The sequence below is a fragment of the Salvelinus namaycush genome, chromosome 37 (assembly GCF_016432855.1).
Source record: "Salvelinus namaycush isolate Seneca chromosome 37, SaNama_1.0, whole genome shotgun sequence".
NCBI lineage: Eukaryota > Metazoa > Chordata > Actinopteri > Salmoniformes > Salmonidae > Salvelinus > Salvelinus namaycush.
In genome coordinates this window covers 23,724,879-23,844,327 of record NC_052343.1, presented here as the reverse complement: position 1 = coordinate 23,844,327, position 119,449 = coordinate 23,724,879, and the positions used below count along the sequence as shown (strand labels likewise).

The following is a 119,449-nucleotide window of genomic DNA, read 5'->3' as shown; positions in this document are numbered from 1 at the left end:
TTATCAATAATCGTAATGGCTGGAATCAAACGATGATCGAGCAATGTGTCCTTTGTTTAATATCAAATGGGTTTATTATTTGCATTACATATTGCATTGCACACACCACTCCTATAAATTCCAATCATCATTTATATAAAGATTTGCAAGTTACCCTGTGAAGCTTTTCTTGGACTTACTTCATTTCCCGGCAGGCTTGCGGGGTCCCCCCTCCCTATCTCGCGCCTTCCCTCTTGTCTCACCTCAAGTTGATATCGGTGTTGTTTTTGAAGCTATGATGGCGGCAGCGGGATGCGGATCAGCAACCGCGGCTGCCATAGGAGGCCAAGTTGGTACTGCTGCACCCCGAGGTCGCTTCCCTGGTCGGCCTTGGTCGTCTCACAGCCGCTTGCGTTCTGAGAAGCGTTGGCAACTCGACCGATCAGGGGCAGAAGCTGACGATGTGACTAATGCTGGAGGCCCAAGGCCCACAAGCCTGGTACTATCGTTAAACGAGGACCAGTCTCATTTGCGCTTACTTGGGATAGAGTCGAACCACAAGAGCTTAGCGGAGGCTGGGTACAGCTCAAGTGGGAGCGAAGAGGTGAGAGCCCAAATCGCTGCTGGAGTTAGTATATTTTTGCTTCTTTTATCATGTCATTTTGGTTACCTGTGTTGGTGTGTAGTTGTGTGTATGTCATGTAGAGTTAGCCCCGTTTCATAATACTTTGCTTTAAGTGTCAACATTAGTTAGCTAGCGTTAGCAGGAGCGACTTCATGAGATGTTCGTCAATAAAGCTAGCTAACAAAGGGGAAGGCTAATGTAATATTTGTCTGCATTGGAGCTCTACGGATAGTTAGACATACGATTTACCACGAATAACTTACACCCACGCTAGTTAGCCAGGTATTTGTCTTAAATTAGTGTTTAGCTGGTTTATGCCTGTTATTGCTGCAGTGAGTAACGAACGTAGCTACATAAATGGTTCTATGAATTCAAGAGGGGGAGGGGCTACGTCAGATACCTACTCTCAATTATATCTAGCTAACTACCGTTTATGGGGATAATTTCACGTTCCTTTCAAAAACATGGTTTTCAGAGTATCACCCAGGTCAGTTTTTGTCGCAGTCACTGAGTCAATTAATGCAACGCTTGCTAATGTAACTAGCTTGTTGGAGAAGTCATTGGAGGGAAAACTATGATAACGAAACCCGGTAGTGGGTAAATTTGCCATGATGTGAGATGTAAACGTTACTTGGCCTGCTATTGCAGTCCATTTTCTATTTCATTACAAGCAAGAGAGGACCACCAAGCATATTAGATATTTCAATTTGACATAAATGACCTAGGCCTACCTAATGATGTTAAGTATTCATATGTTAATAATCTGACTTCAAATCTAGCTCCACATTCGCTGACAAAATGCTGCTGCCACATTATCGACTTTATTTGCATATTAGCAGGCATGTACAGATGTAGTTAGAGGCCCAACCCCTCCCCAGTTCCCAGGCATGACTGGGTAAATTGCTGCTGGTTTCTTGGTAATGCCTCGCCATCCATGAACAAAACTGCATTACCTGGAGGAGAAGAGAATTTGAAGGATGTGCTTGGACAGTTTTTTTTTAATGATTAACTTAACTAGTTGATGTAATGGCTTGTCCAGTGCACTTGTGTTGGGTTTGTAATGGTGTAGTTTGGTGCTCAAGACTAGCACGATAACCGGTCATCCAAGTGATGGTAAACATTTGACATGGGAGACCTATTCCAAGAAGGCAGTAACCTATTACACTATACTTGGTAATTTCCATGTAAAAGGACCCATGAGCACCAACGTGAAGTTTGTAGGCGCATATCAGATTGGGTGTCAAATGAAAGCTAAGTCTATTTTTGGTAAATGAAGGAACAGATGCATAAGAAAAAACGTTTCAAAAAATTAATATTAATAATTGGCATTGATGTCTGGCAAAATAGATGGGAAAGGGTCTTTAAAAATATCTACCAGGAAGTCATAAAAGGTATTAGAAATACATCAACACAATGTTGAAGTAAAGACCCCCTGCCAACTAATATAAGCAATTTATATTTTGTTTTAGAGAAATTATTTGCCTTTAAGTTCTAGAAACTTTTCCTTGTGTCTTGTAATTCCGTTACCAAAATCCCACGTCTAAGATAAATTTCTCTCCCTCAGATGGAGGGAGGATAACGAAAGTTCACAGAAGTAAAAAGTAAATGTAGACCTACCAATTAGTTCATGTTTTTACCGATAACCCATATTTGTTTATCAATTATTAAGTAATCATTAATGGAATTACTGCAATTGTCAACAATGGGAAATCATAGTAGTCACAAACCACCGTTGAATCACCGGCCACTGTCCTCCCTCCCATTGGCATACTGTTAGTGTACTCGGAACGTATCCAGCCTTATTCTGAAATGGATAAAAAAAAACATTGTTCTCATCAATCTACAAACAATACCCCATAATGACAAAGCGAAACAGGTTTTTAGAAATTATAGCACATTTATAAAAAAATAAAAACAGATACCTTATTTATGTAAGTATTCAGACCCTTTACTATGAGTCTCGAAATTGAGCGCAGGTGGATCCTGTTTCCATTGATCATCCTTGAGATGTTTCTACAACCTGATTGGAGTCCACCTGTGGTAAATTGATTGAACATTATTTGGAAAGGCACACACCTGTCTATGTAAGGTCCCACAGTTGGCAGTGCTTGTCAGAGCAAGGAATTGTCCGTAGAGCTCCGAGACAGGATTGTGTGTGTCCAGGCACAGATCTGGGGAAGGGTACCAAAACATTTCTGCAGCATTGAAAGTACCCAAGAACACAGTGGCCTCCATCATTCTTAAATGAAAGGAGTTCGGAATCCCCAAGACTCTTCTTAGAGCAGGCCGCCCGGCCAAACTGAACAATCAGGGGAGAAGGGCCTTGGACAGGGAGGCTATCAAGAACCTGATGGTCACTCTGATTGACAGAGCTCCAAAGTTCCTTGACAGAGCTCCACCAATCAGGCCTTTATGGTAGAGTGGCCAGATGGAGGCCACATCTCAGTAAAAGGCACATGACAGCCCGCTTTGAGTTTGCCAAAAGGCACCTAAAGAACTCTCTGTCCATGAGAAACAAGATTGAACTCTTTGGCCCGAATGCCAAGAGTCACGTCTGGAGGAATCCTGGCACCATCTCTACAGGGAAGCTTGTTGGTGGCAGCAGCATGCTGTGGGGATGTTTTTCTTTCAGCGGCAGGAACTGAAAGCCTAGTCAGGATTGAGGCAAAGATGAACGGAGCAAAGTACAGAGATATCCTTGATGAAAGCCTGCTCCGGAGCGATCAGGACCTCAGACTGGGGTGAAGGTTCACCTTCCAACAGGACAATGACCCTAAGCACACACCCAAGAAAGGGAAAAGTGGATACCTAGTCAGTTGTACAACTAAATGCCTCCAACTGAAATGTATCTATTGCATTTAACTCTACCTCTCTTGGGCTGGCTTTATCGACATCCACGTCTTCGGCGCCCAGGGAACAGTGTGTTAACTGTCTTGCTCAGGGGCAGAACAACAGATTTTTACCTTGCCAGCTCAGAGATTCGATCCAGCAACCTTTCGGTTACTGTCCCAATGCGCTAACCACTAGGCTAGACAACACAGGAGTGGCTTCGGGACAAGTCTCTGAATGTCCTTGTGTGGCCCAGCCAGATCCCGGACTTGAACCCGATCGAACATCTCTGGAGAGACCTGAAATATGCTTCAATAAAGTACTGAGTAAAGGGTCTGAATACTTATGTAAATGTGAGATTTCAGTTTATTTTTAATACATTTGCAAAAATGTCTAAGCCTGTTTTTGCTTTGTCATTATACTGTATCTTGCTGCGTTTTGTAAGCACAGATCTAAAATGCTTCTTATAGTAATTTCTGCTCGGCATCAGACAAATTTTTTGTGCTTCAGTTGGACTTCTCAATTTTTCTCGGTGTAGCCTACTTTTCTCCGGTAAAATGCAAGATTAACTTCAAGCAACACCTTAGGAAATGTAGCTGGCTGCGCTCTTTCTATGATGAACAATAGAAATACACTGCTCAAAAAAATAAAGGGAACACTTAAACAACACAATGTAACTCCAAGTCAATCACACTTCTGTGAAATCAAACTGTCCACTTAGGAAGCAACACTGATTGACAATAAATTTCACATGCTGTTGTGCAAATGGAATAGACAAAAGGTGGAAATTATAGGCAATTAGCAAGACACCCCCAATAAAGGAGTGGTTCTGCAGGTGGTGACCACAGACCACTTCTCAATTCCTATGCTTCCTGGCTGATGTTTTGGTCACTTTTGAATGCTGGCGGTGCTTTCACTCTAGTGGTAGCATGAGACGGAGTCTACAACCCACACAAGTGGCTCAGGTAGTGCAGCTCATCCAGGATGGCACATCAATGCGAGCTGTGGCAAGAAGGTTTGCTGTGTCTGTCAGCGTAGTGTCCAGAGCATGGAGGCGCTACCAGGAGACAGGCCAGTACATCAGGAGACGTGGAGGAGGCCGTAGGAGGGCAACAACCCAGCAGCAGGACCGCTACCTCCGCCTTTGTGCAAGGAGGATTAGGAGGAGCACTGCCAGAGCCCTGCAAAATGACCTCCAGCAGGCCACAAATGTGCATGTGTCTGCTCAAATGGTCAGAAACAGACTCCATGAGGGTGGTATGAGGGCCCGACGTCCACAGGTGGGGGTTGTGCTTACAGCCCAACACCGTGCAGGACATTTGGCATTTGCCAGAGAACACCAAGATTGGCAAATTCGCCACTGGCGCCCTGTGCTCTTCACAGATGAAAGCAGGTTCACTCGCACATGTGACAAACGTGACAGAGTCTGGAGACGCCGTGGAGAACGTTCTGCTGCCTGCAACATCCTCCAGCATGACCGGTTTGGCGGTGGGTCAGTCATGGTGTGGGGTGGCATTTCTTTGGGGGGCCGCACAGCCCTCCATGTGCTCGCCAGAGGTAGCCTGACTGCCATTAGGTACCGAGATGAGATCCTCAGACCCCTTGTGAGACCATATGCTGGTGCGGTTGGCCCTGGGTTCCTCCTAATGCAAGACAATACTAGACCTCATGTGGCTGGAGTGTGTCAGCAGTTCCTGCAAGAGGAAGGCATTGATGCTATGGACTGGCCCGCCCGTTCCCCACACCTGAATCCAATTGAGCACATCTGGGACATCATGTCTCGCTCCATCCACCAACGCCAAGTTGCACCACAGACTGTCCAGGAGTTGGCGGATGCTTTAGTCCAGGTCTGGGAGGAGATCCCTCAGGAGACCATCCGCCACCTCATCAGGAACATGCCCAGGCGTTGTAGGGAGGTCATACAGGCACGTGGAGGCCACACACACTACTGAGCCTCATTTTGACTTGTTTTAAGGACATTACATCAAAGTTGGATCAGCCTGTAGTGTGGTTTTCCACTTTAATTTTGAGTGTGACTCCAAATCCAGACCTCCTTGGGTTGATAAATTTGATTTCCATTGATAATTTTTGTGTGATTTTGTAGTCAGCACATTCAACTATGTAAAGAAAAAAGTATTTAATAAGAATGTTTCATTCATTCAGATCTCTAGGATGTGTTATTTTAGTGTTCCCTTTATTTTTTTGAGCGGTGTATGATAGCCATGCATCTTTTTTGCAAAAAATGCCTTTTTTCATTTTAAGCTAATTTACTTGTATGGCTGCTAGCCAAATAGTGTTGCACTTCTGTTGTCATCTAATGAAAATGAAGCTATTTTCTGCTGAATGTGATGCACTAATGTATTTTCTGTAAAGGAGAACTATAGTTGCATGCCCCTGATCACTCTATTAAAAAAGAAAAAAACTGTCTTTCAACATAAAACGCATGGGAGATGGTTTAAAATGCAGATTTTGATTTCTGAACTCTAACGTGACCCCTGGTACAGTAAAGTTTGGTACAGTAGTCTACTGTACTGAATAGGGATCTTAACAGTTAACCGTTAATTGGTTAGCAGCCGAAAATACATTTGACCGCTCATGCTTATCAGTCTATAGGTTAATTTTTCATAATTTAGGGGAATTAAATTGGCCATGTGTATTTCCGTTGGCTGTCATGTATCTTATCTGTCACACGCGCACAGCATACAGAGAATAGCCTATCACCTGTCGGAGAGCAGCTCCTCAAAAGATGGTACTGGTGTGAAACGTGCTTTTATATATAACTTTTTATTTCTCAATCTCAACTCATAATTTAAGCTCGCTCCCCATTCGAGTACATATGCTAAAGTAAACCATAGTCAGGCTAGCAGTGCGTCACCCACCACTGCAGCATGAGCTTTAGGCAGTATAATTGTTTGAAACCTGAAAGTTTTACTTGACTTCAAATGAGGCATGTCTTACTTTGCTTCAAGGTAGCCCATAAAAACGGAGGCAATTATTTTATATAAACTTTCTTATGCCATTAACTTTAATTTTGCTACTGTTCTATTGGTTTTCGTATCAACTTTCTTTTGTTGTCTAGAAACCAAAGGCACAATCCTAGTCATATTAGCAACTCATCCTAATTGTTGCTGTTAGATTTCCCATCTTTTTGTGTGACAGATTTTAATATCTATCACACATGAAACCACTCGCATTAGGTGCACTGTTTTAGAACTGTGTTTTCCCACATAATGCATTTTGGCCAATGTTTGAAAATTACATTTTATTTCCTGCTTCATTACAAGCGTTGCATGTTCCATAATAGGCTATAGCCTTTTGCCTGTAAGACAATAGGCTTGCTAATGTTGAATGTTTGCATGTAAGCTCTTAATGAAAAATGGTGGCTCCTTTTCCATGTATAGTATTTTTGGTCGATCACGCCATTTTACTGTTTGGAAAAATGTAGCTGTTTATTGACCGGTTAATGATATCAGTTAGTCGGCAGCAAAATTAATTGAAATTTGCATCCCTAGTACTGAACTGTGCTGTACTGTACCCTACATAGAAGTCTATGATTGGTTCAGATTTCATCCGGACCAACCAAATTTGGTCATGAGATCATGAGAATAATGGCCAGTGTGTAGAATAATACCCATATATGCAAAGTATGATATTGCATATTTTTACCTTTGTGTACCTAATTCAGGACACCATGAAGAGTGACATTCATATCCATAATTATGCATTTGTGTAGTACAGATCAGGGACTGATTAGGTAATTCTGCTATCATAGTTATCATTACCGGTTGTAAATTCACTTCACATAGTGTATTCAATAACCAAAATAGATTTTCAAAGTCAAGGTGTCATGTCATAGCTGACACTCCATTCTTTCTGCAAACATCTTTGAAGTTTTTGGGAAATGCAGTTGCATAAACAGGGAGATTTTACTGTTACCAAATTTAGCATCTGCACAGTTCTTCCAGTAAATCTATTTTCGTTAAATTTTCTGTGTAAATTGTTCAAAGTAGTCCTTGTGCATAGAGTTGTATGGTTTGTTCTACATTGAAATCAATGTTTTTTGTTTAGAATATATTGAATGTAAAAAAAAATAGGAGGCTCAGCGTAATTCCATTACCAGGGAATTATCTACTCACTACATGACATTACACAATCTAATTTTAAATAATTTTTGATTGCCATGCTACTGTTCTCCCTCAAGGTTGGGATATAAAAAAAATATTTTGGAGTTAACAGTACCAGTACTAGCTATCTATTGCATAGGCCTAGTTGTGTTCAGGCGTATGTATTTTAGGTTATTGTCACTGTTCTCAAAGCTTTTAGGCCTAATTGTTGCATGTAAACTACTATTCATCAATTTCAAATACATATTCGTTATCAAACTGTTGTGAGGTTATGAAAAATTGTGAAACAGTCGGAAAAAGAATGTTGGGTGTCCAAAGTTAATAATCTGACCTTGCCTTTCAGGAAGATGATTTCACAGGATTTGAATCTGATCGTAAAGGATATAAAGGCCCTGTACGGTCCAGACAAAATCCCTCCAAAAGTAAGTATTAGCCTATTCTAAACCTATTCCCATCCCTTGCCACCTATCTATTATTCTTGGGCAGAATCGAGATTTTCATACCGTTATTCTGCCATCCCGGGATTTACGGTATAACTGGTATAGCACAGAAGGGGCTCAAAAGGCCCATTGGCAGTCTATTACCAGATTTCCAACAAAATTAGCACAAGTAATGGCGAATTCTCATGGACGCTTTTAGCTAAATGCTAACGAGCGCAAATGAACAAACTAGAGGTCGACCGATTTGATTTTTCAACGCCGATACCGATTATTGGAGGACCAAAAAAAGCCGATGCCGATTATTCGTCCTATTTTAATTTAATTTGATATATATATTTGTAATAATGACAATTACAACAATACTGAATGAACACTTTTATTTTAACCTGATATAATACATCAATAAAGTCAATTTAGTCTCAAATAAATAATGAAACATGTTCAATTTGGTTTAAATAATGCAAAAACAAAGTGTTGGTGAAGAAAGTAAAAGTGCAATATTTGTCATGTGAAAAAGCTAACGTTTAAGTTCCTTGCTCAGAACATGAGAACATATGAAAACTGGTGGTTCCTTTTGACATGAGTCTTCAATATTCCCAGGTAAGAAGTTTTAGGTTGTAGTTATAATAGGAATTACAGGACTATTTCTCTCTACACCATTTGTATTTCATATCCTTTGACTATTGGATGTTCTTATATGTACTAGTATTGCCAGCCTAATCTCGGGAGTTGATAGGCTTGAAGTCATAAACAGCGCAATCTTGAAGCACAGCGAAGAGCTGCTGGCAAATGCAGGAAAGTGCTGTTTGAATGAGTGCTTACGAGCATGCTGCTGCCTACCACCGCTCAGTCAGACTGCTCTATCAAATCATAGACTTAATTATACTATAATAACACACGGAAATACGAGCCTTGGGTCATTAATATGGTCAAATCCGGAAACTATAATTTCGAAAACAAAACGTTTATTCTTTCAGTGAAATACGGAACCGTTCCGTATTTTATCTAACTTGTGGCATCCCTAAGTCTAAATATTGCTGTTACATTGCACAAACTTCAATGTTATAATTATGTACAATTCTGGCAAATTAATTACGATCTTTGTTAGGATGAAATAGTCTTCACACAGTTCGCAACGAGCCAGGCAGCCCAAACTGCTGCACATACCCTGACTCTGCTTGCACAGAACGCAAGAGAAGTGACGCAATTTCCCTAGTTAAAATAAATTAATGTTAGCAGGCAATATTAACTAAATATGCAGGTTTAAAAATATATACTTGTGTATTGATTTTAGGAAAGGCATTGATGTTTATGGTTAGGTACACATTGGTGCAACGACAGTGCTTTTTTCGCAAATGCCCTTGTTAAATCATCACCCGTTTGGCAAAGTAGGCTGTGATTCGATGATAAATTAACAGGCACTGCATCGATTATATGCAACGCTGGACAAGCTAGATAATCTAGTAATATCATCAACCATGTGTAGTTAACTAGTGATTATGTTAAGATTGATTGTTTTTTATAAGATAAGTGTAATGCTAGCTAGCAACTTACCTTGGCTCCTTGCTGCACTCTCGTAACAGGTAATCAGCCTGCCACGCAGTCTCCTCGTGGAGTGCAATGTAATCAGCCATAATCGGTGTCCAAAAATGCTGATTACAGATTGTTATGAGAACTTGAAATCGGCCCTAATTGATCAGCCATTCCGATTAATCGGTCGACCTCTAGAACAAACCAATTGCAAAGACTGACAAATCCAGCTCATCGAGTTATACAAGTATAGCTAGTAGCCATTTCTGGTGTGGACATTTACAAGCTAAAGTGAATGAGAGAAATTGTGCAAATAAACCAAGTTGTAATGCATGCTTGTCTGAAGGAAGAACAGCATCTGTACGCTGAGAAGATGGGAGAACAGAAAGGATGAAAAAAAGATAGTTGGAAAGACAGAGAAAAAATGGTAACTGTACAGATTCATCCAGAGCTCTTTGACTTATCAAACACGGCAGAAAACGAACCGCCTGTCTCCTTATTAATTCAGCCACTTAGATAACTAACAAGTAACCAAATACACAGCTGTAGAGTATAGCACATCTTAGACAGTTTTAAGATATCTGATGGCTAACATTTAGTAGTGAATTGCATACAAGTGTAACTTTATCACCTCATGCGCCACACAGAGAGAGACTTGCCGAAAGATTTAGAACGCTATGGACTCACCAGCTCCCGCTTTCTCTTGTTGTGTTCTTTACAATGAACACATGACTGGCTGTTGTTCTGGGAAACTATGGTATGCTTCATAAATAAAAATGTGACCAGAGAAATAGGGTTGCACATTTTGGGGAATATTCAGACGTGGAAACTTTCCATGGGAATGAATGGAACTATATGCAAATTAATATTAATACCATTTAAATGTAGATGTTTTTTGCATTGGATATATTTACCATATATGGAGACAGAAACATAAACCTTATACCTTATCATAAGTAGACATAATTGCAAATTATTAAATCCTTCCACTAGAAATAAAAAAACAATTTTAGTTACGAATTGAACTTTAATTAAATGAGTTGACTCGTCACATGGGATAATTTCACTGAACAACAAAAGAAAGGGAATATTGAACGATCCATAGCATCTCCCAAAAACGTTTTCAACATAGTGGGGCAAAAAAGTATTTAGTCAGCCACCAATTGTGCAAGTTCTCCCACTTAAAAAGATGAGAGAGGCCTGTAATTTTCATCACTTCAACTATGACAGACAAAATGAGAAAAAAAAATCCAGAAAATCACATTGTAGGATTTTTAATGAATTCATTTGCAAATTATGGTGGAAATAAGGAATTTGGTCACCTACAAAGAAGGAAGATTTCTGGCTCTCACAGACCTGTAACTTCTTTAAGAGGCTCCTCTGTCCTCCACTCGTTACCTGTATTAATGGCACCTGTTTGAACTTGTTGTCAGTATAAAAGACACCTGTCCACAACCTCAAACAGTCACACTCCAAACTCCACTATTGCCAAGACCAAAGAGCTGTCAAAGGACACCAGAAACAAAATTATAGACCTGCACCAGGCTGGGAAGACTGAATCTGCAATAGGTAAACAGCTTGGTTTGAAGAAATCAACTGTGGGAGCAATTATTAGGAAATGGAAGACATACAAGACCACTGATAATCTCCCTCGATCTGGGGTCCACGCAAGATCTCACCCCGTGGGGTCAAAATGATCACAAGTACGGTGAGCAAAAATCCCAGAACCACACCTAGTGAATGACTTGCAGAGAGCTGGGACCAAAGTAACAAAGCCTACCATCAGTAACACACTATGCCGCCAAGGACTCAAATCCTGCAGTGCCAGACGTGTCCCCCTGCTTAAGCCAGTACTTGTCCAGGCCCGTCTGAAGTTTGCTAGAGAGCATTTGGATGATCCAGAAGAAGATTGGGAGAATGTCATATGGTCAGATGAAACCAAAATATAACTTTTTGGTAAAAACTCAACTCGTCGTGTTTGGAGGACAAAGAATGCTGAGTTGCATCCAAAGAACACCATACCTACTGTGAAGCATGGGGGTGGAAACATCATGCTTTGGGGCTGTTTTTCTGCAAAAGGACCAGGACGACTGATCCGTGTAAAGGACAGAATGAATGGGGCCATGTATCGTGAGATTTTGAGTGAAACCCTCCCATCAGCAAGGGCATTGAAGATGAAACGTGGCTGGGTCTTTCAGCATGACAATGATCCCAAACACACCGCCCGGGCAACGAAGGAGTGGCTTCGTAAGAAGCATTTCAAGGTCCTGGAGTGGCCTAGCCAGTCTCCAGATCTCAACCCCATAGAAAATCTTTGGAGGGAGTTGAAAGTCCGTGTTGCCCAGCAACAGCCCCAAAACATCACTGCTCTAGAGGAGATCTGCATGGGGGAATGGGCCAAAATACCAGCAACAGTGTGTGAAAACCTTGTGAAGACTTACAGAAAACGTTTGACCTCTGTCATTGACAACAAAGGGTATATAACAAAGTATTGAGAAACTTTTGTTATTGACCAAATACTTATTTTCCACCATCATTTGCAAATAAATTCATAAAAAATCCTACAATGTGATTTTCTGGATTTTTTTTTCTCATTTTGTCTGTCATAGATGAAGTGTACCTATGATGAAAATTACAGGCCTCTTTCATCTTTTTAAGTGGGAGAACTTGCACAATTGGTGGCTGACTAAATACCTTTTTGCCCCACTGTACATCTGTAAAATGATAGTCTAGAAACTAAAGATTTGGTTGTCTTCCTCTCAGGCTTCCATGTCTTCTCACTGGACCTCCTCAATGTCCACCTTGTGAACATCAGACTGAGACCTCATCTTCACTGTCACTTTCCAACCTTGTTGAAGATTGCTTGTTGTCAGGCTCAAAAACCCTCAAATATGCCCAGATGGCCATACATTTTTCAACCCTTGTATTGGTCAGCCTGTTGCGTGCTTTGGTGTGTGTGTTCCCAAACAAGGACCAGTTGCGCTCTGAGGCGGTTGATGTGGGTGGGATTTGGAGGATGATGATGGCAACAGGGGAAAGAGCCTCAGATCCACAAAGTCCCTTCCACCAGGTGGCTGATGAGATGTTGGCACGACTGCCATATTGCATCTCCATCCCAAAGCCTTTGCTTGGAAGTGTACTTCACCAGACTGCCAATGACCTTGCCTCAACCAGGCCAAGGTGGCGAGACACGGTAGTGATGACACCATTGTCCTTGTTGATCTCTGCACCAGACAGGATGCTCTTGCCAGCATACTTGGGGTTTAACATGTACAATGCGGCCTGTATGGGCTTCAGGCAGAAGTCTTCACGCTTTTTGATGTATTTCAGAACTGCAGTTTCCTCTGCTTGGAGCAACAGTGAAGTGGGCAGGGCAGTACGGATTTCTTCTCTTACATCTGCAAGCAGAGTCTGAACTAGTGGTCGACCGATTATGATTTTTCAACGCCGATACCGATTATTGGAGGACTAAACAAAGCCGATACCGATTAATCGGCAAATTTTATCTTTATATATATTTGTAATAATGACAATTACAACAATACTGAATAAACTTATTTTAACTTAATATAATACGTCAATAAAATCTATTTAGTCTCAAATAAATAATGAAACCTGTTCAATTTGGTTTAAATAATGAAAAACCAAAGTGTTGGAGAAGAAAGTAAAAGTGCAATATTTGCCATGTAAAAAAGCTAACATTTAAGTTCCTTGCTCAGAACATATAAAAGCTGGTGGTTCCTTTTAACATGAGTCTTCAATATTCCCAGGTAAAAAGTTTTAGGTTGTAGTTATTATAGGACTATTTCTCTCTATACCGTTTGTATTTCATATACCTTTGACTATTGGATGTTCTAATAGGTAGTTTAGTATTGCCAGCCTAATCTCGGGAGTTGATAGGCTTGAAGTCATAAACAGCGCAATGCTTGAAGCACAGCGAAGAGCTGCTGGCAAATGCAGGAAAGTGCTGTTTGAATGAGTGCTTACGAGCATGCTGCTGCCTACCACCGCTCAGTCAGACTGCTCTATCAAATCATAGACTTAATTATACTATAATAACACACAGAAATACGAGCCTTGGGTCATTAATATGGTCAAATCCGGAAACTATCATTTCGAAAACAAAACGTTTATTCTTTCAGTGAAATACGGAACTGTTTCGTATTTTATCTAACTTGTGGCATCCCTAATTCTAAATATTGCCGTTACATTGCACAACCTTCAATGTTATGTCATAATTATGTACAATTCTGGCAAATTAATTACGGTCTTTGTTAGGAAGAAATAGTCTTCACACAGTTCGCAACGAGCCAGGCGGGCCAAACTGTTGCACATACCCTGATTCTGCTCTTGCGTTCTGTGCAAGAAGTGACACAATTTCCCTAGTTAAAATAAATTCATGTTAGTGTAGCAGTGTGATGTTGTTCCCCTAGATTACGCACCAAATTGCACACAAGGACCAATTCAAATAGGCCAGGTCAAGAGGGGATGTTAATAATCTGATAATAATAATAATAATTCAGTGTATTTTTTTATTTAATTACAGCTGCATAGCTAATGTTTTTATTTGGTGTACAAACACTTTTTCATACCAATATTGTACATACAAGTGATTGTAAAAGTTTTGTATATTTTGGTTTGGCCCCTTTTGTGGAGCGATGGGTAACGACGCTTCGTGGGTGACTGTTGTTGATGTGTGCAGAGGGTCCCTGGTTCGCGCCCGTGTCGGGGCGAGGGGTCGGACTATAGTTATACTGTTACATTAGCATGCAATATTAACTAAGTATGCAGGTTTAAAAATATATACTTATGTTTTGATTTTAAGAAAGGCATTGATGTTTATGGTTAAGTTGGTGCAACGACAGTGATTTTTTTCGCGAATGAGCTTGTTAACTTCTTCTGGCTGCAAGCCCGAGGCCGGCCACAATATGACAACAGCCACTTCAAGTGCAGGGCGCGAAATTCAAAATATATTTTTTAGAAATATTTAACTTTCACACATTAACAAGTCCAATACAGCAAATGAAAGGTACACATCTTGTGAATCCAGCCAACATGTCCGATTTTTAAAATGTTTTACAGCGAAAACAGCACGTATATTTATGTTAGCTCACCACCAAATACAAAAAAGGACAGACATTTTTCACAGCACAGGTAGCATGCACAAAGCCAACCTAACTAACCAAGAACCAACCAAACTAACCAACAAACAACTTCATCAGATGACAGTCTTATAACATGTTATTCAATAAATCTATGTTTTGTTCGAAAAATGTGCATATTTCAGGTATAAATCATAGTTTACATTGCAGCTACAATCAGAAATTGCACCGAAAGCAGCCAGAATAATTACAGACACCAACGTCAAATACCTAAATAGTCATCATAAAACATTTCTGAAAAATACATAGTGTACAACAAATGAAAGACAGGCATCTTGTGATTCCAGCCAATATTTCCGATTTATTAAGTGTTTTACAGCGAAAACACAATATAGCGTTATATTAGCTTACCACAATAGCCAGAAACACAAGCCATTCCCCAGTAGCAAAGGTTAGCGATCGTAACAAACCAGCAAAAGATATATAATTTTTGACTAACCTTGATAAGCTTCATCAGATGACAGTCCTATAACATCAGGTTATACATACACTTATGTTTTGTTCGAAAATGTGCATATTTAGAGCTGAAATCAGTGGTTATACATTGTGCTAATGTAGCATATTTTTCCCACAACGTCCGGATATTTTTCTGACACTTTTTCTGACACACATATTCTGACCAAATAGCTATTCATAAACATAACTAAAAAATACATGTTGTATAGGAAATGATAGATACACTAGTTCTTAATGCAATCGCCGTGTTAGAATTCTAAAAATAACTTCATTACGACATACAGCTTAGGTATAGCGAGAGAGTACCCAAAAGCTAGGCGCAAACGACTAGCACAACATGTTCGGCAGATATATGAAATAGCATCATAAAATGGGTCCTACTTTTGCTGATCTTCCATCAGAATGTTGTACAAGGGGTCCTTTGTCCAGAACAATCGTTGTTTGGATTTAGAACGGCCTTTTTCCCTCTCGATTTAGCAAGCACACTTGCCAAGTGGCGCGAATCTCTCCATGTCAACAAACGGAAGAGAACGGTACACGGCAAAACTCCCGAAAAAATTTCAATAATCTGATTAAACTATATTGAAAAAACATACTTTACGATGATATTGTCACATGTATCAAATAAAATCAAAGCCGGAGATAGTAGTCGCCTATAACGACAGCTTTTCAGAAGGCAATCCCCGGTTCCTTCTCGCGCCTTCCTGAAAACAGGAAATGGGTGACACGTCATTCCAAGAGGATTTATTCCAGCTCAGACCAAGATAAACACTCCATTTCTTCTCTCACTGCCTCTTGACATCTAGGGGAAGGTGTATGACGTGCATGTATACTAATACGTATCATGCCCATTTATAGGCAGGACCTAGAACAGAGCATAGTTTTCAGACTTTCCACTTCCTGGTCAGGAAGTTTGTGCCAAATGAGTTCTGTTTTACTCACAGATATAATTCAAACGGTTTTAGAAACTAGAGAGTGTTTTCTATCCAATAGTAATAATAATATGCATATTGTACGAGCAAGAATTGAGTACGAGGCCGTTTGAAATGGGCACCTTTTATCTGGCTACTCAATACTGCCCCTGCAGCCCAAACAGGTTAAATCATCACCGTTTGGCGAAGTAGGCTGTGATTCAAAGATAAAATGCTGATTTACCGATTTGTTATGAAAACTTGAAATCAACCCTAATTAATCGGCCATTCCGATTAATCGGTTGACCTCTAGTCTGAACATCAGACAGGATGGCATTGTCTCCCTCAATCCGTGCAATGGCTACTGCTATAGGTTTCAGGAGTTTCAGGCTACTTACCACTCTCTCCCAAAATACATAATCCAGGAGGATCCACTTGATTGGGCTGTCCATATCGGCAGACTGTGATATGGCCATTTCTTGGAGAGATTCCTTCCCCTCCAGGATACTGTAAAATATGATGACAACATCACCCCAACAGGTGTTGCTGGACAGCTTCAATGTGGTGCTCTTATTTTTCTCACTTTGCTTGGTGAGGTAGATTGCTGCTATAACTTGATGACCCTTCACATACCTAACCATTTCCTTGGCTCTCCTGTAAAGTGTATCCATTGTTTTCAGTGCCATGATGTCCTTGAGGAGCAGATTCAAAGCATGAGCAGCACAGCCAATGGGTGTGATGTGAGGGTAGGACTCCTCCCCTTTAGACCAAGCGGCCTTCATGTTCGCAGCATTGTCTGTCACCAGTGCAAATACCTTCTGTAGTCCAAGGTCATTCATGACTGCCTTCAGCTCATCTGCAATGTAGAGACCAGTGTATCTGTTGTCCCTTGTGTCTGTGCTCTTGCAGAATACTGGTTGAGGGGTGGAGATGATGATGTAGTTAATTATTCCTTGCCCACGAACATTCGACCACCCATCAGAGATGATCGCAATACAGTCTGCTTTCTCTATGATTTCTTTGACCTTCACTTGAACTCTGTTAAACTCTGCATCCAGCAAATGATAGATAAAGCATGTCTGGTTGGAGGGGTGTATGCTGGGCGAAGAACATTCAGAAATCTCTTCCAATACACATTGCCTGTGAGCATCAGAGGTGAACCAGTTGCATACGCAGCTCGAGCAAGACATTCATCAGCATTTCTCTGACTACGTTCCTCCATTGAGTCAAAAAAAACTTCTGATTCCAGGAGGACCATGAGCTGTTGCTATCAATAGGGTGTCTTATCATTTTCACCTCGAATAGAAGTAGAATGACTTTTATCAAAGGTTGCTTGTTGTGGGTTCTGAGGGAACTTTATTCACTTTGCCAGATGATTTTTAATCTTTGTTGCATTCTTCACATATGATTTGGCACAGTACTTGCAAATGTACACAGCTTTTCCTTCTACATTAGCTGCAGTGAAATGTCTCCACACGTCAGATATTGCCCGTGGCATTTTCCTGTCAAGATTTTTTTTTTTAAATGAGTAAAAAAAATAAAAAATACAATTCCATGTACAGATAAATAGTTAAGCAGTTAGATTAAACAACTCCTTTGTAAGAAATGTTTTAAAATGAAACATGTATGGAAACAGGTGAATTAACACTGTTAGCAGGCTCAAGCAAGGTAAAACCCACATGGTAGCAAAAACTAACTAGCAAAACCTGTTAACAAGTTAGAAATTATTTAAACACACTTTTCTGAAGGCCACTATTTACTAGTTAACAAAAAATTATGTCATAAAAAATATATTCACCCCACCCAGTATTGTAATCAAAACTTCCCAGAAAGCATGTAGTCCTTGGTTCAGACAGTGTAGTAGTTTGGCATCAATAGCATCTCATTAGTGTGCAAGATCTCGAGAATCAGCTATATATGTGATGGAAGAGTGCACTGCACATGTGATGGAAGAATGAATTGTGTATGCAGAGGGTTTCAATTCCATTGAATTGGGTGTAGTTTAACCAAAATATGTCACAAGACTTAGAATTGCCTTATGTGTATCCCACAAAAAAGGTTCACTGTTATAAGCTAACTTTTTTGATGAATTTTAGCAAAATTCCTGGGCTTAACTTTTCATGGAAAATTTGCCTAAATATTCAAAAAATTTACTGGAAAGTTTCCGACCCTTTGCAACCCTAGTCCTGAAATACAAAGCTTTATGTTTGGGACAAATCCAACACACCACATCGCTGGGTATCTCTCTTCATATTTACAAGCATGGTGGTGGCTGCATCATGTTATGGGTTTGCTTGTCATCAGCAACTACTAGTGAGTTTTTAAGGACAAAAAGAAACAGAATAGATCTAAGCACAAGCAAAATTCTAGTGGAAAACCTTGTTTGTGTGCTTTCCAACAGCCAATGGAAGACAAGTTCACCTTTTAAGCAAGACGATAACCTACAACACAATGGCATATACATACATACAGTTGAAGTCGGAAGTTTACATACTTGGAGTCAATAACTTGTTTTTCAACCACTCCACATATTTCTTGTTAACAAACTGTAGTTTTGGCAAGTCGGTTAGGACATCTAATTTGTGCATGACACAAGTCATTTTTACAACAATTGTTTACAGACAGATTATTTCACTTATAGTGAGTTATATCACAATTCCAGTGGGTCAGAAGTTTACATACAGAAGTACATACAGCAGTTTACTAAGTTGACTGTGCCTTTAAACAGCTTGGAAAAGTCCAGAAAATGATGTCATGGCTTTAGAAGCTTCTGATAGTCTAATTGACATCATTTGAGTCAATTGGAGGTGTACCTGTGGATGTATTTCAAGGCCTACCTTCAAACTCAGTGCCTCTTTGCTTGACATCATGGGAAAATCCAAAGAAATCAGCCAAGACCTCAGAAAAAAATGTGTTGACCTCCTCAAGCCTGGTTCATCCTTGGGAGAAATGTCCAAACGCCTGAAGGTACCACGTTCATCTGTACAAACAATAGTATGCAAGTATAAACACTATGGGACCACACAGCCGTCATACCGCTGAGGAAGGAGACGGTTTCTGTCTCCTAGAGATGAATGTACTTTGGTGCAAAAAGTGCAAATCAATCCCAGAACAACAGCAAAGGACCTTGTGAAGATTCTGGGGGAATCAGGTACAAAAGTATCTCTATCCACAGTAAAACTAGTCCTATATCGACATAACCTGAAAGGCCGCTCAGCAAGGAAGAAGCCACTGCTCCAAAACCACCATAAAAAAGCCAGACTAATGTTTGCAACTTCACATGGGGACAAAGATCGTACTTTTTGGAGAAATGTCCTCTGGTCTGATGAAACAAAAATAGAACTGTTTGGCCATACTGACCATTGTTATGTTTGGAGGAAAAAGGGAGCTGCGAATCCAAAGAACACCATCCCAACCATGAAGCACGGGGGTGGCAGCATCATGTTGTGGGGTTGCTTTGCTGCGGGAGGGACTGGTGCACTTCATAAAATAGATGTCATCATGAGGAAGGAAAATGATGTGGATATATTGAAGCAACATCTCAAGACATCAGTCAGGGAGTTAAAGCTTGATAGCAAATGGGTCTTCCAAATGGACAATGACCCCAAGTATACTAACAAAGTTGTGGCAAAATGGCTTAAGGACAACAAAGACAAGGTACAGGAGTGGCCATCACAAAGCCCTGACCTCAATCCCATAGAAAATTTTTGGGCAGAACTGAAAAAGTGTGTGCAAGCAAGGAGGCCTACAAACCTGACTCAGTTACACCAGCTCTGTCAGGAGGAATGGGCCAAAATTCACCAAACTTATTGTGGGAAGCTTGTGGAAGGCTACCTGAAATGTTTGACCCAAGTTAAACAATTTAAAGGCAATGCTACCAAATACTAATTGAGTGCATGTAAACTTTTGACCCACTGGGAATGTGATGAAAGAAATAACAGCTGAAATATATAATTCTCTCTACTATTATTCTGACATTTCCCATTCTTAAAATAAAGTGGTGATCCTAACTGACCTAAGACAGGGAATTTTTACTAGGATTAAATGTCAGGAATTGTGAAAAACTGAGTTTAAATGTATTTGGCTAAGGTGTATTTAAACTTCCGACTTCAACTGTATATATGTATGTATATATGTATGTGGCTATATAGATAGACAAATATTATATATATATATATATATATATATATATATATATATATATATATATATATATTATACATATACAGTGGGGAGAACAAGTATTTGATACACTGCCGATTTTGCAGGTTTTCCTACTTACAAAGCATGTAGAGGTCTGTAATTTTTATCATAGGTACACTTCAACTGTGAGAGACGGAATCTAAAAAAAATTCCAGAAAATCACATCGTATTAATTTGCATTTTATTGCATGACATAAGTATTAGATCACCTACCAACCAGTAAGAATTCCGGCTCTCACAGACCTGTTAGTTTTTCTTTAAGAAGCCCTCCTGTTCCTTACTCATTACCTGTATTAACTGTGAAGTGAAATAATTTGTCTGTTAACAATTGTTGGAAAAATTACTTGTCATGCACAAAGTAGATGTCCAAACCGACTTGCCAAAACTATAGTTGTGAACAAGAAATGTATGGAGTGGTTGAAAAACTAGTTTTAATGACTACAACCTAAGTGTATATGAACTTCAGATTTCAACTGTATATTTTTGACAGCTTTTATTTGACTACATTCCTAAAGAAAATAATGTACTTTTTACTCCATTTTCTGTGACACTCAAAATTACTTGTTACATTTTGAATTTATCAGGACAGGAAAAGGGTCCAATTCTCACACTTATCAAGAGAACATCCCTGGTCATCCGTACTGCCTTTGATCTGTCGGACTCACTTATCACAAAATTATTCATTTGTAAATGATGTCAAAGTGTTTGAGGCTATCCAGGCTATCCAGAAAAAAAAATGGTGCAGTCCGGTTTGCTTAATATAAGGAATTTGTAATGTATTTATACTTTTACTTTTGATACTTAAGTATATTTTATCAATTTCATTTACTTTTGGTACTTAAGTATTTTTAAAGCCCAATACTTTGACTTTTACTCTAGTATTTTACTGGGTGACTTTCGCTGTTACTTGAGTCATTTTTTTATTAATGTTTATTTGTTACTTTTTCCATCACTGCAAGTATATACTGGAGTTGCTTACCAAGACGACATTGAAGGTTACTGAGAGGCCTAGTTACAGTTTTGACTTCAATCTGCTTGAAAATCTATGGCGAGACTTGAAAATGGCCGTCTTGCTATGATCAACAACCAACTTGACAGCTTGAATAATTCTAAAGAGAGTATGGTGCAAATATTCTACATTCCAGTGGTGCAATGCTCTTAGAGACTCACCCATAAAGACTCACAGCTGTAATCACTGCCAAAGGTGATTCTGACTTGTATTTACTCAGGGGTGTGAATAGTTATGTAAATTAGATTTCTGTATTTCATTTGCAATAAATTAGCAATTTTCTTCTTTTTTTTCATGTTTTCACTTTGTCGTTATGGGGTATTGTGTAGATGGGTGAGAAATTTAATTTTAAACCATTTTGAATTCAGGTTGTTACGCAACAAATGTGGAATAAAACAAGGGGTATGAATACTTTCTGAAGGCATTGTATATCAGCTTAGATATGATAGTAATTTCCTCATGTTTTTTTCCTCCATAAGGTAATCCTGTCAAAACAAAATCAAAAAGGATACGAGAGAAGCTACCTCTTGTAGTCACCCCAAAGGAGACAGATGGGTCTCCAACTCCTAAAGAAGATGCACCATCTTCACAAGAGGTCCACTGTGCAATTCCGCCTGATGCAGTGCCTTCCAAGGATGGTAGGAAGGGTTCAAAAAACAAGCACTCAAACCCAGCAAAGGAGAAGCGTCCTGCAAAAAACGGGGCAGCTATAACTCCAAGGATTACCATCAAGTTGGTGGCCAAGAAGGCGGTGAGAAAGGAAATGGGAGGATGTCTAAAATCTGTGGAGAAGCTGAAGGGAAAAGGATTACATTTTCAATCAAAAGCTAATGACGTCAAAGGTGACCAGATCTCCTGTGCCCATGTCAAATTAAAGACAGAGACACAAGCTGATGAGGCACAGCATCTGAATGGCACTGAGGATGAGGGAGGCGGAGGAGCCATACCGGCAAGGAGGCGTGGTAGATCTGCCTCCAAGATCACTGAACCCTGTGTTCAACGTGGGGCCAAAGTTGGGGAGGTTGATGACCAAAAATCAGAGGGGGGTATAAAATCAACAGGCAAACAGGACATTGCACTGGAAAGTGGAAATGCAGAGCCAAAAACAGACATTAAGAAATTCAAACGGAAAGAAAGAACCACAGAGGTAAGCACTGAAGTCAATAAACTGGTGATCCGGAGAAGAAGTAGAACTACTAATCCACCCCCCGAAACAAATGAAGGCCTTGTAACAACAGAATCAAAAAACCAGAGCAATGATAAAGTATGTCTGGCAGAGTCTTTGTTAGAGGTTTCAAGAATAGAGGAAGCCAAACCACCATCCAGAAAGAGTAAGCGTAAACAAAGCAAGGCACATCAAGAAGAGAAGATGGTTACAGAAATCCACGTTCCATTAGCCACAGAACCTGAAAAGTCAATTGTTGAATCCAATGACGGTCTGGCTTTTAAAAATGACGATGACATAATCGGGATTCCAAGTTTTAAGCTGATTAAAATCAGAAACCCCAAATTGGAAGGCTCATCTCGTAAGAAGAAACGAAGCAAGTTTGTGTGGACACTTACATTAGTTAAGGGGAAAAGAAAGGACACCCAAGTGCAGGGCTCTGGAAATACTGTCAAAGGAACAGAGAAGCAGCAGAGTACCACTGAATTAGACAAAGACTCTCTTTTTGAACCCAGTGTGATCAAGAGTGTAGAGAACCCCGAAGAAAAAGAGGCCACAAGTTTTACCACTTCCAGAGATGCTGAGCACACACATAATGAGAAGTCTTCCAAGAAGAAGACTAAGGAGACTTCGTCTCTTGAGGAAAAGTCCTCTCTTCATGTTGAAGTGGGACAGGTAATGCAACCACATCCAGAGGAGGCCACTCAAACTGACTGTGGTGATACTGTGGCAAAGGTTGTTCCACCCCTTCAGATAAAAAAGGTCTCCTCACCCGGTAAACCTAAACGCTCAAAACCATCATTCTTGATCCATCAAACTAGTCCTGCGCCGGAAGAAAAAAAGATACTGGTAAACACAACAGATTCAAGTGAAATTCTGGAGGAAAATGTTTTTTTATCAGACACAAATGCTGTGCCAACTCCCAAAGCAAGGAGGAGAAGACTGGCAAAGATGTCTACACCACGGAAGAAGCGGGGAAGTCATAAACCCTGGACAACCCACAAACACAAGCTTCAATCAAGTCCAAATGTGGAACATCCATCTGCTATACCTGCCAGTGAAGCAGAACCACAGACCAATGAGGTTTTGAAGACAGACAATGTGGAAACCTCAGTCTCTAAACCTAGAAGGAGAAGAAGTTTGAGTATTTCAGTTAGAAAGAGGCCAGGGAAGACACAGATGTTACCTGAACCCGCTGAATCTCCAAATACAGAGTTAGCCCCATCTGAACCACAGACAGAGGAGGTCTCCACGTTGTCTGTTGTCTCTAAACATAGAAGAACTTCTAGCCTTTCAATAAGAAAGAAGTCAAGAAAGACACCATCTGAAACTCCAAACACAGAGATGGCCCCATCTGAACAGCAGACAGAGGAGGTCTCCACATTGTCTGTTGTCTCTAAACCTAGGAGAAGAACTTCTAGCCTTTCAATAGGAAAGAAGTCAAGAAAGACACCATCTGAAACTCCAAACACCGAGATGGCCCCATCTGAACAGCAGACAGAGGAGGTCTCCACATTGTCTGTTGTCGCTAAACCTAGGAGAAGAACTTCTAGCCTTTCAATAAAAAAGAAGTCAAAGACACCAACATCATCTGAAACTCCAAACACAGAGATGGCCCCATTTGAACCACAGACTGAGGAGGTCTCCACATTGTCTGTTGTCGCTAAACCTAGGAGAAGAACTTCTAGCCTTTCAATAAGAAAGAAGTCAAAGACACCAACATCTGAAACTCCAAACACTGAGATGGCCCCTTTGGAACCACAGAGAGAGGAGGTCTCCACGTTGTCTCTTGTCTCTAAACCTAGGAGAATAGCTTCTAGCCGTTCAATAAGAAAGAAGTCAAAGACACCAACATCATCTGAAACTTCAAACATACAATTAGCCCGATCTGAACCTATGACTTTGGCTGACACTCAACCAGCGGTAAAGGTGGAGCAAGAGACCCAGCCAATAGAGAGTGGAAAGGTGCTGCTGTTGGAGCCCTCTGTTATTGAAAAGACAGAACCACGCCGTCATAGAAGTCTGTTCAAACATGGCAAAAAGAAGCGAAGAGCCTTGATTGGACAGAGGCAGAAACAGAAACAAAGGCAGAGGCCAAGAGGGAGAAAGAGTGATGAGAGTAAATCACCTGAAAGTAAGGTACCTGAAGCTGTTGAAGAGGTAGACCTAAAGGAAGTTTCCTCCCCAGAGGCTGCTTCCACACCGGCAAGCTCTAAACTCCTTGGCATCCTCAAGACCAAGTACAGAAGGAAAAAGGTCCCCAATTCAAGCTTTCAGTTCCTTGGTACCAAAAGACCAAGAGCCAGGCCTAAAACTCTATCTAAGCAGGTAGAAATGGATCTCGCCCAGCAAATTTTGGAGGAGCAGGATATACAAGACACTGTGGATGATGAACCACAGTCTGATGCTTTTGATGACCAGCATGGTAAATCAAAGTACCTTAAAAACATAAAGCACTTCATCATGCCTGTTGTCAGTGTCCGGTCCTCACGGGTGATCAAGACTCCACAGAGGTTTATGGATGATGCTGGCATGTCCGTTTTGCCTCGTAGAAACTCCCCGAAGAAAGGCCAACTATTCGGCTTACACCCACGCACTGGAAGGAAACGAGAAGATGGCACAGGTAGAGAGCTTACTCCTGATCTGCCTATCGACGAGGAAGAATTTCTGAATGAGGCTCAGTTAGATGTCGATTTGTTCTCAACTCAGGAACTCGAACAGGAAACCACTGACGTGAGTGACGGCTTATCCTCCGGAAAGCAGTCTGGAAAGAGGAAGTCCCTTTTGAGGAATCCCAGTTTCAAGTGGCATGTGCCAGGAGAGTCTGGTGAGGAGGTATATACACTGGACAAAACTCTACAGAGCGAGTATGAGACTTTACTTTTATCCAAAGAATTTCAAATTGCTTCTGACCCATCAACCGATCCCCAGGAGGTTCAGAAAAAGAAAAGGTGCTACAAGTTCAACAAGCAAACATCTCACCTAAATATGTACAAGCGACTGAAGAAGCTGCAACCAGGACTTCCCAAAAAGAGAAGAAAAAACGTGATGACAGATGGTGTTTGCAATACTCTTCAATCTTCTGTTCATATGCTAGCGGAAGGTCTGGATGATGAAGTCAAGAGCATCTGTCTAAAGAAACGTCCCACAATCACAGCTCCAAGCAAACCCAAATCAAAGCAAGGCAAATCCAAGCTCAAGATTGAGGACCTTGATAGCCCTGGGGTTGTGCGAAAAGTCTCTGTGTGTGTTCGGACTATGAACTCAAAGTTCTTAACATTTCAATATGGAGAACATGAGGAGTTGACAGAGGAAGACAAAACAAATGCTGAAAATGTTATTGCAGGTAAGCAAAGATCAATCAATTAATGCTGGTAGTTGTTTAACACTGGCTTGCTTGATAAATAACTGCACATTATGTAAACCTGGTATTTTTGTTTATTTGTATGTTACTTGGTTTAATGTCTCTGAGTATGTTTTTACTGCTTAAACTACCCTGGAAAGTAGTGACATACTTTTTGGTCTTTCTCTGTCCCAGAAGCAGGAAAGCTTGAGCCACAGGAACTGCATCTGAACATGATCGCTGAGGCTGACCGTGCTGCTGCTGAGGAGAAAGGAGCCACCCAGAGAGTTCGCTTCACAGGGGCCAATAAGAGGATGTTCAATCTGCTCAAGAAAGCCAAGGTCCAGCTCAACAAGATTGACCAGCAGAAACAACTCAAGTCCTCAGGGGTAATAATTGTCCCACTCATAAAAAGAATACACTTCAAAATTGCCATGCAAACAGTAATTGTTTTTCAGTAAACAACATGCATGGTGGGACTTTTTTCTGATACAGAATATGCTTTGTTTCCCTTCATTGTCATTAAATAGGATGATATTCATTAACACCAATATTGTGATATCTCTGGAGAGCTTCCTGTGTAAGCCCATAGTGATGAAACATGTTACCTGCAGCTTCTATCAGGGCCTGCTGGCTCCAGAGATGCAGCAGGGAAGAGACAAAGGAGGAAATCGAAAGAGCAGCTTGAGCCTGCTGCCTCAAACATGACTGACCCTCCCCTGTCACAGGTATGGGCATATGAACACAATCCTGGTCTGTGCTGTTCTCTGCATGTTTTATGTTCAGTGTCTCTTGCTATTCAATGTGTCTGAATGTTGCTTTGTCTCTTACTCAATAAAGTATCAGTATGTTTCTTCCTCACTAAGACCCACCTTTTCTGGTCATAAATACATTTTTCATTGTGATGAATGAATGTCATAACAGCATCCCTCCCTGTCCCCCCTCTCCTTGTTAACAGGAGTTCCGCAGAGCGGGGGGTCCACGCATCAAGCATGTGTGCCGTGCAGCAGCTGTGGTGCTGGGCCAGCCTCGTGCGCTGGTGTCCGATGACATGATCCCCAGACTCAGTGCTCTGCCTCTGCATGAGAGAACTGGCATATCCCCCTCTGGCAAGAACCAAGGTAGAGTCTCAAGCTTTCAAAACTGATTATCAATGCAAATCTCTCAAACATTTTTAAGTGACATTATGCGTTCTGGTCTTTCCACAACTTTCTTTGACTTTCCTATGAAAGATATCATAATTATATACCTGATCTATTGAAGGTGGTGAGTCTCTCTCTGGTCCAGACAGCCCTGGGCTGCTGGACCAAAAGGTTACCAAGGTCAGGAAGTCGGGAGCAGGTTTTGCTAAACAAAAGAGCCTTGCACCAGTTGGACTCCGCTCTCGGAGGTGTGGGATCTGCAAGGGCTGCAACCATGAGGAGGACTGTGGCGAGTGCATGAACTGCCTGGACAAACCCAAGTTTGGAGGGCCCAATACGAAGCGACAGTGCTGCATGTAAGTGTACTGCTCATCAGAATTGCAAAGGTGACCAACTCGCATATATGTTACTGAATTATATAGATTGAATAGACAATTAAATGAACCATTTTTTTCTCTTTCCAATAGATATAAAAGATGCGATCAGATTGAAGACAGAAAAGCACGTCGTTTGAGTGGCAAGTTCCCTGGAGGTCCTGGGAAACGCCCGCGGCACTCCCTCAGCGTGGTTCAGTCTAGCAATGAGGAACTTGATGGGATGGAGGTGGGGGACAGCCAGAGCCCATCTGTGAGGAAGCAGCCGCGGCGTTGTGTGAAGCCGCGCTCCTACTTTGACCTGCTGGACTATGACTCCGACCTGGAGATCACTGTGGGCTCCAACTCTGCCTCCCCCGGCCGGAGGAGAGGCCCCGGCCCACGCATCCAAGGTAGTAATGTAACATTATTGGGAAGTGATAATAGAAAGGGATTTTACTCTATTTAATATTGTCAGATCTTCTGGAACAGGTATTCCCAAACTGGGGCACGCGCAATACCGTCGGCAGTATGCTAAATAAAAATGTGATTCACATTTCACTTTTTTTTCTTCACATTTTCAAACAGTCCATTTTAGTAAGGCCTGTGTCCATAGAGACACATACCAGTTCTACTGGTAGTACTGCTACTACCAGCAGTACTACACCTGCACCTGTCGACTACACAAGTTATGTTGCTTCCACGAGCACATCCAATGCCAGCATCATTAATTCTACATTTGTTGTTAGCCCAGCTAGCATGGACACTGACAGTTGTGAATCTGATGCAGCCGAAGAGCTACCGTCCCCTAACCCGGGAAAGCACCGAACAACAGACAGGGACATTGGACCATCGAAAAGGCGCAAATATGAAGAGAACTATATTGATTTGGGGTTCACTTATATTGGGAGTAGTGCCTCTCCTCAGCCACAGTGTGTTATGTGAAAAAGTACTATCTCACAACTCGATGAAACCTTCACTTTTGCGCAGACATTTAGAAACAAAACATGCTAATTTGAAAAATAAGCCATGGTAGTTTTTTGAGAGAGAATTAAGATGACTTTCGAGTAGTAAGACATGTATAAAATCAACAGATACCATTAATAAGAATGGGCTAGAAGCGTCTTATATGGTGAGCTACCGAGTGGCTAGGACAGGCAAGCCCCATACTATTGTGGAGGACTTAATTCTTCCTGATGCCGTGGATATGGATGGGACAATGCTGTGGGGAGAATGCCCCAAAAACGATACAGACAATGCCTTCATCAAACACCACTGTTTCACAACGCATCAGTGACATGGCAGGACATGACAGGGAAACATAGTGGAGTGGTAACGCGCGTGCAAGCAGTTGCTCTCGGCAGTGTACGCCGCTTAGGTACACTGCAGCATCCACCAAGAGGCTCTTGCTGCCAAGGGAATGCCTGACAGCTTGAAAGACGTTTTGCACACTACAGTTTCCACAATATCAGAAGTGCGCTGGTTATCAAGGGGCAAAGTATTGACACAAGCTTAATGTTTTCTTTACTGCCCATAATGTTCACTTGTCTGAACGCTTGCATGATGACGAGTTTCTCACACGACTGGCCTATCTGGGTGATGTTTTTTTCTCGCCTGAATGATCCAAATCTAGGATTACAGTGACTCTCCACAACTATATTCAATGTGCAGGACATTGAGGCTATGATTAAGAAGTTGGAGCTCTTCTCTGTCTGCATTATCAAGGTCAACACACAGGTCTTTCCATCATTGTATGATTTATTTTGTGTGCGAAAGAACTCAAGCTTATGGACAATGTCAAATGTGATATAGCGAAGCACCTGAGTGAGTTGGGTGTGCAATTACGCAAGTACTTTCCAGAAACGGATGACACAAATAGCTGGATTCGTTATCCCTTTCATGCCCTGCCTCCAGTCCACTTACTGATATCTGAACAAGAGAAATCGAAATTGCAACAAACGGTTCTGTGTAAATTTAATTTAATCAGAAGCCACTGACAGATTTCTGGATTGGGCTGCGCTCAGAGTATCCTGCCTTGGCAAACCACGCTGTTAAGACACTGATGCCCTTTGCAACCACGTACCTATGTGAGAGTGGATTCTCGGCCCTCACTAGCATAAACGAATTACAGGCAGAGACTGTGTGGAAAATGATTTAAGACAGACTCTCCAATACAACCCAACATTGCAGAGTAATGTGCATCCTTTCAAGCACACCCTTCTCATTAACCTGTGAGTTATTCAAATTTTTTGATGAACAAATGTTTTATATGTAAGATGGTTAAATAAAGAGCCAAACGATTGATTATTATTATTTGTGACATGGTCGTATAAGAGCTCTTATAGGAACAAAACTCACACTCATTTATACATGTATCATATAGTGTGTGTGGCAGGCTTACAATGGTGGCACATTTGAGAGTGTGCTGACCCTGGTGCTAGAGAGGGTACGCAGCTGGAGGTTGAATGTTTGAAGGGGTACGGGACTACAAAAAGATTGGGAACCACTGTTCTAGAAAATCCCGGTCAAAGCTGTGAGTTAATGCGTTAACTCTGAAGTATTAACACTGTATGTCTAATGACCACTGCAATGGTTCCTTTTTGTCTTCAGACTTTGTCTCTCTGGATGGATTCCTGGGAGACCTATCGGACGACGGTGTGAGACATCGCAGGCTGCACCACCGAGTCCCTCCTGGTCGCCGTAAAACTGACAAGGTAAAGAATCACAACAGGGCTGCTGCTCTGATGCCACTGAGCAGGCGGTGCATGAATTGACAGTTTCTGGGTCGCCTAGGTGAATAACACAAAGGATCTGCACAACCCACTCCCCCCCCCCCCCCCCCCCCCTCTCTCTCCAATCTCTCTATCTTTCCACTCACTTCGTCTTCTCTCTGCTGCACCTTATGGTGGGATTCCCTGTCCTCTCTTCCTTCTCTCTCCTCTGATTTCGAGTTAAGCTGCTGCTTGCTTAGGTGCTCGTGGCAGATAACGCTGGTGCTCTTTTGCTTTGGCCTCAGCAGTCCCACCCTTCACAGGCACAGCAGAAGCGGACAGGCCCGTGGAGCGGTGGTGTCTACAGCTGGCTGGACGATGACAACCAGGGAGAGAGAGAGTCAGAGGGGCTGTCGGCAGAGCAGCTACTGCTGCAGATGACACAGTCCCCCCCACACTCCCAGTCAGACCTAGAGCTATCCTCCTCCTCCCCCGAGGACCAAGGGTCTCCCCACCCCTGGCGCCTGCTATCCCACACTGGGGCCACCCCGGGGTGGCCAAGGGCCAGGGTGAGGGTAGGGGGTGAGAGGGGAAGAATGTTGGTGGAGGCGGGGTGGGGATGAGCCTGTTTTTATGCTTCGTCGTATTTTTCCCAGAATCCTCTGGAACAGACGCCACCTAGCGTCCTGGCCGCCCTCGCCAATGGATTTGACCAGAGGGAGAGGGAGCCCTCCGAGCCTACGCACAAGATCGGCGTGGACTTCAAGGTCAGATGTTTTTCCTTGACTCTTGTAGCTGTGGTTTTAGAGATCTCATTTACCAGTTATAACCGTGGTATACGGCTGTCAGCCATTCAGCATTCAGGGCTTGAACCACCCAGTTTTAATGGCCAATATACCAGAAATCCCAGAGGTGCCTTATTGCTATTATAAGCCGTTACCAACATAAATATAACAGTAAATAAGTTGTTTTGCGTCATACCTGTGATATATTGTATGCTAAATACACGGCAAGAATGCCCATCAGCATCCAGGACCCAAACTACTCAATTTATAACCATGGTTAAATTAGCCATTATCACCAGGTTTTGTCTTTGGTTTAGTTCTGTAATACCCTTATCTATCCACTGGATGTCAGTGTACTTCTACATCAAGATTCCAAAAGGCTGTTGTTTCCCATTTCTGTATCTCCCACTCCTGTGTCTGACTCTGTGCTGTGGCCTCTATGAGAGGTGAAAGCTGTGTCTAAGCCTCCCCTGTCTGCCATGCAGGAGGACTGTGACCTCCAGAATGTGTGGATGATGGGAGGCCTGAGTATCCTGACCTCTGTGCCCATCATGCCCCCCTGTGTCTGCCTGCTGTGTGCCAGTAAAGGACAACAAGAGGTAAAGGCTCACAACATGGCTCTGTTATTACAATGTCCATTGGGGGAATGTCTTTGTTTTCAACACTGCTATTTGCTATAGGATGTTTTGACATGTAGGATGTTTTTGTCAATGTATGGCCATCATGGATCTTTTGAATCCACATTGGAAAGTCTTAAACCTGCAGACCGTTGCCTCTTCCTATCCTAGCAAATGCTGTACTGCCAGGTGTGCTGTGAGCCCTTCCACCGGTTTTGCCTTGAGCCAACAGAGCGCCCCTCTGAGGAGAACTGGTGCTGTCGCCGCTGCAAGTGCTGCCATATATGTGGCAGAAAAAACAAGCACTCCAAGGTATGGGTCCACACAAGGCCCCAGTCACTCGTCTCACCTGAGGACTGAACCACCTGGTCACTAGTTTTTAGGCTATATCCAGGGTCTATAGTTAACCCAGAGACTGAAGAGTAAGTGAGACACCAGCAATGCAATATCTGTTTTTTTTCTGCTTCAATGAGAGTCAATGAACTAAGTAGACCAGATCTAGCTGATATTGCATTGATGCCTATAGGAGAGGAACTTACTTTATTAGACCAGAACTGACATTTTGTTCAATAATTCACACTCAGGCCATTAACAATCTTCATATATCCACCATCTTTGGTTTTCACTGATCAGGAAAAAACAGTGACATCAGTGTTTCCACCAATCTATGTGTAACTGTAATACTGTATCTCTCTGGTGTTCCTCAGCCTCTGCTGGAGTGTGACAGATGTCAGAACTGTTATCACCCTTCATGCCTGGGTCCTAACTACCCCAAACCCAACAGGAGGAGGAAGGCCTGGGTGTGTATGACGTGCATCAGGTGTAAAAGCTGTGGGGTTACACCAGGGAAGAGTTGGGACACCGAGTGGAACCACGATAAAGGACTCTGTCCAGACTGCACCAAGCTCCACGACCAAGGTAAGATAAAGTGAACGCTTTGGGGAAGTCGATCTGCAAACACAAATGTTAAAACATGATAAAAGACAAGCTCATTTATTTGGTTTCACTATTCATATGGGAATGGCAGGATATTGACGATATCACTTTCTAAAGGCAACTACTGTCCGATCTGCTTCAAGTGCTATGAGGACAGTGACTACGACAGTCAGATGATGCAGTGTGCCACCTGTAACCACTGGGTCCATGCCAAGTGTGAGGACCTGACAGGTGAGTCTTAGTGTTACGCCCAACTTATGCTGTGTAACGGGCTCCCATGCTCAGCAGTACCTTTCACAGGGATGCAAACTCGTCACTTTTCCGTGATATTTGCCTTTTGATCTCAGTATACAGAAGGTCATCCACGTGAGTCATGTAGATCTGACAAAAAGTGCTTAGATGTAGTGTATCACTCATTGAGTTATAACGTCGAGGCCCCAACAGATCTTCTCCCTGTGTGATCACTACCGACTGTACAGAATGCATCCCTACCCTCTGCGTCCTACAAATAGAATACCAGAGTTTAGATCAAGATGTCAGATATGTCATATCAGAATGAGTGCTTCATCCAATATCACGTGTGACAGCTGTGAGCAGCCAGCTGTGTCCCACTAACCAGCCGTTAGCCTGCTCAGCGGCTTCTCTCCATCTGTTCTTTCTGCACATCTCTATCACTTTTCAAATGCTATTTAGCCGTGATGGCGAGCTGGGGTGTGCAGACAGTGATGTGGTTTCTGTTAAATTTGTTTAATAATTGGAGCTGCTCGCAGTGCAAGGGAAGTAGATACATATTACTCTGTATTATGATACTTGGTCTGTTAGCACATCCTTAGTAAAGTGTTGGTATGGTGACAACCCCATTCTGAAAATAGGCACATTTTCTTGCAGTTTACATAGCTTTTGTCGTGTGTTTCTGTAGGAAGAATCTCTGTCACTTTCACAATAGAGAACATACACTGAGTGTACAAAACATTAGAAACACCTGCTCTTTCCTTGACAGACTGACCAGGTGAATCCAGTTGAGAGCTATGAGCCCTTATGGATGTTACCTTCAATCAGTGTAGATGAACGGGAGGAGACAAGTTAACTTCTACCGACTCAGAAACCCGGATCCGGGAGCACCCCCCACCTCCCCCACCAGTAAAAAAAGCTGAATAGCATAGCTAGCATAGCGTCACAAGTAAATACTAGCATCTAAATATCATTCAATCACAAGTCCAAGATACCAGATGAAAGATCCACTTCTTGTGAATCCAGCAATCATTTCTGATTTGTAAAATGTTTTACAGGGAAGACACAATATGTAAATCTATTAGCTAACCACGTTAGCAAAAGACACCATTTTTCTTTGTCCACCATTTTTTCTCTCCACCAGTAGCTATCACCAATTCGGCCAAATAAAGATATTGATAGCCACTAACCAAGAAAAAACCTCATCAGATGACAGTCTGATAACATATTTATTGTATAGGATAGGTTCTGTTAGAAAAATGTGCATATTTCAGGTAGAAATCATAGTTTACAATTGCATCCACCATCACAACTCGACTAGAATAAATACAGAGAGCAACGTGTATTACCTAATTACTAATCATAAAACATTTCTTAAAAATACACAGCGCACAGCAATGGAAAGACACAGATCTTGTGAATTCAGACAATATTTCAGATTTTCTAAGTGTTTTACAGCGAAAACACAATAAATCGTTATATTAGCATACCACATGTGCAAACATCACCCCAGCATTGATTCAAGGCAAAAAGAGCGATAACGTTATCACCACCAAAATATATTAATTTTTTCACTAACCTTCTCAGAATTCTTCCGATGACACTCCTGTAACATCATATTACAACATACATATAGAGTTTGTTCGAAAATGTGCATATTTAGCCACAAAAAAACGTGGTTATACAATGAGAATAGTAGCAAAACTGGCCTGAAAATGTCGGGCGCCATATTGGACAGTGATCTAGTCTAATGAATAAATATTCATAAACTTGACTAAAAAATACAGGGTGGACAGCAATTGAAAGACAAATTAGTTCTTAATGCAATCGCTGAATTACATTTTTTAAATTATCCTTACTGTGCAATACAGGGTGCACCAAAGCGAAGCTACCCCAAAGAAAATGGCGGAATATGCGTTTAACATTTTTCTACAGAACAACGATTTATCATCATAAATAGTTCTTACTATTAGCTGAACTCCCATCAGAATCTTGGGCAATGTATCCTTTCTCCGGTCTAATCGTCTTTTGGTCGAAAGATGTCCTCTTGTCCCGTCGAAATGGCCACTAACGTTCGGCATGTACTAGAAAAGTGCCCAGCTCTTGGAAGTGCGTCACAAAGAAATGCCAGAAAATCGCACTAAACGGATATAAATTGCTATAAAACGGTTTAAATTAACTACCTTATGATGTTTTTAACACCTATAACGAGTAAAAACATGACCGACGATATATTACTGGCTAAACCAAAGCTTGGAAAGAGGCCAGTCCGACGTCCATCGTGCGCCAAGCGCAGGGAAGAAAAGACATGTACTTCCGCTCTTTGGTCTTTTATACAGGCCCTGATTGCGCAATCGACTCCATTCAAATTGTCACCACTTACTGACATCTAGAGGAAGGCGTAGGCAGTGTTTGTATCCCCATAGCATTCACAGGGACATTAAAACTGACCTGGGACCAGAGGCCAAGATTTCTGAAATCTCACTCCCTGTCAGGAAAAGTGCTGTAGAATGAGTTCTGTTCCACTCAGAGACATAATTCCAACGGTTATAGAAACTAGAGAGTGTTTTCTATCCAATAATAATAATAATATGCATATTGTACGAGCAAGAATTGAGTACTAGGCAGTTTAATCTGGAGACCAATTTATGCTAAGTCGAAACAGCACCCCCTATATTCGCAAGAAGTTAAAGAAGGATTTTTTTTTTTATCCTTTAGACATGGATTGTGCATGTGTGTTATTCAGAGGGTGAATGGGCAATGCAAATTATTGAAGTGCCTTTTTGAATGGGTTCGAGTAGTAGGTACCAGGCACAATGGATTTGAGTGTGTCAAGAACTGCAAAGCTGCTGGGTTTTTCTGTGTCTATTGTTAGGTTCTAATTCTCAGTCGAACTCAATTGATACTATGAAAGCTTAAACAAGTTTATTCTTCCCAGAGGGTCAATACAGCTGCATTCAAACAAAATATGTCTTCACCAACACAAGTATATATATATACTCCAATTTAGGTGCACTCCTCCTCTCCAACCCTTACATCTATTATGGTTCGACAGGAAGACGAAGTGATGGGGTAATGAACCGTTCCTTCTCCCTTAAGGTGACCTGACCTCAACCCCCTTGATGCCTAATCCAAAGCTCTCCACCCGTATCACCTATAGCAATCGGGATTGCCTCCCCTCTACTCAGCACATTCCAAAGCCATCTGGCTCTTACAGATAATCATTAACTTCTGATATAAAAACCAGTCTCTATCACTCCTTAGATACTATAGTATTACTTCTGATCTATCATGTCTCTAGTATAACAATGTTCCAAGTTTAAGATGTCAGAACCCAGAATCTAACAGTCCCCTGTTTCTAGCATTTAACTCCATACTGTTCAACATTACATACACTTGGAAATTACTTTTAAATGGACAAACAATAATAATAAAACATGAATAAAAAATGTAACATGATTAACATTCACAGTTAGGCTTATGGCCTCTGTTCTATATGCACGCTCTTATTTCCATCTCTCATCACACAACAGAATGCCATTCCAGCTGAAGCTGTTGGCTTCCTCCACTTCAGCTGGAGCTGCTTTTCCACTTTCTCCTTCTGGTTCTTAAGAGTGATAGCACAGGATTTGGAAAGCCAAAAAGAAACACAAAACAACAGCATTAACAATGTGTTAAGCTATGCATAATTATATATGCATGAAAACCAAAGTCTGAGACCATGACAATTCCCACTCTCTCTCACCTGACTCTATGCCGAGGATACTTTTCTGCTGGATTCCACAAAATTGAAAGCCCTACAAAGCCTCCTCATGCTTTCGCCCAGTCTTCCCCTTTCCGGCCCCAGGTTCCGAAAGGTGTTCCCAAGCCATGTCATTATCACTTTGTTCCCCATCTCCTCCATTGCCACCTGATAGGCAAGTGCGTATCCCCAATCAACACTACATCCTTTTGAGGTACCTCAGCACTGTATAGACTTTTACATCAATGCCTCCAAAATGTTGTTTAGAGTACAATTACCCCACCATCTATCCTTTCATTTGATGCATTAACCAATAAAGCAGCTAACCCAACTATGATGTTTAAAGTAGCTCCCTGACCCAACCCATCTACATGTCTACAGTGGAATCTAGTCTCTCTCTCTCTCTCTCTCTTTAGCTCTGCTTCCTCTGTCATGGCGTCTTCAAGCTCACCCATTATGCAGTTGGACCTCACTTCCTATGAGAACTGTGAACCCACCGAGGAGAGACATGACGATCTTTACCGCTGCAGGTGCTGTAAGGAGTACTGTGCGTAGACCAGACCAACACTGTCCCAACACCCCCGCCTGGTGTATCTTGATGTATACTCAATCTCCAGAATTCAACCCGTGCCCTCGGTTATCTCCTGCTCCTCAAGTGCTGCTTTCACCTGAGGATATACACACTGCAACGCGTTGGTCATTTCCTGACAACATAGACTCCCCCCTTATGGCAAGATCACTAATTTGTGGCATTTGAATAACAGCCCCTGGTACTCCCATCGGTCTCCCAGTTACCAGCTACCCAGCCATTTGGCAGGAGTCCTCATAAACTGATATCCCAACAATGCTACTAAAGTAACATTTACATTTAAGTCATTTAGCAGACGCTCTTATCCAGAGCGACTTACAAATTGATGTAAGTCGCGTAACCCCTGCTACTACTAACATGGCCCATGAATATAGCCTCCTTCAATTACTGTCCCTACAGCGACTGCCGTGAGAATAACTACTGCATGTTATCTGTCAAGTGTTCGCCGGCTGTTAGAAATTGGTAAAGAGATGAATGATTTGGAAGAATATCCAACCTAAAAAAACTGAGTCACATGTTTCCTGAAAGTTTACCTTAGTGTCTGAAATGCCACCACTATCTCTTCTACTCTCACCATGATCTGGGTATGTGTAATGTTTAACTGTAGTTTAACCTCATAATAGTCCCTATATTGTGCACAGTTAGCTGTCCTCCCTCTCCTGTGAGCCATCTCCTGTAATAATATACATAGTCTCTGGGAATGATACCCCTCTATCACCACAACCTTAATTTATGAGCCCCCACAGATCTCTACCCCAGTCACATTCCACCCCACTTAACAGCCCTATGTAATCATTCTGTCTCAAACACAGGCCTCATGTGTACCTCGCCTCCTGCTACAGATACATTTGCACATATATCATTCCATCTAACCCATAACACAATAGTCACTACTCCTAATGCACTTCTACAGTTATTCTCAAATCAATACGTCAATATACATCAGTCTCTCCTCTGGAACAATGATCACTCTGATGTTCCACGAAACCTATAAACATATTGACTTGCAAAGGAAAGAGCGAAAAAGTACATGTTTAATAACTTCACACCACCCTTGATGTGACTAAAACTGGGGAAAAAACCGTCCATCCGTTACGTTCAATACCCATGTGATGCTGGTCTCAATGCCATCTCCTTCATTTTCATCCTTGTGTGTTATCGCAATACAGACTATGAGCCTTGTTTGCAATTAATTGTACCGTATCATCCAGCAATCTCTATGTATCAATGCGATTTAACATTCAAATTCTGATGACAAAAGAGAACAAAAAAAACCTTCATGGTTGACCCAAGCTATCATCCAGCGAGTTCTCTAACAACCTCCCTGTCAGAGGATACTTAGAGATTAGTTTTCTAGAGCCTCCCTAGACCTTATACATTTTAGCAGTGCCCCCACCCCTCACCGTTTTAGAGCCTCTCTCTCGCTCTCGCTCTCTCGCTCTCTGAATCATAACTAAAACATTTTGCAAATGATCCAACCCAAATATAGAGTGACAGTCCTTAGTGCTTACTTTGAGTCTGACTCGAATTTGTCGGGGTAGGTTCCTTGTTCCTTGTCAATCATTGGCTTATTGGTGAAATCAGCAATCAGACAATATCTTTAAGTAAATCAATTAAACCTTTATTAATGCAATTGCAGACAGAAGTTGACAACGGGAACATAGCACGCATGTTTCCGAGTAAGTTCTGCACCCCACCTAAGGGCACAGCTGATTTTATACATGTGATCACTCCCTAGTGGTATGATCACCTACGTCAATGTATGTGTGTATCAGTAAACTGAGGTTACCTTATATGGTAGCTTCTCTGAATTTATTAGCATTGTCTATGGTCACACAAAATCAAAATGTCAAAACCAGACAGTGGTTACTTCTCTATCTATTTTCGGTCTGACTCAGACCTAGCCTGCAAGCACACTCTCGCAACAGCCAGGGCTTAACCACAAAGACTAATATAGATAGCTTATGCAGCGTAAAGTGGCAGAGTTTTTACACACATAGCAACAGTATCTTATTATTAGGCCTGCAGCAAAACATATGAATCTTAAGGTCCCCTTAATCAATAATGGGGAGAGTCTTTGGGACCCACCCCCTACAAATTCAAGCCTCTGAACCTAGCACACATCATCCCGGTTAGAATATACATTTCTAAACTGAACTCTTATAGCGTTACAGTTCATCTTCCCAATGGCACATGTAACTCTTGCCTGTCACATTTGATGGTCCTTGATAATGTCCCAATTTCAATATCCAAATAGATACGTCCGATTTTCCCACGTACACGAGCCTCTCACCTAAGCTGCTATCACCATCCTGTCTGGCCTATTCCTCCCACCAGCACCCCAGAAACATGAGAGAAATGTGTATTATCTCTCTCCACGCTCACTCCACATGCGCGATCTCAAGACTCTAGTGCAGTCCTGCCCCCGGTACCCAGGTTAATGGCTCGGACTCATATTGAAGTGTTAAAAGTCACTGTCACATTGAACGCCTTTGTCGCTCTTTCTTCAGCCGGTTTGGGAGAGTTTTGAGGTTCACACACAGTTTCTGTCCAAATGATTCATACCATGCATTAAGACACGATCTGATGTCACCTTCCATGATAACCTCAGATCAGAACAACAGTTTAGTTAAATTCCTTCCTGTTTCAGGAAATCCAGACAAGCGTTGACTATATAACTATACTATATAAATTATTACATTTCCAATTTTCTTAACACCATGTCTAAGACAAACGTCAAAGAGCATAACATACTGTTACTGTTGAAACCATTTTCAACATTAGTTCATACTCCCTTATTTTACTGGCGACCTCTCGGAAGAGTTACCCAATCAGGGAGTTGGCACCCTAATCCATCGGAGAATCCCACCAACAATCCAGCAGTCCCAATCTGGTGAAATTTGTATCGGAAATTTTAAATCAGCAATTCACATATCAAAGTCCATTTTGATTAACTGTCATCCCTATTTAACATATATTTTTAGTCTATATGCAGACTGAACAAAGTATATTTGTATATTTACCCAAAAACCAGGAACCCGAGGGAACTGGTTATTTTCCCTTCGAACCCATGATTCGCATCGTGATTCAAAAACATGTTAAATCAAGAATAACCAATCAACTTAGAATTACATCTCTTGATAACTCCATCAGGAAATAAAAGTATCTCATAAAGCAATGGTAAAATAGAATAGAAACTGGTGTTTCTCATTCATTTTATAGTTAAATCCCACCTGTTTCGGTCATTTCTAATGAGATTGATCAGGCCTCACCAGAAAGTCAGGATACAGGGCATTCGACACCATTAAATATTTTCCTCTCCCTTTTCATTTCCTCTCCTTCAGAAACCATTTCAAAACCTTCCAAACAGTTTAAACCTTTCCATCCTTCTGCATACCCAATTTTAAAACGGAAGTGAAAAGACCCCATCCAAAATAAATCCCACACTATCAACACCACTAACGCATATTCATAACCAGTAGAGTGTGTGTGGGTGTGGGTGGGTGGGTGGGTGGGTGTGGTAAACTGTAGGCCCAAAAACACACATGAACAGGCCTTAGTTATCTGGGAACTCTGTTTATGGCCAAATTCCAATACTTTTATCTCTAACTGCTCTCCCCAATAACATAGTCTCCGGGGACATTCCAACGACAGATAATGAAACCCCCACTTCTGGAAAAGAAAGTGCACATTTCGTTAGCATTCACAATGCTACATTTTAATCAGCAATTCAAAAGTATTAATTATAAACCAAACATGATAATGGTAAATCCACTGTCCTTACTCCATTAAACATTTGTTTCAATCCACCCAAATGTTTATGTATCTTTTATTTAACCTCTCTGGGGTACGTGGGAGGGTAGCGTCCCACCTGGCCAACATCTAGTGAAATTACAGAGCGCGAAATTCAAAAATACTAAATTCAAATATTTAACATTCTTGAAAATGTGTTATACATCAAAATAAAGCTTAACGTCTTGTTAATCCAGCCGCCATGTCAGATTTAAAAAAGGCTTTACGGCGAAAGCAAACCATGTGATTATCTGAGGACAGCACCCCGCATACCAACACATGAAAAACATATTTCAACCAGGCAGGTGCGACACGAAAGTCAGAAATAGCGATATAAAAAATGCCTTACCTTTTGATCTTCTGTTGGCACTCCAAAAGATCACAAATGGCCATTTAGTTCGATAATGTCCTTTATATCCATAAAAACTCAGTTTAGCTGGCGCGCTTCAGTCAATAATCCATCCAGTTTCCCTCCATCAAAATGCATACAAAATGAATCCCAAACGTTACTAATAAACTTTTCCAAACAAGTCAAACAACGTTTATAATCAAACCTTAGGTATCCTAATACACAAATAAACAATACAATTTAAGATGGAGAATAGTATGTTCATTACCGGAGATAAATAAGAAAGAACGCACTTTCCTCCACGCGCTTGGAAACACTACAGCCAGGGGGGGTGGGGGGGGGGGGGGGGGGGGGGTGGTTGTTTGTCCTCTGGGTTTCGCCTGCCATATCAGTTCTGTTATACTCACAGACATAATTTTAACAGTTTTAGAAAACACTAAAGTTTCTATCTAAATCCACCAATTATATGCATATCCTAGCTTCTGGGCCTGAGTAACAGGCAGTTTACTTTGGGCACGCTTTTCATCCGGATGTCAAAATACTGCCCCCTACCCCAGAGAAGTTAGCATGTCCTACCCTTAAACACAGCAACTTTATCTCGCCACCGAGTCCACCATCACAACCGCACCACAATCTTTATTATTAACAAAAAAAAAAAAAATCATTTTAGGTTTGGTAACCCCTATGTTAATTCCTCGTTACCCCGCCACCCTTTCGTCAATTCTAGAAATCTGTTTCATAATAAAATCACAAATGTCTCATGAGATCAAAAAGTTTGCAAGGAGTGTTTGGCCAGCTAATTGAAATTGTTACCTCTTAAGAATCGATTCCCCCGGAATCCATTTCCCCGGCATTTCGCATTTCGCCTTATTCAACCCAAAATACTTTTTCTGTTGCAAATGTAGCCAATTTCTCATCACAAGGACTCTGTGACATTTGATCCTGGCATCTATTAAGAAGTTTGATAAGATGTGATCTCATACGTTTTCCTTCACATATAAACTGTAATCTCTATGAGCCACTATCAATCGAACCGCGGCTATACACCAATATGACACAAACACTCCTGCTACTCTCAAAATGATTTGTTGTTGCTCTTTTGAAAAAGATGCAAACGCTTGTATAACGGCATTTCATCCGAATGCAGCATGTTCTAGTATCACCTTACACTCATTCTTCCAATGTCCGATAGCTCCCTGTTTTAGATGTTTTTTCGCTACATTTCTTTGTCTTACCGTGGCCATTGAAACCACAATTATTTTTGTTAGAGTTCCTGTATTGGAGATTCAGGAAGAATTATTATTATTTATTTATTTTTCTCTCCATATTCCATCCAGTTTGCTTTATTTTTGTGAAAGATTACATTAGATCGTTCTTGAATAGGTTTCTCAAGTTCTTTTTGATTTCCCTCTAACTTATTTTGTATCTCTGTAGTATAATTGTATTGCTATCTACCTGTACTATTAGTTCATGGATTTCCCTTGTTAGCCTTGTCTTTAGCCAGAAACTGCTTTTTTGTTATTGATGAATATTGAATTGAATGTCCTCCTGAAGGTACATTTTAAAGGTTTCCCAAACAAGTACAGCCATGGTGTTATGGAGCTGTCTCGGAATAGCTGTCCATCTATAAAGAGTTTGTCCATAATGAGAAAGGCACGCTTACCCTTCCCCCTCTGTTGCCTTTGTACCAGATATAGTCTCTTTCGATGTTCGTTTATCTCCCTTGGGAATTGGTCATTGAGACCAAATTTGGTCCCTTTAAGGTCCCTTCCCCTGCTTTTGATCAACTCCTTTTGTTGGTTGTGTTCAAATTTTGCGATGATCGGTCGGGGACCCTTGGTCTTGTCGCTCCGAGCTCCAAGTGTGTGTACTCGGTGGAAAGCCACCTTGTTTACAGTCTCTTTATAGGAAGTTTCAGGGCAGATTGTTAGTGACTTTCACTGTGGCCGTATTAACCCCTCGCTGGTCTGCGACGTGAGCGGAGTTAACCTGATGAGGATAGAGGGCGCTATTTACACTTTGGGGGAAAAACGTGCCCAATATAAACGGCCTCGTACTCTATTCTTGCTCGTACAATATGCATATTATTATTACTATTGGATAGAAAACACTCTCTAGTTTCTAAAACCGTTTGAATTTTGTCTGTGAGTAAAACAGAACTCATTTGGCAGCACACTTTCTGACCAGGAAGTGGAAAGTCTGAAAATTATGCTCTGTTCAAGGGCCTGCCTATAAATGGGCATGACACGTATGAGTATACATGCACGTCATACACCTTCCCCTAGATGTCAAGAGGACGTGAGAGAAGAAAGGAAGTGTTTATCTTGGTCTGAGGTGGAATAAATCATCTTGGCACGACGAGTCATCCATTTTTTTTCTTTCTGGAGAGCGCGCAGATGGACCTGGAATTGCCTTTTGAAAACCTGTCGTTATAGGCGAATAATATCTCCGGCTTTGATTTTATTTGATACATGTCACAATATCATCGTAAAGTATGTTTTTTCAATATAGTTTTAATAGATTATTTAAATTTTTTCGGGACGTTAGGCGTGTTGCGTTGTCTGTGTTTGTTGACGATGGGGAGCTTCGCGCCACTTGGCCAGTGTGCTGGCTAAATCAAGAGGGAAAAACGATGTTCTAAATCCAAACAACGACTGTTCTGGACAAAGGACCCCTTGTCCAACATTCTGATGGAAGATCACGAAAAGTAGGACCCATTTTGTGATGCTATTTCATATATGTGTCGAACTGTGTACTAGTAGTTTTGCGCCCAGGTTTTGGCCACTCTCCTCGCTATAACATAAGCCTTATGTCGTAATGAAGATATTTTTAGAATTCTAACACTGCGATTGCATTAAGAACTAGTGTTACTATCATTTCCTATACAACATGTATTTTTTTGTAATGTTTATGAATAGCTATTTGGTCAGAATAGGTGAGAGTCTAATATAAATATCCGCACATTCTGGGAAATAGAAGCTACGTTAGCATAATGGATAACCACTGATTTCAGCTCTAAATATGCACATTTTCGAACAAAACATAAGTGTATGTATAACCTGATGTTATAGGACTGTCATCTGAGGAAGGTTAGTGAAAATTGATATCTTTTGCTGGTTTATTCGCTAACGTGCCTATTGCTATCGCTAACGTGCCTTGATGAATGAATGCGGTTGTGTGTAGGCTATTGTAGTAAGCTAATATAATGCTATATTGTGTTTTCGCTGTAAAACACTTAAAAAATCTGAAATATTGGCTGGATTCACAAGATGCTTGTCTTTCATTTCTGTACACGATGCATTTTTCAGAAATGTTTTATGATGAGTATTTAGGTATTCCACGTTGGTCTCTATATTTACTCTGGCTGCTTCGGTGCTATTTTTGACGGTAGCTGTGATGGTAGCTGCAATGTAAAACTGATTTATACCTCAAATATGCACATTTTTCGAACAAAACATAGATTTATTGTGTAACATGTTATAAGACTGTCATCTGATGAAGTTGTTTCTTGGTTAGTTTGGTTGGTTCTTGGTTAGTTAGGTTGGCTTTGTGCATGCTACCTGTGCTGTGAAAAATGTCTGTCCTTCTTTGTATTTGGTGGTGAGCTAACATAAATATATGTGGTGTTTTCGCTGTAAAACATTTTAAAAATCGGACATTCACAAGATGTGTATCTTTCATTTGCTGTATTGGACTTGTTAATGTGTGAAAGTTAAATATTTCTTAAAATATATTTTTTGAATTTCGCGCTCTGCCTTTTCAGTGGAATGTGGGAGGAGTTCCGCTAGCGGAACGCTGGGGCTAGACAGGTTAAATTTCACTCTCAAAACATCTTGCTCTATTTCATCCACAACCCCCGCAATTGCCGTTTTGACCACAGGTTGCAAACCTACCATCAAAGCCAAAGTGCAAATTCTATCAATGCACTCCCGTACCCAGTCTTTTTGCAGCTGAGTATCTCTACTAATTTAGAGTTTTTTTGGTTTGTTTTTGATATAATGCTGACATCAACACGCTGGTATATTGAGCTTTTGATTCAGTTTTTATGTCATTGTGCCAAGTCATAATTGCCTCCCTGAATTCTTTGTTTGATTTGAATTCTCCGTCAGCAGGGAAATGTTGCCCAATTCTTTCCAGTTTGCTCAATTGCTTCCATATTCGAGCCAAATTGGTAGAATGCTTGTGCGCTTCTTTCAACACCTCCATGGCTTTATTAAAATCCTCTAGCTCCGCTCTACAGGGAAAATCGTATGTTGCGATATCAATTGTTATTATTCCTAAACCTCTCCCGAAGATGTCCAGGGTATTTTAGATTTCTTCACTCCCATCTATAATACACACTTTCGATTAACTATTTTCCAAGGTAGGGCTACCCACTTCCTAGGATAATAGTTATTGTATTTGTGCCAATTAATTTGTCACGGCACTTAATACCTTGTATTAGAACCAATACTATAGTGTCTGCAAATGTATTCCTGGAGAATACGGATGACGTAATGACTTATTCCAGTATTGCGCATCAAATATCACTATTATAGATAACACACATTACCAAAATTATTCACACTTGTCTTCCTATTTCCACACAATCTGTCATGGTTCCCCACCCCAACAGGGCATAAAACCAACCTCTCTTTATTGCTATATAACCCCTTTTGAGGACTCAAACCTCTTCTAGAACACATTGTTTCTGTAGGGCCTGGCTACCAATAACTTATGTTCAACATCAAGCTTGTTGAATGCGGCTCACAAGGCTTACATTTCCCACACATGTAAAAATTGCTACTCACTAGCAACTCACTTATATGCAACAATAAGGTTTCACAGAAACAGAGGCCTCAAACCTTTTAATAGCGGACTCGAACCCCTATAATAGAGCTTGTTCAAACCTTCACACACACACACTCTCACACCCTGCGCTCTAACGGCCACTGCGACTGGGCTTCCACCCTTCTTACGGGTCTGGTCACTACACTAGGGTTTTACCCTCTACAGGACCACCCTGTTCAGGACTTCCCCTCTCTCTGAGATGTTATATTTCACAGGAACTATATCCTGCTTTGGACTTACTCTATTAGCATATACCACAAAGCTATGACCGGTCGTAACACAATGGGACTACTGAATAAGCTCAGGCTTTCTAGGTCCGTATCCTATAATTGGTTCAGCCTACGACTGTCATCTCCCCAAGATGTCAGAATTTGTGATAACAGGTGTAGGAACTATGCCTACCTTTATTTCTGTTGCCGGCTCTTGTTTCACTGATTCGGAATCTTTAGTTCGACTGCAAATCGTGGCGAACCCTGCTCGCAGCGCCAACTGTTAGGTTCTAATTCTGAGTCAAAAGTCCAACGGATACTATGATAGCTTAACCAAGTTTATTCTTCCCAGAGGGTCAATACAGCTGCATTTAGACAAAACATGTTTCCTCCATCACAAGTATGTGTATATAGATGCACTCCTCATTCTCGCCAACCCTTGCATCTTTTATGGTTCGACAGGAAGCCGAAGTGATGGGGTAATAAACCGTTCTTTCTCCCTTAACTTCTTGCCGCACGGATCCCTTTAGCGGGATCAAAATATTTATAATCATGAAATCACAAGTGAAATATACCAAAACACAGCTTAGCTTGTTGTTAATCCACCTATCGTGTCAGATTTTGAAAATATGCTTTACAGCGAAAGCAATCCAAGCGTTTGAGTTTATCAATCACTAGACAAAACCGTAAGAACAGCTAGCCTCAAATTAGCTTGGTAATGAAAGTCAGAAAAGCAATCAAATTAATCGCTTACCTTTGATAATCTTCGGATGTTTGGACTCACGAGACTCCCAGTTACACAATAAATGTTATTTTTGTTCGATAAAGATTAGTTTTATAACCAAAAACCGCCATTTGATTTGCGCGTTATGTTCAGACAGACGAAAATTCCAAAAAGTATCCGTAATGTTCGTAGAAACATGTCAAACGTTTTTTATAATCAATCCTCAGGTTGTTTTTAACATACATAATCGATAATATTTAAACCAGACGGTAACCTATTCAATACTACAGAGAAAGAAAATGTCGAGCTACATCTCTCGCGCGCAGGAACTAATCAAAGGACACCTGGCACGTTTTGAAAAATCTCGCTCATTTTTCAAAATAAAGCTTGAAACTATGTCTAAAACCTGGTCACAGCCTGAGGAAGCCATTGGAAAGGGAATCTGGTTGATACCCCTTTAAATGGAGGAGGGGCAGGCAACGGAACAGGGATTTTTCCAAATAAAAGGCACTTCCAGGTTGGGTTTCCTCAGGTTTTTGCCTGCAAAATCAATTCTGTTATACTCACAGACAATATTTTGACAGTTTTGGAAACTTTAGAGTGTTTTCTATCCTAATCTGTCAATTATATGCATATTCTAGCATCTGGACCTGAGAAATAGTCCGTTTACCTTGGGAACGTTATTTTTCCAAACATAAAAATTCTGCCCCCTAGCTGAAAGAAGTTAAGGTGACCTGACCTCAACCCCCTTGATGCCTAATCCTAAACTCTCCACCCGTATCACCTACAGCAATCATGTGATTGCCTCCCCTCTACTCAGCACGTTCCAAAGCCATCTGGCTCCTACAGATAACCATTCACTTCTGATATAAAAACCAGTGTCTATCACTCCTTAGATACTATAGTATTACTTCTGATGTATCATGTCTCTAGTATAACAATGTTTTAAGTTTAAGAAGTCATAACCAAGAATCTAACAGTATCAAGAATGATCCACCACCCAAAGAATATCCAGCCAACTTGACACAACTGTGGGAAGCATTGGAGTCAACATGGGCCAGCATCCCTATGGAAAGCTTTAAACACCATGTAGAGTCCATGCCCCAACGAATTGAGGATGTTCTGAGGGCGGGTGTTAGTATATTAGTGGTGCACAGTGTACCAAAACGTTATAATATCAACATTTTTAGAATGCCATAGTACCGTTCCATATGATACCACTGACTTTATCAGCCCTACTGATTTAAAGAACCTGTTATAAAGTCAGTTTTGTTTATAAACTCAGCAAAAAAAGAAAAGTCCCATTTTCAGGACCCTGTCTTTCAAAGATAATTTGTAAAAATCCAAATAACTTGACAGATCTTTATTGTAAAGGGTTTAAACACGGTTTCCCATGCTTGTTCAATGAACCAAAAACAATTAATGAACATGCACCTGTGGAACGGTCGTTAAGACACTAACAGCTTACAGACGGTAGGCAATTCAGGTCACAGTTATGGAAACGTAGGACACTAAAGAGTGACTCTGACTCTGAAAAACACCAAAAGAAAGATGCTCAGGGTACTTGCTCTGTGTGAACGTGCCTTAGGCAAGGAGGCATGAGGACTGTAGATGTGGCCACGGCAATAAATTGCAATGTCCGTACTGTGAGACGCCTAAGACAGCGCTACAGGGAGACAGGACAGACAGCTGATCGTCCTCGCAGTGGCAGACCACGTGTAACAACACCTGCACAGGATCGGTACATCCGAACATCACACCTGCGGGATAGGTACAGGATGGCAACAACAACTGCCCGAGTTACACCAGGAACGCACAATCCCTCCATCAGTGCTCAGACTGTTCGCAATAGGCTGAGAGAGGCTGGACTGAGGGCTTGGAGGCCTTTGTATTTCTATGTGTTCTATGTGTTTGATGCCATTCCATTTGTGATGTTCCAGCCATTATTATGAGCCGTCCTCCCTTCAGCATCCTCCACTGATGTATATTCCTTCCTCCCATTCCTCCAGCCATATCACAGGTAGAGCTTTGCAAATATGAGCAAATCAGCCATTCTATGCAGTATTCTATTAGTTCAATTTGTTGTATTGAGTGAAAGTGTGAATTTCAGTGACAAGTTTTTGGAGAACGTTTAGAAAAGCTTCCAGGGGATGCTAGGCCACTGAATCTCGGTATTGTGATACTTCGCCTGGTATCGTATCGTTTATATAATGTTGGAATTGTGACAAGCCTACAGTGTATATTGAGACACAAGTCAGTGCATCAGGTGCAATAACCCCAGTAGCATTAAATAGCATTCAACACATGACTCATCACAGTAAGCGCAGGAGGTTCCAATAGAGAACAAGTATGAAAGGTCGAATGAATTACGTGGGTGATTCTCAAAATAGTTATTTAATGTAATGCCCAGATGTAATTTTCTGCCTAAAGGAGTCGTGAAAATGCACGACTCGAGTTCTGCTTCCTTGCTTTGTCCTTTGCTGTCAGGGTTACCCAGAAACACATATAATAACAAAGTTTCCCATCTTGTGTTTTGTAGTGTGGGTTTTTTCCTCCAGTTAAGAAGAATTTGGCCTTTGCTCTCAGCATCATGTTTCTCACATTTTTTGTTTGTCTAGTTTCAGTTTGTTTTCCTTGGAATTGGCGCCATATGAGAGGGATTGTGGGTGCCGATAGGATGCATGGGGAGTGAGTAGCTCTGTTTAGGATGCATGGGGAGTGAGTAGCTCTGTTTATTTTTTATTTTTTATTTTTTTTTAACAGACAAAACTGTTATATGTAGAAGTCAGACAACAGTTTAAATTAAGCCCATAAAATTGCTAGATCAATATATCCTCAAGTACCTGGGAGAGAGTGAGTGGGAATCTGTGAATAACAGCGAACCAATCAGTTGGTAAAGCGACGCGGCGACACAACCATGGCTTCCCTCAGAGGAAAAGACAAGGAACAACTTGGAGATGCAAATGAGAGTAATGAATGTCTAAAGGATATCCAGGAAAGTGTAGCTAAAAGGCTCTTGATGCTCACCAAAACAAACGGTTACAATCTGTGGTGAAAAAAGTAGATTTGCTCGAAAGGAAGTCGTCTATCGTGTCAGACACGTACTAACAAGGCATGTGTGTGAGCGAACAAGACGACAAAATTTGCCTTTTGGAAACAAAGCTGCTAACTTTGGAAGAGGAATTGAAAATACTGTAGAACGAGACGAAACATGAGATTATTGTCTTCACCAGAAGACGAGGAAAAAGAAGCCCTTTCCAGCTACGTGGTCAAACTGATTTCACTTTGCAAATAAACTTTATATTTCCATGGAAATACATGGGTAGCCATGAGAAAGTTATAAATTATGTAGCTGTCGGCTATATTAGCCACGACTTACCGTTCTTTGTGCAGCTTCAAATGTCGAAATTGGAAGTTGTTGCGCCTCCGTCTGTAATTTTCTTCCCGCATGTTTTGCAAGTTCCAATTCGCTTTTTGTTGATACTGCGTAGTCTTTATATCCAAAAAGAATAATTTTGGGTATCATCTTTCCAAGGGCTCCATCTGAATTCACCCGCCAACGTTCCTCTGCACTGCCACGTGCAACTTTTTCTCAGCTGGCACAATTTGATTGGATGCTGTCTGATTCAAACTGTAATCCGTTAAATGAAGAGTTGACGTGCTGCACACTTTTTTAATAGCATCATTTTTTATATTTGGGCTTGGGGAGGATATCAAGTCAGTTCCAGTCAAAAAGCTCCAGTCCAAGTTAAGTCACGAGTCATTGATGTCAAAGTCGAGTTGCAAGTTGTCATATTTGTGACTCGAGTCCACACCTCTGCTAAATATCCTTGCATGGTAATCTTCAAATTGTGGAACTATCAGACTAAAGTCAACATTCTGAATGCACAGGGGTGTAAGGAGATTAAAATCCACGGCCAATCCGTTAGATTCATCCAGGACCTGTCTGCTAGGCTGCGAAAAAAACACTACGATTTCATTCCGATCAGACCGTCACTGGAGAAAAGTGAAATCAAAACTCATCTACAATTCCTGGCAATGCTGTCAGTATGGAAGGGAAAGCAAAGAATGGAATTCACAAGTGCAGATGATGCCCTGGACAAGATGGAAGAATCCCTTCCAGTTGGAGAGACCCCTTGTCTGAGGATAGGAAGAAGCGGGAAAAGGCGATAAACACTAGGCTACATACAAGGATGCCTAGGACCAGCACATCGTAAATTGAGACATTATTATTCCCCCCTCCCCCCAATACAATCTATACACTACCTTCCCCAAGTAATTATTATTCTATATGAAGTAACGATAGAAGTAACCGATGCCAATGGGCCACATGGACATTTGTTGTTACAAAGTGGGATTACAATGGATTTATTTGTCGTCTACTCAAAATAGAGAGATTCTAACTTTTTTTTATTATAAAAAATAATAACATCTTGGTAATAAACTTATCTTGATTAAGTATTCAACCCCCTTAGTCAATACATGTTATACTCACCTTTTGGCAGTGATTACAGCTGTTTCTGAGTAAATCTCTTAAGAGCTTTTGCACACCTGCATTGTACAGTATTTGCACATTTATTCTTTAAATTCTTCAAGCTCTGTCAAGTTCGTTGTTGATCACTGCTAGACAGCCATTCAAGTCTTGCATAGATTTAAGTCAAAGCTAACTAGGTCACTCAAACATTCAAAGTCTTCTTGGTAAGCAACTCCAGTGTATATTTCGCCTTGTGTTTTAGGTTGTTGTCCTTCTGAAAGATGAATTTGTCTCCCAGTATCTGTTGGAATGCAGACCTGAACCAGGTTTTCATCTAGGGTTTTGCCTGTGCTTAGCTCTATTCAATTTATTTTTATCTTTAAAAAACTCCCAAGTCCTTGCCGATGACAAGCATACCCATAACATGATACAGCCACCACCATGCTTGAAAATATGAAAAGTGGTACTCCGTGATGTGTTGTTGGATTTGCCCCAAACATAATGCTTTGTATTCAGCAATGGTGGAACAAGTACTCAATTGTTATACTTGAGATAAAGTAAAGATACCTTAATAGAAAATGACTCAAGTGAAAGTTGCCCAGTAATAGTCTAAAAGTATTTGGTTTTAAATATACTTAGGTATCAAAAGTAAAAGTTTAAATCATTGCAAATTCCTTATATTAAGCAAACCAGACAGCACAAATTTCTTGTTTAAAAAAAAGATATAATTTACAAACGAAGGATTTGTGTTTAGTGAGTCCGTCATAGACCGTAGGGATGACCAGGGATGTTCTCTTGATAACTGCGTGAGTTGGATCATTTTCCTGTCCTACTTAAGCATTCAAAATGTAGTGAGTATTTTGGGGTGTCAGGGGAAAAGTTTGGTGTAAAAGTACATCTTTAGGAATGTAGTGAAGTACAAGTTGTCAAAAATATAAATAGTGAAGTACAGATACTGAAAAAAAACTTTAAGTAGTACTTTAAAGTATTTTTACATAAGTACTTTACACCACTGGTATTCAAGACAAAGTTAATTTCTTAGTCAAATTATTTGCAGTTTTACTTTAGTGCCTTACTGCAAACAGGATGCATGTTTTGGAGTATTTTTAGTATATATAGGCTTCCTACTTTTCACTCTGTCAATTAGGTTAATATTGTGGAGGAACTACAATGTTGATCCATCCTCAGTTTTCTTTTATCACAGCCATTAAACTCTTTAACTGTTTTTAAAAAGTCACGATTGGCATCATGGTGAAATTCCTGAGCGGTTTCCTTCCTCTCTGGCAACTTTGTAGTGACTGGGTGTATTGATACACAATCCAAACTGTAATTAATAACTTCACCATGCTCAAAGGGATATTCAATTTCTGCTTTTTTTAACCCATCTAGCAATAGGTGACCTTCTTTGCGAGGCATTGGAAAACCTCCCTAGTCTTTGTGGTTGATTCTGTGTTTGAAATTTACTGCTCAACTGAGGGACCTTACAGATAATGTGTGTATTTGGTACAGAGATTTAAGAAATCATGTTAAACACTATTATTGGACAGTGTTAGTCCATGCAACTTATTATGCGACATGTTAAAACTCTTTCCTGCAGCAAAATGACCAAATCACCGTCTAGTGGCCTCATGGGTCGAACGTTAATAATATTTAAATGAAAAACAAAAAGCCCGCCGAAAATGTGATGTTTCTTTGTCAAATGGCTTTCGTTATTTTAGTATTTTATGATGTGTATGTAGCGTGGTTCGTTCTGCGTTGTGTACTTTTAATTAGGACGCCGCCACAACTGAAGGTCTACTGGTTGAATTCGTGAATTATTTTTATTTGCCCTGCGCACGAAGAGACAACACACATTATGTTAACCCTTGGCGCAGTCAAAGCTCAAAGGGACCTTGCTAGCCGAAGGTCAGGCAAAAGAGAACCAAAAGGAAATAACAGGTGCTGCGTGCACACATTCGATGCACAACAGCACACCATACAATACAAGTAAAATTATACAGAACATAATTCTGACAAAATAAAAGACATACCTGCACACGAAGAGACAACACACATTATGTTAACCCTTGGCACAGTCACAGCTCTCAGGCACCTGCGCGAGCACATGGACACTCACTCAAACACTGTCCCAAGTACTCACAAGTTACAATAGGTACCCTAGTTAGTGAGCTCTGTGAAACTTGTTAACATAAATCTTTATATTGTCCACATTGTAACAAACTTATGGTTGCAAAACAGTACATTCTGTAACATTATGACGGTTTTATATTAAACAATTTCGGAGCCAAGGACAACATACCTTGCTAGCCGAAGGTCAGGCAAAAGAGAACAATAAGGGGGTATGGAAATACAGATAACCCGCGATGGGCCAAACCAAAATATACAAAACTTTTACAATCACATGTATGTACAATATTGATATGAAAAAGTGTTTGTACACCAAATAAAAACATTAGCTATGCAGCTGTAATTAAATTTTAAAAAATACACTGAATTATTATTATCAAATTATTAACATCCCCTCTTGACCTGGCCTATTTGAATTGGTCCTTGTGTGCAACTTGGTGCATAATCTAGGGGAACAACATCACGCTGCTACATGTATATAAAGTGTAATATTTGGAATCAAACTCAATTTAATACATTTCAACTCTCTGACATGGTACTGTTTTTTTTTTTTTTAAGCCCATGACTATGTGTGTGAGGTGTATACTTTTGTTTAAAAGTAAACTGGGCAAAAAATTTGAACGTGAGTTAGTTCAAATAAGGAACTCAGTCAATTGAAATAAATGAGGCCCTAATCTTTGGATTTCACATGACTGGGGATACATATATGCCTCTGTTGGTCACTGATGCCTTAAATAAAATGATAGGGGCGTGGATCAGAAAACCAGTCAGTGTCTGGTGTGACCACCATTTGCCTCATGCAGTGCGGCACATCTCCTTCGTGTAGAGTTCAGTCTGTTGATTGTGGATTGTTGGCCCACGCTTCAATGTCTGTACGAACCTGCTAGATCTTGGCGGAACTGGAACGCTCTGACGTACACGTCAATCCAGAGCATTTCAAACATATTTAATGGGTGACATGTCTGGTGAGTATGCAGGCCATGGAAGAACTGATTGAGGCGTCACTACAGACCCGGGTTCGATCCCAGGCCTAGGGGAGGGTTTGGCCGAGCGGGATGTCCTTGTCCCATCTTGTCCCATAATCTTTTATATATTTATACTTTTTAACCCTTTTTTTCTCCCCTTTTTTGTGATATCCAAATTGGTAGTTACAGCAACTCTCGTACGGACTCGGAAGAGGCGAAGGTCGAGAGTCATACATCCTCCGACACACGACCGTGCCAAGCCGCACTGCTTCTTGACACAATGCTCGCTTAACCCGGAAGCCAGCTACATCAATGTGTCAGGGGAAACACCGTACAACTGGCGACCAAAGTCAGCGTGCATGCGCCTGGCCCGCCACAAGGAGTCGCACAGGGTTTCTGTGCGCTGACTTTGGTCGCCAGAAAAAAAGGGTTAAAAAGTATAAATATATAAAAGATTACAAAGAAACCCTGTGTGACACTGATTTAGCCCACTGCAGTAAACGGTTGAGAAAATGTTTACTCCTGAACCTATTTATGCTTGCCATAACAATGGGGTTGAATAGTTATTGACTCAAGACATTTCAGCTTATCATTTTTAATTGGTAAAAATGTAGAAAAACACAATTCCCCTGTGACATTATGGGGTATTGTGTGTATGCCAGTGACAAATTTAATCAATTTTAAATTCAGGTTGTAACACAACAAAATGCGGAGAAAGTCAAGGGGTGTAAATATTTTCTGAAGGCACTGTATCTCTATTAAGGCTGACCCCATTAAGTGGACTGGTCGATGGGTTGTTGGTCGACTGAGCTTTCTTTTGTCGAACAGTCCCAAATGTATGTGTTTCTTCATGGTGCACAAGCCAACTGTCTAATTCACGCCTATCTCAGTGGACTGCTCCATTGCCGAGGCCATGAGGATGGCACAGCCCATAACTCCAAAACGTGCTACTGAAATTGTAAATGGTTATATTATGTAACAATAATGGTGCAACGCTAATAAATAGAATATTATTTTATAACAAATGCGCTTTCTCCCGCGATGGATAGTGGTTCTGAAACATAATCTACAGTGCGCCGTTGAATTGGCGCCTTTCCCCTTTATGTTGCTATGTGCATAATAGCAAACTTAACCAGCATGTTGATGTTGAGAACAATGCGAAGGAGGCAGCAGCTGAATGAGGAGACGAGGAAACAGGTCTTGCCTTAATTGTCTTAAGAAAATTGAGGGGAAACACCAACTTAATTAATGAATAGCCTAACTGTTAAACATGCCTGGTTTTATAAATTATCCATATACACTACCAGTCAAGTTTTAGAACACCTACTCATTCAAGGGTTTTTATTTTATTTTTCCTATTTTCTCGATTGTAGAATAATAGTGAAGATGTCAAAACTATGAAATAACACATGGAATCATGTAGTAAACAAACAAATGAAAATATATTTGCGATTCTTCAAAGTAGCCACCCTTTGCCTTGATGACAGCTTTGCTCACTCTTGGCACTTTCGAGTTTCTTTTTCACACCCATTTTGCTGTCATGTGTTCGGACTTTGTAAGAACCAATTTATTGATGTGATTATGATAGGCTATAGGCCAGGCCCTATTGGTCACATGCATACATGTTTCACGTAAGAGAACAAGGGTCTAGGGAATGTTTTTCCTTAACAAATGTAGGTATTTCGGTAACAGAACTTTTCAGTTTAGAAACAAGTAAGAAACAAAATCGCTGTTATTATGTTGCAGCTTTGGCATGTAAAGCGCTATAAACACTTGCTGTGGTGTCTGTTTGCTGCACCAGGGAGGAGAGACTTGCTGTCATTTGTTATAAATGTTTTTACACAGCATGGCCAATGGGTTCCCTCCCTCATGAGTAATTTGTCTTAATTATTTCATCAAACAGTGTGCTTAAAGCATCAGACAAGCTCAGTGCATATAGTTGATTTTATTCAAATTCATAGAGCGTGTCTATATTTGAAAAAATGTGTTTTACAATTTTGATTGGTCTAAAGAACAGATGACGACTATCTGGGACAGAACAAATCTGAGTTTATCACCTGCTGTTATCTCCCATGCTTTTGATGTAGTGTGAAGGAATGGTTCTGATGGTTGTCCGTCCCTCCTACCCTCCAGGTGACCTGTATGAGATTTTATCCAGCCTGCCAGAGAGTGTGGCGTATTCCTGCCGGCCCTGCAGCCAGTCCCAGCCCAGCGCCTGGAGGGAGCTGCTCCACATGGAGCTGAGGGCCGGGGTAGAGAAGGTGCTGGCCTGCCTGCTCACCTCCACTCTCACCCAGCACCTCATCACCTGCTCACAGGTGGGAGATACCAGGCCGTACAATGCTTCTTACCACAGGATGCTAGATGAGACAGGATGCGCAGGCTGAAAATAGCAGCAGGCATTTTAACACCTATCATGACTTGTAGTCACGTTTTCATGTGGCTTTTCTGAAGAAATAATTTCAAAGAATGAGTGCAACGACTCTCTCCTCTCTTTTTAAAAAGTTTATTAGCTGATATCAGAGATCTGCTAGGACTATTTGCCTGTTCCTCTTGAACTGTTGCACATAAGTGCTTGTGTGGCTATATGTTCAGTGTTGTTTCTCTGTAACATACTAAATTTGTCCATATTCCCCTCCTGTAGTGCGTGACCCAGGTTGACCCTGACAGTGGAGCGGAGGGCCAGCCAGTCTGTGACCTCCGTGCTGTGGGCAAGAAGTTTGACAAAGGCCTCTACACCACCCTGGTCAGTGTCTGTCTATATAGCATCTGAATTGGCAGGACAGGATCTCTTCTACATTAACTCTCATTTGAAGGAACATTTTCAAAGGAAGATGAATGAGTAGTGTCAGCTAAATAACTATGTTTGTATATTTCTATGTCTCTTGATGTTGTAGAAATCATTCCATGAAGATGTGGTGCAAGTGGTGCGGAGGCGTCTGGATCAGGAGGAGTCTCTACCGGAGGATGAAAGGCCCACAGCCTTGGCCCGCTCCTACTACTTGAAGGTAAAAGCTGAGTACTCAGACAGCAACACTCTGGGGGGAAAGCTCTTTACATAGGCAATTGTACAGTACAAATCAGAAATATTTACTTGACCATGTAGCTACAAGCACAGTACTTTCAGTATGACACAAAACAGTTGGTTGAACTGTAAGCCTTCTGCAATGTTATCACGATTTCCTGTACTTTAGCTACATAAACACAGCTTTTTTGTTAAAAGCACACACACGATAGTAAACGGATATACAAATGTTCTCACTATACTTGGTTGCACTTTGAACACAGCTGTTTACGCTCATCTTGCTTGAGACACTCAACTTATTTTGAAGTATTGTGTATAGACTGTACACACTAGTTTAAATGTTTCATAAAATTCAATATCAGAAGTTAGACAACAGACACTTGAATACCCTCATCCTAACGCAATACATGGTCTGTACTCACTCAGTGATATCAGTCCTCAGTATATGTCTTGTGGTGTCTGCTGTTCCAAATGGCTGTCTAGTCAGCAGAACACTATGTGATTGGGAATGAGTTATGGGGCTCTGTAGGGCTGTGGTTCTGGTGGTCATGACTCCCCTGTTGGTCATAGGTTCACTTGGTTCAAACTAAAGTCATAGAAGATGGTTGAATCCAAGAATATTTGCAATGTTTATTGGAAAGAAAAAAGCAGTACATGTTGTAAAATGGCCAACAGAGGAGTGTAGATTACCCTCTGCTCACTGTTCTCTCTGCAGCTTCTGGAGGAGGTCTTCAACTGGTTCAACAGTCAGGACCCCAAAGTGTGGGACCCCCGATCCAAAGACCTGCCTATGTGAGTAGCAATCTGCTCCTCATATCTCCTAGTTCAGGGTATCTCAACTGGTGGCCCACAGTGATTTTATTTCCCATGCATAATAGAGAAATATGTGGTTTTATACCAATGTAAGCAGGTTTTGAAATTATTGTTTTAGTCAAATTATTATATCTGTTTGGGCTTCCTGCGATCATTTTGCAGTCTACAAATGATGTGTAATTATGTTCCGGCCCCCTGACCATCTGCTCAAGAGAGAATCGACCCACATCTGAATCTAGTTGATGATCCCTGTCCTAGTCTGTTAAACCTAGATTTTGTTATGCTTTTGAACTCGGCGTACGACTTACCAAGGCTCTTAGAAGGTTATCTGTCTGGGAGTTATTTCTCAGACATTAGGATTTGGGGATTTAACACTTAGGTTGAAGAATTTACCATGTCATCAGATATTGACTCATATGGGAAGATTTCAATGAAATTCCAGTTTAACGTTGGGTTGTGATATATTGCTTCACTACTTCCCTGCAGTGATTTATGTATTTTCCCATGAAGCAGCATAAGCCTACATTCAGTGGCGCAACTGATTATGTTTTCTGGTTTGCCACACATTTGTATGACACCCCTGTTGTTCACATCCTGATGGGAGATGAGAAGTTGATTTGAATTGTACTGTCAACAATGACCTTAAAGTGGGGGAAAAGTCATTCAAATCCAATGTGACAGGAAGTTACAGAAGTTAGTCTTATAATTATTTTCTTCTTCTGTATGTTAAAGCCAGGACAGTCCCCCTCCTCTCCCACACATTCCCAGTTCACATCTTTCCTTCCCTGCGATGGAAGACACAGAGTAGTGACTTCATTTAGCTCATTGTAGGGTGATGCACAGAGTGGTAAGCTCAGGACTTAACCTGTCTGTCACCTTATCTTCTGGGGGCAAGATTGATTAATAAACATGAATTGTTTCTTAATGTAAATGAGTGTAATCATAATTAGCTAGATGTGAGCCACTGTCTCAGTTGTATGCGCAAAGTCAAATCCTAACTTGAGTAACTGTGTGCACGTGTAACTCAGATGTTTGCCTAAACCATCCAAATTTGAGTTTTGCACTGGTGTCTAACATAGAACTTGACTTCCTCTTCTTTCATCTCCTCACCCCTCCATTTCTCCATCCATTCTCTTTCCCATTGCAGTGGGATGCTGTCCCATGCGGTTCAGCCCCCCACCACTGAGCATGTGTATGCCCAGTGGCGTGAGAGGGAGGAGCTAAGGTCCAGGGCCCCTCTAGGGACCCTGCAGACGGAGAATGTTCCACGCCTGGAGGTGAAACAAGAAGAGGTGCCTCACCCCACCACCCCACTGATCACAGAGCCAACCAGGGGTCTCCACTTTAGGAAAAACAGGGATTTCAGGCTTAATAAACTCAAAGGTACTTTACACAACTGAGGGGAGGAAAAACAATGAGAAAGAAAATATTGAATCAACCAATTTCCTGAGGGAATTGTTTTGGTTTGATGTTTGGCATTTGTCCCTCAGGGAAAAGGGGAAGAGCCAGACTGCAATCCATGTCTGAGGGACGTCCATTCAAGTCTGAGGGACGGCTGTCCAAGGCTGACCTAGACACAGGGTGGTCCAAGGACGACGGGAGGCAATGCTCACTGTGCCAAAAGTATGGAGATGCTAAGTCCAATGTGAGTAACACTTCTGAGCAGCATGGTGGAAAGAAACACAAACCACACTCTGACTTCAGAGCACTAAGCCTTCATACCCTTGTTCAACATAACAGCCCTTGACTCACAGGAAATTAAGTCAACCAAATCCACACAGTAGGTAACCCACCAGTTCTGTATTTCTAACCTCCTCCGTGTGTTCCTCAGGAGGCGGGCAGGCTGCTGTACCTGGGCCAGAACGAATGGGCTCACATCAACTGCTCCATGTGGTCCGCCGAGGTGTTCGAGGAGGACAATGGCTCTCTGATGCACGTGCACAGTGCCGTCGCTAGGGGGCGCTTCATGGTGAGGCTTCACTTTATTTGTGCAGTGACATTCTTGTTTTTCCAGCAGCTGTAGTTTGTGTATCTTTGTCCAACGTCCATCATCTCTCTCAAACTCATTATCCACCCTTTTTCTCTCCTCCTGGACTGATCTAACCTGTCTGTCTCTTGTTCCCTCAGCGCTGTGAGCGCTGTAACCATACAGGTGCCACAGTAGGCTGCTGTCTGACCTCCTGCCAGAGCAACTACCACTTCATGTGTGCCCGCTCCCGCAACTGTGTATTCCAGGACGACAAGAAGGTGTACTGCTACAAACACAGAGACCTCATCAGTGGCAAGGTAAAGTCCTGGGACTACTCAGCAGTGGGACTGTTATGTTTTTTTATGAGTTTCCTCACGCATGTGTACATTGTTCTTGTTCATTGCAGATCATCACTGGCCAAGGGTTTGAGGTGAATCGGAGGATGTATGTGGACTTTGATGGGATCAGTCTTCGCAGGAAGTTCTTGACCGGACTGGAGCCAGAAAACATCAATTTGATGATTGGTATATTTTCTCAACACATTACATTTGTTATTTTTAGCTCACTTGAGTATAAGTATCACAGGACTGGTCATGGGTTTTGCTCATCTAATCATAGTTATTTTCTGATTTCAGGCTCTTTGCAGATTGAAAAGCTAGGTATGCTGACTGAGCTGTCTGCAAAGCAAGGAAAACTCTTCCCGGTGGGTTACCGGTAAGTAGCAGAAATTCATAATGAAACAGAAATATGCATATTACGACTTGGGTATTTTATGACTTCCTTTCAACTCCTCCTCTCCGCAGGTGTTCTCGCTGGTACTGGAGCACGGTGAACCCACTGCGGCGATGCAAATACACGTGTACGATCCGTGAGGTCCGACCGCCGGTCCCTGAGAAACCTGCTGAAGAGATGCCTGACAAAGGAGAGAATAACACTATAGCACACAGCCCCTGCGCCCAGTCAGGTGAGAGTCCTGGTAACACAACACTGCATCAAACCATCACTACTACACTGAACAAAAATATTGGCGCAACATGTAAAGTGTTGGTGCCATGTTTCATGAGCTGAAATAAAATATCATAGCAATTTCTATACATACAAAAGCTTATTTAGCTCAAATTTTGTGCACAAATTTGTTTACTAATAATGTATAATCCATTCACCTGACAGGTGTGGCATATCAAGAAGCTGATTAAACAGCATGATCATTACACAGGTGCACCTTGCGCTGGGAACAATAACAGGCCACTCTAAAATGTGCATTTTTATCACACAACACAATACCATAGATGTCTCAGGTTTTGCGGGAGCGTGCAATTTGCATTCTCACTGCAGGAGTCCACCAGACATGTTGCCAGAAAATTGAATGTTCAGTTCTCTACCATAAGCTGCCTCCAAAGTTGTTTTGGAGAATTTGGCAGTATGCCCAACTGACCTCACAACTGCAGATCACGTTGTATGGCCACGTGTGGGTGAGCGGTTTGCTGACGTTGTGAACCGAGTGCCCCATCGTAGCATGAGGGTATGGGCAGGCATAAGCTACGGACATCGAACACAATTGCATTTTATTGATGGCAATTTGAATGCACAGAGATATACCGTGACACGATCTTGAGGCCCATTGTCGTGCCATTCACCCACCGCCATCACCTCATGTTTCAGAATGATAATGCACTGCCCCATGTCGCAAGGATCTGTACACAATTCCTGGAAGCTGAAAATGTCCCAGTTCTTCCATGGCCGTCATACTCACCAGACATGTCACTCCTTGAGCATGTTTGGGAAGCTTTGGATCGACGTGTATAACCGTGTGTTCCAGTTCCTGCCTCTATCCAGCAACTTCATGCAGACGTTGAAGTGGAGAGGGGACCACATTCCACAAGCTACAATCAACAGCTTGATGAACTCTTATGCGAAGGAGATATTGCGCTTCATGAGGCAAAAATAGTGCTCGTACCCGAAACCTTTCTGATCAACGCCCCTACCTTTTTTTTTAAGGAATCTGTGACCAAAATATGCATATCAGTATTCCCAGTCATGTGAAATCCATAGATTAGGGCCTAATGAATTGATTTAAATAGCCAGATTTCCTTATGAACTGTCATTCAATGAAATCTTTGATATTGTTGAATGTTGCGTTTCTATTTTTGTTCAGTATAAATATTTGTGTGAATGTGTGACTGTTTGCTTTCTTACACTACAACGTGGATATTAGCAAGACTTAGCTGTGGCATAGGAAACAGAGTTGTTGTTGCTTCACCTCTAGAATCTGATGCCCAAGAGGTTGACGTGGCACATTCCCGACCCACTACTCCCAGCTTCTCAGCTCCACTCCCTAAACCTGACCAAGGGGCAAGGCCCAAAATCAGGAGACCAGCTGGAGGACTGTTCCGGCCTCTGCCCTCCCCAGGTAACTGTTCCGTGGTTGGCTAATGTTGTTTTATAAAAAAAACAATTGTCAGGTTTTGAGTGATTTCTAGATATTACTCAGAAAGCATTAATTGTTTGTGTGTCCGTTCAGTTGTCTCACTGCTATCTGATTTTCTTCTGCAGGAGCTACCAAGTCCAAACCCCACCACATCCTGACCATCAGTGACCTGGAGGAGACACGCAGGCCTCGTCGCCACAGCCCCCACTCCCAAACCCGCAGGGATATGTCCTCCCCACCCCTGGGCTCTCCAACTGGATCTGGACTAATCACCCTCCGCACTGGGGGCTCCATGCATCCCAAGGCCTCCGTGCCCACCTCTCCGCTGTTTCCCCTCGGTGCTACTGATATCCTGCTGACCTCTCCCTCTGCCCGCCCTGTCGGAGGTCGAAGTGCTTCCTCTGCCCGATGCCCCGGGAACATGACTCACTCTACCTCAGGACTCTTTCCCCAGCCACCGTGGGAAGACAGTGTGGGCAGCTTCCCTTCCCCTTGCCTGTCCCTCTCCCCAACCGTCCAGCACTCCCCTAGACCCAGGCTGTCTTTTGACCTGAACCAGTCAGACTCAGTGGAGGTACCACACAACTTCCTGGCCTCCCCAGAACCGGAGGATAACCCTGCACCTAACAGCACCTCACCACTTAGGGGCTCTTTCACACAATTCCACGAGGACTCCGACGTGGCCATGGTCTCCGAGTTGAAGACTGAGCTTGAGATTGAGGAGACGCTAGTGAATGAGGGAGTGGCCATGAACTGTGGCGCCCAGATAGACGTGGAGGGCGACGACAACCAAGAGGAGTTCTGGGAGCCCGAGGTTCGCAAGACGAAGACCCGTACAGCCCTGACCCGCTCAGCTGCATCCACCAGGCAAGACTGGGGGAACACTTCTTCTGATGAGGACATGGAGCACTATTTTGACTTCTCGCACACTGTGGTCAGTCGCACAGGCTCCAGGGACCCACCCCAGGCTCCTGCCTCTCCCTCTTCAAGATCTATCCCTCAGCTGGACGGCGTGGACGATGGGACTGAGAGTGATGCCAGCATGACAACCACAGATGGGGCTCAGAAACTGAAGAGCGCCAGTCAAGTTCAGAACCCAGCTCAAACGCATGTTCTGCCTGAAGTAAAAATTACAACAAATGGTCTAAGTGCAGACTCTGGAAGCCCTGTCCCAGATCAGTCACCCCTTAGCAACCCATTCAAGTCTACAACCAGAGTTGTCCTCCCCGCTACAAAACCTCCCCCAGTGTATAGACCCCATGATCCATCCAAAGCCTTTAATGCCACACAACTAGCTAGGACTGAATTGGATTGTGTGACCCTTGCGCCAACTGAGATCTCACCAGAAGCTCGAAGACCAGCTGCAGTGGACCCATCTACAACGTACAGCCCTGCTGATGTGAATACTACTCCCCTGCAGTTATACGCCTTCCCAACTCCTCTAGAGCAAAATAACTCAGTCCCCTCCTTAGACGCCCACGAACCAGTGCTGATTGCACCCCTTCAAGGAACGCTGCTGGACTTTGTCCATACTAAGGTGCCTGATACGGTCTACCCAGATGATTTATTTCAAGTTTCCAGTCTGGATGTTGTCCCTGGGGCTCCACTTGTTCTTGAAAGGTGTGATCCTCCCTCCCCCAGCACCTGTTTCACTGAGCTGGTCCCTGTCCAGGTTGATGCTCCCATGGAAACCCATCAGCCTCAAGACCCAAAAGACCTCTTCTTGGATTCTAACAGCGGCCACTTTGTATCGCCCACAGATGGATCTGCCATTTACATGAACCACTTGACAGAGAGTTCACGAGATCCATCGTTGAGCAGTAGTCAGGGCACCCTGTTGGAGCTTCTTCAACCCTCTTCTCTTATCTCCTCGGACTTCCCTAGCCCCAGCATAGCCCCGATGAACCCTTTACAAATGAGTCCCTCTGTGCAGTTCTCTTTGCCTGGCTTTAACTCTTCAAGGCCACCTCTCACTAGCATCTCACTACAACCCCTGACATCCTCCCAAGGGTCAACAGTCTTGCAGCCCATGGAGACCTTTTGTACCAAATTATCAGCACCTATTCCAGACAGTGCCCTTCCACATTTGTCCTCTCAAATTGATCCCATTTTATCTGCAACATCAAGCGTCAGTCTCCCATCGTATGGATCAGTCTCTCTGCCTATATTCTCCACACAATCCCAGGCCATGGTCTCCACAGCAATTACCATTGTATCCTCCTCTCCCTCCATATGCTCTCTCTCCGATGCTCTATCCACCCAGTGTCACCCCATGCTCTCTTCGCTTCAGCCCTCCTCTGCCCCTGTGATGATTAACGGATACAGCTCCACGTCTCTGCAGAAGGAGGCTGCCATGGGACACACCATCTCCATCAACTTCTCCACCCCCAGGCCGCCACTGGAGCCCCAACAGACGCTGTTACCTCAGGGACTACCTGGCCACGCTATCCTTACTGTGAAGGAAGTGGGTGGTCCCAACGTGGACCCTACACCTCACGTTTTGCTGGTCAACCGCCTGGGCCAGATCTTTGTGAAGAACCCAGAGAGCAACACCTTCCAGCTGCCCAGTCAGAGCTCTCCCTCCTATAACTGTGTCACTCAGATAGCCAGCCTCCTTCAGAGCAATGCCCTGTCTGCCACCTTGGCAGCAGCTGGTACAATGTCCACCCCAGTTACAATGACTGCCATGCCAACCCATGTCCCTAGGATGGCCACGCCTGTGGTTCAGAACCCAGCTACCATCACTCAACTGCTCACTCATAACAACAATGGGACAGTGGCAGCAACTGCGGTCAAGAAACCCAGGAAGAACGCAAGCGTATCTGCAGATGGAGCTATACCAGGGATGAAGAAACCCAGAAAGAAGAAAGAACCTTCCACAACTTCTAGGAGAAAGAAGTCTGACAAAGCTGCAGACCTGTTTGAGTTTGCTGGTCAGGACGGGAGTTCCTCCATGACCAAGACTGAGAGTGCCCAAGCCATCATCAACCAAGCCATGGCCAGTAACTACACCCCCAACCGGACCGGTCCGCGCATACTGAGTCCCTCCACATTCCGTAACAACCCTTCCCTGAAATCTGTGGTCCTGCCCCCAGGACTACTCATCGAACCCGAGCCCGCAGCCACCACACTGTCTGTTTCAACACCCCGCCCTCCTCGTGCCCATGTCCGTATGAAGAGGGTGTCCTCCCTTTCAGATCGCATTGGTGCCACAAAGAAGTCCAAGACAGACTTCCTAGAGCCAGAGCCCCCTAGTGCTAAGGAGGACCTGTCGTTACCCAAAGACAGCTTTGCTGCTGTCTCCAGCAGGGCCGGGGGTGTTCGCATTAAAACCCCAACGGTGAAAGGTGTGTTGGACCTGGACAAGCTAAAGGAGGAGCACTTGAGTGACTCTGAAAGCACAAGGTTAGTCTTTTGGAACTTATCAGGGCAGTGATCTTATGAAGTGAGTAATGAGGTAAAATGTACAAATAATATCTTCAATGAATAATACAAGAATAGTCATGCCTTTATGTTTAATGTCCGCTGAGTCTCTTGTAGAATTTTTATTAAAAGTGATTAACTTGCTACATCTCCAACAATGCTCAAGGTCAGAATCATATTGAAAGATTTTTTTTTTCACAATTGGCACGTTGCTCGTGTTTCCAGTGTGGGCCTCTTCTCTGTTGTGTCGATAAGATCATGTCTGGCTATTTTTAACCTTCTTCTTAACTCTTCCTCTCCATACTAGTAACCTATAGTATGATATGACAAATGGAACAAGGCGTTTTACTCCTGAAATAGAACTGTCGATAGGCTATGTAGAGGTCAGTAACTAAAGAGCAGGTCATGCATAGAAACCTTTTTTGAAGTCATAACTGAGATTGTCATAACCGTCACCACTCATTTACCAATCTACAATACAGCGCCTAGTTTGCAGGATGACCTCCAATTGTCATCACTGCATTTCTGCCCTAAAGTGTGTATCTAATACAGTGAGTGATATACAGCCTGTATCCAGTCGATTTCAGTGTTTTTCTTGTTGTATTCCTCACAGGCCAGGGCCTTGGGACCGCCTGTCTATACCTCGATTTGGGGGGGACATGGGCAAACAGAACTGGGATGCAGTGGGCCGCAGTGCCCTGACTGACTGGAACAAATACTCAGGTACTTATATGTAATGGTGCCGTATGAACAGTATGTCTGTATGACGATGACTTGGATGATGATGACTGATGATACTTCTTATACCTGTACTCTGTAAACAAGTGTGCTTGATTTGAAAATACCCTGTGGTATTTCAATCCTGTCAGGTGCTGTATCGTGCTCAGATGATGAGCTGCTGCCATCAGACGAGGACGATGAGTGTCCCCCCAGCCAAGACCAGCCCCACCTTCGCTTCGAAATCAAAAGCGATGACGGCTTCAGTGTGGAGGCAGACAGCATAGAGGGTGAGGTTTCAGGGAGGACAGGGCAAATGAATAGACTGCATGTGTCTTATCTGTGGAGTGTTCGTATAGAAAGAATTACATTTCCCAATTCTCAAGGCAATGATTTTTGCACAAATACCCACTATTTCTACATGTGACTAAACAATAGATTATGAAAAATACTTGTTCTCGTACTTGGATAGAATTAACTTGTGTAATAAACCATCTAGCACAAAATGTAGGTTAATTTCCATATGTATTACATTTGTGTGTTATGCTGTGTTACTCACGTCTTACTCTTCTCTCTCTATTTCTCTGCCCCCTCCTTTCACTCCTCAGTGGCCTGGAGGGCAGTGATAGACTGTGTCCAGGAGGCGCGGGCAGGGGCCAGGCTTAGGCAGCTGTCCTTCTCTGGGATGACAGGTGTCCGTATGCTGGGCCTGCTCCACGACACGGTGGTCTTCCTGGTGGAGCAGCTTCAGGGGGCCCGCCGCTGCCATAGCCACGCCTTCCGCTTCTTTAAACAGATCAGCCAAGAGGAGGACCTGCCTGTCAACCCCTCTGGATGTGCCCGCTCTGAGGTCTACCTCAGGTCAGTGTCCCTGTGTTCTGTTCACTTCAGGGGCCCTGTAAGTTAAATATATAAATTATAAGGGAAGTCATTATTTTGGAGTGTAATTTGTAAACTGAGTCTTACAGTTGTCTTACAGATTCATCTTACATATCTTGTAAACATTTCACCAATACTTCCTAGGTATCATGAGTAGGGTTGCAAAGGGTCGGAAACATTCCGGTAAATTCCTGGAAATTTTCCATGGGAATTTTTGGGAGTTTTGCTTAAATTCATCAAAAAAGTTAGCTTATGACAGTGAACCTTTTTTGTGGGATACACATAAGGCAATTCTAGGTTTTGTGACATTCTGCTTAAACTATCCCCAATTCAATGGAATTGTAAACCTCTGCATGCACAGTGCATTCTACCATCACGTGCAGTCCACTCTTCCATCACATGTACAGCTGATTCTCAAAATCTTGCACACTAATGAGATGCTATTGTGCCCACGCTACTACACTGTCTGAGCCAAGGACAACATGCTTTCTGGTGAGTTTTGATTACAATACTGGGTGGGGTGAATATATTTTATGACATACATGATTTTTTGTTAACTAGTAAATAAACTCAGCAATAAAAGAAACGTCCGCTCACTGTCAACTGCGTTTATTTTCAGCAAACTTAACGTGTAAATATTTGTATGAACATAACAAGATTCAACAACAGACATAAACTGAACAAGTTCCACAGACACGTGACTAACAGAAATGGAATAATGTGTCCCTGAACATAGGCGGGGTCAAAATCAAAAGTAACAGTCAGTATCTGGTGTGGCCACCAGCTGCATTAAGTACTCCAGTGCATCTCCTCATGGACTGCACCAGATTTGCCAGTTTTTGCTGTGCGATGTTACCCCACTCTTCCACCAAGGCACCTGCAATACATTTCTGGGGGGAATGGCCCTAGCCCTCACCCTCCGATCCAACAGGTCCCAGACGTGCTCAATTGGATTGAGTTCAGGCTCTTCGCTGGCCATGGCAGAACACTGACATTCCTGTCTTGCAGGAAATCACGCACAGAACGAGCAGTATGGCTGGTGGCATTGTCATGCTGGAGGGTCATGTCAGGATGAGCCTGCAGGAAGGGTACCACATGAGGGAGGAGGATGTCTTCCCTGTAACGTGCAGCATTGCGATTGCCTGCAATGACAGCAAGCTCAGTCCGATGATGCTGTGACACCCTGCCCTAGACCATGACGGACCTTCCACCTCGATGCCGCTCCAGAGTACAGACCTCGGTGTAACACTCATTCCTTCGACAATAAACGCGAATCCGACCATCACCCCGAGTGAGACAAAACCGCGACTCGTCAGTGAAGAGCACTTTTTGTGCCCATAGGCGACGTTGTTGCTGGTGATGTCTGGTAGGACCTGCCTTACAACAGGCCTACAAGCCCTCAGTCCAGCCTCTCTCAGCCTACTGCAGACAGTCTGAGCACTGATGGAGGGATTGTGCCTTCCTGGTGTAACTCGGGCAGTTGTTGTTGCCATCCTGTCCCGCAGGTGTGATGTTCGGATGGACCAATCCTGTGCAGGTGTTGTTACACGTGGTCTGCCACTGCGTTGATGGTCAGCTGTACGTCCTGTCTCCCTATAGTGCTGTCTTAGGCGTCTTACACTACGGACATTGCAATTTATTGCCCTGGCCACATCTGCAGTCCTCATGCCTCCTTGCAGCATGCCTAAGGCACATTCACGCAGATGAGCAGGGACCCTGAGCATCTTTCTTTTGGTGTTTTTTAGTTAGTAGAAAGGCCTCTTTAGTGTCCTAAGTTTTCATAACTGGGACCTTAATTGACTACCATCTGTAAGCTGTTAGTGTCTTAACGACTATTCCACAGGTGCATGTTCATTAATTGTTTTTGGTTCATTGAACGAGCATGGGAAACAGTGTTTAAAACATTTACAATGAAGATCTGTGAAGTTATTTGGATTGTTATGAATGATCTTTGAAAGACAGGGTCCTGAAAATGGGACTTTTCTTTTTTTAGCTGAGTTTAGTAGCCTACAGCAAAGTGTGTTTAAATAATTTCTAACTTGTTAACAGTTTCTGCTAGTTAGTTTTTGCTACCATGTGGGGTTTAGCTTGCTTGAGCCTGCTAACTGAGTGTTAATTCACCTGTTTCCATACATGTTTCATTTTAAAACATGTATCTTACAAAGGAGTTGTTTAATCTAACTTTTCATCTTCAAAGTGGAAACTAGTGTCTGTGTGGAGTATTGGTGAAATGTCTGTTTTGAATGTAGACAGCTGTCAGGTTTAGAGGAACAAAGGATGTCTGTGGTTGTTGTGTTTCAATGTGAGTGTCATCTCCAACTCCACAGTCTGAGTAAGCTGGAAATAAGACCTGTATGACGTCTATGCTGCTCCTTTCATTAACATATGAAGAGTGTGTGGGTGATGTACACATCCCAAATTCTACACCAGTGCTGGGCAAAAAATAACTATGATAAAGAAAGTCTGCATACTGTAAAATTTAACGTAACACCTTGTTCCTGTCTTCTCTTACAGGAAGTCCACCTTCGACATGTTCAACTTCCTGGCTTCCCAGCACCGCCAGCTCCCTGACATCAACCCCTACGATGAGGAGGAGGATGAAGTCCCACTCAAATCCACAAGGTCAGATTACAGAGTTATTGTATGCTGGCCATCGCAAAGGAAGCTAGCTAATATCTTAAAAAAGGAAACTTTGGCTTAAATACTGCAGTAGCTAGTCCATGAAAGATCTTGTCTAGCGGAACATTCTTAGAACTTGTTGTACATGGCCGCAAATGTTGTTCCTTTGAAAAACAACTTTCACATCAACAAATGATCCATTTATCAGTTGGTAGACATATCAATGTATTCGTTCAGCCTGATGAGTAACAAAGGAGCCAGCTGTACAACTACAGGTTTACATAATCGTTTTTATAGCTGTGACTAATTCACTATTGAAATGTTGTCTATTCCTGTATTTGTAACTCCCCTAAAGTGATCTTTGTGGTTGGACTAAACCATTACGTCGTTTCTGCAACTCCTTCCCCTAGACAAGCAACGTTAAAAATGTGTTCTACCCTCTTGTGTCTTAGAGTCTCTAGTGACTCTTTTCTCAGAGTTCAACGTGAAAGGTCAGAAGCACATCATCATCTTCTCTGCTTATCCCTTTTCTCCTAGACGTGCCACTAGCTTGGAGCTCCCCATGGCCATGCGCTTCAGACATCTGGAGAGGACATCAAAGGAGGCTGTAGGCGTGTACAGGTCAGCACACAACTAGTCCTGGTCAAAGCCAATACTATGGACAAAGCCTGTGACTATGATCATGATTCTGGGCTAAAGAGCTCATGCGTTTCTCAGTGGGGTGCAAACTGACCCCACAATAGGTCATTTGCGGTCTGTCTGGACAGGAAGCAGTCACTGTGGTTCTCTACAGCAGGTATTCCCAATCTGGGGTACGGGCGTACGCGCAATGCCGTCGGGGGTACGCCAAATAAAAATGTGGTTCACTTTACCCCCCCCCACATTTTCAAACAGTCCATTTATATTTTCAAACGTACATCTGGGTGAGGTTTTTTTCTCGCCTGAGTAGCCTCGTTTCACTGCCAAAAATAAAATTATATCATCTAGTGTTCAGTAAAATAACAACACAATGTCAAATATAGGTAGCCTAGTGAAATAATTAACATCCAATCACATTAACCGTTACTCTCTCACGGGAATTCCACTAACGGTCCATATGTAGCCAAACGTAGCTGCTGCTCATGTTGGTAGCTGCTGCTCATGTTGGTAGCTGCTGCTCATGTTGGTAGCTGCTGCTCATGTTGGTAGCTGCTGCCCATGTTGGTAGCTGCTGCCCATGTTGGTAGCTGCTGCCCATGTTGGTAGCTGCTGCCCATGTTGGTAGCTGCTGCCATGACAGGGAGACACAGTGGAGTGATAACGCATGCAAGCAGTTGCTCACTGCAGCATCCACCGAGAGGCTCTTGCTGCCAAGGGAATGCCTGACAGTTTGAAGATGTTTTGGACACTACAGTGAAAATGGTTAACTTTGTTAATTTGGGAAAGGCATGCTGCTAGTGGGACACCTCGACAACATCCGGTGAAATTGCAGGGTGCCAAATTCAAATTAAATTACTATAAATATTTAATATTCATGAAAATACAAGTGTAATACATCAAAATAAAGCTTAACTTGTTAATCCAGCCGCCGTGTCAGATTTCAAAAAGGCTTTATGGCGAAAGCAAACCATGTGATTATCTGAGGACACCGCCCTGCATACCAACACATGAAAAACATATTTCAACCAGGCAGGTGCGACACGAAAGTCAGAAATAGCGATATAAAAAATGCCTTACCTTTGATCTTCTGTTGGCACTCCAAAAGATCACAAATGGCCATTTAGTTCGATAATGTCCTTTATATCCATAAAAACTCAGTTTAGCTGGCGCGCTTCAGTCAATAATCCATCCAGTTTCCCTCCATCAAAATGCATACAAAATGAATCCCAAACGTTACTAATAAACTTTTCCAAACAAGTCAAACAACGTTTATAATCAAACCTTAGGTATCCTAATACACAAATAAACGATACAATTTAAGATGGAGAATAGTATGTTCATTACCGGAGATAAATAAGAAAGAACGCGCTTTCCTCCACGCGCTTGGAAACACTACAGCCAAAATGGGAGCCACCTAGAAAAACTACAATTTCTGGGTCATTTTTCCAAAAACCAGCCTGAAGCTCTTTCTAAAGACTGTTGACATCTAGTGGAAGCCCTAGGAACTGCAATTTGGGAGGACTTGGGCTTATAATTATAGTACTAGCCATTGAAAACAGTGGTAAGCTGAATTTGTTTTTTTGGGGGGGGGGGAGGTGGTTTGTCCTCTGGGTTTCGCCTGCCATATCAGTTCTGTTATACTCACAGACATAATTTTAACAGTTTTAGAAACTTTAGTGTTTTCTATCTAAATCCACATCCTAGCTTCTGGTCCTGAGTGACAGGCAGTTTACTTTGGGCACACTTTTCATCCGGACGTGAAAATACTGCCCCCTATCCCAAAGAAGTTAAAGCAAGGCCCCTGAATTCTCGTGTATTTTCTGCAGTATGCAATTATATGGGCAGCGACCAAGTAACGCTTTTACAACATGCAGAAGTATGCTGGTTATCAAGGGGTAAAGTATTGACACGAGCTTAATGTTTTCTTTACTGACCATAATTTTCACTTGTCTGACCGCTTGCATGATGATAACGAGTTTCGCACACGACTGGCCTATCCGGGTAATGTTTTTTTCTCTCCTGAATGATCTGAATCTAGGATTACAGGGACTCTGCAACTATATTCAATGTGCGGGACAAAATTGAGGCTATGATTAAGAAGTTGGAGCTCTTCTCTGTCTGCATTAACGAGGACAACACACAGGTCTTTCCATCATTGTATGATTTTTTTGTGTGCGAAAGAACTCAAGCTTACGGACAATGACAAATGTGAAATAGCGAAGCACCTGAGTGAGTTGGGTGTGCAATTACGCAAGTACTTTCCCGAAACGGATGACACAAATAACTGGATTTGTTATCCCTTTCATGCCCTGCCTCCAGTCCACTTACTGATATCTGAACAAGAGAAATCGAAATTGCAACAAGCGGTTCTGTGTAAATTTAATTTAATCAGAAGCCACTGCCAGATTTCTGGATTGGGCTGCGCTCAGAGTATCCTGCCTTGGCAAACCACGCTGTTAAGACACTGATGCCCTTTGCAACCATGTACCTATGTGAGAGTGGATTCTCGGCCCTCACTAGCATGAAAACGAAATACAGGCAGAGACTGTGTGGGAAATGATTTAAGACAGACTCTCCAATACAACCCAACATTGCAGAGTAATGTGCATCCTTTCAAGCACACCCTTCTCATTAACCTGTGGTGAGGTATTCACAATTTTCGATGAACAAATAAGGTTTTATATGTAAGATGGTTAAATAGAGAAATTATTGATTATTATTTGTGCCATGGTCCTATAAGAGCTCTTTGTCACTTCCCGCGAGCCGGGTTGTGACAAACTCACACTCATTCTTATGTTAAAGAAATATATTGTATAGTGTGTTTGTGTGTGGCAGGCTTACCAAGATTGCAAAAAACAACATTTGAGAGTGCGCTGACCCTGATGCTAGAGGGGGTACGCAGCTGGATGTTGAATGTTTCGAGGGGTACGGGACTATAGAAAGTTTGGGAACCACTGCTCTACAGCTATCACAGCAAACTAGGGACTGAGGCATGGTTTATATTTCCTGCCCCTCCCCTTTCTGCTATTCTGTTATTCTGCTGCAAAATGAGTAACATGAATTTCCATTGACTCAGGATCAGATAATAAAAATAATGTGATCCATTGCATCCTTTTTAATAGCCAAGGAGATTAGCTATGGGAACTGTTGTTCATACTTGAACCTCTTCTGACATCTCTCTGGTGTAGGTCTGCTATCCACGGTCGAGGTCTGTTCTGCAAGAGGAACATCGATGCTCAGGAGATGGTCATTGAGTATGCCGGCATCGTCATTCGCTCAGTGCTGACAGACAAGCGGGAGAAGTACTACGATGGCAAGGTGAGATCAATCAGTCCAGAGTGTGTTTGCGGAGACGACATAAATCCTATGGTTCATCCCAACGAGACCTTATTTGGTGGATTTGTTTTAAGTCCACTAATTGTGGGCTTGAATAAATACATGTTATTGATACCAACATAATACATGTTCCTTAAACTAAAACTAAGTCCCCTGTCTCTTTTCCCTCCTTCCTCCACAGGGTATCGGCTGCTACATGTTCCGTATCGATGACTTTGACGTGGTGGACGCCACCATGCATGGCAATGCGGCGCGCTTCATCAACCACTCGTGCGAGCCCAACTGCTACTCGCGCGTCATCAACGTGGAGGGCCAGAAGCACATCGTCATCTTCGCCTTGCGCAAGATCTACCGGGGCGAGGAGCTCACCTACGACTACAAGTTCCCCATCGAAGACCCAGCAAGCAAGCTCAACTGCAACTGCGGGGCCCGGAAATGCAGACGCTTCCTCAACTAGGGGCAGGAGGAGGACTTGGTACTGCCACAGTCTCTGCAGGGGGAACAAGGCACAAGGAAAGGGGATGAGAGCAGAGGCAACAGATGAAGAGGTTAAAAGCCTTAAATTAAGGTTTTACTGGGTTGGGAGGTGGGGGAGGAGAAAATACAGGAAAGGATGAGCCACTACGAAGAGACTGGGAGAGGAACCAGGGCCAGGAGATGGGGGAGCAAGAGAGAAGAGGCCACACAGGGACATGTATCCATAAGCCCACATTGGCTCCTAACCGATATGCACCTGCCAGAGGTTGGGCAAGTTCGCCACAGGAGAGAGCGGAAGTAGCTACCGTTATAGCGTGGGTTGTTTCTTGAGAACAGGATACTGAACGCTGCAGACATCTTGTGGTTATGCTGGTTCTATGTTGCATGAAGGTATTTTCCTTGACGCCATAACGTCAAGCACTTTCTGTTGAAATAAGGGTGGACCAGAAAAGCTAGACTTGGAGAGATTCCTCATCTTTTTTTGTCGGGGGGGCAGGGGGAGATTTTTAAATTTTGACACCCATAATCATGTTGGCTCCATCCTCTACAGTTGATCCCTTAGCCATATCTCCATCTTTACTTGATTTATGAATCATTGTTTTATTTATTTGAAGTTATTTTTCACAGAGCTCATCATGCGTCAGGTTGTACATATTTGCTTTCCGTTGACTTCAGAGAACCATGGTGCTAGATATGATGGGCCATAGGCTTTGTGGCTCCTAGGTCAGAGACCCTGCAAATAATACCTATTTTTCTATCCATACTCCACTCCCCTCTCACACAGACCGGGGAAGGGACCTCCATTATGTTCAGTTAAACGGTTAGATAACGGTTAGTGTCACCCTTAAAGAGTTTGCTGCAGCTAGATCATATCTTTAAGAACTTTCCCTTCAACATTTTTGTATGTAGCAAACACTACCCAATCCAAGAGTGACGAGTTTAGCTGGAAACCTCAGTGCGTCTTTTTTTATTTAAAAATATATTTTATTACTATCATGGCAAATGCTGATTACCTTTTGCAATAATATTAGGCCTACTGCTTTGCTGCGCTCCAGTTGCACATCTTTAGTGAACTAACAAAATCCAGACTCCATATTTCTCAAAGTACTGACTTCTCTCTGACATTCTCTGCAATCCACAAAGGGTGGAACACTGTGTTAGACCACTAAGAGATGTGTTATAAACTATATATACTCGACTGTGTGGACTGACAGCACCCCTGTGCACTGGAGATCTCAAGCATAGCGTTAGTACTGTACTCAGCACCTTAACGTTTGCTGTCGTACAACTTTAGAAAAGGCTGTCAGTTCATTCAGACATATTAGGACATGAAATGTACACCCTGTTGTTCACATCTTTACAATAAGAGATTGCTTGAGCTCTAGAATAGTTGTATTTATTCATGTTTCTGTTCAGATTTTGGACTGGTGAAACTAGCTGTGCTTTGTATAAATGGTGGTCTAGTGGGAAATCTTCCTCCCCTCGTTTCCTCTTTTTGTTTACTTTGTTCTTCTTTCTCTTATTTGAACCTTGATGTTTGGGGACAGTTGTGTATTACATTTCAGCCTTTACACAAGACATTGTCCTAAAGCAGGTATTTTTTATTTGTTTTTGATTGTATTTCTTTGTTCTGGTAGAATTTTCATGGAGAAAGTACAGCAGGCCTTAGTATCGGCAGGCCATATAACAGGAGAATATCAAGCATTTGAGTCCACGCTGTTCTTCCCATCTGCATGCTACAGAGAACCCTTCAAGATAGAGATAATAATCTAAAGGAAATGAGCACTGTCCTTTTGAAATGTAATAACCAGTTAGGAAGAGCTTAAGCCCACCAGCCTGCGTGACCAATCAGTGAGATGGAGCCTGTATTCCCATGTGTCAATCATCTAACACCCTTAGTTTGACAATAACAGGATACATCTGTTTCAGGGATACGGCTATCCTTAACCTTGCTTCCTTTTCCTCTGAAAACCCCGCTCAGAGCAGGTTTCTCTATACCCACTCCACTCCCCAACCTCTTGCCAGGATTCTACCTCAGTTGTTCTGACAGAAAGAATACTAATGCAAAAAAGAGGATGATGACAATATAATAAGAGTAACTTGGTTTTAATGTCCTGCAGAGCTGGCCTGTGTGTTCGATGAAGCATGCAAAGCACTAGTTGGAAACCTGAAGTTACCATGACGATCTCTCCCAGAAATGGTTCAGAAAGCTGTATGTTCTATATGGTAGGGTTATTTTAAACTATAACAAAGTGTTAAAGACATGAAAATATGTGTGAACTTGTCTTTGTTACCTTGTACAAATAAGCCCTGAGTTTGTAAATAATTGTATACATATTTCTAAACCCGTTTAATTTTTCTATGCACTTTTTTTATTTATAATGTTATTTGCTTAATAAAGATGTTAAGATGTTTGAACAAATCAGACTTGATCATTTGAAAATTGAATTAAACAAATGCTAATATGACATGCGATATTTGACATAAGATGATAATGATTGTGAGGGCCAGGTTGGGAACTTAACACTTGTTCTGAGCGCCTGAGATTTACTGTGCCATCTGACACATATCAAATCAGTTTCCTTGATCTTGTGTGAGGATAATTTTCTATATACTGATCTTTACAGGAAACCTATTGATCGTAACAGTTTGAGGGCTTGATAGCTGTCACCCCCGCTTCCCATGAAATAGTTTGCCCTACAGCCAATTCTGTCGAATCAAAAACAATCAGATTGACAGAAATATGGCTGAGATGCAAAGAAAATTCAAGGAGAGGGGGGTACAAAAATCCATAACCAATTCTTACACAGGGACACTCAATCTTAAATGAATAATTGTTTATTTGTCAGCGTGCTGGAGAGGTTCCAACCAACTCAATGCACTATAGTACACATGTCTGTCAGAAAACTCTGCCAGGGCAGTCCCAACCGTTGTCTTATATACGGCTATACACAGACAAGTTATATTTGCATGATTTGGCATAATTCATTAATCATTACCGTTTTGTTTCATCCATGTGACTGACCAATACTGTTTCATAACGTGACAGACCAACACCTCACGAGACTTCTTTCTCTAAGCTGATACCTTGAATCTGAGATCTTTCGTTTGTTCTCAAAACACGGTCTGGGCCTACTGCCAAATGTCAGCTACTCATAGGTGTGATTTGTACAGTCAGCCACTTGCATGAACACAGAAATTGGTGTATAGAACACAGAAATTAGATAAGAATGGCACAAACATTAAAATGTCCCTTAATCTCTTTCAAGGACAGTCTTGCAAAAAGCAGCATTCTTGCATCCTCACTACCCCTCATTTAAAATGCTCTGAACAAATTAAGGGAATCGTTCACAAACATTGCCACATTCTACGATCCGCTGACACTATCGGTAATGTGTTTTCGGACCCTCCCTTGGTCGTATTTTCACAGGGCAGAAATCTCTGATCAATTGGTAAACTGATTTACCACCCCAAAATACTCCTGCACAATGTCTATTTGCACCTCTACCGGATGGAAACTACAAGTGTAACAGCTACGCTCAATACAATGTCACTTACAAATGTAGATCCTTTAAACACCCCCAAATAAAGGTGTTATCACGTGCTTCCCTAAGGCAGTTATTTATCTTAGAACTTGTCCTTGTGGTAAAAATGAACACTCGATTTCATACCTACGTTATATCGGCATCAAACACGTCACCCTCCCTAGGAGAGGGGTGACCTCGACAATTTGTTAAAACGAGAGGCTGCCTGGATCTTTACTTTAAAGACCCTTGCTCCCCTCGGTCTCAACGTAGACTGATCTGAAGCCATTACCTTGATCTTGCTATTCATTATAAATGTTTGTAGGCCTATGTAGCAAAATGTTATCTATGATTGTATGCTATCCATTCATGTTTTTTGTATGTTCTATTTATATCTGAAAATAAACAAATGATATCAAGCCACACCCGGTCATGATTAGAGACACTTGTGTGTGTGTCCTTCGACACAATATAAACTAGTCACCCCACAGTGTTTGTCATTATACCCTGATGAAGACAGGTTGTCTGTCAAAACATTGGTTATTAGGTTAGTATATTATTGCATCTGAGCTCCTAGAGTGTGCAGCTCTTCTTTTTCAGGACACCGGGGTTAACATCCCTGCATTAAGTTATAAGTGCCATGTTATCGCAGTTAAATATCTTACTTGAACCCTAATGCAAAATAACAGTGCTCCCAATCACTGCCTTGGGGCTTTGGGGTCCCCAAGAAAAGCATGCCGCCTACTGGCCCTCCTGTTACATCTCAGTGCCTTGGCAGGGGGTAGAGACTCGCGGTTGTATCTGGATGGAGCCATCTCTTCCGGACCCAACACAGAACACACCCAGACTAGAACACCTTAAGCAAGCTGAGCTTGGTGAGCACCGCCACTGCGTCGTTGCGGTCCATCTCTCTCAGCAGCCTGGCCAGGTGTCCTACAGTCCAGTCTGGGTGCTTGGTGGTGACCCCCTCCAGCACGGCCCTCAGGGGGCTCTTGCTCTCCCTCAGGGAGTAGGTGTAGGTAATCCAGGTGGCGGGGAATGAGCAGCGAGATGCTAGGTGGCTGGTGTTCTTCACCCCAGGGCTCTCCGGGTCCAGCAGGATCACAAGCTCCTCTAGAACATCCAGGTTGTCCAGAACCGTCTGCAGTGGCGCCGACTGGAGGTCAGGACCTGGTGAGACGAGGGGAAATATCACTAAGGGTGAGTGACATGCCTGTAATGCTGACTTGTGTCAATCCAGAGCCAAATACGTAAATCAAGTATTAATGGGTCGTTCCACGAAATGAGTCCCTTTTGGGTGGAGAAAAACCTGATTTCACCTCATTTTAACATTCTGTCATGAAGAGCACACGGTCAACTTAATAAAAAACATGATTTCCCCATATCAAGAGGTGAAATAAAATAACTACTATATTAAGTGACTAATAAAGTAACAGGGTTGACAATTTCATCTTAAATTAGCCATAAATCCCCTTTTGACGGGGAATGGAAGCTTGTGTGTAACAGGGAGGGGCAATTGAATGCAAGCTTCACAATGTAAATTGTTGGGTAACAGGGTTGACGTGTTCTGCTTGACCCACTCAGTTTTCAACCTCAAAACACCAGAAAATGTACAAAAAGAGTAGAACCAGCTCACCTGCTTTTACACTATGATTTGACTATTAGATGTTTAATGTTTCTTTTGAAACAATTATTTTAAAAGGAACAGTTTAACGTCTTTTCAGTCTTCATTGAATTATCCATGTGGTCTACATTAAAGGGCACTTCATTTAATATAACAGGCTTTTAAAATTAAATATGGGGCACAATTTCGACTTAAAATATTAAAGACACAAAAGGGACCCATTTCGTTGAACCAGCCACATGTCATGGGAGATTTGTGCTGAAATTCATGTGGCGCGCTAAAACATCAAGAGCCTTTTAGCAACTTATGGAAGAGTAGTGATGTAGAGGTACTAGTAATACCACTGAATAACAGACTGGTAGTAGCTCTATTAGTAATAGCACTTGATAACTCACTCAAAATGTCCTCTAGGCTCCTGGTCTCTGACTGTAGCAGAGCAATCTCTTCATTGACAGCTGCTGTTGTCTTACTGCTCTGTGACCGTTGGTGGGTATTCTCCTTATCTGTGTCAAACCACAACCATTCAAACATAGGACAGGAAAAAAGTGCTTTTTACACAGACTAAGGTAAGTGGAAGAGTTAAAGCGGTTTTAAGCAAACATGTCAAACCAGTTGGTCTGTGTTAAGCATGACAGTTTGACATTTTTTATTCTCCCTAATGCTCATCATCCTGCTCACCTCTGAAGCAAAAAGCTCTTGATCTTCTCCTTCTCGTCTTAATATAGATGAATAAGAGAAATGCAAGTACAGAGAAAACCAAGATGACAGTAAGCACTATCCCTGAAAGACCACAGAGGAGTGTGACAATGAGCAGTTAGACATGTTCAGCAGTATCCTAACAAAACAGTTTAGTCATATTTTTGAATGGTGAAGGACTGGTATTATCAAACTCAGTACCTTTTAAATGACTTCTAAAATGGCTCATATTTGGGGGTTGGGTTGGAACTTACACGCAGTCTGATGGTTGACATGTAATGTCGGATCAATGTGTTTGGCTGTGGTGGGATTTGATGTTGACACTTGGACCCTTAACGTTGTTGACCGTTGCACCCGTTGAGTCTGAAATTTATGTGAAGTCAACATATTAATTTTGTCATTCCTAATGTAATACATTTGTTTTGTTTGCTCATTGCCCTATTGAGAAGACATTGACCAAAATTGAAAACATTTGTGAATAAATATCCTCCCTGGGGCACTGTTGTTGATGTAGTTAGAGTCCACAGATTAATAACAGCCATGATAAATTTGAGAGTGGTCTTCAAAGTCTACCACACAGACGCTCTTAATTAAATAGCATCGTCAGCTTCATCATCATAGGTGAAACTCACCGTGGTACTCAGGGCTCCACTCCAACACCGTGGCTGGTCCCTGTAGACATAGGGTCTACAGTTAAACATTTTACTCAAACAACCAAGCACAGATAGTTGTAGCACCAGATTGAAAACAAATGGCCATCCTTTATTTTCCTATCAAGATTTGAAGCTATCCCAGAGAGAATTTGCGCTCACCTTGCTACACAGCGGTGTGTGTCTGTCGTTGCGTTGCATTCGAACAGCTTTTGAAGATTTGGAGCGCAACGAAAACAGGGTTGGCATTTCACGAAGCTCCCGTTATTGAAGGTCTGTGCGGCACACGGTCGAAACGGTCTTTCCGCTGTTCCCCCATTGTCAAGCCTGCCACAGTTTGGACTAAATTCGTACCCTGATCGAAAATAATATTTGTTTGTAGACCACAAGTGCGCGCTGTGCACACAAAAACATCAAAACGTAGCAACATCAAAATCTTTATTTTAAATCAAGTTATCTTTGCAGCATGTCGAGCTCACCTGGTCGGATCAGATTATGTTGATGACATGGCACACATGTATTACTCAACTCATCCCAAAATGTATCCAAGTCATCAGAGCAATGATGAGAATAGTGGCCCATTTCGTTCAGAGAAGACGTAAGGAATAGACTAGGCTCTGTTAGAGCAAGCGAAACAGCAACCCTCTGTCTCAGTATTTCAGTGTTGCCAACTCCTCAGTAAGGAAAGTAGCTATTGGCTGTCCTAAAAGTAGCTAGAAGTCGCTAAATGACGTCATCGCCTAATGTGCATAATTGGCCATGTGCATTTAATTGTGATGAACGCTGTAGAAGAGAGGAATAATGTTGTGGGAGAGACAGAAAGTGAGTAAAAAACACCCTAAATATGTTTTGAACTACAAATGAACTTTCTTCTGTCAATTCTTGTTTTTTTTTAAATGTCACAATTCCAACCCTCCTCCTTTATCTGGGCTTGGGACCTGCAAAAGTGACCCAAAAGAGACACAGAGTTACTTAGTTTTTTCATTATATATATATATTTATTTTTTAATATATTCCCGCCCTGAATGTGGCGGGATCAGCCAGCGGCGGCTTCCCGCATGCGCGATTCATTTGCAGTCTGGACGCGGAGGGGTGAACATCTCCTGCTCTGACTGCAGCTGGGAGGGATTACTGCACGAGGACTGGGCCGCCTGTGAGTGCTTTGGAGGGGTGTGGCCCGCTGCAGCACCCGCTGCTCGTTGAGAAGAGTAAGAACGATATGTGCTTTCACGTCAGAGTCTCCAAAAGTCTCCAATAACACCAGAAAAAGTAGCTAGATTTGTCGCTAGTCGCTTTTTTGAAAATGTGTCGCTAGAGGGGTCTGAATACTCGACAGAGTCGCTAAGTTGGCAACACTGCTCAGTATGTTTCGACCTTGTATCGGATTCTGTCTGGACCGAAAGTGTATGGCATGTCATCCTATTTCTATCCAGAGAGCATCAGATAGGCCTACATGGGCATGATGGTGTTTGTTCTTCACTGGTTTCCCTTTTCTTGTGGCAACAGGTCACAAATCTTGCTGCTGTGAGTGCACTGTGGTATTTCACCCAATAGATATGGGAGTTTATTAAAATTGGGTTTGTTTTTGAATTCTTTGTGGATCATTGTAATCTGAGGGAAATATGTGTCTCTAATATGGTCATACATTTGGCAGGAGATTAGGAAGTGCAGCTCAGTTTCCACCTCATTTTGTGTGCACATAGCCTGTTTTCTGTTGAGAGCCAGGTCTTTCTCAATAGCAAGGCCATGCTCACTGAGTCTGTACATTGTCAAAGCTTTCCTTAAGTTTGGGTCAGTCACAATGGTCAGATATTCTGCCACTGTGTACTCTCTGTTTAGGGCCAAATAGCGTTCTAGTTTGCTCAGTTTTTTTTATTCTTTCCAATGTGTCAAGTAATTATCTTTTTGTTTTTTCATGATTTGGTTGTGTCTAATTGTGTTGCTGTCCTGGGGGTCTGTGGGGTCTGTTTGTGTTTGTGCTTTCTCTGGTGATATCGTTTCAGCACAGATGAAGCGAGAGGGCTCACTCTCACCAAAATCTGTCCAGAATAAGCCCAATTAGTTTCTATGGGAATAATATGCAGAGCTAAACTTGTCGCCTGCCTTCCCGCCATTGGAACAAAGACTCCCATTTTAAGGGCGGAGACATGAACATCTCATCATTATATACATATCTCTGGTTTCAGCACCTTGCAAATTGTAAAGGAAAGTTGGTGGGTGAAAAGTGCACTGTTAGGATGCTGGATTGCCCTAAAGTAAATTGATGTTACACCAAAATTATATAATTACTCCTGTCTAAATAATATCATTAAAATACTTCACCAAAGAGCATGACATTGCCACGGAGGATCATTTATTTATTTTTTATCTGTGGATTGCTTCAAATCACAAGTGTGTTTGGGAAGCCCAAATTTGGGTAGTGCATGTGTGGCAGTAGGTCTAGCTGATTGAGTTGCAGCTGTCAGTGAAAGCGTCTAAAACGTGTGAACATATTGTGCCTTGAGTATAATTTCAAATGTTGCAACAAGAAGAAGGGGAGGGGTGTGTGGCGAAGATATGGTGCGTCTCTCTCTAGAATGCATTCATATGTAGGAAAGTGCCCATTTGGCAATGGCTTATTTCTTATTGTCTTAACTCACCAGGTACACCACAAATACAGTGCATTCGGAAAGTATTCAGACCCCTTGACTTTTTCCACATTTTGTTCCATTACAGCCTTATTCTAAAATGGATTGAACCATTTTCCCCCCTCATCAATCTACACACAATACCCCATAATGAAAAAGCAAAAACGTGTCCCTGTATGGAAATCAAAGGCCCGTCCAACTGATTCGTTCTGCTACCGGCCCTGGAAAAGGGTAGGAGGGTTGGATTGTGGGAGGTGGCTACATGGTAGTAGATAGAGCTCAACTACATTAGGCCTCTGCTTATTTATTAGATATGAGATACATACACAAGCAGCCCAATTCTGATCTTTTGGTCAATTATGGGCAAAAGAGCTGAGCCAATTAAGACCAATTAATTTAAAAAAAGATCAGAATTGGGCTGCCTGTGTAAATACAGTCCAAGTTATTTGTTCATCTTATTCATTAGTTAAAGGCAGTTGAGGATCCTCGGAGGAGGAAGTGGAGGACCATCCTCTTCAGTGAATTTCATAAAAAATGAAAACAGTGAAAAAATTTAAAGGTAAACTTTTTAGATAAAACTATACCAAATATATTCAAATGTCACCAAGTAATTGATTAAAACACACGGTTTTTCAATGAAGGTCTACAATAGCCTCAACAGCACTCTCTAGTGTAGCACCATGGTGTAGCCAGGGGAAATCTAGTTTCCATCCTCTTCTGGGCACATTGACTTCAATACAAAACCTAGTAGGCTTGTGGGTCTCACGGCCTTGCATAGACTTACACAGTAATTATGACAACTTCCGGAGGACGTCATCCAACCTAGCAGAGCTCTTGCAGCATGAACTGACATGTTGTCCACCCAATCAAAGGATCAGAGAATGAATCTAGTACTGAAAGCATAAGCTATAGCCAGCTAGCACTGCAGTGCATAAAATGTTGTGAGTAGTTGACTCAAAGAGAAAAACAATAGTATAACAGTTTTGAACAAATTAATGTATTCCTAAATTAAGGAGAAGCAAGAGAGCGAGAGAGAGAGAGAGCTATATTTTGTTGTATTTAAAAAAAAACTTTCACCTTCACTTAACTAGAAAATGCAGCTAGCTAGTTTAGCCTACTCAAACAGAGAGGGGTGCTAGGTTAGCTAGCTGGCTATGGCTATCAAACACTGGAACTCTTCCAAGTCGAAGTAAGCTTTTGGTTTTATTGATTTATTGCCACCGGGGCCCGCCGATGTAGCTGCTTACTGTACACTGTACTGCATGTTTGTAGCGTGTTTACTAACGCGTTATTTCTAGTAGCTATGTTGACTATGATATTAATATGGTGACAATGATGTAGGCTGTGTGTAGCAGTTCAAATTTCTTAGGGATAGGCATCCCGTCAACAGGACAGTTGTAAATCATGCAGCGCCGTGTGTCACGATCGCAGATTTTAGTTGAAACAACAAATGTCGGTACATATAAGTGTCTTATACCGGCTGAAAGCTTAAATTCTTGTTAATATATCCACACTGTCCAATTCACAGTAGCTATTACTGCGAAAAAATGCCATGCTATTGTTTGAGGAGAGCTCCTAACAACAAAACACTTTTTTCACCGCGATAGGTTTGATAAATTCACCTCTGAGGGTGAAATGTGTACTTATATTCTGAAATCTTGCTCTGATTTATCATCCCAAGGGTCCCAGAGATAACATGAAGTGTCGTTTTCTCAGATAAAATAATTTTTCATATCCTAAAAAGGTCCATATAGCATGCATGATCGATTTTGTATTTCCATTCGTTCAGCTGTACATAGTCCATCTGTAAATAGCCCACCCAATCTACCTACCTCATCCCCATACTGTTTTTATTTTATTTACTTTTCTGCTCTTTTGCACACCAGTATCTCTACTTGCACATCATCATCTGCTCATTTATCACTCCAGTGTTAATCTGCTAAATTGTAATTATTCGCTCCTATGGCCTATTTATTGCCTACCTCCTCATCATGACTTTTGCACACACTGTATATAGATTTTCTTTTTTTTCTACTGTCATTGACTTGTTTATTGTGTTATTGGCTTGTTTATTGTTTACTCCATGTGTAACTCTGTGTTGTTGTCTGTGTCTTACTGCTTTGCTTTATCTTGGCCAGGTCGCAGTTGTAAATGAGAACTTGTTCTCAACTAGCCTACCTGGTTAAATAAAGGTGAAATAAAAAATAAAACTTGCAAAGAAAGGAATCTGTGAAAATCTAACCCTAAACGTTATTTCAACCAGTCAAATTATGTTCGTATTTATTCCTCAGAGATCCTAGAACGTAACCATACTTCACAATATCATTAGGAGTGTAGTATATCCTATAAGACACCAAATTTGGTCAGAGAGCGACGCCTTAATGGCGCGCCGATGACACGGGCGGTCTACACTTGATTCAATCAATCAATCAATTTTATTTTATATAGCCCTTCGTACATCAGCTAATATCTCGAAGTGCTGTACAGAAACCCAGCCTAAAACCCCAAACAGCTAGTAATGCAGGTGTAGAAGCACGGTGGCTAGGAAAAACTCCCTAGAAAGGCCAAAACCTAGGAAGAAACCTAGAGAGGAACCAGGCTATGAGGGGTGGCCAGTCCTCTTCTGGCTGTGCCGGGTGGAGATTATAACAGAACTATGCCAAGATGTTCAAAAATGTTCATAAGTGACAAGCATGGTCAAATAATAATCATGAATAATTTTCAGTTGGCTTTTCATAGCTGATCATTAAGAGTTGAAAAACAACAGGTCTGGGACAGGTGGCGGTTCCATAACCGCAGGCAGAACAGCTGAAACTGGAATAGCAGCAAGGCCAGGCGGACTGGGGACAGCAAGGAGTCACCACGGCCGGTAGTCCCGACGTATGGTCCTAGGGCTCAGGTCCTCAGAGAGAAAGAAAGAGAGAAGGAGAAAATTAGAGAGAGCCAAGATTTTCAAAATGTTCATAAATGACAAGCATGGTCAAATAATAATCAGGAATAAATCTCTGATTGACTGTAACTTTGTCAAATATACACCAATCGGGGTCAAACAAAGCTAGCTACAGTTGAAGTTGGAAGTTTACATACACCTTAGTCAAATACATTTAAACTCAGCTTTTCACAATTCCTGACATTTAATCCGAGTAAAAATTCCCTGTCTCAGGTCAGTTAGGATCACCACTTTATTTTAAGAATGTGAAATGTCAGAATAATAGTAGAGAGAATTATATATTTCAGCTTTTATTTCTTTCATCACATTCCCAGTGGGTCAAAAGTTTACATGCACTCAATTAGTATTTGGTAGCATTGCCTTTTAAATTGTTTTACTTGGGTCAAACGTTTCGGGTAGCCTTCCACAAGCTTCCCACAATAAGTTGGGTGAATTTTGGCCCATTCCTCCTGACAGAGCTGGTGTAACTGAGTCAGGTTTGTAGGCCTCCTTGCTTGCACACGCTTTTTCAGTTCTGCCCACACATTATCTATAGGATTGAGGTCAGGGCTTTGTGATGGCCACTCCAGTACCTTGACTTTGTTGTCCTTAAGCCATTTTGCCACAACTTTGGAAGAATGCTTGGGGTCATTGTCCATTTGGAAGACCCATTTGCGACCAAGCTTTAACTTCCTGACTGATGTCTTGACATGTTGCTTCAATATATCCACATAATTTCCCCCCCTCATGATGCCATCTATTTTGTGAAGTGCACCAGTCCCTCCTGCAGCATACCACCCCCACAACATGATGCTGCCAGCCCTGTGCTTCACGGTTGGGATGGGGTTGTCATGACGTTGGCCTGTGGGTAAGGTTTATGACCCCCCCCATAAATACCTTTCTCACTTCCCTCTCTCTTGACTCTACAGAGGGACTCTTGAATAGCCTTTGTTAAACAGAGATTCTGGGAATATCAGAAGGTGGGGGGAAATGAACCATATTTTGAATCCAATCAGTTGAACATATGCGATGGTACTTAATGAATATGATGTCAGTTCGGTTGTCATCTGAGACATTCTCATCAATGATAGGCTGACAAACGGTACAGTGGAAAGTCTACACATTATAGTTATCAGATTCACATGGAATTGTTGTGCAATCCAAATGTTTAAATATAAAATTATTGGTGAAAAGATTAAATGTCATTTTAGCTTCCAAATGAGAGATTTGGGTTTTCATAAGGTTAGAGCTCTGCTCAATCAGTGGCCCGCCCCTGTGAAGAGACATGGGTTATAAAACTATGAAAACACACCCTTCTCCCTCCACTATATAAACCCTTGACGAAAATGTAACCTTCTGTTCCCGGGTACATTAGGATGACGATCTGATGTCAGAAGGGTTCAGATAATAACTACAGAACAAAGCCAACCTCAGCGTGAGCTTTGGTTGCGAATGGTATGAACTTTGAACTCTTATTCACTACAGAAGTGATACCTCCTAGCCGTTGAGTTAGCAACAGCAGTTGCAAACGTGGGCTAGGAAAGAACAGACAGAGTATCCCGTCTACCACACAGCGACGTTACTACAACGTATCCAATTTACCACCAGAGACATTCTTCAAAGGACTCTGTTGGGCAACATAGCCTTTCATCTACCACCAACCTACCGAAGCGCAGCTCAGAGTAAATATTTATTGCATTTTCCTTTTCCAAATGGGCGGTAATTTAGAATGCATAAGATCCTGTATTTACGATAGAGACATTGCTTCTCCCTTTGTTCTTCAGTCTTCCCGCTCTTTCACTCAAACCCAACCCCCTTTTCTTTGGGTAACCAGCTGTCATATCTGTTCCGTCCGCTAGGGATGTTTTTCTTTACGACATAATTTGTAATCAAGGTATGATTAATTATGTGTATATGTAATTCTGTGTGATTAGTTAGGTATTTAGTAAATAAATAATTAAACCCAATTTTGTATTGCTGATTCAACTTGTTAGCCAGGGTTCGTGAAGATAACCAAGAATTTACAACTTTCAGATGAGACTGAAATAAGGTGACGATTAATATTGACTGCTATTAATGTAAAATATTACTAGGTCTTTAAGAGTTTATTCGGAAGATAACTGCTCTATAAATATTATTTCATGGTGCCCCGACTTTCTAGTTAATTACATTTACATGATTAGCTCAATCAGGTAATATTAATTACAGAGAAAGGATTTTATAGAATAGCATGTCATATCACTTAATCCGGCATAGCCAAAGACACGACAGTGTTCTTCTGCTTGCAAGCCTCCCCCTTTTTCCTCCAAACATAATGATGGTCATTATGGCCAAACAGTTATATTTTTGTTTCATCAGACAAGAGGACATTTCTCCAAAAAGTACGATCTTTGCCCCATGTGCAGTTGCAAACCGTAGTCTGGCTTTTTTATGGTGGTTTTGGAGCAGTGGCTTCTTCCTTGCTGAGCGGCCTTTCAGGTTATGTTGATATAGGACTCGTTTTACTGTGGATATAGATACTTTTTAATCTATTTCCTCCAGCATCTTCACAAGGTCCTTTGCTGTTGTTCTGGGATTGATTTGCACTTTTCGCACCAAAGTACGTTCATCTCTAGGAGACAGAATGCCTCTCCTTCCTGAGCAGTATGACGGCTGCGTGGTCCCATGGTGTTTATACTTGCGTACTATTGTTTGTGCAGATGAACGTGGTACCTTCAGGCATTTGGAAATTGCTCCCAAGGATGAACCAGACTTGTGGAGGTCTACAATTTTTTTTCTGAGGTCTTGGCTGATTTCTTTGGATTTTCCCATGATGTCAAGCAAAGAGGCACTGAGTTTGAAGGTAGGCTTTGAAATACATCCACAGGTACACCTTCAAATGACTCAAACGATGTCAATTAGCCTATCAGAAGCTTCTAAAGCCATGACATCATTTTCTGGAATTTTCCAAGCTGTTTAAAGGCACAGTCAACTTAGTGTATGTAAACTGCTGATCCACTGGAATTGTGATACAGTGAATTATAAGTGAAATAATCTGTCTGTAAACAACTGTTGGAAAAATTACTTGTGTCATGCACAAAGTAGATGTCCTAACTGACTTGCCAAAGCTATAGTTAGTTAACAAGAGTTTTAATGTCTCCAACCTAATTGTATGTAGACTTCCGACTTCAACTGTAGATAGCCAATGAGCTGGGCTTTACAGGAGTATGCGATAACCCCGTATCTGTCTCACAATTTTTCTGCTAACCTTGTGCGACAGCAAGCCTTTTCCTTTTGGACAAAAATTGCAAGAATATGGAGAGTTATGAAACCTGGGTGTTTTACAAATGTTGAACTTACAATATGGCTACTAATACTGGAAAAGCTAAATCAATGTCCAAGTATACAGATTTGACGATATTATTGCAGAAAAATGTAATGTAGATGTGTCCTTCACGATTTGCCCAAATGTTGCTGGGTGACTTCACACTAAATGTCATGAAGCTTGCTTATATTTCAAGTTATCAGTCTGAATCTTTGCACATACACTGCTGCCCTCTCTTGGACAACCATCGGAATTACAACCATAGAGATGCTAGATTTGGGACCTTTCTGTTGCATTTCAAATATGGTGGTAGAATTCTTTTTTTTTTAAACGGTTGTTTTTTTCTTTGTATTTTCTTCTACCACATCTATTGTGTTAAATTCTCCTACATTCAGTTCACATTTCCACAAACGTCAAATTGTTTCCTTTCAAATGGTACCAAGAATATGCATATCCTTGCTTCAGGGCCTGAGCTACAGGCAGTTAGATTTGGGTATGTCATTTTAGGCGAAAATTGAAAAAAGGGGGCTATCCCTAAGAAGTTTTAACAGTTATGTTATGAAGGTTTGGCTTGGAAAGTTTTTTCATTAGGTCAGAGAAAGCTCATGGTTTTGTGCACTGAAGTCCATAAGCGAAGGGAAAAAGGTGAGAGGAGGAGAGCGCGTAGATGCAAGAAGGAATTATACAACAAAGAGATCATGCTGTTTGTATGTGGCTGCTATGAAAGTGAACTGTATTTGCGTGTGATCAGGGGTGAACAAATTCCACCGATTCTGTTGAAAAACATTTCTTAAACGGAAGCAAACAGAATGAAATTGGCATAAACATACCTGAATTTGTCCAATAGAAACTCTCGTTTGCAACTGTTGGACTAATGATTACACCCTAGATCAGCTAGATACAGGCAATAGTGTGCAAAACGGTATTGAATGTGTTAATGTCTATCACCTTGATTACTCAGATTTCTCTTGACCTATACACCTACTGTATGTTGTAAACTTTCATTCATAGGCTAGGTTGTATCAACCTCATTATGGGTATGGAAACAATTTGAGTATCATGCACTAGCCTTAACCTATCGCTGTTACATTGAACTGGGTGAATGGAATATGAATGACAGTTATCCAATATGCTCTAATAGAAATAAGGCCATGTTCATAAAAATTTTAAAAAATTGTATAAACGTCAGACCGCCACTGTTTAAAAGCCAAATGTGTGTAACCAGACTAAAGGATAGTATAAGCAAGTATGTCTGCCTTGACAGACAGACAGACGCATTGACCGATGGTCGATGCCTAGACTGTAGGGATGGAGTGTAGGCCGACCTGGCTACCTTTTACCTTGTGTTCGGAGTATCAACATTTTACTAGGCAAATTCATATATAATATGTCTTTTTTAACAGATTACATTACATTTTTTTGTTCAAATTTTGTAGTGTATTCCCAAATGTTGTTTGTGTTTCCTTGTGCTGAAGGAGTTAAATAATCTTTAAAAGAACAACCTCATTAATCCCCCCAGTGAGGTATTTCGTGTCACCAAATAAAGACAAGATGCTTTCCAGGTGGACTCCATTGTTTTTCCATGTGTTTTTATGTGCACTGGTTTAGAGAAGATAAGCCGGAGCATGGACACAAAGGTGCGGACACGACAGCATGGCTGTGGGTTCAAATCCTGTATTCACCTCATGTGTGTTAACAGTAAGTTGCTCTCTGGATAAAAAAGTATACTTTATATTATTATTGCCCCAGTCAGTGTGGTGCTAGGCTGGGACACCATCACAATTCTGCTGAGACAGAGGATGAAGGGGCTTAGAGCAACAGGCCCTGTTTGAGTGGACAGGTTTAGATCCAAAATCTCTCCCCCACCCTACTCTGTCTTTATCTGTCTACTAAATCCTTCTACTGCTGTAAACACTGTTCCCAGGACAACTCCAGACTGTATATCTGATCTCAGCAGTGTGTAGAGTAAACGCTAACAGAGTGGTTCTGTTGCACATGGTTTTATATGGTTCTTGATTGGTGGGTTGCTGCCAGTTAGACTAGGGAGTAGTCTAGGAACATGTTTGTAGGAAAATACTTTATGTGATGTCCCTGACTATGCAAGTGGCAGTGACTAAACACACAACAAGATTTGTAAATTATTCAGGCAGGTTTTATTTTAGGTTGAAGCCTTCCAAAGAGAGTCTCTGGATCAGGAAATGCCCAAATGCAACCAATAAAAGAAAATTGAGACATTTGGCATAACTGCAGACAACAGATGTATGGGTTGATGTACAACAGATGTACAGAGATATGGGTGTCTTTCCCTTTTAATTATGGCATGTTTTGCCATATGTTAACTGTGGCTGATGTGTTGAGTGAGCACTGTTGGAGTACTGTCCTTAACACAGTGTTGAAGTGACCAGGGGCCTCATTTATAAACTTTGCATATGCACAAAATATGCCCCAAAATATGCCATGCGAGAGTTTTCACGCAAAAGTTGGCATTTATAAAAACTCAACTTGATGTGAGCATGTGCTTATCTTCCCGCAAACTTTAGACCATGTGTAAGCACCGTTTCTAGTGGTTGAAGTATTGCATTGCAAACTTTAGGCCATGTGTAAGCACCGTTTCTAGTGGTTGAAGTATTGCATTGCAAACTTTAGGCCATGTGTAAGCACCGTTTCTAGTGGTTGAAGTATTGCATTGCAAACTTTAGACCATGTGTAAGCACAGTTTCTAGTGGTTGAAGTATTGCATTGCAAACTTTAGACCATGTGTAAGCACCGTTTCTAGTGGTTGAAGTATTGCATTGCAAACTTTAGACCATGTGTAAGCACCGTTTCTAGTGGTTGAAGTATTGCATTGCAAACTTTAGACCATGTGTAAGCAGTTTCTAGTGGTTGAAGTATTGCATTGCAAGAAGCCAAATGCAATAGCTCAGCCTTGTGAAATGGGGAAAATATAATGACGCTCTTATTCCTAAAAAGAACATGAAGCTATTACCTATTATTTGATTTCCATGATGTTGCAAAATAAGTTCCTCAAATGTTCTGCCTGTGGTGGTTTTATACTCCTGAAAACCCTATAAGCCTACAACAAGTAAGGTTAGGCTTCATCTCTTATTTAATTGTATCCACTTCACAGTAGTAAATAGATAAGCTAGTTCAAGTATTTTGCTCTATGCGATCCATTCCGAAGCACAGTTTAACAGTAGAACAGAGGCTCACCTTCTCCATTGCCATTTGTAGGCTAGCTACGTCTGTAATTTAAACATTTCTCGAGTAGACAATATTTCATTTATAAACATAATACATGTTTCATATTATGATATGTATTGTGTATTATTTATTCTGCAATTGTTATGATAACCATTGTATAATAAATTCCTCACCGTTCATGGCCATGAGTAAATATTCCCGAAGTAACCATACAACAATTTACCATGCGTATGTCATTTATTGGGCCAATCAGATGGGCTATTATAATTTCAGGTTTTTGCTCTATGCATCAGAAGGGGAGCGAGGTTTCTAACATACAGTAGAATTTAAGGAGCAGTGGTTACAAAGAGACTGGTTATTATGTACAACCGTAACAGATGCAGGTTTTGGCTCATAGTGCCCTCTTGTGGCAGAATAGGGTAATTGGAAAAAATGTAGTTCAAATGATGTATCATTTGCAATGCATTGCATTGGAGGGCTATGCAGCAGAAAGTATTCAGTAGCTTGTTTGCTAAAATGTCCAGATGCAGTGATTGGACTGACTGTATTCCTCTCCCAGGTATGACGTGCCAAGCGAATATCTCCTACATAGAGACATAAACAAAAGTCTATCTACTTCACTTGCTTTGGCAATGTTAACATATGTTTCCCATGCCAATAAAGCCCTTAAATTGAAATTGAAATTGATACAGTGGGGGGCTCGATGTGAGCCATGCATGACCCTAGAGAAGGGCTCCTTCCGGGTGGACCTGCGTCGGTTCCACTCCACCCCACTGCAGCGCCCGCGAGACCAAGCAGCTTAACGTCCTGGTGGAGTGTACGCTCTTCGCACCCTCCAAGGCCAGCGACGACTCCGAGAACTGTGTTGACTGGGCGGAGAGAGAGAGAGAGAGAGAGAGACGGAGAAGAGGAGAAGGAGAAGCGGCCGTCGCACGGTGGGTGCTTCACTATAGACAACATCCAAGAGGAACGGGTGAAGTGAACGTGTGTGATGGGAGCCAGGATCAGATTACTACTCTGATATCAGGTGCTCTCAGGCTTCCACATTAACTGATTATAATCGCCTAAAATATTTTATTTTAAAATAATAAGCAACTGTAATTTTAAATGTAGAACATTCGTTTATTTAAGACTGACCGTGGCGTTGATTGTTTAAAGTGCTGCATTAGTGAATACTGCTATTCAGATATCTTTTCAGATAGATAGTTCAGATAAATTATGAGGATTGTTTGGACCAGATGAATAAGATGTTAGATATTGTTTAATAATGAGATTATAGTTTTATCTAAAAAATACTGTAAGTAAAATGGTAGAACACTGACACAGACAACCTGTCAAAATAAATAAATATTTATTTAAGACATCAATTCTCTGAAGAGATAATAATTGCAAATACACTCTGCATGCCAGCTGCTGTGTAATTTATGCCAAAACGCATTCATACTCAAGTTCAGAGCAAATCAATGGTCATAACGGTTTGACAGGCTACTGTTTCTTTGTTGTTGGGTGTGACTGTGTGAGGATCTACATTCAATACAAAAACAGGCCATCTGCCAAATGAATACATTTATTATATCAATACTATCATTAAAATAGCAATAGGCTAAAGCAAATATACAGTGCCTATAGAAAGGCTACATCCCCCTTGGATTTATTCACATTATATTGTGTTACAAAGTGGGAATGAAAATGGATTTAACTGTATTTTTTTGGTCAACGGCCTCCACAAAATACTCTGTAATATCAAAGTGGAAGACACTAATATACCTTGATTAGATAAGTACATTATAAGGCTTTGCATTTAGGCCAAAAGGTGTATTCCTTTGCCATGTTTTTGTTGTTGTTGCAGTATTACTTTAGTGCCTTTTATGCGTGTTTTGGAGTATTTTTATTCTTTATATTTTTATTCTTCTTTTCACTCAGGTCATTTAGGTCATTATTGTGGAGTCACAACAATGTTGTTGATCCATCCTCAGTTTTCTCCCATGACAGCCATTGAACTCTGTAGTTGTTTTAAAATCCCCAATGGTTTCATAATAACATCCCTGAGCAGTTTCCTTCATGTCCTGCAGCTCAGATCAGAAGGATGACTGCATCTTTGATGTGTCTGGGTGGTTTAATGCATCCTCCACAGCATAATTATTAATTTGACCATGCTTAAAGATATATTCAATGTCTGATTTGTTATTGTTACCCATCTACCAATCAGTGGTCTTCTTTATGAGGCTTTCAAAAAGCTCCCTTGCCTTTGTAGTTGAATATGTGCTTCAAATTCAATACTTGGCTGTATGTATGGAGGACAGAGAAAGGGGTAGTCGTTCCAAAATCATGTCAACCCCTATTATTTCACACAGAGGGAGCCCATATAACTTATGTGATTTGTTAAGACACATTTGACTTCTTTTAGGCTTGCCTAAACAAAGGGGATGAGTAGTTCTGCAGGTACTATATTTTAGTTATTTAATTTTTATTCATTTGTAAAAATGTGTAGAATTTTCTTTTCACTTTGACATTAGGGAGTATTTTGTGTAGATTAATGATTTAAAAAAATTAATTAAATATTTTTCTATCCCACTTTGTAATGCAAAAGAACGTGCAAAATAATTCCAGGAGGTGCAGACTCTATAGGCACTGTAAATATGAATCTAACAAGATCTAAACGTACTAAACACATATGGCTAAATGAAAATCAAGAATTTGCGTACAAAACGATTGCTCCAAGTTGTCTTGAGAGAGATAACGGACAAACATAGATGGAAACATTCATATGAAACAAGGACACATTTTTGCCGCCTCTAAATAGTCTTGATGTTTCCTTTCCTTGTCTCTTGGAAGTGACTGACTCCTCAGGCACTAGCGGTTCTGGGGGGGGGGGGGGGGGGGGGGGGGCAGTGCCCCTGTGACAACAATTTTGGACCCCCTTGTGCCCCCCCTAAATGTGGAGTATGAAATAATTTTTACATAACTAATTTTTGCTCTTGTTCTTTTTTTTTTACATCCGTTATTAGACAGAAAATGCAAATAAATTGGTGAATGATAATGAACATGGTCTTTTGCCTGCTAATGCCTGCAATGCAGTGAAGAAAACAATATGACAACAATAACGTCTAATGTAACTGGCCCCTCTAACAGTACAACTGGCCCCTCTAACAGTACAACTGGCCCCAGCTTGGCCCCCCCAGTTGTAATGGTCTAGAACCGCCACTGTCTTCAGGTGCAGCCATGATAGAATGGTAATAATACTGTGCTTGATAATGATAATGCTGTTGATGCAAGACATGTTTTACGTTCTTTTCTGAGACCCAGTGTCCCTCTAGTGGTGAAAATATGCATTGACGTACTCCATGCACTTTTGGAGTACATGGATAAATTCTACGGTAACTGGTGTCTTGTTACCATGTATGTACATTACATGCTATGAGTTAGTTTCCCTGAGATGTAGTTGTTTGGCAGTAAAATTATTCTCTATTGACATTACATTTGCCTTCAAGCTAGCTCAGGTATGGCATGTGTACAGGTAGGTGCTGCTGATGGTCCAGTCTGGGGGGAAGTCCTGCAGCGGGTGGTTCTTCAGGTGTTTCTGCATGGCAGCCAGGCTGCTACAGAACTCCAGGCAGGCAGTACACTGGTAGGGTGTGGCCCCGCCGTGGGTCCGCAGGTGCTTGATCATGGCTGAGTAGTCCCTTGACCGCTGGCCACACAGACGGCACTCAAACGGCTTCTCTCCTGGGGTTGACATTGAGAGTGAGCAGGCAAGCACATACACAATGACTGACACATTAAAACACACACCCACACCCCCAACCACACACACACCCCCAACCACACACACACGCACACACACACACACACACACACACACACACACACACACACACACACACACACACACACACACACACACACACACACACACACACACACACACACACACACACAGGGGGATATAATACCTGTGTGTACCCGGTGGTGTGTATCCAGTTGGTGTTTGAGACTGAACCTCTTGGAGCAGCGTTTACACTGGTAGGGCTTCTCTCCTCCCTGATCTCGCCGGTGGGACGACAGTGACCGCTCCACCCTGAAGCCACGATCACAGTACTTACACCCCAGAGAAGTCTCACCTGAGCCTGGGGAGGAGAGAGCAACAAGAGGGGGTGGGGGTAGAATTGTAATCATTCCATGTCATATAAATTCCTTTTTTCATTTAGTATTTTGTGATGAGTAGATGGATTCATGCAGATGGATTCTCTGTAGGACAGGGGTCACACTCATGACTGTAAAGGCTTACTGTTGTCATAGCAGCAACCTTCTTCACTCAACATTTTTTGTTGTCTTCATTTGTGACGATAAGTTCAAAGATTACTTTTTTTTTTTTTTAATTACAGTGGGTATTGTATGAAATGGTATTATACAACTGTTATGTAGCATAATTGTGTTTGTCACACACCTAGATAATGATAACTAAGACCTCCTTTTACCAGAGATAGTTCTATAAATACACCACATTCTTTCACGAGCTTCAAATTGACAAGAAGAACCTTGGTTTCCTCTCATCGTGTACCTTTGTATTTCTCTATAATCTGACCGAGTAACTGTTTTACACAGTTACTATGGGGCTCTGTAGAACACATACAGGGTGCTGAATAGGGGTGGGGAGGGGGGGGGGGGGGTGGAGAGGGAGATTGAGATGAGAGAGGGAGCGAGAGAGAGAGAGAGGTGCGGGAGAGCAAGGACCAAGACCACAATAAAGTGTTCACTCCTCTCTCACTAAAATTCAGCCTGTTCTCAATTAGCTTCCTGTCCAAACCTTCCTTGGCCTCTCGCTTAGAACACACAAACCTCTGATGTCTAAGCTTGATAAGTATCCCACTTATGAGGACTAAAATGATCAAGTCTGATAAAAGTGACCAGTTGAAGTCAGTGAAACACTCATTATTCAACTAAATGTGTTACTCTTGGCTGTCCATTCAATTTGGTGGAGACAATCAGTGGAGATAATCTTGAGTCACATGAATACCGTCTCTCAGTCGTACTGTAACGAGCGAGTGACAGTGCTAACCCCATCACACAAACACAGACTGTAAAGATGTGAGGCTGATTTGACCACCCTACATAGAGTGAAAAAAAGATGTACGCTTTTTTCCCCTTTGGCACTGTATCAAAACCACCAGCACATTGCAGAACGTACTGTTTGTTCTGCCAGCTTACCGCACTGCTGCACCGCCAGCACAAAGCCACAACTCACTCACTCTGTCTGTCTTTCTGTTTCTGTATCTCTCTCTCTCTCTCTCTCTCTCTCTCATACTCTTTCTCTCTCCCCCACTCTCTCTCTCTCTCTCTCTCTCTCTCTCTCTCTCACTCTTTCACTCTCTTTCTCTCTCGTTCTCTCTCATTCTCCCTAAGGCACACTTCTCCTACTGTCTTTCTCTTTCTCACACTCTCTTTCTCTCTCACTCTCTTTCTCTTACTCTTTCTCTCTCCCCCACTCTCTCTCACTCTTTCACTCTCTTTCTCTCGTTCTTCATAAGACATGCTTCTCTCGCTCCTTTATCTCCCCTACTCTTTCTCTCTCACTCTCTTATTCTCTTTCTCTCTCGTTCTCCCTCAGGCACTCTTCTCTCTCTCTCTCTCATGTTTCCTATATGCTCTGTCCCTATGACGATAGAGGTTAAGGGTCACACTGTTAGAAATGTCACTGCCATGTATCCATTAGAATATTAAGAATACAGTCACGTCTTAGTTCTGTACAGCTCCCAATACAATATTCACATTTTGAGATTATGCTTTTTGCAATGTACCCCAGTTAGAGGTCTAGTGAAAAAGCACTGAGTGAATGTTGTGACATTACAGTACCTGAGGGGTTGGTGGTTGAGCCCTGCAGCCATGAGCTGCCCAGGAGGACCTTGCTGCAGTGCTGACAGTCCTGGGTTCTTCCTGGACGCTCCTGGGAGTATCTGGCCCCATAGAAGATAAAACTTTATTTCAAGGACAAGAGTCAATGTAACTGTTGTAAGGCAAACACGTGAGCATGGTGGTCACCGAACCACTATTAGATAACCCAGTTGATGTGTTGCAATGAGTGTCATGCCAAAGCAGATTGATTTGCACACCATCTTGTGACATCCTGTCCTTCTCCCCTGCCTCTCCAACCGCAGGCTATATGTACCTGTCTATTGATGTCAAATGTAAGCACCCAATCGTAGGCTGGGGTTCTGAGGAAGAGGCCAGGCGTTACAATGGTACTGTATGTTAAGTGTCACATAGAAAAGGGACTTTCCACAGCATCTGACGCACTTTGTTAGCTAGACTGAAAAACCATAGGTGAATGATTTTTCAGAGATGAATGGAAGAGTGTTAATGCTCTTTATGGCCCTAAAATCCCCCAAATAAACAAAAGTGACAAATCTGCTACAAAGTCTGCTAGATGGTTTCCTACGCCACCTAAATGAAATGGCCAGAGATATCAGAAAAACCTCAGAGATCAGCAACAGGAGGGAGGAGGAAGTCAGAGAGATGTTGACGACCGATAGTTTCCACACTGAAACAGGATCACATAAACACAGTTTTAAGACTACTTACACTCATTCTGTAGTACTTTGTCGTACTCTGATCTGAGCCACATGTTATTTCTGACCTGGAGGTCAAGGTGGTATCCGAGGGAGTGCAGTATGTATCATGTTATGCATGCGTGTGTGTGTGTGTGTGTGTGTGTGTGCAATGTGCAATGTGTATTACAGGGACCTTATACCAAATTGTAAACTGCATTTCTTTATATATTTTTTTATTGGAATGTTCGTGTAAAATGTGTTGTCCTCAGGGCTCAATGGACTCCCCTGATTAAATAAAAGTTAAATAAAAAATAGGCAGACATTGTTTAAGAACAGGACTGAAACAGCTTGTAACTGATCCGTAGTGGATCTGAATGTCTTTCATGGTTGATATTTGCAAGGGAGGGGAGAAACTAAGGGGGCTCCCCCTTTAGATACTATGCAGAAAACTGCTTTATAGAGCCTTTCAATTACACCATACTGTACATCATGTCTCTGCATTAGAAAAGAGGAAGTAGCTTCACTGTAAAACCAGAAACGAGATACAGTGTAATGCCACCATCAAGGGACAGACCACATAACATGACTTCAGCAGCTGTTCTGTGGTTTGGACACAGCTAATATGAATGACCATCTACATCCATAATATACAGTGGGGCAAAAAAGTATTTAGTCAGCCACCAATTGTGCAAGTTCTCCCACTTAAAAAGATGAGAGAGGCCTGTAATTTTTCATCATAGGTACACTTCAACTATGACATACAAAATGAGAAAAAAAAATCCAGAAAATCACATTGTAGGATTTTTAATTCATTTATTTGCAAATTATGGTGGAAAATAAGGAATTTGGTCACCTACAAACAAGCAAGATTTCTGGCTCTCACAGACCTGTAACTTCTTTAAGAGGCTCCTCTGTCCTCCACTCGTTACCTGTATTAATGGCACCTGTTTGAACTTGTTATCAGTATAAAAGACACCTGTCCACAACCTCAAACAGTCACACTCCAAACTCCACTATGACCAAGACCAAAGAGCTGTCAAAGGACACCAGAAACAAAATTGTAGACCTGCACCAGGCTGGGAAGACTGAATCTGCAATAGGTAAGCAGCTTGGTTTGAAGAAATCAACTGTGGGAGCAATTATTAGGAAATGGAAGACATACAAGACCACTGATAATCTCCCTCGATCTGGGGCTCCACGCAAGATCTCACCCCGTGGGGTCAAAATGATCACAAGAACGGTGAGCAAAAATCCCAGAACCACACGGGGGGACCTAGTGAATGACCTGCAGAGAGCTGGGACCAAAGTAACAAAGCCTACCATCAGTAACACACTACGCCGCCAGGGACTCAAATCCTGCAGTGCCAGACGTGTCCCCCTGCTTAAGCCAGTACATGTCCAGGCCCGTCTGAAGTTTGCTAGAGAGCATTTGGATGATCCAGAAGAAGATTGGGAGAATGTCAGATGAAACCAAAATATAACTTTTTGGTAAAAACTCAACTCGTCGTGTTTGGAGGACAAAGAATGCTGAGTTGCATCCAAAGAACACCATACCTACTGTGAAGCATGGGGGTGGAAACATCATGCTTTGGGGCTGTTTTTCTGCAAAGGGACCAGGACGACTGATCCGTGTAAAGGACAGAATGAATGGGGCCATGTATCGTGAGATTTTGAGTGAAAACCTCCTTCCATCAGCAAGGGCATTGAAGATGAAACGTGGCTGGGTCTTTCAGCATGACAATGATCCCAAACACACCGCCCGGGCAACGAAGGAGTGGCTTCGTAAGAAGCATTTCAAGGTCCTTGAGTGGCCTAGCCAGTCTCCAGATCTCAACCCCATAGAAAATCTTTGGAGGGAGTTGAAAGTCCGTGTTGCCCAGCAACAGCCCCAAAACATCACTGCTCTAGAGGAGATCTGCATGGGGGAATGGGCCAAAATACCAGCAACAGTGTGTGAAAACCTTGTGAAGACTTACAGAAAACGTTTGACCTCTGTCATTGACAACAAAGGGTATATAACAAAGTATTGAGAAACTTTTGTTATTGACCAAATTCCTTATTTTCCACCATAATTTGCAAATAAATTCATTAAAAATCCTACAATGTGATTTTCTGGATTTTTTTTCTCATTTTGTCTGTCATAGTTGAAGTGTACCTATGATGAAAATTACAGGACTCTCTCATCTTTTTAAGTGGGAGAACTTGCACAATTGGTGGCTGACTAAATACTTTTTTGCCCCACTGTACATCATGTGAATATGACAGACAGGAGAGGGTTAACTGGAGACAGGGGAAACTCTGCTTATAGGAAAGAACAGGAGGCTAGAACTTTCACTCAGATCCACCCAAACGAGAATGAGTCAGATAGCTGTGTCGATATGTGTTACTTAATGTAAACAAATTAGGGAGATTCTGAACTATATTGTAGAAATGAGAACAGGGAAAGAAGGAGAAGAATGAAGACCAAAACGTCTGTAGTATAAAACCCCTCCAGAGTGGTCTTACCTTTGCCCTTCCCCTGGTGCTCCACCTATCAACACTTTATCCATCGGGTCTCTTTTTCCCAGCAGACCTTGCTTCAGGATGTCCCCCAGCTCCCGAGACCCAGAGAGCAGAGGGTGATGGTATGGATGCAGGATGCCCGGGTAGCCCAGGACGGCGCTGTGGACCTGGGGCGGGCGTGAGGACGTTAGCAGGGGGTACATGTGGGGAGTGGAGAGGTGGAAGGGGTATGTCACCAGGTGCTGTGAGGGGTGAAGGGAAGAGGAACTGGCTGCTAGGATGTCGTTATAGTTCAAGGCCATCTTCCTCAGGGTGTTGACTTGGTGCCACATGACCCTCGACGCTGGGGGAGGAGGGGGAGGGGGTTGGATGGTGGCAGCAGTGGTGGCGATGACACTGTCTCTGGATGGAGGCGGTGTGGTGGCCACTAGTGTGGGTGTGAGTGGCTTTGGCCTTTTTCTCTGTGGTGGTGATGAACCAGAGGAGTTATCCCTATTGTCAGGAAAAGTGGGGTCCTCAGTGAATGGGCTGCTCTGGGGCTCCAGATCAACGGAGGGAATTGTCTGGGGATCCCCCTCTTCTGGAATGGGACTTCCTTTCAGGGATTCTTTCTCATCTCTCTCCTCTGTTATCTGAACTTTTGTTTCTGTCATTTCTCCAGTTTCTTTTGTTCCTCTCACTTCTCTTATTTCTCTCAACTCTCTTCTCTCTCTCTTCAGGCACCCCCGATTTCTCTTCAGCTGGCTGCGACACTGCTCCTCCAGAGAATGCATCTCCAGGAGCTTGGCTGCCCTCAGAAGCTGGGGAAGATCATCCACAGGGACCTCCAGTGTCTCGGTGTATGCAAAGTCCAGGACCTGCTGGAAGGTGTGTGGAGAGAGGAGCTCCAGACTACAGTGGTGAGGTTGGTTGAGGCGATCGTGCTGGTTTGAGTATGCAGCCTGCAGGGTGAGCTGATGCTCCAGGGTTTTGCTAACGCAGGCCAGCACCAGCCGATGGGCCCTGAACACCTTGCTCTCCACTGAGATAACAGCATCACACAGTGTCCCCGAGCGACGCAGGACATCTGCCTGGCGCAGGAAGAGGGAGTACTGGGTGTTGTGAACTCGGATCATCTTAGAGGTATGGAGGAGGAAGGGAGGAGTGATGGAAAGAGAAGATGGGCAGGTGGATAGGAGATGGTTTGGAAACTGTTTGAGACAACGCCATTCAACCTATAGGAAAAAGGAGACAGTGAAATTATCTAAATGTGATCATTTTTTGTAATGTTTCTGAGAAATTAAAATGGCAGATAGCAAGTTGGAAAATGTATTTGTATAAATAGGTAAATTGCAGAGATTGGGTTTGTGATAAATAGATTATATCCCACGCCTCTGGTTCTTAGTGTTTTTCCATCGATGCCAGACGTTTAGGATGTTTTCAAGCTATCAGGGGTGAGAGAAGAGGGGGTTGGAAACTCAGAGGGCAGATCATATCACCTGCTGACGTAAGTTAGGTTGATAACGTGCTGTTGGTTACTAGGGTTTTGGAAATTCATAGCCCGCAAGGGACTGACACAATGCAAGAATGACTTAAAAAGTTCAACATTACACAAGCAATTGATATGTCGATCATATTACATATCAATAAATATTGAGTGGCATTTCACAGTCTGCAGCATGAAGTGAAATGAATCTCAAGAACATGTCGTATTAAATTATATCCATTCATGATATTATCTTTAAGTCCATTTCCCCTGAAGTCCTTGTGTAGCAATCTGGGGCTTAAAAGGTCTTTGTCAATTCTGTGGTTGATGAAGTACAGCATATTTCACAGATGTTTTTAGCACGTCTTATATCTGACCTCTGTAGAAAAAATAAGTGGCGGAGGCTGTATATCTGGTTGACGTGTGGAAATGTTATGTTTCATGTCAGCTTTGAAATTAATCTCTCAGGTATACACTCAGAAGCCACAAACCTCCTCAGAATATGACACTATGACTAATGCCAGTACACACAGGCTTCACAGACAGACGACAAGTTTGTTTGATGAACAACAACCTATAGTGTACTGTAATTTGGTTTAGATAGGCATCTACAGTTGTAACAGTGTGCTGTATGTGGTATAAATCAAATTGTGCTATTGGAACATGCAGTAGTGAGTCTTGATATGACAGGATTGTGTTGAAAAGAAATGGGTCACGTCAATTTACAAAAGTGGATTAACCGCAGTTCTGTACTATATTGTGCACAATCCTACTAAACAGCAGTGGTGGAAAAAGTACTCAATTGTCATACTTGAGTAAAAGTAAAGATACCTTAATAGAAAATGACTAAAGTAAAAGTGAAAGTCATCCAGTAAAATACTACTTGAGTAAAAGTCTAAAAGTATCTGGTTTTAAATGTACTTAATTACAATGGTGGAAAAAGTACTAAATTGTTATACGTAAAAAGTACAACAAAATGCTTTACATCAAATTCCTTATATTAAGCAAACCAGGTGGCAAGAATTTCTTGGTTTTCTTATTTACGGACAACCAGCGGCACTCTCCAACACGCAGACATCATTTACAAACACAGTAGTTGCGTTTAGTCAGCCAGATCAGAGGCAGTAGGGATGACAACGTGTTATATTAATAGATACGTGAATTGGACCATATAGCTGTCCTGCCTGAGCATTCAAAATATAATGAGTACTTTTCGGTGTCAGAGAAAATGTATGGGAGTAAAACGTACATATTTTCTTAAGGAATGTAGTGGAGTAAAAGTAAAAGTTGTCAGAAATATAAATAGTAAAGTACAGATACTGAAAAAATCTACTTAAGTAGTACTTTAAAGTATTTTTACTTACACCACTGCAAAACAGGTTAAAACTGACTTTATTTTTGAACTCATTAAAAACCCCTTCATTAAAAAATCCAAGTGGTCAGTTATGTGTGTGATGTGTGGTTGTGTATCCTCTATTCTGCTCCTCCAGCTGACCTGTCTCTGAGAGAACTGTCCCATGGAGCACTTTGGCACAGTAACCTCTGCTCAGTACAGTAACTCCATTTCTATCCGCCGACGGCGACAGTCGATAAGATCGAAAGTAGACATACCGGTACTGAAATGACAGCACTTTAATGTCATCGTTACTGTAATTGATGCTTAATCTCTTTCCAACACACACATAGTCAAACAAAGTGTCAGTTCCACTCTCAAAAGTATGAACTCAATATTTTAAGTGATACATTCCTTCATTTGCTTACATATTACTAAACACGCAAAATGTGATTTGTTTGCTGAATGGGACTATAGACCCCAGAGTGAAAATACTAAAACGAAATACTAAAACTAACAACTATAGTATACTGATGGCCATGGACAACTGTTATACGATGCCTCTGTAATGGCCTCTGTATTATTATAGATTATATCATATTATAAACTGGGTAGTTCGAGCCCTGAATGCTGATTGGCTGAAAGCCATGGTATATGAGACCGTATACCACAGGTATGACAAAACATTTATTTTGACTGTTCTAATTATGTTTGTAACCAGTTTATAATAGCAATAAGGCACCTCAGGGGTTTATAGTGTATGGCCAATAAAGGGAAAGGGAAAGGGGGATACCTAGTCAGTTGTACAACTGAATGCATTCAACTGAAATGTGTCTTTCACATTTAACCCAACCTCTGAATCAGAGAGGTGCGGGGGGCTGCCATATACCACGGCTCCGTGTTGCGTCGTGCCTAAGAACAGCCCTTAGCTGTGGTATATTGACCATATACCACCCCCCTATATCATATTTATGCACCAGATAATGGATTCACATTGTCCACAAATGTGCAATACATTATCCTTGCCAAGACACAAACATACAAAGGCCAGTCATTCAAGGCTCAATAACGCTGGTTATTGGTGGTGGGGACACAACAGATCATAGAAATCATCATATTCAGATTTAAATGTTGTTGCTAAACTTTCTGTACGCAACATGAGGGATCCCACAATCACATTTTTGAATTTCTTATTGTTGAGAAGCAACTGCTTTAAGTTAATTGAATTAAATTAAATTGACCACCCTTCTCGAAAATGACAATGAAGTTCATGCATAAGTGAAACTGCAGATTAGCAGTTATCGTACAATGTATTCCAGCATCACTTCATCATTATTTTTATTGGTACAGGAATATTTTATATATAGAACGTCTTTACTGACATTCATTTAACTATTTACTGTATATTAGAGAATTGTATGAGTGCATTTTTAAAAATTCTATTCTATTATTTCCACCAGTAGGACATCAAGTCACGACATAAATTATTGATAAAGATGAGCAGAAAATACTGTATAAAATACACAATACAAATACTAAGCTATATTGTATGCTGAAAAAAGAGGAAATCCTATTATTTTCTACTAATACAATTTTGCTCACAGAAAGAGATTTTGTTTAACAATACTTTTTTTTTCTTAAAAAGATAGGGGTCACAATTATTGACACCTCGGTTTTCAATACTCCAGCACCCTCCCTTTGTGCACCCTCCCTTTGTGCACCCTCCCTTTGTGAGGATAACAGCACTGAGCCTTTTTCTGAAATGTTTTATGAGATTGGAGAACACATTGGGATGAATCTTAGACAACTCCTACATACAGAATCTTTCTAGATCATTGATATCCTTCATCTGTGCTAATGGAGTGAGTGCCCTCTTCGATTCAAACCACAGGGTTTCAATGGGGTTCAAGTCCAGAGACTGAGAGAGCCATTTCAAAATGTTGATTTTGTGGTCAATTAACCATTTCTTTGTGGAATTTGATGTGTGATTGGAGTTATTGTCTTTTGGCTAAAATGTCCTGGTACTGGGTAAATTTCATGATGCCATTGACCTTAACAAGGGCCCCGGGACCAGTAGAAGCAAAATAGACCCATAACATTAAAGATCCACCTCCATATTTTACAGTAGGTATGCGGTTCTTTTCTGTTTATCACATCCTTCTTGCGTGGCCAGAAATGTCTAATTTCATGTCTTCTGGCCATAGCACAGTAACTCCAAGCACACATAACATTCCACAAAGAAATGGTTAATTGACCACAAAATCAACATTTTGCAATGACCATCTCAGTCTCTGGACTTGTGGTTTGAATTGAAGAGGGCCATAAGCACAGACAAAGGATATCAATGATCTGGAAAGATTCTGTATGGAGGAGTAGTTTAAGATCCCTCCCAATGTGTTCTCCAATCTCTTATAACATTTTAGAAAAACACTCAGAGCCGTTATCCTCACAAAGGGAGGGTGCCGGAGTATTGAAAACAGGGGTGCCAATAATTATGACCCCTATCTTTTTGAAAAATAAAATATTAGTTGTTAAACAAAATATATTTTTTCTGAGCAATTGTATTCGTAAAAATAATAACATTTTCAAATCTTTTCAGCATAGCTTGTATTTTTTGCTAATCTTTATCAGGGTGCCAATAATTTGAGTCACGACTGTATGTTCCTTTATTGATACTGACATGTGCAATAGAAGTAAAATGCATTATTATTATTGACATCTAGGACTATTGCAGGTAGAAATGTTACATGTAGCACCTTAAACAATAGCTTGATCCACCATCAATGCAATCATCCATACAAACTAATCTATCCACAAAGTTGAATGAGTAGATCTTCCCTGGCTATACGCATACAGGACAGTACCATCAGAAATCAGGTACTGATGGCGATATGATTACTGAATATCACACATACAGTAGCGGGCTACAGACAGACATTAGGCCTACAGTATGCAGGCTTCAATATTACCACAAGCAAATCTACATGTCCTCAATAGCCCATAAAGCTAAGGGGAAAACCTAGTGTGCACTGACATACCTTCAACATCCTCTGACAACACATGAAAAACCAGAGGGCGTCTCCTCTACTCACATGTAAAGGCAGGAGTTGCATGTGAGGAACCTTTTGAAGCTAAAAACCACAGAGACACCAGCTAGATGACAGGATCAACAGAGAGGGGATAGTGAAGAGAAAGAGTTAGAGAGAAAGAGTGAGAGAGAGAGAAAGAGAGATTTAAAAACAAATTGGCTTGGGAGACCATGCAGGGACGGAAAGTGAAGTAAAGCAGAGGTGTTCAGTGCGATGGAGAGACTCACCAGTTCACGAGTGACTCAACCCACCCACTGTGGAGAGTGTCGACCCTATACGCATTGTGGCCTGGCTGTTGAATGACAGGGTTGGCTGGGTGTCCGTTTAGGTAAGGGAAAGGGTGGTTACCTCTTCTCTCTTCTCAGTCCCTCCTCTTAACCTCCTCTGGCCCTGATTGGTCTGTCATGGGAGCATCCGTGAGATATGATTGGTTACTACAGTATACAGAGTTGAACTGGCTATACTATTGATCTTGGTTGATTATCTAATTTCAAAATAATGTGTTAGGCTGAGACTGTCAGTTTGAAATGTAGCTACGCACAGGTTATGCCAGAGTAATCTCTTTAATCATATTTATGATCTTATCCTAAAAGGCACAAATATTTATTCATTTTTCCCCACCCACATCACAGTCGCAGGTTACTGAAATGTTGTAATGGGCTGAAGTACAGTGCTCAGAGAAAACCATTTGCACTTAGTTTAGCTTTGACAGGATGTTGAACGCTAGAGAGTCCGGAGATGCTGTAACAACATAGAACCCAACTACAACCTGTCTACCACATGCATTAGCCTGATGGTGCAGCATTTCATGTGCGTGTGAGATAGATAATGTGAAAACTATTATCATTAATGATATAGGCATGTAGGCTTCTACTGTGGGGTCAATGGTCTGACCTTGCACTCTTTACAATGCATGCAGCATCTTTAGTAGTACGTTATACAGTAGTGAAGCTTGGAAATTTAAGGCTCTGTTTTTCAAATATATTTATGTTGATTAAAGGACCAGATCAGTCAAAATTCAGTTTTCCTGTATTTTGTATCATATTATACAGCTGATGAAACTAACACTGTAAAAGTGTGAAGAAATTTGATCAGTGTTATTTCCTGATATTTGCTGGTTGAAAATACAATCTACACAGGACCTAACAAGCAGGTTTGCATGGGTGGAGTTTCGGCTTGGCTGGTGACATCACCAGGTGGTAAATGACTTAATAGATCAATCACAACGAGAGTTCCAAACTTCTCTGCCAATAACAGCTATTTTTCCTCTCTCTACTCAGACCACTCCCAGACAGTCTTAGCTAAATTCTTGTTTGAGAAATCTTTTATATTCTTTTTGACCATTTTAATTGAAAACTATTACAGTAAGGTACTTAATTGTTACCCAGAAAGGATTTGATATTGATTTAAAACGTCTGCATTGGCCCTATAAATTAACCTCCATTGTGTTGAGAAGACATACTGTAGTATGGAGAGTCTTGACCAATCATTTGTTCTGTACTATGTCTGATGTTTTTTCAATTTTACTAAGAGAGTGGGTGGGTGGGTGGGTGGGTGAGAGGGACACTCAACCATCTGAATGGTCCAGTGGTTTCCCTTTCACCCCTACTCCTTCACCCCTAATGCCTGTTTTTGCATACCAGCCCAACGGCTTTCCGAGACAGAAAGAGCAACTAAGACACACATGGGGGGAAACCATGTCAACTTTAGTGTCAAAGCCTTATGTGGGGTTCCCTGCCTAATCCTCCTCTATAGGTCCACACAAAGATAAGCTGCATTTAGAAATGTTTTTTTTTTACGGGACACATTTTTTTCAGCAGAGAAGATAACTGATCATGTGATTTGATTGATCCGATTGATCCAAAATGTAACTTTCTGAAAAGCCTTTCTGGATGTGCATGTTGCCTGTTTGAAACAGAAGTAACACAAATACCATGATGAAGTGCAGTAGGCATGTTGGTGTTGGTGGCCACCTTGCATCTCCCTTAGTTAGTCATCATCAAGCACGCCTGTTGTTGGGGTTAACCACAAGGTGGTCTGTTCATCACATTATTTAGATCACAGATAATACAAGGTGTAAGGGTAGCTGTCAAGAAACACACCTACACATCTTTCTCACAGGAAAGAAAAACCTTTCAGAAGAAAACTATTCACATTGTGCGAGAGAGTGAGTGACAGAGTTAACTGAGTGAGAGAGTTAACTGAGAGAGAGAGATAATTACTTGACACATTGGAAATAATTAACACAAAAACAGAGCAAACTGGAAGAATACCTGACCACTGTGACTGACCCAAACTTAAGGAAAGCTTTAACTATGTACAGACTCAGTGAGCATGGCCTTGCTATTGAGAAAGGTCGTCATAGGCAGACCTGGCTCTCAAGAGAAGACAAGCTATGTGCACACTGTCCACAAAATGAGGTGGAAACTGAGCTGCACTTCCTAACCTCCTGACAGATTTCTGACCATATTAGAGACACATGTTTTCCTCAGATTACACAGACCCACAAAGAATTTGAAAACAAATCACATTTTGATAAACTCACATACAGTTGAAGTCGGAAGTTTACATACACCTTAGCCAAATACATTTAAACTCAGTTTTTCACAATTCCTGACATTTAATCCCAGCAGAAATCCCCTGTCTTAGGTCAGTTAGGATCGCCACTTTATTTTAAGAATGGGAAATGTCCGAATAATAGTAGAGAGAATTATTTATTTCAGCTTTTATTTCTTTCATCACATTCCCAGTGGGTTAGAATTTTACATACACTCAATTAGTGTTTGGTAGCATTGCCTTTAAATTGTTTAACTTGGGTCAAATGTTTCGGTTAGCCTTCCACAAGCTTCCCACAATAAGTTGGGTGGATTTTGGTTCCATTTCCCCTTGACAGAGCTGGTGTAACTGAGTCAGGTTTGTGGGCCTCCTTGCTCACACATGCTTTTTCAGTTCTGCCCACACATTTTCTACAGGATTGAGGTCAGGGCTTTGTGATGGCCACTCCAATACCTTGACTTTGTTGTCCTTAAGCCATTTTGCCAAACTTTGGAAGTATGCTTGGGTCATTGTCCATTTCGATGACCCATTTGTAACCAAGCTTTAACTTCCTGACTGATGTCTTGAGATGTTGCTTCAATATATCAACATCATTTTCCTCCCTCATGACACCATCTATTTTGTGAAGCGCACCAGTCCCTCCTAGGGCAAAGCACCCCCACAACATGATGCTTCCACCCCCGTGCTTCACGGTTGGGATGGTGTTCTTCTGCTTGCAAGCCGCCCCCTTTTCCCTCCAAGCATAATGATGGTCATTATGGCCAAACAGTTCTATTTTTGTTTCATCAGACCAGAGGACATTTCTCCCAAAAGTACGATCTTTTCCCCATGTGCAGTTGCAAACCGTAGTCTGGCTTTTTTATGGCGGTTTTGGAGCAGTGGCTTCTTCCTTGCTTCTTCCTTCCTTGCTTGCCTTTCAGGTTATGTCGATATAGGACTCGTTTTGCTGTGGATATAGATACTTTTGTACCTGTTTCCGCCAGCATCTTCACAAGGTCCTTTGCTGTTGTTCTGGGATTGATTTGCACTTTTCGCACCAAAGTACGTTCATCTCTAGGAGACAGAATGCCTCTCCTTCCTGAGCAGTATGACGGCTGCGTGGTCCCATGGTGTTTATACTTGCGTACTATTGTTTGTGCAGATGAACGTGGTACCTTCAGGCATTTGGAAATTGCTCCTAAGGATGAACCAGACTTGTGGAGGTCTACAATTTTTTTCTGAGGTCTTGGCTGATTTCTTTTGATTTTCCCATGATTTCAAGCAAAGAGGCACTGAGTTTGAAGGTAGGCCTTGAAATACATCCACAGGTACACCTCCAATTGACTCAAATGATGTTAATTGGCCTATCAGAAGCTTCTAAAGCCATGACATCATTTTCTGGAATTTTCCAAGCTGTTTAAAGGCACAGTCAACTTAGTGTATATAAACTTCTGAGCCACTGGAATTGTGATACAGTGAATTATAAGTGACGTAATCTGTCTGTAAACAATTGTTGAAAAAATGACTTGTGTCATGCACAAAGTAGATGTCCTAACCGACTTGTCAAAACCATAGTTTGTGAACAAGAAATTTGTAGTGGTTGAAAAAGGAGTTTTAATGACTCCAACCTAAGTGTATGTAAACTTCCGACTTCAACTGTATGTATTGGGTGAAATACCACAGTGCACTCACAGCAGCAAGATGTGTGACCTGTTGCCACAAGAAAAGGGCAACCAGTGAAGAACAAACACCATTGTAAATACAACTCATATTTATGTTTATTTATTTTCCATTTTCTTCTTTAGCTATTTGCACATCGTTACAACATTCTATATAGCTATAATATGACATTTCAAATGTCTCTATTCCTTTGGAACTTTTGTGAGTGTAATGTTTACTGTTCATTTTATATTGTTTATTTCACTTTTGTTTATTATCTATTTCACTTGCTTTGGCAATGTAAACATATGTTTCCCATGCCACTAAAGCCCTTTGAATTTAGTTGAGAGACAGAGAGAGTTAGCGTTAGAGCTCCTGTGTCATGCTCTGAGACTACTTCACTGTTTGGTGTTGAAATGACTTGAACTCAAACCACCGGACCGTCTGGTCTACTCTATGTGGCTGTAAGTGATTATGAGTGGTCCCTCTAACCAAACACAGAAATGTCACCCTTTCAGATACCGGGCAGAGACAGCGAGAGATGGTGTATGAGGCTGTTCTTTACTGTCTCTTATACAGTAATAGCAAGAGTACATCTCCCCCACATCCCACCCCCTAACACCTGCTAGTCCTCCACTGCCAGTTTAACGTTCACTACACTCACCCTGCCCCGTGTCTATGCTGACTCACTGGTATGTGTCACTGGAGTGTGTGTGTGTGTGTCTAGCCTTTATAAACCAAACCAATGTAAGTGGAATGTCTGTATGGTTGCTGACATGGTCGTCCATTCAGCACATCTGCCACTTTGCTACAGATGTTTATTCCAGTTCTCCTAGTCCCAGGTGACCTGCATGACAACACCTATATTTCAGTCATCATTCAGACGAGACAAACTCAGTGTTATTTCTCTCTTCTTTGATCTGAGTCTCTTGACACACATTTGTTTCTGTTAGAAACAGTTTTATATTGTCTCTGAATGAATCAAAGAGTCCATGAATGAAAAGCAGGAGTAGCAGGTGAGATGTTAACAGAAGTGATAAGGTCACCACCACTGAATGTGATGCTACGATGCTGCGTTGTTACACTACACTACAACACGGTAAATGCCTGTGTCTGAGTACTTCAGAGGAACAACTACCAAGATGACTGTGACTTACACAAAACGCATGAATGGCAAACCGTCAGTGTATGGCCGCAGACCCTGTTCAGAGTAATCTGTGTATACAGGTCTTACCGTCAGTAGAGCAGAGGCGCCTAAAAGTTGTGATGTGGTAGAGATGAAGCTGCAGTGAGAAATAAAGGGGACAGGTCTGTGAAATTCTCTCTAATTTGTGGGTGATGGTGGAGATGACAATGAGAGCCTGTACACATTGACTATCAGGTGGATCATAGCCTGGGAACTGTGTTAGAGACTGCTGAAGGTATTTGGTCTTGTGTCTAATGTATGCTAATGCAACTACTGCAATTACAGTGCATTCGGAAAGTATTCAGACTCCTTGACTTTTTCCACATTTTACATCCTTAATCTAAAATCTATTAAATCATTTTTTCCCCCTCATCAGTCTACACATAATACTCCATAATGACAGAGCAGATTTTTTGGTGCAAATTTATTACAAATATAAAACATAAATTATTTACTTAAGTATTCAGACCTTTTGCTATGAGACTCAAAATTGAACTCAGGTGCATCCTATTTCCATTGATGATCCTTGAGATGTTTTTACAACTTGATTGGAGTCCACCTGTTGTAAATTCAATTGATTGGACATGATTTGGAAAGGCACACACCTGTCTATATAAGGTCCCACAGTTGACAGTGCATGTCAGAGCAAAAACCAAGCCATGATGTCAAAGAAATTGTCTGTAGAGCTCGGAGACAGGATTGTGTTGAGGCACAGATCTGGGGAAGGGTACCAAAACAATTCTGCAGCATTGAAGCTCCCCAAGAACAGTGGGCTCCATCATTCTTAAATGGAAGAAGTTTGGAACCACCAAAACTGTTCCTAGAGCTGGCCGCCCAGCCAAACTGGGCAATCGAGGGAGAAGTGCCTTGATCAGGGAGGTGACCAAGAACCCGATGGTGACTGACAGAGCTCCAGAGTCCCTTTGTGGAGATGGGAGAACCTTCCAGAAGGACAACCATCGCTGCAGCACTCCACCAATCAGGCCTTTATGGTAGAGTGGTCAGACAGAAGCCACTCCTCAGTTAAAGGCACATGACAGCCCGCTTGGAGTTTGTCAAAAGGACGCTCAGACCATGAGAAACAAGATTCTCTTGTCTGATGAAACAATGATTTAACTCTTTGGCCTGAATGCCAAGCGTCACGTCTGGAGTACACCTGGCACCATCCCTACGGTGAAGCATGGTGGTGGCAGCATCAGGCTGTGGGGATGTTTTTCAGCGGCAGGGACTGTGAGACAAGTCAGGATCGAGGGAAAGATGAACGGAGAAAAGTACAGAGAAATCCTTGATGAAAACCTGCACCAGAGAGCTCAGGACCTCAGACTGGGTCGAAGGTTCATCTTCCAACAGGACAACGACCCTAAGCACACAGCCAAGACAACGCAGGAGTGGCTTCGGGACAAGTCTTTGAATGTCCTTGAGAGGCCCAGCCAGATTCTGGACTTGAAACCGATCGAACATCTCTGGAGAAACCTGAAAATAGCTGTGCAGCGACGCTCCCCATCCAACCTGACAGAGCTTGAGAAGTTCTGCAGAGAATAATGGGAGAAATTCCCCAAATACAGGTCTGCCAAGCTACCCAAGAAGCCTTGAAGCTGTAATCGCTGCCAATGGTGCATCATCAAAGTATTGAGTAAAGGGTCTGAATACTTATGTAAATGTAATATTTCAGTTTTATTTTAAATAAAAAATAAACCTGTTTTTGCTTTGTCATTATGGGGTATTGTGTGTAGATTGAAGAAAAAACTAACAATTTAATAGATTTTAGAATAAGGTCTGAATAGTTTCTGAATGCACTGTAATGTAATTTTGTAACTGTAGTGTTGTATTGATCATTGGGCAGGGAAAGGTGGTACAGACAGATAAAGCATTGTCTGTTGTTCCAATGTCATTGATTGACCCATTTGCACAGGATCATTTGTATAGGGACCATACCTTGTATAGCCCTGGTCAATAAGCTCTTGCCAATAATAGCACTGGTTCAACTAAAATAGAATGTTATTTGTCAAATGCTTCGTAAACAACAGGTGTGGACTAACCGTGAATTATGGGCCCTTCCCAACAATGCAGAGAGAAAGACAATAGAGAAATAGAAGTAAAACACATAATAATAAAAGATAGACAATGAGTAACGATAACTTGCCTATATACCAGAGGTACCAGTACCGAGTCGATGTGCAGGGATACGAGGTAATTGAGGTAGATATGTACATATAACTAGGAATCAAGTGAGAGATGGTAAACAGTAGCAGCGGTGTATGTGATGAGTCAAAGAAGTTAGTGCAAAAAGGGTCAATGCAGATAGTTAAATAATTAACCAAATAGATACCCGGACTAACTAGTTAGCAGTCCTATGGCTTGGATGTAGAAGCTGTTCAGGGTCCTGTTGGTTCCAGACTTGGTGCATCGGTACCGCTTGTCGTGCGGTAGCAGAGAGAACAGTCTATGACTTGGGTGGCTGGAGTCTTCTAAAATGTTTGCAAACTAGACCCTGTCTTGGTCCAGCAGACACATAAAGCCAGTTCTTCAGTCGGGGCAGCAGGTAGTCTAGTGGTTAAAAGCATTGGGCCAGTAACCGTATGGTCACTGGTTTTAAATCCCAATGCCGACTAGGTGAAAAATATGCTAATGTGCCCTTGAGCAAGGCACTTAACTCCAATTGCTCCTTAAGTTTGGATAAGCACGTCTGCTTAGTGAGAATCTCAACCAAGACAGATTGGGTGTAACTAACACCACATTAGGTGTGGGTTCAGACAGGGACAATAGCATCATGCGCAAAGGTTTCAATGGAACCAAGAGGTGGTGTGGTTCCTGACAAGGAGGTAGAGAACATTTCACCATGTAGCTGGCTAATGTGCATGTACCATAACCACAATTCATGACACAAGCCTGAATACAGCAAACACATTTTCCATGACACCTCTTTTTTTCAGTCTAGCTGTCTGAACCCAATAGGCCAGAGATCCCCAGCCTTTGGTCAAATCTGGTGTTCAGTGAAAATCTTTACAGTGGAACCCTAGCTTGTTTCTGTAGTCAACGTTTGAGTAAGTGTGGAATCCTTGAGATAACAGGCAGCCAGTCTGAGTTAGTAGTCCTTATGGTACAAGAGAACTGCTGATAATATCTACTTTCAGCTAAACTCGTCTGCTTACAGTCTTAAAGGGATAGTTCAAGATTTTAGCATGGTACTAGCATTCTAGGCTTCTATTTTTGCATTTATTTTTTACTTCAGTTTATTTTCTAAATACTTTCTTAACACTTAGGTTTCTTAAAACTGCATTGTTAGTTAAGGACTTGTAAGTAAGGGGGGGGGGGGGGGGGGGGTCTACTAAGCTATGTGGAGTTGTTTTAATACCAAGGATCATTTTGCTATTTGATTTTGAATTTTAAGACCCCCTTAAGTAAAAAAAGATATATATTTTATGAAAAATTATTTTGTCCCTTGCTGCTATTAGCCCATAGAAACGCACTGAATAAGAGATTGACTACATGGAACAACAGATAGAACAACAGATAAAGAAAATGTAAAGGAAGTTTGTTCTGAAGTGTCTGTCCTATATCTGAGTGATATATCTTCTCTGGGTATCTTCTCTGGTGATGCTCTGCCAGGCCTGTACTGCAGCCATCTTCAGTTGTTGTTTGTTTTAATGTATTTTTCCCTTAAGTTTCATCTTCAATAAATGAAATGCAGTTGAGAACTTTCCACTTTTTGGCCCTGAAAAACTCCCTAGTTGCTATGGCAGTATGTTTGGGGTCATTGTCTTGCTGTATGAAGAAGCGCCATCCAATGAGTTTGGAGGCATTTGCTTGTACTTTTGCACAGGGGTTCCCAAACGTTTTTGCCTGACCCACCATAAGGGTTGAGCGGTAAAAAAAACATACACAGACCAAGTATATTATCTTGGCTGCGGACAGAACCTTTTGCAGTTTCAAAGCTAATCTCCTGCAATTCCACACATCCTGCTATCGAGTTGAAAGAACATTTAGCAATTTTCAAGTCCATTCCCTGCAATTCTATTCATTTTACCATGGAGTTGAGATAATTGTTTTAAGTTTTTAAGCTAATGTCCTACAATTCTATGCATTTTGACATGGCTGGTGTCTAGCTTTTATTTTGTTGATTGTACATTCTGAAAGATTATAGGCTATTATTCAAAATGTATTGGTTCATTATCTTTTCTACGTACTTTCTATTTGGTTTAAGTCATTTAAGTTTACACTGAAAACAATTTTCTATGTCATCCCGCGACCCACCTGGACCCCTGCCGCGACCCACAAGTGGGTCCCGACCCACAGTTTGGGAACCACTGCTTTAGCAGACAAGATGTTTCTGCACACTTCAGAATTAATTCTGCTGCTGCCGTCAGCAGTTACATCATCAATGAAGACAAGTGAGCCAGTTCCAGTGGCAGCCATACAGTACATGCCCAAGCCATAACACTCTCTCTGCCATATTTCACAGATGAGGTGGTATGCTGTGGATCTTGGGAAGTTCCTTTTTCTCTCCACACTTTCCTCTTGCTATCACTCTGGTACATGTTGATCTTTGTCTCATCTGTCCACAAGACCCTTTTCCAGGTCATCCACTTTTGGGTCTTCCATGGCCTACCAGGCTGTTTACAATTGCTGAGCTCACCAGTGCTTTCTTCCTTTTTAATGATGTTCCAAACTGTTGTTTTTAGTAAGCCTAAAGCTTTGGTTATGTTTCTGATATATTTTTTCAGCTGGATTTTTCAGCCTCATAATGGCTTCCCTGACTTTCATTGACACTTATTTTGTCTTCCATGTTGACAGACACCAATAGCAGACTTCAAAGGCAAACTCAAAGCCTAGAATCAAGACTACACATTGACAGCTTTCTTATGCCTGCACAAATCATGTGACGGCACACTCCTGACTAACCAGAAACACCTGTCAAGCCAATTGTCCCAATACTTTTGGTGCCATAAAATAGGGGGACTATGTATAAAAAGTATTGTAATTTCTAAATGGTACAACCAATATGTACACAAATACCCTCAAATAAAAGCTGATAATCTATACTTTAACCTCATAGTAATTGTTTGATTTGAAATCCAAACTTTTGGAGTGTAGAGCCAAAAAAACTGTCCCAATAATTATGGAGTGCACTGTAGATAAAGGCCTTCATTTCCAAAATCTCGAGCTATCCATATAAAGCCATATCTCCCCTGGGAGATCATACAGTATGACATAGCCTGATTCACTCAAACAAATCTCGATTGAAATGAATGAAGCCTTAAATGTGTGTGTTTGTTGGTTGTGTGCACATGTACACTACTATTTTTCTGTATAAACTCTTGTGTAAGTTTCTATTTCCTAAGAAAAGCAATTTTTCCAACTTGAATGTGCACTGGTTTGAGTCAGAGGGCCTTCCCCCTACCCAACATGAACCATTCAATGACAACTTATACACTACACAGGTAGCACAATAACAGCTCCAATTACTTCCCCGTCTATATATAGCCTACAGATGCTTATCATGTATTGCAACATCTCTGCCATGATTAACTTTCCAAGGAAGGAAGGGAACATTCAAGATTCAAAACTTTATTGCCGTACCAACCGAAGCTGTTAGGAAATTGATTTAGTTCAGATTATTACAGCGTCAAAGGTACACATGAATATACATCTTTATACTTGCATAACCTATACATACAGTAGATACAGTGCACATAATTCATGGTAGAAAAGTTAAAAACAAAGGGAATATAAAACTTTTGTCTAGTCCTGAGTAGTTCTGGGTAATTTCTAAGCTAGTGTTTCTTTCAGTTCAAGGTTCTTGGGCTCGATTCAATCCATAGCACGGAAGATCAGGTAATGGGGCTCCCGAGTGGCGCAGTGGTCTAAGACACTGCATCTCAGTGCAAGAGGCATCACTG

The 119,449-nt window shown here is 41.7% G+C and overlaps 3 protein-coding genes across 3 annotated transcripts; 1 reads left to right on the top strand and 2 right to left on the bottom strand.

Annotated features, from left to right (window-relative positions):
- The first annotated feature begins 24,329 nt into the window (after positions 1 to 24,329).
- Positions 24,330 to 77,099, top strand: LOC120030911 (histone-lysine N-methyltransferase 2B-like). The gene is made up of 33 exons (XM_038976419.1): positions 24,330 to 25,260; positions 25,972 to 26,165; positions 26,391 to 26,504; positions 26,735 to 26,897; positions 27,040 to 27,274; positions 27,386 to 27,684; positions 29,882 to 29,985; positions 30,288 to 30,551; positions 30,639 to 30,749; positions 31,253 to 31,366; positions 31,556 to 31,696; positions 32,092 to 32,302; positions 32,438 to 32,551; positions 56,486 to 56,670; positions 56,997 to 57,098; positions 57,250 to 57,360; positions 58,093 to 58,169; positions 59,338 to 59,573; positions 59,681 to 59,835; positions 60,022 to 60,159; positions 60,318 to 60,476; positions 60,566 to 60,683; positions 60,795 to 60,873; positions 60,963 to 61,123; positions 62,426 to 62,569; positions 62,713 to 65,992; positions 66,624 to 66,733; positions 66,880 to 67,017; positions 67,336 to 67,588; positions 70,121 to 70,228; positions 70,763 to 70,846; positions 74,053 to 74,182; positions 74,382 to 77,099. Exons 1-33 carry the CDS (start codon positions 24,330 to 24,332, stop codon positions 74,655 to 74,657), a joined length of 9,039 nt encoding a protein of 3,012 aa, XP_038832347.1. The 3' UTR covers positions 74,658 to 77,099.
- A 400-nt stretch (positions 77,100 to 77,499) lies between these two features.
- Positions 77,500 to 81,781, bottom strand: igflr1 (IGF-like family receptor 1). The gene is made up of 6 exons (XM_038976906.1): positions 81,651 to 81,781; positions 81,334 to 81,526; positions 81,154 to 81,193; positions 80,776 to 80,884; positions 80,221 to 80,328; positions 77,500 to 79,371 (listed from the first exon to the last, which is right to left on the bottom strand). The coding sequence occupies exons 1-6, from the start codon at positions 81,751 to 81,753 to the stop codon at positions 79,049 to 79,051; spliced, it is 876 nt and encodes a 291-aa protein (XP_038832834.1). The 5' UTR covers positions 81,754 to 81,781; the 3' UTR covers positions 77,500 to 79,048.
- A 14,373-nt stretch (positions 81,782 to 96,154) lies between these two features.
- On the bottom strand, positions 96,155 to 108,479 carry LOC120031307 (zinc finger and BTB domain-containing protein 16-like). The gene is made up of 5 exons (XM_038977003.1): positions 108,397 to 108,479; positions 102,286 to 103,496; positions 99,086 to 99,186; positions 97,186 to 97,359; positions 96,155 to 96,958 (listed from the first exon to the last, which is right to left on the bottom strand). The coding sequence occupies exons 2-5, from the start codon at positions 103,395 to 103,397 to the stop codon at positions 96,729 to 96,731; spliced, it is 1,617 nt and encodes a 538-aa protein (XP_038832931.1). The 5' UTR covers positions 103,398 to 103,496; positions 108,397 to 108,479; the 3' UTR covers positions 96,155 to 96,728.
- Between the last annotated feature and the right edge of the window lie 10,970 nt (positions 108,480 to 119,449).

Coding starts and splice junctions, on each gene's coding strand:
- LOC120031307 (XM_038977003.1), bottom strand. CDS start 103,397: ATGATCCGAGTTCACAACACCCAGTACTCCCTCTTCCTGCGCCAGGCA. Junction 99,187..102,285: donor GCACCAGGGGAAGGGCAAAG/GTAAGACCACTC, acceptor CTATGGGGCCAG/ATACTCCCAGGAGCGTCCAG. Junction 96,959..97,185: donor ACACCACCGGGTACACACAG/GTATTATATCCC, acceptor TGTCAACCCCAG/GAGAGAAGCCGTTTGAGTGC.
- igflr1 (XM_038976906.1), bottom strand. CDS start 81,753: ATGGGCCACTATTCTCATCATTGCTCTGATGACTTGGATACATTTTGG. Junction 81,194..81,333: donor ACACACCGCTGTGTAGCAAG/GTGAGCGCAAAT, acceptor CTATGTCTACAG/GGACCAGCCACGGTGTTGGA. Junction 79,372..80,220: donor GAGCCTAGAGGACATTTTGA/GTGAGTTATCAA, acceptor TCGTCTCACCAG/GTCCTGACCTCCAGTCGGCG.
- LOC120030911 (XM_038976419.1), top strand. CDS start 24,330: ATGACTTTGGCTGACACTCAACCAGCGGTAAAGGTGGAGCAAGAGACC. Junction 25,261..25,971: donor GCATGTGCCAGGAGAGTCTG/GTGAGGAGGTAT, acceptor TCTCTGTCCCAG/AAGCAGGAAAGCTTGAGCCA. Junction 70,229..70,762: donor GTCCCACTCAAATCCACAAG/GTCAGATTACAG, acceptor CTTTTCTCCTAG/ACGTGCCACTAGCTTGGAGC.